Raw genomic sequence first — 144,179 nt, forward strand, 5'->3', positions numbered from 1 at the left:
AGCTGATGTTTTTATGACATTATCGTATTTACAATTATGGTGTATGGTGTTGCATCTTGTTAAAGGGTTCATTTACATGCAATACACTACAACTCAGCGATCAAATCCCTTTTCAGTAGAAAAAAAGCTTGAAAAACAACTACACACTAGAAGGCTTCAGTGGTTTTACACGAACATGTAAGTCTTGCTCTTCTTTGATGGTTCTGCTATAACACAGCCCCAATGCCACTGACCCGCATTGAGGCCATCTGCGGCAAATGAGCACGTCATCATTTGTAGCTCCTAAACTATACCACCTTACGAGGTACATTGTTTCGTCCGTCGAATAACAAAAAAAAAACCTTCATTCCAGCTCACAAATTGGTGTTGCTGTGCAGTGTACAGAAATAGTTCACCCAGTAGCAAGCGGCAACCCCGTTAGCATTCACACCGACCGAACGGCAGGATGTCGTACAGGTTTGACTTTTTTATCGGGTCAAGGACGAATCGACCCGTCGTCGTCCACGTCGTCGTCATCGTGCTGCAGTCTCAGCCCAAGGACGTACCGGTGACATTTGGCAGCGAGCTGGCCGGGTCACCCCGAGGACAGCTAAAGGCACTAGGGAAGGGTTGTTATTTTTGGCTCACCAAACCACGGGCCACCCAGCTGGATCTGGGCGTGCTGTGCAGGGGCGTTTTGGACGAAGTACAAAGTCACGACCCGAGTAGCGGGGTACCCCATCATGCAATCCACGTGCCACACGAAAAACTGTCCACCGGAGCGTAGTTGACACGGGTTCCAGCACGAAAATCGTGCTAATGGGCAAATGTGTGGATGCTATGGGGTATGTGTGAGTGTGTGTGTACTCGCTCTCCGCCAATTTAATATTGCTAAAGGGTGCCTAAGGGTGCAGCTGATTGCAGTCGGTGACAGCATCGCACGCCATCGTTAATGGGGTCGTTTCGGATGATAAAAGTGCTGGGTTTTTTCAATTAATTGTCGATCGATCAACGAAGCGTGTGGACTTTTCGTAGCACACTCATGCTCATACTATCTGGAAGATCAGGCCTGGAGGTGTTTGGGAGTGATCTGAAATTGGGAAAAATGAAGACCATTAATCAGTGATTCTTGTCAAGATACGTGAAAGCTTTTCCCGAGGGCACTATTTATTGACCTGTTTTCAAATTAGATTCTCGTCTAGCTGTGAGCTCATACCCCTGTTGCCCCAGAAATCGGTTGTTGCGGACACGTAAATAATTCATGAAAAAATCGTACCGTGATTTGTGCGAATTCCGCTGAGGCAGCTCCGAAAAGGGGGAAAAGCGAAATGATAATACTTTCCCCAGCATGTCACACCGTCGGTCGGTTGTGCCATTGTTGGATCAAGCGATTGATCGAATTCTGCTAAATTAAACCTATTTTCTTCACTCCATTACCTCTAATTAGTTTCGCAAGCCAGTCCCGGGGAGCTGGACGGAAAAGAACGACCAAAACGGGAACGTTGGTGAAGTATCCCCTGGATATCCGTTCGGTGCTCATGAGAATCTCCGTCGCGTGAAACAAAAGCCCGATGTTGCGGGATACGCAATCATCAGCATCAACATCATCATGATCATTGGAATCATTGCACTTATCCTAACCGATTATGATGACCATCAATATCCTCATCATGTGGTTCATGTGTTTTCTTTTTCTCCGCCCACCTCGACACTGGATACGCAGGCATAACGGATCTATCCGAAATCGAAACAGGAACCGGTCGGAACGTAGTTCAATTTATCAGCGTGTCCGTAATGTGCCTAGCTTTCGCAGGAAAGATCCCATGATAATTTGGGCCCTGTCAGTCTCAAGTTGTGAAAGCATTTTTTGTCGCTGTGCGAACTGCCTTAACCTTTCCAGGGCTTCGGTCCCTCCAGATCAGCCACCATCCGCAGGGAGCGCTGGGTTTTATTCTGCATCCTGCCGGGCAAGAGTGGGTCTGACAAGCGAAAGAGGGTTTATATTATCATCAGTTTTGCGTGTGTGTGTGAGTGTGGGGGTATGGTTGGTGAATTTATGTATGCATATTGAACGAAAATCGCTTACGCCGCGTTCATGTGCGAAATTGATTGTCGTCCTTTGCAATGGGCGGGTGATATCCTTGGCTCTCATATTTTATTTACCAACCAGCTACCGACCCGGGCTGATCGGGCCGAATTTTTGATTACCTTCCCTCCTTTTTTTCTACTGTTGTCTAGCCCCGACGGTTGTTGTCCTCTTGCGATGCTGTTAAAAGCTTTCGTTAAGCGTTGGCGTGTGTTTGTGATGATTTAACAATGTTGTGTACCATTTCCTTTGTCAATGTTTCGATTTTTGCGGCTTTGCCAACAGCTCATTAAAGCGCAAAGATTACCATAAATCTTGGAAGCGCAAATAATGTGCAGAGAAAGCAACGTGCTTACATAGAAAATGTTATATTTGTTGTCATGCGATAAGATTGAAATTTAAAGAGACGCCGTAAGCAATTTACGTGCGCATGATCTCACTGTGCAAGAAAACTGAGAGTTGTGTTTTATTTTTTTCTGCTTTAAATAAAATCACCTCTTTTTTTCCCAGTAAAAAATTGAAGCTGTAAATATTACAGCAAGGGAGATTATTTCACAACAATGCTTGCATTTAAACATATCTCTTAAAGTTAAACATATAAGTGGTAAAGTTCATTGTTAACTGTCCTTGGGAAGCTTATTGTCGATAATAAATGTAGCATATTTGATTGTATAATGTATTTTAATGTTATACAAAAACTTCGCCAATATTTACCTAACTTTAGTTTTTTACAATGAATAAATTAGTTTATATACCTGTTTGACATCTTGTTTGATTTTTTGTCGAGATGCGTTCCAAGGAAAAAAAATATCTAAGTTAGCTTCATATCCTCAAAAAGCAATTGGAAGAGTTTGTTTGATAATTTTTAACCCTGGTATCACTTATCACATGCATAATTAACCATGTGACGTAAATAATTACGCTTGAATATTAAATGATCGAGTACCGAGTAGATGAAAATAGCTGTATACACAATAAGTTCGGAGATTTGTGAAAGAATTTTCCTGATGTGATTACAATTAAAATTTAATTTCCGGCTTGTTTCCTTTTGATTTCTTCCATGATATATTCTCAGAAAAACAACGTTAATGCGTTCAAAACGGAAACCTAGGAAATCTGTTCCGCTTTCCAATTCATATGCTATGCGAAATTATGTTTGCACAATTAGAACCGATTTTGTGGTCTCGTTGCAAAAAAAAAAAGTTAACGATTCTTACCCAACCAACCTTGGCTGATGTAATATCGTGGCGGGAAAAGCCGCCACCAAAAGCGAAAGCGGTGGGATGCAATTTTTGAAATATGATTTTTACGATTTGCCATGATCAAACAGTCCACAAAACCGTTCCGTACACTGGGTGTACGATGGATGTGCGCGAGTTGTCGATACTTTGATGTTATTTTTCATTATACACACCGCACATCGCAACATCGTCCGGAGGTTGAACGATACGTGCGTGCGTATGCTGTGCGAACAGCATCTGGCTCGTGTCAGGAGCTTGCGGATCGGGAAGATGGTACTGGGGTGTTTTGTGAAAAAGTAAAACTGATTCCATCAATGTGATACAGCTACGGTAACAAACTTTTACATTTTCACCCCATGCATGTGTGAGCCACTGAAGCAAAGCGGGCTAGAATTATGAAGATTAAATTACGGAGCTTACAGGCGCAGCAGAAACAACTTCCAAATGCTGCCAGCGAAGTCATACGTAGAAAAAAGTTCTGTTATTGATGCCGGTGTGTGCTTTTTTCGCATCCCCTTTTTCTAAGCACTCGCCCCTTACCGTGTTGAAACCCTTGCGGAACGGCAGCAGCAGTTGGACGTGAGCAGATTGTACCTTGTAGGAAAAATGGTGATTTTGAATGAGAAGATGTCGGGGAAAAAAATAAAACATTCACCGTCTACAAAATTCCGTACCCCTTTTCGAGGTAACTTTCACATTTGCAGAAAGTTTGTGTAATCCTATTACAACACACTCGAGGGCGTTCGATGGTGACCGTTACGGTGGACGGGGGCGCTGTAGTAACTCCTTCGGGAAAGTCAGTAACCGTTACAAATCAAATTTTGTGTACGATCTTTCGCCCTTTTGCACCGAGGTCACATTGCAGCCCGTTTCCCTGCATTATCGTTCCCCCCCGAGTGTCCCACGTGGGATGAGAGGAATGCGTGCGTGATTCGATTGCTTTACCATCCCAAAATGGGGAAAAGTAAAATCGATCCACCAGGGAGAAAAATCAGATCCAGGAGTCCGGATTGGGTCGAATTCTGCTGAAGTAGTCTCAGCTGAATTATGTTTTAAAAGCATCAATGTGAAAGAAAAAATCACTGCTCTGTCCGATGTTGAAGATTTATGATCGAAGTTACGAATAAAAGCTCTGTAAACATTATTTTCAAAATTATATTTCACGTACTTAGTTACGCGATGAAGAGTGCATTAAAAATATTTGGAAAAACTTAAATAGTAAATAAAAACTATCTAAAGCATTTGGGTATGTAAGGCACTTTTTAATTTCAATTGTATGATTCTTGTAGTGTCCATGGTCTTATGACCATGTTGAGGATGATTTTCCTTTGCTAAACCAATTATAGGTCCTAGACCGGATGGCCCTCTTTGATTGTGCCAGACTTTGATTCAACATTTGATCATCGAGTTTATATTTAGTCTGGACTAACTCTTCGATTGAAATTGAATTTATCAGCTTCAAAGCTTTATCTACTTATACTCTTGCGTTGCTTCTTGGAATCTTAAATCAATCCAAAGTTCGGAAAAGGTAAAAAGATTTAATCTTTATTTATTTTAAATATTTTAGTACAACTAGAAAATATTCCAGAAATAGTTCCAACTTTGCAACTTTAACTCGAGAATCGTTTGTATTTAGTTGCTAATAAATTGAAGGTCGAAGCATTTCTAAATTTCTACTATGAATTGGAGTAGAAAATTACCACTTTACAGAAGGTATTGCATAGTATTACATTTCCACCTCCTGTTCCATCTATCAATGTAGGCAATGATATCAATGTAGGCAAAATGATGTAAATGCAAAATGTTCAAACCCATATAAAATGACTAAAAAAAATAATTTAATTTCTGGAACTCTTTCCAGGAAGAATGGAAGGAATGTCTCCGAACATGTAAGAGTTACAAAGGCAGTTGAAGCTCACTAACGTCGTGTCCTTGGTAGAAATGCACAAAAAAACACATCAAAACCCAACCACGAAGCTCGCGGGCAACAACAACAGTAACGCAGATTCATCTCCACGACTCAAAATAGATCGAAGAATATAAAGAAAGCAAAAAAGGTGAAGGGACCGAAACGCACTTCTTAATGGTTTTCCAACGCTTCATTTTTGTGAATAACTCAAACGAAAAATGGATTCCCCGTGGCTGACCCACGTTCCGAAAGGTGTCGGTTGAAAGTAATGAAAACAGAAATAACGCTTTACTTTTATGGCCTTATTGAGCTTCCGGTACCGGGGACCAGTATTACTTTCTGGGCGGCGGGATGTTTTTCAATGCGCAAAATCTGCTTAATAAAAATCATACCCTCGAGCAAGCGCGTTCTAAGCGCACGCCGCGAGTAGTGAGGGGAAACGTTTGATTTCTTTTTACTGTATCGTGGGGCCCAACAAAAAAGCCTTAAAATCCATCGGAAGTTTTGTGAAAAAAAAAATGTATGACCGATTCAAATCAGCGATCTACTGATAGGTCGATTTGGGGCGGAGATGATGTTTCCGCAGCGTTTCAATCTCCATTGGCTTCTAGTGGGCAGGAAAAGATGGTGTACGGCGCGTGGGTGTGTGTTATTTACTTATGCATTGTTTTGTTTCCCGCGAGACGAGTAAGCCTCCGAAATTGGGACGAGCATAAAAGGGATGCGGATAAAGCTTTCGGAGAAAAAGTGATCAAATGCAATCGGAAAGTTGGGAATCTCCAAGTAAAGGGATTAGAAAGTGATCAAACTTTGTAATAAGGTACGGGCTAACGATTGGGAGCGGAAAAGTAAATAACGTTCATCCAACCAATGCGTTCTTTGTCTTTCGATTTTGCAATTTCAGCTCAATCAGCAAAGTATAGATTGTGTGAGTGTGTTTTTGTTAAGGAAATGTTTGGTAATGACGCAAAGTTAAACAGCGTATCAATCGATTTGTAAGCTTCAACGCACAAGCGGAGATTTCTTTCTCCATCAAAAGTGAACAAATCGTGTTGTTTGTATCATCATATTCTTAAATTGCAGCGCATAACGAGCATTGCAATAAGAACAGCACGCCCAATCAGGCAGACAGTTCATCACGTTTCGCCTTTCCCAGTGCGGTTTGACTGATAGTTCGCAATCGTGTTCGCTGTCAAATTTAATTTACACCCCACCGAAAACCCTCACTGTCACTTTGCACCATAATTATCGCGCGATGCGTTCACCCCGACCGTTCGTCCATCCGATCAACCGACCCGCCGTTAAGGAACGCCGATCGCACATCGCGCGAGCTAATTTGATTGTCACGTCGCGTTTTAATGCAGTAATTAGGCTGATTCATGCTTCCCCTCTGGCCGCCGGTATGGGTTCGGTTTTTGTTTCGCCAGTTGTAATAATCACGGCGCTATTCGACGATTATGGTCGCATTATGTTTATCATTCGGTTCAGTTCGGCGCCTGCCCGGGGATTATTCGTCACATTGTTCGCACAACGTGGCACCCGTGGCAAATCTTAATATGCCCTAGGTGATGCGGATTTAAAGCACAATTAGAAATAGATGGATGCGTGGGTTGCGGCGGGAGATTAGGACAGCTTGACATTGATTATTAAATTAAGATTAAATATGTCTACATCATAAGCAATTGTACTGGTAATGGGTATGATGTTATTAAACAATTACTAGTAATTTATATAGGCATCCATTAATATTGCTTTTCGATATTGGAAAATCAATCATTGCAGCAGATGCTCGGTTTAGTCCTTTTTTATTTAAAGCTGTTTGAAATTATTGATAATTTTAAGACAGTAATTAACGGTCAATTAATCGTTTAGTTTTCAAACAAATTTTTCACACATGTTTCATTGATTTTATGTTTGTAGCTATTTTTCAAAATGTGGTTCAAAATAGTATAATTGTATACCTTTTTGTTTACAGTGACATAATGGTGTATCAACAAAAAATCTACACGTTGATAGAAAATTAGGAGAAATAGTTTAATATTAATAATAAAATAATAATAATAATAACAATAATAATAATAATAATAATAATAATAATAATAATAATAATACACGATAATAATTTAAATTATACGCTTCAAAAACTTCAACATACAGTAATATAGAAAATATTCATCACAAAGCAGTTTTGCCTAAGAAGCAAAACGTAAAACAGACGATAATAAATCCATAAACATTGAAATGAGACAAAATCCTCCGAAATAGGTCATTCGTGTAATAAAGGTTAGGCAAAAACGAAAACTGAAACGAGCTAACGAAGCCGCTAACGAAATGTACCAGTCCGCCAAAAAACACTCCGCCCGTCAGGTGGCCACCGGGTAGCGCTAGTTGTTTGGAAATAAAACAAATGGCCAACCGGTATCGGTACGGTATGTGGAGCATGGTAAAAAATGACGGAATTTCCTATTCAAACCGAACATACCTTCACGGAAAACGGCCCCTCAAACGCTGTTTGGATTCGTGCAATCGTGTGATGGAATTTCCTTCACTGCCATTCCCCATGCGCAACAACGCCGACCCATTGGCCCAAATGCATCACACGCCGCTGTTGCCTGTTGTGTGAGAAAACTTCGAAAGTCACGCGCATCCATCTCAGCAGCTGAAAATTGGACATTTATCTCCGTTCGTGTGATTTTGCACGCGAAATGAAGATAAAACGGGACGACATATTTCTTTTCCGTCGACGGAGCGGTAGAATGGCGTTGGAAGCGGCGAGATCATTCGGCGAGACATTTCGGAAGCCTTTTGTTATTTATAACACTTTTCCTCCCCCCCCCCCCCCCCTCCCCCATTTGAACACAGCTGGTAGTGGCTGGTTGACGGTGAGCTGTTTTATGATATTTTTCCTCCCGGTCGCTTTTGCTTTCTTTGCCCCGGTTTTTCCTTCGACTCACTCGTCGCGTCAGATCAGGCACAGTTGATGGTTGATGGTGATGAGGTTGGAACCATCCGGAATGGTGGCTTAACTGAGTCACGTTACGATGGGCCGGAGTAGAAGCTTCTTGCGGGCACTCTGCCCTGAGAGATCATGGACGATAAATTGTTTCATTACTGTTTTAACGTGCTGTACCGCCATCGATCCAGTAGCGTGATTTACCAAATAAATTTTAGCATCATGCTTCAAGCTTCGCTCTTCACGCGCACAGATTACCAAGAGGAACTCTTGCATGGATGTGGAGGAAAATGCCAGACCCGGGGTGACTTGTGTTGTCAGCCAAGGTGTCTGGGTAGTGCTTCATATCGTCAGACGATAATTTGTTTACACTCAATTCATCACCTATCCATCAAGATTGATGTCGAAGATGGGTGCCTTATACAGAGTAAACAGACAGTCCGGAGGTAGTTATGGAATTTATTGATGGCACATCTTGCGGATGTCATGTAAATTTATCTAATAGTTTATGTTTTAAATAAATTTCCTGAACAGGGATAATATTCTCTAAATATCGCACTCATCATTCTCATTGTTGTATCAGAAACCAAATTTCCAAGAAATTCCGCCTAGCGCACAGCTTACTGTAGCAAGCACAACATTTTGCTACCAGAGCGTAAGATGCTTCCCGAGAGTGATCCGTTCGCACCCGAAAAACAGGGTATAAAAGGGGATCCTGCGCTGGTTTTAATCAGTTATTAGTGAACGCGCAAGGACTAAGGACAGTTCCATCCGCTCTCGCAAACTCACCACGTTAGCTCTCGCAGCTTCAACAAGTCGGCTCTCGCAGCCTCACCAAGTCGGCTCTCGCAGCCTCAACACGTCGGCTCTCGCAGCCTCACCACGTTGGCTCTCGCAGCCTCACTACGTTCGGCTCTCGCAGCCTCAACACGTCGGCTCTCGCAGCCTCACCACGTTAGCTCTCGTAGCTTCAACACGTTGGCTCTCGCAGCCTCACCACGTTGGCTCTCGCAGCCTCAGCACGACGGCTCTCACAGCCTCATCATCCGGCTTTAGGCCCATCGAGGAAGACCTGGCCTTCGAGCCCATCGAGGAAGACCGTGTCTTTAGGCCTATCGAAAAGGCCTGGCTTTAGGCCCATCGAGGAAGACCTGGCCTTCGAGCCCATCGAGGAAGACCTTGGCTTCTAGCCCAACGAGGAAGACCTGACCTTCGAGCCCTTCGAGGAAGTCCTGGCTTTCGAGCCAACACGAAGACTGTTCATTGTTAAAAGATAATAAAACACAACGTAGGGTAAAAGTGAACAGAACATTTGGTGCGTAGTGACCAGGATACGTATTGGACAAACAACTGCGTAGTGATCAGAATACGTGTCGGAAAAAAACATTCGCGTAGTGCTCAGAATACGTATCGGAAAGTATTCGCTATAAAGTGACTCAATTTCGTATCGCCAGTGAAGCAACCAAACTACGGAATAATAGTGAAACACAAACCTTCATTCGACGTTAAGAGTGAATAAGAACAAGGCATCACAATGAGTGAAGAAACCCGCATTCGCACGAAGACCAACAGATTGGAAAGGTATGTAATTTCACTCCGTAACATAGAGAGCTTCGCTAAAGGCTATAGTGAAGATCAAAAGCATCAAGTAGGCGATCGTCTGATTAGGCTAGACAAGGTATTCGAGTTATTTGAGTCTGCTGTTGACGAACTATGTGCGTTGCCTATAACAAGCGAATTACAGACAAAAGTTAATATGACCACCTCAGAGATGGAAGAATTATTCTTCAAAACTAAAGCCATTTTGTCTCAAGTAATTCCCATGCAGCACAAGACAGAAGAAGAAAAATCTAAGGAAGAAGTGCCATGTAATCTGAAAGGAGTAAAATTGCCATCCATTAAGCTGGAGGAGTTTGATGGAGACTATAAAAAGTGGTTAACCTTTCATGATAGTTTCAACTCCCTTATTCATACTTCGGATAAAATTAATGAAATACAGAAGTTTCATTATTTAAAGGCCTCCTTAAAAGGAGAAGCTGCGAGTTTGATACAGGCCATCGCTATCACGACGGATGGCTATGAAATTGCTTGGAAAACGCTTGTTGAACGTTATTCCAACAAGGTTTTGTTGAAGAAGCGACATGTTCGTGCCTTGTTGCAAATACCAAGAGTTAGTCAGGCGAGTGACGAAGCTCTTCGAAAACTGGTAAATGATTTTCAATTACATTTACAAATCCTTCAACAATTGGGAGAAACAATTGACGAAAAGAGTACCATTTTGGTGGAAATGCTGAGTGATAAGCTTGATAAAGCCACTCTTAAGGCATGGGAAGAATTTATTGCCCCCGAAGAGCAACCAACGCTCACTAAAATGATCGAGTTTATCAAACGACGTTCGACCATGTATGAAAGCTTGGGAATAAACGCACAGCCGTTAACATCTATGATCGGGGAACGTAAAAGATTCCCTCAAGAACGTAAGACATTCGTTAACACAGCATCCACAAGTGTAACGAAATGCGCGTCCTGTGGCCAAGCTCACAAAATTTATCAGTGTACAAAGTTTAACACTCTTAATGTACAAGATCGTCGCAATATGGTCAACCAGAAACGTCTATGTTTCAATTGCCTTAGCGAAGGCCATCAAAGTAAGAAATGTACCTCGAAATACGTTTGCAAGATATGTGGTCAAAATCATAATACGCTTTTACACATCGGTTTACAAGAGAATGACAAGCCTTTGCGATCATCTGATGTCCAGCAGCCCATTGCTACCATTAACACCTCGTCCACTCAGACCAACCGACCAGGTTTTACACACGTTTTGTTATCTACAGTAATGTTAAATGTTATCGGCCTAAATGGAGAGAAATACCCTGTGCGAGCACTTCTAGACAGTGGTTCGCAAATAAGCGTTATTTCAGAACAAGTGTGCCAGCACTTACGTGCTTCTCGCAGGCCAGTTAAGATATCTATTGGAGGTATCAATGGAACGCTATCGAGTGCACGACATGAAATAACTGCAGCAATAGAATCGAGATGTGAGACGTTCAAAACGGTCTTAGACTTTACCGTGGTCTCAAGAGTAACCTATGACACTCCATCGGTTCCATACTCAGCGGTCGATTGGGATATTCCAACCCAGCTAGCGCTTGCAGATCCTCATTACAATACTCCTGGTCGAATCGACATGATTATTGGCGCAAGTCTGTTTTACAACTTGTTAAAGTCTGGGCGATTCAACATACCACATTCGAACATGGCAATGATAGAAACCGTCTTTGGCTGGATTGTCACTGGTTTGGCAACAAGAAATCAATCCACAGAAGTTCAGCATGCTTCTTGTAATTTGACAGTAGTTCCAAACATCCAGCAACAGATGGAACGTTTTTGGCAAATAGAAGAATTGCAAGAAAAGAACATGCTCACACCAAACGAGCAAAGGTGTGAAGATTACTATAAAGACACAACTACACGTGATATCCATGGGCGATATATTGTAAAGCTACCAAAGCATCCCGAATATCAGCAGATGATTGGGCACTCGAAGACAGCAGCGCTACGACGATTTGCTTCATTAGAACGTAAACTCCAAGGGAATGAACAGCTAAGAATTCAATACAACAGCTTTATGGAAGAATATATTTCACTTGGCCATATGAGTTTAGTTACAAATGAAAAGCCTGATTCGACAACAACGTATTATCTTCCACATCATCCGGTCATCAAAGAAGCTTCCACTACTACAAAGTTACGAGTTGTATTCGATGGTTCGGCAGTTACTACTACTGGCAAGTCTCTCAACGATGCATTATTGGTTGGTCCGGTAGTACAGGACGATTTGTTGAGTTTGGTAATACGCTTTCGTAAATTTCCGATTGCTTTAATAGCAGACATCGAAAAAATGTACCGTCAGGTATCAGTACATCCTGACGATAAACCATTACAGCAAATTTTATGGCGTTTCAAAACTGACCAACCCATTCAAAGCTATCAGCTTGACACAGTTACGTACGGCTTGGCACCATCTTCTTATCTCGCCACAAGAACACTCCTAAAGCTCGCAGAAGACGAAGGTGAAGCCTTCCCACTAGCTGCCAATGCCATCAAACGGCAGCTATACGTCGATGATTTGATAGCAGGAGCTGATGATATTGAAGGAGCCATTCAATTACGCGATGAACTAAATGTACTTCTTCGTAAAGGTGGATTCAAATTCCGGAAATGGTGCTCGAACTCGCTTCCTGTTTTGGATGATCTTCCTACAGAGTTGTTGGGAACAAAATCTGCAAAGGTTTTCGACGAAGATGAGAGCATCAACACACTTGGAATTCGTTGGGAACCACAGGCTGATGTTTTCGGTTTCAACGTTTCTGCAACCATTAAGGCTGAACCCTACACGAAACGAAACATATTATCTGCAATTGCTAAACTATACGATCCTTTAGGGTTCATAGCTCCAGTCATCGTTAAAGCAAAGATTTTAATGCAAGCTCTTTGGGTATCAACGTCGGATTGGGATGAGCAAATTCCCGATCACTTACAAAAGTTATGGATTGCATTTTGCGATCAATTGCCAAGTATACTGAAGTTAACCATTCCAAGATTTGCATTTATCGCGCAGTACCAACAAGTAGATTTACATTGCTTCGCCGATGCATCCGAGGCGGCGTATGGAGCATGTCTATACATCAGAACAGAAGACATCAATGGCAAAACAGCGGTAAGTCTACTAGTGTCAAAATCCAGAGTATCACCCCTAAAGCCTCTTACAATTCCTCGGTTGGAATTATGTGCTGCGCTGCTTGCTGCTCGATTGTTTGATAAAGCCAAAAAGGCATTGTTAATGCCGATTAATAGAAGTGTTTTTTGGTCTGATTCTACTGTGACACTTCAGTGGCTACAGTCGCCACCGAGAACATGGAAAACCTTTGTGGCAAATCGAGTCGCTGAAATACAAGAGCTAACACAAGACGCAAGATGGCAACATGTAGCTGGTAAGGACAACCCAGCTGATCTTGTATCTCGTGGTATGTCTGCAAACGAACTCGTTGAAAGCGACCTCTGGAAAAACGGTCCCTTTTGGTTAAAGGAACCAACGTCATGTTGGCCTCAGAATGTTTTTTCTGCTACCAAGCAAGTCGAAGATGAAAGGAAAGCCTGCGTCATAACATTGGCGTCACAAGCCAAAGAACCTAATGAGATATTTCAACGTTTCTCATCGTTTTCAACGTTAGTACGAGTTATTGGGTTCTGTTTAAGGTTCATGAACAATTCTCGCAATCCTCAAAGCAAGCTGACAAGTAAATCTTTATCCGTCAGTGAATTGCGTAAGGCAAAAATGGTGTTAGTTAAGCTCGTTCAAACTGAAATCTTTCCTGACGAACTCAAATGCTTAAAAAAGGGTATTTTAATCCCTCGTTCCTCAAAGTTAAAACTACTCAGTCCATTTATTGACGAAAACGGATTGATTCGAGTTGGCGGACGTTTGCGACAATCTGGAGCGTCATACGATATTCAACATCAAATCGTCATTCCTGGTTTTCATCCCTTCACACGAATGCTTCTAGCACACACACATCGCAAATCCATGCATCTGGGCGTATCTGGAACATTGGCTGTTGTTCGAGATGAGTATTGGCCACTCAACGGTAAACGAGCTATACGGAGTGCCATACGGAGCTGTTACCGTTGCTCTAGAGCAAATCCGCAACCCATTCTTCAACCAGAAGGACAGCTTCCGATTGGACGTGTTACACCTTCCAGTGCTTTCACTAGTACAGGACTGGATTACTGTGGTCCATTCTTGCTTAAACCACCTCATCGAAAAGCAGCGGCTCGAAAATGTTATGTCTGTGTGTTCGTATGTTTCAGCACAAAGGCGGTTCACTTCGAATTGGCGCATGACTTAAGCACTCCTACCTTCCTAATGGCGCTTGACAGATTTGTGTATCGAAGAGGAAAACCATTACACATCTATTCGGATAATGGAACTAATTTCATCGGGGCTAGAAATGAGTTAAACGTCATATATCAGATGCTGCATCAAGACCAGCCTTCTCAGCAGATTGCATCACACTTGTCCAACGAAGGTATTCAATGGCATCTTATACCACCGCGTGCACCTAACTTCGGTGGTTTGTGGGAAGCCGCTGTCAAAGCAGTAAAAACTCAGCTTGTTCGTCAACTAGGCACAGCGTTATTAACTTCAGAAGAGTTGAACACCGTGTTGATAAAAATAGAAGGCTGCCTAAACTCGCGACCATTACTACCTTTATCAGAGGATCCAAACGACTTGACATGTTTGACGCCAGCGCATTTCTTAACGCAGGGTAATTTGCGAGTGTTGCCTGAACATCAGTTAACTGAAATTCCTATTAATCGATTAAGTAGATACCAACTTCTCCAGCGATATTCACAATCTCTTTGGCAACGATGGAAACAAGAATACTTGAAAACGCTCAACATTAACCACCGCGCTAAACGAGATGAACAGCGTTTGAATGTAGGAGATGTAGTTATCATCAAAGATGAGCATTTACCCGCTGTGCAATGGCCATTGGCTCGAATCTTGGAACTACATCCAGGAGCGGATGAAGTCAACCGCGTGGCAACGCTACGCACACCAACTGGTGTCATAAAAAGGGCAGTATCAAAGATTTGCTCATTGGAGTGCGCTAAGGATAATTAGTTGAAAACTAGGTATTTCAAGGCGGCCGGTATGTTGTATCAGAAACCAAATTTCCAAGAAATTCCGCCTAGCGCACAGCTTACTGTAGCAAGCACAACATTTTGCTACCAGAGCGTAAGATGCTTCCCGAGAGTGATCCGTTCGCACCCGAAAAACAGGGTATAAAAGGGGATCCTGCGCTGGTTTTAATCAGTTATTAGTGAACGCGCAAGGACTAAGGACAGTTCCATCCGCTCTCGCAAACTCACCACGTTAGCTCTCGCAGCTTCAACAAGTCGGCTCTCGCAGCCTCACCAAGTCGGCTCTCGCAGCCTCAACACGTCGGCTCTCGCAGCCTCACCACGTTGGCTCTCGCAGCCTCACTACGTTCGGCTCTCGCAGCCTCAACACGTCGGCTCTCGCAGCCTCACCACGTTAGCTCTCGTAGCTTCAACACGTTGGCTCTCGCAGCCTCACCACGTTGGCTCTCGCAGCCTCAGCACGACGGCTCTCACAGCCTCATCATCCGGCTTTAGGCCCATCGAGGAAGACCTGGCCTTCGAGCCCATCGAGGAAGACCGTGTCTTTAGGCCTATCGAAAAGGCCTGGCTTTAGGCCCATCGAGGAAGACCTGGCCTTCGAGCCCATCGAGGAAGACCTTGGCTTCTAGCCCAACGAGGAAGACCTGACCTTCGAGCCCTTCGAGGAAGTCCTGGCTTTCGAGCCAACACGAAGACTGTTCATTGTTAAAAGATAATAAAACACAACGTAGGGTAAAAGTGAACAGAACACTCATCTTTTATGATCATTTTATTTCGTTTGTCTCTTTCAGCGTTTGGACAAACTTCTGCACCAACTGGCCCATCGACAAATCATCGAAGAGGTGAGTTTTTACACCTTTCTCTCGCTCTCTCTCTGTGTGTCTCTTCCCTACTTGGGTGTGTCAATACTCCACTTCACTGATCCTCATCAACCGTACGACTTCACCAACCTGACAATGACAAATGGCACTCGGCGGCATCTTGCCGGTTTGGGCCGGCTGTCCTCTTTAAGGATTCTCATTCTCGCTTGAAGTGGTCACTCGCCTGGTGCGCGCACCGTACGCAGCAGGATGTAATAAGCGTCACCGGTCGGTGCGTCGGTGGCGTTTGCCGGCCGGAAATTTGATACATCCTTCAGCAACGCGGGCGAATACACCCACTGGTATGCTTTGTTGTCCGACATCACGCGCGCCTTGGGTCGCACTAAAAGAACAAAGCCCAGCATGCGATCCGAACCGATCCCGGGGCTCACCCGTCATATGTTGATAATATTCTGTGCTTTCCATCGTTGCGTTTTTGTAGCCCCGTATTCACACCACAGCCCTGTCGCTGTTGCCATCTTTCGTCGTGCTGGATGAAAATGGAAAAGCTTCAAGGCGAGGCCAAACATGAATCTCCCACCGGGCTGTGGAAGCGGGAGTTCGGTTTCTTACGGGCGACGAACGCTCATCATCTGCAGCGGCAGTAGCGCCGGGGGCTTACGTGACACAATCCCATATCGGAACACTTGTGGGACACTTCGGCAGACCCTTCTCGCTTTTCTGCGTTCGGCTTATTGAACGTGTAACAACGCCCGCACGAGAAGTCTGGCCATGGGTTTGAATAGGATGCTGAATAAATGTCTCGAGAGGCATATTGCAGATAACGGACGTAAAGCAGATTAGACCTTGTTCTAGAACCACCACACCCGTGAAGGTGGCATTCATTCCGGCAGCGTCTTTTGTCCTTTTTTTCTCTTTCTCTTACCTGTCGGGGCCCGGTCATCTCGGGGGTGTTAAAGAAAACGGTGTGCGACGCGTTAGATTGCTGTGTTACAAATTTTCTATAGAGAAAATGAAAAATAACTAAGCTCATCGCCGAAGTTCCGGACCGGCGCCAGCACAAATTGACTCGAAGTGTTCCAATGTTTGCACAGTTACGGGTGAGGAAACATTTTAACAAGAAGCTCGTGTGCCGTCACGGCAGCGCAGGTACGCCGTGCGACCGGGACTAGAATGTCGTACCGCTGTGCGTGTCCAGACACGTACCGTGACATTCAAGCGTTTAGAAGAAAGGTGCAAGCACATGAGACATTCGCAGTAATCACATCTAATGTTTGTTGGTATGGTTGGTAATGGTGTGAAGGACTTTTTAAACATTTATTAATTGCACACATTTGACAACACCCAGCGGCGAAGGTGATTAATACAATATGCTTTAAATCATCCTGAAGCGAATACTTCTTAAATCAACAATAAGTACAAGAACAATTACTTTTAAGAAAGATAAGTGTATAACAATCGTATTTTTTATCTAGAGACATCAAGCAATCGATCTTACTGCGATTTTGAATTAAAATGAGATCGTAACCATTTCTGGATTTATTTCAAGTTGGATTGTAACATGTGGAAGTAGATATAGAATCTATCTTACAATTAAAATTTTGTGCAAGCTTTGCCGCATTGAAAACTTTTCCAAAGGGTTTAAGAAAAATTGAACGATAACAGTTTTAGGCTGCAAAATCTAGAATGATCCTTAATTACTTATCTCAAAAGGTCCTTAAAAGCTCTGAGAATATTTGGCTTGATTTTAATTTGGATAACACTTACTTGATCATATTTACTGCCGAGGCATTTTATTGTTGTTTTTTTTTTGTTATCAGCCACATAAGTTTCTAGTTATTTTAATTAGAATGTTTGAAAATTACATTCCATTAATAAAGATTCCTGTATTTATAACGACCTACCGAATCCGTCACCTCCTTGCCATTCTTGGTGATGATTTCCGATTCAAAAAAAGCTTCCTTTTCTGTATTCGTTTCGTTTGATGTTAGATTTAACACTCATTTATTAAATCCTTCCGTCGTTCCGTTTTACACTCGTACCGGAAACAGAGAAAACCGTACCATCAAGGTGGCCCGGTACTCCTATAGCACGCGTTGAGGTAATTAGATGTTCCGGAAAACGCCACAACTGCACAACCGAGCTTACGGCAAATGTAATGTAAGGCGCGCTGCAGAGCACGATACGGTTTAACTACCCGTGTAATGTGTGGTTTTAAAGTGTAATTTTAAAGCATTATTTCACACGCATTGAGCACGCAGCTAATCCTTACCCCCCGGGAGCTTGCCGGCGGTGGGGCGGAACGCGTCCCACAAATCCCAAGTTGATTGCGAATGCGATTGAGCGTTTAAATGCGAGCGCGTGTTTTATAATGATTTACTCGCCGAACAAAAGCTTTTCCGTTGTGCCCTCTGTGCTGGTACGCTTAAACCGGGGCAGACGAAAGAACTTGGCTGGCTGTAATGAGTTTCATTAATTTCAATGAGTGGAATGGATTGCATTTAGACTTATGTGTTTTTGGATTGATTTCGGTTTCATGAAAGCATCATTTGATGTTTGACTTTTATTATCAGCTTAATAATAGCAGCCATTATGTTGCGCTCTGCTGTGACTTCAAGGTCGCTAGAACTTTTGTACATTGTTTCTATTTCGTGAGCGTTGGTTCTTCTAAAATAGGTAATTATTGTGTTATTTCCAACACTTTTTCAAATATTATTTTAGCTGAGATGCGCCATAAACCTATTTTTGTTCTTTTACTTAACGTAAATTTTTTGCCTCGAAGTAAAGAAAAGTAGAATCAATAAGGTTATACGCGAAAAAATAATCTTTGCAAAAGCTTACTGATACTGTAATGAAGGGTATTGCGGAGCTTGGTGAACAATTGAAGAATTTTTCATTATCAACAGAACATAGTGGAGAGACAAAACTGATCGAAAAAAAAACGAATTCTGCACCAACCAACTCTTTTGCTTGTGAAATGGACTTGAGAATGGTTCATAAATAACTGATAAAAGCAACGGCGACGGCAAAGGTTTCTAAGCCTTCCCATTAAAAGGAAATGACTAATGGATGAACTTATTCGAGTTCCCGTCCGAATGGTTTCAATCGAGTATCGGCAAAGAGCCGGAAACTTTTGCAAGAGGCAAAAAAGCCATACACAGCAGAGAAACTGCATCCGTTGAGGATGTCTTCCCGAAGCCCAGCCGGGTATTCATCTTTCATATGCGAGAAGATCAACGGAAGGATACGCAACCACAAAGTGGTGGAGAAAAATGGTGGACACCGAGAGGCAACCCGAATATTGCACAGTGCCCTTTTTGCCGGTTTCTTATCTGTTCGCTGCCATGGATGGAACTTTACCTCCAACGGTCTCAACCATCCCGATCGAAATGATCGAATTAAGTAATTTACCCTAATGCAATGGTTGCCCTTTTGCCGCCCTGTTGTAGGCTAAAGAAAAGTGAACCACTGAAAGTTTTACGGACGGATGAGGACTTGTGGAGAAGGAAGCGGACAGAGAATAAGATGGACACCATAACCACAACCACAAGAAAGTAATAGTTCATTGCAAAGGATGTGAGGTTGGAACTAATAAGGTTTCTGGAGTAATTCTTGATCGAACTGATTGGTGTACCGCGTGAAGAAGCATGATGTATTTTTCGATAAGTAAGCGTTACGTGAAAATGGTATTTAAGTTATGTTTCAAAGCGTAACAAGATAGCAGGTAAACTTATCAATAAAAGTATTATTTTGTTTCTCTATTTATACATGTAAAATGACAATATATTTTATTACATTTGTTATAACGACAAAATAATAACATCGATTCAGCATTGTACCGGTGGACAACATAACAAAGTTGTATGTGTTAGTTTCTGACACAACTGATTCAGTGTAAGTTAAACGAACAGATCGGATGCATTCATGCCGATTGAACCTCGTTCGAAAAGTTTCTAATCAGTTCCTGTCAGCTAGTCAAGGGCTCCTCCTTTCCTTTTCCGCAACCACCACCACCAGAAGCCACTTACTTATGAGAGGGCTAAAGTCATAAATTAATTCCTATTTCATCGCTCACCAACATACTCTGTAGTAGCACTTGCATGCAGCAACGTCTGTGGTGGTTTTTTTGTTCTTCCTCTGCAGTCTCGTGATAACCGCAACCATCCGTACCAGCGGTGGCTCACAGTTTTCCACATCTTTCAACCACTGCCTCGCCTCAGGACATTCTCACATTAAAGATCTGAGAGAAGTGGCTGCGGCGAGAGAGAGAGAGATGTGAGAAGAAATGAGAAATGAAAATAAGGTGTCATCTTTAGCACGATAGAAAAAGCTCGTTGTTCGTCGTGGCATTAAAGATTGCTGCCACTTCAGGAGCCCGAAGAGTTCGCTTCTTTCTGAGGATAAAACAACGTCTGCACATTGTGAAATATTAAGCCATGGTTCACATTTCAACCACCGTCTGCAAGTCGGTTTATTTAATTTACGTGCGGTTTCGCTTCGTGATGGTACTGTTGGAGCTGTTATTTATTTTACGACTGCACCGCATGGAGAAATTAAGCTCGTAACTGTCGCATCACACTTTTACTATTTTTTTTTTGGTGCCTCGTAAAGCAACATAAACTGCATGCAATCCTTTCGACCACTTGCACAATCCCCCTCACGCAGCCCGTGCGCAGCAGCAGCAGAACATTCGGAAAGACTGGCTCAAAGTCCTTGATTTTCTGTCCACGGTAGGGTTGAGAGCGTTCTCTCCCTTTTTGCACTTACATTCGCGTGGCGCGATTGTTGATGACAATGGAGGACGGAAAATGTGAGTGAAAATCTAAAATTCCATTATGAATAATGGGGACGATGTAATTATTTTACCGGCTCGTGTTGGGGAAGCGTTGCAGCAACGGTTTGTGTGGCTGACCGACGGGACGAATGGTGAGCTGGATGGCAGCCGTAGCGTTCCGTAGAGTGGAAAGTTAAATTAATAAGCTTTCGAATGCACCGGGCAAAAGCCATCTGCCGGTGATGCGTCCATGATGGTTGGCAGTGATTGTTTCTGCATAAAATATTGCTACCGAGCGTGGAAAGCGTTGTGCTCTTGAATGGTTAATCATGGGAATTTTTTCGGAGATTTTTATGCTGGAACCATGTACAATCATTATTGTGGTCACCTCTTTACCTTGCGGTACAAACCATTCATTAATTAATATTTATTTTAATTGACCTGTCTACTCACACGATGGAAAAAGGACTAGAATGTAAAGAAAATGAAGCAATGACTGGAAATAACGGACAATAATTATCCATAAATGTGAATATGATCGGCATAATGGAACACAAGTGGAAAACAGTCAAAGGTTTTTGACAGTTTTGGCAGTGCCCATAACAATCAATTGTTTTCCCAGCACTTTTAATAGATTCTTTTCCAATTGGATCTCACCAAAACGTTTTCACAAACGGTAGCACATTTTCAAACAATTGAGCAATTTTCCACGATGCATGAATTGTAGCATTACGTTTTGTCAATAGAGTGCACGGAATTTCCCATTCCCAAGCAATCAGTTTCGTTCGGGGAAATTGTCCCGAACGTTTTCGTGTACGATCGTGCAAGTGTCGTTTGTTTCCGGTGAAAATAAAATGAAGCCATTTCGCGTATGTTACACGTACTGCTCGCGCTAGGCCTGATTGGAAGCTATTGTTGGTACGTTTTTTTGTTCGCGAATGGTCTTAGATATAATTTGCATCGAGGATAGAGGTGCGGTAAGATAGACGGGCTAAACGACCATCGTGAAGGTCATGAATAAACAAATTTGTATGAATATTAGAACTAGATTGGAAAAATTTCAATTTCGGCGACGTGCTACGCTGCAGACATTCGTCTATGGGGCAGGAAAGTGATTTGAAAATCAGGAATGAAATTTTATTTTGGTGAACAGAAGATTTTTGTTTATGGTCGTCGTGCATTTAGGGAAATTTGAAGCGGGCTTAAATAAACTTGAAGAAAAGCTATAAGAGGATTACGTTGGCTTGCAAGGTTAAGCGTTTCTCAATTATTTTAAAAATAGGAATATAAACTGAATGCGAACATTGTCTAAGGGAACTTTCTTGATATGGCAATTTCAGTTAGCAGTCAGCAGGAGTATGGACTAGAGCCCAGATCATTTCTAGGCAAGAGACCTTAATACTAAACTCTAGGAAGCTATGTCCGACCTGTTTTCAATTTGTATCATACAAATGTTTTGGAGTTTTGGTTTGTGGGAATCTTTTCCTGAATTTAGCGAACAATCAATTTAATGACACTGAAATACCAACGGGAAATGAGATTGGTGATGTGTGATAATTTGTTGAACCAAAAGATTGCTGTCCATTTACTTGAGAATCAAATAGTCAAATAAGGGAGTTTTGGTCCAACAGAGTCCTTTGACAATACTTTAGTCAAATAGGGTAAATTTGTGGTAACTAAGTTGTCTGGTTGGTTGGTTGTCTGGGAACGGAACATTATTTTTATTTTCATATTAGCAAAGTATTCTAAGCTAGTTTTTGGGACTTAATTGTGTATCATCTCTTAATAATATAGGATGCGATGATCTAGATTTAACATCACAAGAGGGTTCTCGATATGTTCCAACACCGAATTGTAAATGATTCTCTCTAGATAATTTAAATAATCGGATACAAATTAAGAACTGCTTTTTTAAGAGAACCCTAAAAACCGGAAACATGGTTTAATGATGAAAACCCGTGGATAACTCGTAAAGAATCACGCATGAAATCTAACATTCAGTAAAATATACCCAGCACACTGCACAGCGACGTTGTGCATTGTAATAAATTAGTACAAAATAAATCTACTACAAGGTTTCACCTGTTTTCAGCATATAAACCTATACATCTGTACCAGCAGCTCAAAATACGAGCCAAACCAAGCACCACAACATCTGTCGCTGTCAGACGTGCGACAGAATTAATGGATCAAAAACAATCGTACACCCGCAAAACTGGTTGATGGTTATGAAAGTGGGATGATTGTTAATGCTTTTTTTTTTATTTTCCCACGCCGTAGTCGGACTTCACGTCGCAGTGGTGGAGCAAAGTTTTGGTTTCGGCGAAACAAGAAATATCCTGCTCCTACCCTCGCACCGCAGCAAACAAAGGAGAAAATCCACCGAGATAAAAAGCCGGCTGTTGATCGTGAGCGGGAAATCACCGCCCATTGCCACCGTGGTTTTGGTTTCGTGTTGATACATAGTGGCGACCGCATTCTGTGCAACGTTTGCTGTTATGATGTTGCGCTGCCTGAAGGGGGTGTTTGCTGAACAGCGTGGCAGGGTGGGCCTACGATGACAGACCGAAAGCGGGCTGATGACGATATTTGTCGCCGTGCACGTTTCTGGCGCAAAAATAGATGTCCCGCAGTGGCCAAAAATAAAACCCTTCGAAACGAGGCGAGGGGCTACTCTACGTTGTGCCCCCCACGTTGCGTCTGGCCGGTGTGAATGTTAAACATGCGACAAATTTATCACCTTCGCGCATAGCATCAATCCTGCCCGCTGGGCCACCCACCCGGCGTACAAGTGCAAACCTTACCCTTCGGCCGGGGGCCTAACGGACGGTTCGGATCGGTAACATCGACGAGTGCAAACGCGAAGGATCTTTTTGTGCGAACGCCATGAAATGACTCCCACTGGCGACCATCATGGTGGATTATCATCATAAGTGGGTATATTTCAACAGTAATTATCTTGCTGCTTTCTCCCAACCCTTGTGCTCCAGTCCACACACTGCTGGTTCGGCGGGGTACGTCGCAATCAACGCCAGCCTCATTTTCCATCTTCATTTTCCGTTCCAGCGGACACTTTACTCGCCGCTTTCCACCCGGACCCGGGGTGGACCGCGTTGGTTCGTGTTTGTTTACTTTTCATTTTCACACTCGCGACTCTCGTGCGTGATAAATGGGTGACTTCTGGTCACTAAACTTGCGCCAGCAAAATGTTGCGCCACTAGTTGAGGTGATGTTTTATGAGGTAACCTTTATCTGGCCAAGGGTCGATCGAAAAGTGGCGCACCTCTTTTACAGCACGTGTTAATTATCATTACAAAATGCACATAATCTCGCTGTGTTAACTGATACAATTTTGATAATCCCTTTGGAGAATAGTTGATCTTGTGTTTATTTACCAGATTATTCAACACTTCTATACTTGAGGGGAGATATAATGCGGAGAACTTCTGTAAATGTAAAAATGTGCCATTTAAATGCGTGTGTCTTAAAAACTTGTTTTTAAAGAGTTTTTTTTAGCGAACTTGCTTTTAAATAGATCATGTTTAGTGGAAAACTTTGGAATTGTAAATTAAATTCAAATTGTAAATCAAATTTTTAAAGTTAAATTAGAATTAAACGTGATATTAAATGAAAAAGTTCTAACTTGCAAATCAATTCCAAATACAACTCAATCCCAAATACAAATCTTTTTAAAATTCAACTTTGCAAAGTATTCTTGAGACAATTGCAGTGAATTCAATCTTAGAACTATCTGTTAATTCAAAATTTCTGCTGTATGTATATGAATTTTTATTTGCTAGTTTCAACATATAAAAATGCAGTTAATGGCCATTAGAGAATCATTGAAAGCGCCCAACACAATGATTGGTTTTTATGGCTCTCTGATGAGCAAATGAAACATGCAAACTGGTTTTTTATTATCTGTTTTTTACAGTGAAATTAAACTGTCATTGTTACGAAACGTGTTGCGAGAAAAAGATTTACAGCGCGATCGTTCAGCAAAAACCGGTACCGGAGTGCATAATGCACTTTACATCGCCCCCGAGCGTCAAATGATTGACGATTTGAATTGTTGTACCAGGCGTCTCCATCGTTCGGTGTTCGGTGCTACATGGAAATTGCATTTTACATCACATTCCGGCCTGCCTTCGGTGAATCATTTGGGTTTTATATTATTATTTACCAAACCGCAAACTCAATGAGTGTGTATGTGTGTTTGTTGTTTTTTTTTGTATTCTATTTCTTGCGCTCTCCATTACGCGCGTGTACCGTTGCACCGTTCGGTGGATATTTATTACTCAATAAATCTTCCACAGCGTGAACACATTCCCCGGTAGTGCTCGCGGGCAAGATTGCATTTGCTGTTACGAATTCCACCACGATAACGGGCCTCCCGTGGATTGTGGACAACCCTCGAAATTGACGGCTGATGAATTTATTCGCCCATTAACCTTCGCCGCCCAGCTAATCGATCTGCCAGCGAGATTCACAGCGGGCTGCTATGATGGATGTTGTTTGATGAGGAATCAATTGCACTTTCGCAGTACGCTCCCGACTGTGGCTATGCGAATGTGCATTTTGTTAGAGTATGTATCGAAACGTATGATTGAAATTTGTTGATTGTCTATTAATTTATTAGGAATGAATGTCATTACAATGAAACGGTTTGTGGTGCAATTTTAAAATTTTGCTTTGTTATATTTATTGCACGATATATTGCTACCAAGCATACAAAGTAAACAATTTCGTACACAAGAGTTACTCTCATATTTTTACGCACTATTGTTAATAGCAGCGAGTCCCCCGAATCAGTACTTCATATTTACAGATAGCCTTAGTGCTATTGAAGCACTGAAAACTCCGAGGGCTGTTAAGAGCCAAGTCCATCTTGTAGCTAAAATTGTTGAGCTGCTCGGCTCAATGTTTAACAAGGCGTTTAGAATATCGCTAATTTGGGTCCCTTCTCATTCGGGAATACCTGGTAACGAGAAAGCTGACTCACTGGCCAAAACAGGCGCCACAGAAGGCGTTTTTTACGACAGGCCTATCTCAACCCAAGAATTCCTCCGTTCGCCACAGCAACTTTTCCTGTCAAGATGGCAGAGCATGTGGGAAGCGGACGAATTAGGGCGTTTCCTTTTCTCGATCTCTCCGCAAGTGTCCCTGCGGCCTTGGTTTGGTGGGCTCCCTGTAGATCGTGCTTTCATTCGAATGATGTCCCGACTCATGTCGAATCATTTCGCTTTGGATGGACATCTACAGCGTATTAATCTGGCAACGTCAAAGGTATGTGGCTGCGGTGTAGGATTTCACGATGTGGACCACCTTCTGTGGTCCTGCGTGGAGTTTGAAACCGCCAGACCTTCCTTGTTGGATGCGGCCGGGATAATCGGAAGGCTCCCGGGTACTCCAATACGCGACATTTTGGGGTGTAGGGACCTCAAGTTTATGAGGCTCATTTACTGCTTTGCGCGAGATAACGGACTTATCCTTTGATTCCTATCCTTAATTTCCATTGTTCCCATATCCCTTCGTAGTCCATCTTTTGTTTTTGTTGTCTTGTGGATAATTGTTTGTGCCACTTTAAGCCGATGAGGAAGCAGTCACCTCCAAGGACAACGCCAAAACCACTGAAAGGGAGGCAGACTTATTGGTGTATACTTGTAGTCCGTCTCTAACCCATCTGCTGTCTTGTTTTGTTCTAGTTCCGTTAAGGGTCGGCCAAAGTCGAACAGTGCCAAGTTGTTCCAGTGAAGAGTGGCGCAATCGCCCATCAGCCACACCACGTACAATAGATGCAACACATAAACCACTATGCATCACAACAACTAAAACAATAGCCCCGGATCAATACCATCACACAAAACAATAGGACAACAGACGTATCACATACAACAACGACAGACAAACAACATCGAAATACACCAACTACCATCACAACCGAGCATGCCCGGGATAAGGTAAATCGCAAGGAGGAAATGCCTTGTGACAAAAATTTGTTATTTTCATTCAACACAAGCGGTGTTGAAAATACGGCATTGCCGTCATAATGGAATTTAAATAAAAAGTTACTCTCATATTGCTTGCTAACACGACTACATTACAGGTGGTTGAGAGTGCGGTAATTAAATTACAATGTAAACTACAACACACCTTCGTAGGGTCGCAAGCTGACAGACGATGCAACAAATGTTGTGAGAAGAAAATTGCTTTCGCTTTATCTCACTCCCCTTCCCTGCCCGGTGGCGCCTTCAACGTTTGATCGATTGCCCCTAATTCCTGCCTTTTCACCTATACGTGCTGCATTTTGATTTTTCGGCTGCGAAAAGCCAGTGTAAACGGTGAATCAGCACGAACACGCTTCGTGCAACCCGGCGGACGATCGCTCTCGATACTACTACTGCACAGCTGGTTCAACTATTGCAATCAAACTTTCCCGTCCGGGGTGCTCCATTGGCCACGTACTGGTTCGAACGTTCCTTCAAGATGCACTATCAAACTCGCAGCTGGGAAAACAGGCGAATCGATTATTGATTTATTGCAAGTGCTTCGGTACCGCCTTGCGGCATCCGGGATGTGGCCAAAGCGCCCGCAGATGTGGTGTTGGAAAACGAGAGCGTTTTAACCCCTGAAATACCACCCCTCCCCCCCCAGCTGAAGCCAGTGAACAAAGGAAATCCATTTCCCATCACTTTTCCGGATGAACGAGATCTGCATCTTGTTGGTTGGCTTTTTGTCGCACCTTCCGCTTCCTGTCGAGCCCGCAAATACATCATCCCCCTTTGCCCATTGCCCGACATTCCGTTTGGTCGGACGATTTATGAGCCCACTGGCAGCTGCAAATCGACTCTCGAACGCTCGAACAGACTGGCTTGGCATGCCAGTAGCCAGAGGTAGCATGAGGAGGAGTCAGAAACTCTGCTCTCAATCCCACCAAATACCTTACAAATGCCACTCGCATGCCTGGGCTGTGACCACGTCCTGGAGGAAAGCGTCGAAATTGAGCCTCATTTTCAGTTCTAGGCCGACTGTTTTGGCAGCTTCGACTGCTAGGGACAGTCGGCAGGTGCTAGAGGTCGATTACTATCGATTTCCCTGTGTGAGCGACACGTCGATGGGCAAAGCGTGTCAGGGTGCGTGCCGTGCCCGGAGACAACCCCCGAGCGGAATGTAATTATAGCCTAACAAGCAAACAGGAACTGATGCGCAATGTACTGCATTGCCTGTTGATGAAATATTCAGGACGTATATGCTGACGAACGCATCTCGATTCGGAACCGCATTGATCGGATATACTTCAAGGGCTTTGTAAGGATATTGAGATGTAAATTATTCGCAATATACGGTGTTGCAGATAATCAGATCAGCAAATAAATCGATCCTGGAACGCATCATGAACGTGTGTTTGTTATTTGAATTGCTTATGCTATTTGTAGAGCGGTGCTAAAACAGACCCCTTGTGTCTTCTCCAAGGGCATCTTTATTTTGTTCTTCATGGAAGATATCGACTCGAGGGCTATAAAGCATCTTAATCTTGTACTTGCTGGTAAATACCAAATACAAAATGGATCTGACACTTCCACTAATTCGCAACCACAAAGAGTCAAGAGAATGTGGTAATCCTTTTAATATGAATCATTCTCACCAATCAATTTCGCATTCATCTTCGTCCGTAGCAGGAAGCCACCGAAACCTTCACCGTGCTACGGCGAGGCGTGGCACATACGATCGAATGTGTCCTCCGAAATAAATTACCTTCAATCACGGGTGACAAATAGAATAAATTCCGTCACCGCCAGCTGGGGCCCGAAGGTGTGAGAGAGCTATCAGGGCCGTACCGTTCGATTTGGCCATGGCCATGTCGCCACCGAGCGCTAACGCTTCTTGTTTTTCTTCTTCTACACTTTACACTCCCCCAATATCCTTCTTCCCCCCCCCCACGCCCCCCTTTCTCACCCCTCCGCAAACCGTCCTTTCACACAGTGGTAGTGAGTGAGTTTCGGTACACATACAAATTCTCATCGGCAGAAACTCAAACAACTGCTGCTGGCGTCAATTGTAGTTAAATCGTTCGGCGCGCAAACGAACGAGAGCAAAAAAACAGTCCGCTTTCCTCGTTTAGTTCGTCAAGTGTCAGTCTTTACCCGGTGTGTGTCGTAACCCTCCGCAAACCGCATATCTGCAACAAACAAACCACAAAACATCCCACAGGAGACTAAAATGTTTTCCCCAAAACATGTCGATGATTGAGAATGACGTCGATCGGGTCAATATTTTCCATCGGCTAAGCATGTTGTCGCTATTTTTGTGCCGCGTCGGCGGTTGTATGTGTTTCAAGCGAAACCTCCCAATGCCGATGAGTGATCTTGCACTTGAGAGCAGTAAGAAATCAATCCACAGTTGCGAACGAAGAAGAGTGTGTTCGCTTGCGCTCCCTGTCTCTCTCGCTCTATCCCATGTTGAGGATCGTAACTGATCTCCCATTCGTAAGGGAGAGTGGCTTAAAAATAGTATCCATTTTCAAGTTTCATCGATCGTGGTCAATAAGAATAGATCAAGCACGTTGAACTTGAATGGCGTCGAGGGTGATCGTCTGCGTGAGTTTTGCAGGCAAACCGATCTTTCGCGTGGTGGTATTTACTCACGTGAGCTTCAATTGACGGTCAATTATCGCGATTGAGTTGTAGACGATCGGCAAACGCTGTGCATTGTTTTGATTCGGTTATCCAAACACATTAACAATATTTCCATTTCCCGGGGCTCGGGAAAATGTTTGACTTTCCATGTATTATTTTGTTTCCACTACAGATGTTGAGGTTTACTTTTGATCAAAAGATACCACCAATTTATTCTGTTCAGTAACCGCAAACTTCCGGTCATTATGATCAAGCTGATGCTTTTACAAATAGCAAATACAACTTCGCAAACAATGAACGAAAATTCTCGGCTTAGGCTACAGCAAACTGAACAAATTTGTTATTCCGTTTTTACTTCGACTTCCGCCAGCTAAATCCAGTACCCATTCAGTGCAGAAGTTTTACCTTCCTGTTTGATTGTTTGTATTTATGTGTGGGTGTGTATGTGTGGTCTTCGGTACAAAAGCTCTTCAAACCCCGTTTTTCAGCAGGAATTCCTGCAGGATCAAGCGACGACACACAAACGATGGCTTCTCGTTGGTGGTGAAAGCCAATAAAAAAAAAACGCTACCGAGAATATACGCTCACTTCAAGCGCAACGTCACATTACCAAGGGAACATCGAGTGGCTTGGCCATTTCGAGTGGACCGCATCGTTCGGAATTCAATTTGCACCGAATCGACGAGACACGTGAAGCCATGCCCATGGACACAATACCACAGCGAAAGAAAAAGAGGGGTGAAAAAACGAATAGCAGCCGGGCATCGACGTGCTGTAAAGTTTCTAAACCGACGAAACCGTACCGGTTGAAGAGGGCCTATTTGCAAAATCCATCACCCTACCATCAACGTTTGATTATCGAATTGACAAGGCGACGCGTCGGGGAACGTTGGCTCCCCTGTGAATCCTTTCAGCATGTTTATTTAAAATTTCAATCTGGTGCAATTGGTTTTGCGGTTAGCTTGTTTGCGTGTGAGTGTGCTTGAAGGTAAATATCGATGGCGATGTTTAGTTAAGATGTAGAATGCCATTTGGAGTGAAATGTTTAGTATGAGTCATGTTTTTTTTTAAATCCAAGAGAGTATGTTTAGTTGAGCTTTATGTTCCATTTTTATTTACATTACGATTTTTTTCTGATGTGGTTAAATCATGCTTTATGTTATGTTATTTATAACTTCATAAAAAGGAACTGACAGCACTACATCAAAACTGTTGTCAACAGATAAAAATTGGGCATTATCATACCCTCCCTGATTGTGGTTGTAAATGATGTTTGAAGCTACGTCTAACGTCTGATGCAAACTTGACATTAACAGATCAAAGGCCTCGAAAGCATTTAGTCGTCCGCTTGCGACACTCATCTTCCCACGATGAGCTCAACCTTGTGTCACATCACTTTCACCTCGTCGCAGTGGTCGTAATTTTGTTGCTTTCAGTTCGGCTTTGTTCATGAACCGGTTGTCCCACGCCCACAAGATCTTTACCGTACATTTTTGGCGTACTTTCGATGATTTATTTCACATTTCGAGAATGGGAATTTTAAGCACACGCCGAACGACATCATTACTATGCAACAAAACATGAGCAAAAAAAACAACGGACTGTGGTATGTTTATTGTTAAAAAAAAGCCAAGCACAACGTTGCAAAACCAGCCCACGGTGGCGAGGTGTCAAAATGAAGCACAACACAAAACAATTCATTCCACACCGATGATGATGTAGTTTGGTGGACAAGAAAATTCGTTCCACCTGTGCCTGTAGTTCGGTTAAGGTTTCACTCCCATTTCGTGCTTTGACACGTTGTTTTTTTTTTGCTCCTTAAACACAACACTCGTATCCTATCTATCGGCCCTTTTGCATAGGGAATGGGAACCATTGTGGGCCTGCCCAGACACGAAAAGGTAGCGACAAACATCCCATTCTTCGGCAGCTAAAACAAATTGGAAAAGGCGAGCAGGAAACCGCTACAAACTAAAACAAAACCTCAACAAACGGGCGAACGGGTTGGGTCCACTTTGTTGTCACGGCATCACGGGGCTCGAATTTTGCGTGTTTGTGTCGTAACTGGGCCAGCTACCTACCGGGACCATCGGGTTTGACATCGATTTTTGGCCCCGATATTTTTAGTGTCTCTGTTAAACACCACATCGACAGCGTTCCAACCCATCGAATGGGTTTTTCGTTTCTTCTTCTTTGGTTTCCACTCACGAGCGGATATGTGATTGTGCAGGAGTGGTTGGAAATTGGTTTCTAATTTTAAAAAGAAACCACCTCTTTTGTGTCTAGCTCGTTCGATTTTCTTCTAGCAAAACCGCAAGAAGTGAGTGTGTTAGTGTTTTTTTGTAGTTGTATGTTACACTTTTTCGTGTATGTCACCGTTACTTTCATGACAAGTTCATTTTGTGTTTTGAATTCGTTATGATAAGGCAAGGGCGCCTTTTTGTGTGTGTGTGTTGTGAGAAGTGAAGAACGCTGATTCGAACGGCTACGTCGCCATTTCTCATCGTCAGCACCTGCGATTTACGATGAATGTTATAAAGGGGGTAGGTGTGCAACAGCAGTACCGGGCGTGATTATGTTGAATGAATGAAATCTTCGAACGAAACGTTTCTGTTCGCAAGTAGAGTCGATATTTACACAGCTGCTACTGTTGGTTTTGTTGCGCTTACGCTAACGGCAGATCAAAACGGTGGTACCCGTTGGTCGATTGAATGTGATGTGAACGGAACCAGATGGTTGCTACGTTTCGGGCGGTGGTAGAAGAACAGCTAGAGAGTCAGACTGGTGAATGAACCGTACGAATGTAAGTGTTGAAAGAATTGTCATGTATAACAGCATCAGAGTACATTTTTATATTTAATTGCTTGTTTGCTGAGAAATTAGCGTTCTGTTGTGGTTATTAAAAATGAACCTATATATAAACGTTTGCATGCGCTAAGGAGAACCATAACCATTAGTCCAACGCCTTCTACGATTTTTTCGCCAAAGGTACAGTTTTCAATCGGTTTACTTATTCGGTAATAATCAGCGAAATTACTTAGAAAAAATAACACGTAATTGCATTAATTATAAAACACGGAACAAAATAATGCTTAATGGAGGCGCCCAGTGTTTCATTATTTTTTAATGGAGGCGCCAAGTGTAAAGCAATTTTCAATGGAAGCAACTTATGTTTGAAAATTGTTTATCCATAACATCGCAGCATACGAAATATCTTTCGTTAAATTCATCTTTTTCAAAGAATTTTTATATTCATCAAAAAGACCCTGCAATTTTAAACGGAATAATAAAAATTAAAGCGTTTAAAAATTTTTATGAGAAACGTAAGCCTGAAACACTAAGAATTGATTTAAATGAATATAGAATACAATCTGCTTTAAACAAAAAGGAGGAACTCTTTAATGTTACAATGAAATTGATGCTTACGTACTGAACACGCTAAAGCTACCTCGCTGTAACCGTCCTCAAATCATCACTCCACTGGAGACAACTGGTCGATGCCACGGGTATTGCATATTCGGCACGTACGAATTGTGCTCCTTCACCCCAGGTGACACGGCCACATTTTATCCATCTTTTAGTGATGTACAAAAGAAAACCGGCGCTTGCTGTTAGGGTTCCATTTCCCCCATCCGTCATTTGCACGTAGCATTCCGTTGCCTTGGGGCCGTTTCCCAGTGTGCCAAGTGGTTGAACAAAAACAACCAACCAAGCTGGTATGATTTCTTTGCCTCTTCCGTATCACTGCTTCGTTAACGAAGTATCTTTCTTACGGTGAAGGAACTTTGTAGTAACATCGCAGTGTCTTTACGGTATTTCCTCAGCGGTAGCAGCTGAATCCGTAGGGCCGTGCTCAGTGTGCGTATGTGATTGGCATTTGTTTCCGGATGAAGACGGATGTTAGGCATACGGCCCAAAGCCTTTATAAAATGAATAAAAAAAAAGTTTCTGGTACAGGTGCAAAGAGATGGCGTTTGTAGTTGCCGTTGTTTTAAACATGCACCATTCTGAGCCTACGTGCAAAAGACACCAACACACCTACAATGGGAGCTCTGTGTGTTTTGCTTTCTTTGCCTGGGCTACAGGGGGGGACAACCAAACTCAAAGAGATCAACTGACAAACCGAGCGAAAAATTCAACTTTGTCACGCAAGCTTTTCAAGATGGACTAATGAGAGGATGATATTTAAAGAATAGAAAATAAGATGAAGAAAAGATACATTTAAAATGGCAAATTTGTCACCAATAAAAGCGAAACGAATTCAACCATTCAAGCAACTTTCAAAACTTTCAGTGGTTTAATTAAAATTAAAAAAAGTAATAAAAATTCCGGAGTTAAATTCTCGCATCTTTTCCGCTTGGCAAGAGCCTATCCAGTCGGTCTTTCAATTATCTTACGAACCACTTAATTCACGATGCGGTTTTCAATTACCGCGTTTGGAGTGCAGTTAAGATGGCTTACGCGAAAGCAGCCAGCTTAACTCGTCTACCTGTGCAGCTGCTCATCTTCGCTTTTAAGCTCCATAAAATGCTAGTAATTAGTAGCGAAATAAAACGTACATTACACACCTAACACACAGCTGAATAAATGAAACGTACTGCTTAAAGCCGTAAGCAGCTTTACTATTATTTTCCGATTTCGTCAGCTCAGAAAAGCTGCCACTGCCGCAAAACAAAAGGGTTGCTCAGTGGTCCGTATTCCGGTTCCCGGGATAGCTCGTTCGTTTACAGTTCGTACCCCTGCGTTTGGTTTTAGCCGCATTTGATGTCTGCCAGTCGGGGCACAAACCTTCCCGGGTGTAACTGTCTTTATTAAAATTTCATTCCGTAGCAATATCATACGTGCCTGTCGTATGCAGTATTATTACGATTGTGGTATGCTATACGGCGTGTAAGTTCCTCTTAAATTGTAGCGTTTGGCGAGTGCCGAGCGCAGCTCCTTTCTGGTGCACTGGTGCAACAGAAAATAAATAATCGTTGATAGTCTACCACCACGACTGGCAGACATGGTAAACATGGCATGACCTCGAGGAACACGAAAGTGCAGCATCATTAGTATGGTTGAGGCTAGTTACCGCTTGCACACTGTCTTACGATAGCGTTATGAATGGTCTCGCTTCCTTCCTGTGCGATCGTCTGCGCGTGTGCTCGTGTGGGACGAATTGCATACACGCCGTAGTCACTGGAATAGTGAAAGGATGGACATTGAAAGCACGGGGAGACACATAGCGAAAGTGAGCGAACGGCCAAGAGAGTGAAGAAAACAGGTCAAGAGATGCGGGCTGTGCCGCGCTTCCATAGAACGCTGGAAATTATTGCGATTATCTGCATTGCAAATAATGTGGAGGCTGTATACCGTGGCACCGTACACCGAGGATTCCGTTCGCAGCAAAGACCCAAACCATCGCTCGCCCGATGATGAGCAGCTTTCTGGCGCAGCTCAAAGTGAAACGTGCATTATGAACGAGCGTATTCATTATGCTACCGTGCACCGTAACTCGCTGCCGAGGAAAGTTTCCATCCTGTCCACCTTTTGTTCCGCCTTTCTAGTACTTGCTGCTGGGGGTGCTTGTCTCGGTTTAACAACTTGACGTACCGGGCATTGTCGAAGAGGGTTTCGCTTTTTTATGTGCCTTTCAAAAGCAAATTTACGCTAAAAACCAGATAAAGTATGAGGTAGACGAAGTGAACGATTGATGTTACAATTATATGCTCTACTTTTCATTTCCACCCTTCATTAGGGACAGCGTGAGCGAATGACCAATGAATCCTCTTGACGTTTAGTTTCAATGTTGTTCACAGAGTTTAAAACACTTAAATTACGGTTGATGGTTCCCGGAATTGTGATTAACTTCATGAATATGAAGAGCTGGTCCAGAACACTGTGCTTTTACTAAACGTTCCACTGTGAGATGGTTTTCATCTTCTTTGAACACTGTTATGCTAACTGTATCGATCGCCAGGTGAGAATGAGCTTGTTTCAACTGTCCCTGTTTCCGGAGGGCTTCATTCTACGTAGAAGACGATTTTTTTCTCCTCGCTTGGCTTTTTTCCAGAATCATAACATACACACACACTCACAGTAAAAATAAAGAAACCTTCCCTTTACAATCCCTTTGACCCATTTCTCTCACAACGCTGCGCGATGCCTCGTGACGCATTGTACTTACTTTCAAGCTCCGTTACCCCGTTCTTCCGGTCCACATCTGACGGACGACAGGTGCAATGTTTTGATAAAGAGTGTGTCACTTCAAAGCGGACATTTTGCGACCGGGATACACACTTGCCTTGTTCCTTTGCGACGAACGTGCCACGGTAACGAACCGGAGCGAAGGAAGGAAACATCCCAAGACACATATCATGCTCCTTTCATGGTAAAGAGCGATGCATCGAGATGCACCTTGGCAAGAAGTAATTTTATTACGGAAAAGTGCTTTCTTGATGATCGCTGGGCAATTTCAACCCAGTTTACGTGCAATTGACGCATCGCAGATGGGAAACAAGGAAAGGGAAGTGGGAAACTGATGCAATGCGTTTCAGGTTTGATAAGCAGTAGGGTAAGGAAAGGCAGATTTATATTCTTAAATAATTGGTGCTAGCTGTAAGTGGTACTACCATTTGCAACAAGATAAATAACAACTATAAATGAAGGTTATAAACTGTCTACTTTAGATATAAAATTCTTATTTTATTGGCCATGATGTACACACCATACCATAAATACCGCAACATTTACAGCTTAAAGTAAAATTGATTTTATCTGACACAGATTATGCTAGTTTCTGACAGTGTTCACTTATCCCTGACACGTAATCATGATTGCCTTGTAAGATAATCTCATTGTTCTCATCTCAGCCATTGTTTTAGAATTGTCTACAACAGTACATCGTTATCCGTTGCGGATCATTCTTCATCCGGAGTAAAATAGGTACTTGGCCTTGTCAGACGATTGTGAGCTTTCTGAAAAAGGATTTGCTTGTTGTAGTTGAAGGATATGATGTGTTAAAAAGTTTCTTTGGAATTGGAAGATGATATGGAAAGAAGCTTTCTCGATAGCATCACCTGTATTGAACATTGGCCGTATAGTAGCCATTGCAAGCAAATACCATGAAGACGTTCTGCGTTTGTGGGGGGTAGTCTTTGAGAGACGTTCAGATGAAGCTATTCGAAATGAACACGGGAACTTCAACCATTTTTGCACATTTCTTAGTATTAAGCGGTATGCGAAGAGTCAACAGTATGTGGCTCTGAGAATAACGTGTGGCTATTAATTGAGGGAGGGAGTTATTCATTCTTGCTACAATCGATCGATGCAAACCCGATGCAACCCACGATCTTCGGTATGGCAAACGAATTAATTTCCATGTCTGAGGCAAAGATAATAAATAAGATAATTTATGAATAAATAAATAATAATAATAATTGTTCGATCCCGATTAATCAGACGTTTGGGCAAGCGTCTGACGTGGTAAAGTTATTTGGGTCAGGAGCGAACGTGACATTTGGAAGTGCTCAGTGAGATCCCCAAAAACACATGTAAATAAAACTGAGATCCTCGCCAGAGGATATAAAAGGAGCCTAACTTTGTGGCTCAACAGTTCGAACTCTAGCTCTTTGTTCTTACACATGTTGGTCTGCAGACAAGACAACCCCATTTGTGAACCCCATTTGTAAACCCCAACGGCTCTCTTCAGAGCCCAGAATATTGTGAAAGATATATCGTCAAACTCCAAAAACACAACGTGGGACATCCCCCGGACGGAACAATAATAATAATAATAATAATAATAATAATAATAATAATAATAATAATAATAATAATAATAATAATAATAATAATAATAATAATAATAATAATAATAATAATAATAATAATAATAATAATAATAATAATAATAATAATAATAATAATAATAATAATAATAATAATAATAATAATAATAATAATAATAATAATAATAATAATAATAATAATAATAATAATAATAATAATAATAATAATAATAATAATAATAATAATAATAATAATAATAATAATAATAATAATAATAATAATAATAATAATAATAATAATAATAATAATAATAATAATAATAATAATAATAATAATAATAATAATAATAATAATAATAATAATGGAACAATCAGACGTTAGTGAACTATCTGTTTAACTCCATGACAATTACAATACTTAGAATAAATCATAGCCAAAGAAGACGATTATTGGACATCATTATGTTTCGCTCGAAATGTCAATGATTTCTTCATAATGAGTTCCATTTAACATCATTAAAAAAGACCACTTTGTCGTACACTTAGAGGAGCCACAAAAATTCAGATCTTCTAGGAAGCGCTCGAAGCGTTTCACCAGCTACGTTCATCAGAACTTTCTCGTTTTTTTGCGATGAATTAATACAACTCTTCCGTTTTCTTTTTCCGTTTTTTTCTCGCAGGAACGCTACTGCATTCAGCTTTATCGTCTGGTTTGGTGCACCATCCATACGCCATTACACTCAAGATGTGTACGAGGGTCCGCAGAACTAGCAGAAAATTAATGATCATCAAATCAAAGATGAAGTGTCAGTAGGCAGCACCCAGTAGCGAAAGCTTTCCTCCTTCAAATGGAATACCTTACCGTACGCAAGGAACCGTCTGTGTGTGTGTGCGTAAGTGAGAGCTAGAGCGTGCTAGAGGTGGGTGGTTTTTAAGTGTGGTGTGGTGTGCGAAAAAGGTTCTGCGCCCAACCTAGTGAGTGGCGGTGCACAAGGGGACAAAGGGGCGCGCGGGGAGCGCAGAGTGAAGTCGGGGCCGTACCGGACAGTGTGTGGTGGTCCTGCGTCCGTATCTGTATGATGAATCCTTCCAACGATGACTCGCCAAAATACATGGTCTCATCCTCGTCATCCTCGCACCTGCAGTCGGCCGCCGCTCTGCTGGCTTCCTCGCTCGGACTTGCCGACAGCGGTCTGTTCTTCAATCAAAGTGCCCGTGATCGGGACGTTGGCGCACTGGCGACGTCATCGGCGTCGGCGGCGGCAGCAGCAGCAGCGGAATCTGCGCTGGAAAGCGCCACTGCCAGCGCGGACACGCTGTCCATATTCGACGCGTCCGGAAGTAGCATAATGCTGCAGGGTTTCTCATCGACCGCACCCATCGGCAGCACGATGGAGACGCCCGGTGCGGACGAATCGATCGTCGATGGGGCGGGCGGAGGCGAATGGATCGACGTGGTGCTGCTGGTGCTGAAGGCTTCCATCATGATTTTCATCATTGTGGCGGCAATCTTCGGCAATTTGCTCGTCATCATCTCCGTCAAACGCCACAGGAAGTTAAGGTAAGCCCGATGGAACGCGCTTCGCTGCGGGTCTCCTCGAGCGAAACAATCGCGAAGAAAGGAGCACCAAGGCCTGAAGTGTCCGGATCGAATCGCGGGTTTACGGGTTCGGGGCGGACGTGCTAATGCGTCAACATTGCCCACCAGGGAACGCAGGTTGTGGTGTCGACGAAATGATCATTAGTGTTGTAAAATGCGCAACTAATGGTGGTGAAGTTTTGGGGGGACCGAACCCGCTGCAGACTATCGTCCGGCTAAAATGTCTTAATCGTCGCTATCCTCCCTTTTGCAGGGTAATCACGAACTATTTCGTCGTATCGCTCGCCATGGCTGACATCATGGTGGCAATGATGGCCATGACATTCAACTTTAGTGTACAATTAACGGGAAGGTAAGCAATAGTTGGTGGGAGCCACTTGTTATTCTTTTTTTTTGTGTGCTTTTTTGCGATCAGGAAAACCAAATTGTGGTTTTGGGTCGATGACTAACACTGCATGAAGTGCTCTTGTTACGTAGTAATATAAAACTTTAAATAAATACTTCAAAATGATTATTTATGAATCACTTAGTTGCGTAAAACATTTCGTAATTTATTTCCTTATCTTTGGTGGACATTTCTTACACAGCTGGAAGTTTGGGTCGTTCATGTGCGATGTGTGGAACAGCCTGGATGTCTACTTCTCCACCGCCAGTATACTTCACCTTTGCTGTATTTCAGTGGATAGGTACGTGTGGTAGGCCAATTTAATTTCAATTGCTAATTTAAGCACAAACGTTGCAGTAATTTAATCCAACACGGACACCTTTAGCTTCGATAACTCAATGCTAGTCTATCACACTCTTCGGGGTTCACGATTTTTCATTGCAGATATTATGCCATAGTGAAACCACTTAAGTATCCGATAAGCATGACGAAGCGAGTCGTAGCGATAATGTTATTAACTACCTGGATATCACCAGCGCTGTTGTCATTCGTGCCGATCTTTGCCGGTAAGTAGTGGGTGTTGAAGCGAATGAGTTTGCAATAAAACTAATAATCGAACCATTTTCATGAACGTCCACACGAACGAAGCATACGAAGCATAAGGGTAGCGATAATGCGGTGATAATCGTTTCGCGTTTCAATGTTGCATCGTTCGTTGACAGTCAACCTATTACACTCGCATCGACAAACTCATTACACTGTATGGAAGAAAATAAGCTCACCGAAGCATAAAATACTGTTCGAATAATAGTATAATAATATAGTAATAAAATAATAATAATAGTAATATTAATCAAATCAATGGACATTCAGGCAAATGAGGTCTACAGTAGGTCTAAATCATGTCTACATCATCAAATCATAGAACGGAATCAACATATTCGGTGTTAGTTTGAGTGTTTTCTGTTAATCGACCGTACATTCTTCAGATATCGGTTGTTCCGATCGTGCCACCTCAAGGACGATCTATATCATTTATCAAAAAACCATCGAGAGTCGATTCGAATGAATAATTAATCATTACCCCACAATGTGTCACGTTCTTGTACACTTATTTTCGCTCAATGCGGCCACCACCAGGTTGGTACACCACGGACAAGCACCGGAAGGAAGTGCTGCTGAACCCGGACAGTTGCCTGTTCATCGTCAACAAGCCGTACGCGGTCATCTCCAGCTCCATCTCGTTCTTCATCCCCTGCACGATCATGGTGTTCACGTACTTCCAGATATTCCGCGAGGCCAACCGGCAGGAGAAGCAGCTGGCCCTCCGGCAAGGCACTGCCATGCTGATGCACCAACACAACGTGGGCGGGGGCGCGGGCGGTGGCAGCGGGGGCGGCACCAACGGGGAGGCGCTCAGTGGCAGCGGGTCGTCCAAGACGCTTACCATGCACGAGGTGGACGCGGAACAGACACCGACCAAGGATCGGCATCTGATCAAGATGAAGCGAGAGCACAAGGCTGCCCGAACGCTCGGCATCATTATGGGCACGTTCATACTGTGCTGGCTTCCGTTTTTCCTCTGGTAAGTGTGCGTCACAGCTGACTGGCCACCCGAACACCCGACCTGAGTTGAAGTTTCTTTGGTTTGACTTCCCGGCTGAAGGCCCGCTCCGTCTAGTTGATTTGTAGCCCCAAACCGTTTGGAAGCTGGACGATAAATTTACCCAACTGTATCGCACCTTTCAGGTACATCATCACCTCGCTCTGCGACAAATGTCCCAATCCGGATATTGTCGTCGCGCTGGTCTTCTGGATCGGGTACTTCAACTCTACCCTGAACCCGCTCATCTACGCCTACTTCAACCGGGACTTCCGGGAAGCGTTCCGGAACACGCTCGACTGCATGTTCTGTGCCTGGTGGCGCCGGGAAACGTCCCCACTGGACATCAACGTGCGGCGGGCGAGCCTCCGGTACGACTGCCGGGCGAAGAGTGTGTACTCGGAGAGTTACCTACGGCCGTCGTCCCAGACGGATCGGTTCCACAGTGAGATCGGCGAGAGCCTGTAACGGCGGTACGATGACGTCGATTCTGAAGCCACCGAGTGTACCCGGTTCTTCGAGTGAACTGGGCACCGTTCTCCCCTTCCCTGAACCCTCCATTTCCTCACCTTCCTATTGTGGCACATACCATGCCAAAGAAGACTAGACCGCATTGTGCGCACCGGAAGTGGGAAGCTCCTTCTAGCAGATACATCACCTGTCGTTACCAAGAGATACGTTACTATGCTTCTGTTGCATGCACTACTACACTAGACCTGTTAAGAGTTTATACATCGGAATCTATATTTGCTTGGTTATGTATTTATTACTCATAGCTGCATAGTTTATTGTGCCGTTTCCGAGGAAAGTCTGTTTAGTTGTGTAGTGGTTTTGTTTTAACTAGCTCTAAAAACCGGCCGCCGGCTCTCGTTCGCCAGATTGTTATACTTTAGGGAGTTAAAGTAACTGCACACACACACATACACACACCAGTGAAGCGATGCTCATCCGTTAAATATCTCCATTAGCTGTCAGTCCATTATAGGTGCTCAGTGAATGAACGGTCGAAGTGAAGATTGTGTTACCTACTCGCAGGCAGCACTCACCACACGTTCCCTATATTTCACACGGCTGAAGGGTGGAAACTAAAGTCAACAACTGTTTTCCGCAGTTATTTCCGTCTTCTTTCCAGCAATAAATAAGGCAAAGTCCCAAAATTAGCAAATTCCTAGCGTAAATCATCACACCACACTTGTACCGGTTGTACGCCATGGCAATGGTGACGTTTTGGCCATCTTCGTTAAAGGGCAAAGGGCGCATGGTACGCATTTGGGATGCAGCTGTACGGTTGCGTTAAGCGCACGAGAACCCCCCAAAAAACACGCGATAAAATAGACAAATCGCTGCCAGTTTTTTATTCAACCCATATGTACCGCCGGGTACGTCGCATGCACTCATGCGACGCAACCAACAGCAAATGATGTGTGCACGATCAGTCTAGAACAGAGCGTGTTCGCTCCCACGCTCTTCAAGGTGTTGCAAAGTGCAACGAATCTTGGTGTAGAAAGGGTCATAAAAGTGTGTTGTGGAAGTCGTACGCCAAGGGGGAAGAAAAGAAATGGAAGTGTGGCGAAAATGTAATTGTCGATAAAACTCATAAAACTCAATCTCCGTATCCCAAACAGACGTTAACAGACAACCGTTACACAAACGTTACAAACGTTACATTACACACACGTACACAGAGCATAACTATTCAAAGCGGGTATTTGTTCGTAAGAAATTGTAGTCCGTACATCAAACGTATTGTGTAGTGTAGCAAGGCGAGAGAGAGAAAGGGAGAGAAAGAAGAGAGAAGAGAGAACGAAAGAGAAAAAGAAAGTGAGGTGAATATAACTATAAACATGACACAAAAAAGCTAGTGAAAGATGGTTGAATGAATGTTAATATTTAGCATTGACGCTAGTAGCTAATGTAATGGTATCATTAGACAAAGTAGTAATGGAAAGTGTAGCCAATAAAAATTACAACCACTAGACACATAAGTACGCCCAGTTTGGGTCCGGTTTTCGCCGGTACGGACTGACAATCAAACAGAAGAAAAAACACTTGGTAAATGTGGTGACGAATGGAAAATACAATAAGCTGCGTAGTGGTGACAGAAAATTAGCAAAAAAAATCACATCGAACGGAAGTAAAATGTAATGTGAAAGAATAAAGTGCGTCTGACAACGTCCTTGTACGAGAGGTGAAGAAGACTCAGTGACATAAGAGTGACACAAACGTTACCGTACGCAGTCTTGATACTTTTAAAGACAAAACCCAAATAACAAATCATACTCTACTCTTCACCTTGGGTGCAGTTTGAACGCAGCATCGAAATTGAAATACGCTCCTAGAACGATATACTCGTTGCAAACTCTTTTACGCTCAATTATCTACCAAGATCCGGTCCGGTAACTTTCCCGTTGGCACCATGCCAAGCATCGTGCGACATGTTGCACCCGGTTTCGGTCATCTGCCATTCTTCTTGGGGCGCATTTCATCGAACATCGGTCAACCGGGCCTGTAATGATTGATGGTCAAACACAGTTTACGCCCACATCCCCCCGGGGGTGGAGGGGTTTTCGAAAGTAAGCTGTTCCCGAGTTGGTCAGCCCAGCAGCAACGATGCAACAGATGGCTGCAGAAACATGGTTTTGGTGCATCGTAACAGCTGCGAATAGCCATTCCCCCGGCCCCAGGTTAGTTGTTTTACCGTTTCGGCACCGGATGGATCGGAACGAATTAATTGACAGAGAGGGCGCATCCACCCGGGACCCCCGGGCAGCATCCCCCTGTTGAGAAGATGCACGAACGCACCACATGTAAATGCAATGAAAAACAGATAAACATCTCCGACGACTTGGAACGGTATCAATTTTAAGGGTTGGCGAGTACATCACCACGTCGAACCTCCAGGAAGGATGGCGAGAATTTACTACGGTCCCCTTTCGATGCACACCACGCTGCCTGTTTGCATATAATTGCCAGCGTAGTCGCAGTGCTTTGGAAGTAATTTACATACCTTTGCCGTAAGTTGGCCGTTCTTCGTGATTGCGCTCGTGCTGGCAACCATCGGGTCGCGACCACTTTCGCTCCACTCTGTCGAGCAAGCGAAAGCTTTGATTGCAAAGCAGTGCTCGAGTCCGAAACCCTTAGGGTTAGATTGGTCGGGAATCCCTTTTTCAGGATTGATTCCGAGTGCAGTGCATTCGTCATCGTTTTGGGATGAAATTTCGAAATGGGATCGATACCCAATAAGCCGGCGAAAGGGCGAAATGCTGATGCGTCGCTTCATAGTTGCAATGAGATGCAAATTTCAGTTCACGTTACCAGTGCTACAAGTGCAGAAAACGCGATTCCCAGAAAACGTCCGTCTGTCTGTAGTCCCTTTAAGGCAGAGGGCCCCCCGATTCTATCATGCACTGCGTTCGAAACCGTCACTCAAAAGAAAAACCTGTAAGCTTAAAAACGGGATAAAGAATTCAATAATCAAAGGAAAACATACCACCGGCTATACAAAGTGATGCATTTCGAGTGTTCCCAGCCACTGCTGAACCGAGAGCGAATGCATTGCTAAAACGGCAACAACTAAATAAAAAAAAATCAACCAGCACGGTGACGACATAATGCGCAAAGTGTTAAAATAATACAGAAAAGCAATATTAAGTGTAAAAAAATATTGAAAAGTAATATAAACCGGCTAAGCACTCGCAGCTGGTGATGGTGGCTGGGTGTTAGGGATTTTGTCCAGACATTGTTAGGATTAGGGTGATAAGTAAAATAGCCATATTGAATGTCATTGTGCGGCCGGCGGATTGGCCAACCGTTTATCATCGATGTGCCCTTCGTTTTCCACTGGATGTAGTCAAAATGGAAAAAAAAATGTGTAGCGGACCGTTAGCGGTATTTTCATCGTCCATTTCTACCCTCTCCACGTGTAAGACACGTAGATAAGCGATTAAAATAGAAAAGGGTGTTTTCTTTGGTCAACTAGAGGATATTTTGTTTTGTGACGATTATTTTTACAGAGCTCGATAAAGTTAATAACATTAAAAACAGGCCAACGGGAGTAATAACAAAAGCAGAATCTGTTTCTTGATCCTTCAATGTTCGTGTACAGTAGTTCGAAATATGTAGCCCTCACTAGTTAAAAACATTCTTCCAAAGAAAGCAGAAGAGTTTCCAACAAAAACAAAAAACTTCCTTTGAACTTTAACTCCCATCTTCAGTTCCTAGAAGATTCACTAATGTACCGTTTCATCCTCACCTACCTGGTTAGCTATTCCTCCATCCATGCAGATGCAGACAGAGATGTAGAGATACTTCTAAACCGTCGTGTTGTAAATGTTGCATGCAGGTGCAGATGCATCGTCTGTAAATGCCAGTAGTAACAGAACAGGGGCGAAGTGAAAAACCAAAACCTTCAAAGTGTGCTGTTAACAGAGAAAATGCTCGGATGCTTCCGCTCGGGACTAGTGCTAAGGCGCGCGCCCGCGCGCACGTGTGTGTGTGTGTGCTATAGCTGTACACATGGGGGGAGTCTATCAAGGGTGTGCATGGGACAGGACGAATGAGAGTGCACGGGTGTGTGTGTGGTTGAGTGCAGCGGACAAGCCGTTTGCTGCATGCGAGTGAATGCGGGTGTATCGTTGTAAAATACACGGAAGCGGAAGAGCAAACAATCAGAATCAACGCGTAGTGGAAATATAATTCACAAAATGCAAACATTAAGCAGTAAAAACATAAAACCCTTCCCTATTTCTTCCTCTACGTACAACATGTGGTCGAACTTTAGTGTGGGAAGTGTGGCATTAAGATAGCACGTTAACTAAAGAATAGTAATACAAAACTTCATAAACCCATTTATACGGTACAGCACGCAATTACCCAGAAAGGTCGGATGTTAGAATAAAACAAGCGAAACATTAGAACGATGTGGGGTAAATATCAGTACATAAAGTCGTATGAACACGGGCGCAGGCAGGAGAGGTACAATCATCGTCCGTCAAAGACGAGCGTGCGTTGGTTCAATTCCTTACGACTGGCGTTCAGCGAACGTTAACCGAGTGCACTCTGGAGGAATTGGGCTTAATTGCTTACAGTGTGTCTCGTATATTTAAATTGTGTCATGCTACCGAATTGGCGAGTGTAACAAATCTGGCGTTCAACAATCAAAACAGTCTCCCCGTTCCCTCCCACCCATGTTCCCCCTTCCCCCCCGCTACTTCATAGTAAGCCATGAAAAATGATAAAAAGAAAAAAAACATCCATAGCAACCGAGTTAACCAATGTGCGTGCATGTGTGTGAGAGAGGGTGAGTGTGAGTGGTAAGGTGAGCTGGAAGGGTAGTCAAAGTAGGCGTTGTGAAACTGTCAACAGATGTGTAGGTGCGTATCAATGCGTTGTGGGCCGATTGAATCAGGGCAGGAAAAAGGCACGAGTGAAGAAGGAACCGCTTGGAAATGGTGTGTGTGGGCGTGTGCGTATGTGTGCGTGCGTGGAGTTCATCAGTGATGGTAGGAAACATTCGTAGTAAATTTATATACAAAAATACAAACAGCGTAGCGTTAATGGGATCTAGTCGTATAAATGATGCTTAACAATAGATAACTTTAACCTGGTGTAAATGTTATCCTTAAGATGGTGTTCAGTTTTTCCGCAATCGAACACCGAAACCGAAACGTCACAGCGGTAAAAGACGATACAACAACAAAAACCATGAAGTTCCGTTGGTCCTTTGTAACGCTTAGTTTTGTATTTGGAACGGACACGATTCAATTTGATCTGAAACAAAGAGAGCGAACAAATGTGTCGTTATAAGCAGCTTTCGATTATTAAGGCAACGGTAGCAATGGAAAGGTGCCATACCGGTTTGGATGTTAAATAAAAAAAAAAACGATGTGACCCCCAGCTGTGGGGATCAAGAGTGAGATTATCCTGAGGATATGGATACAAGCTCTAGGAGCTGTGGAGATACAGATTCTAAATTTGCAGCATGTTCGAACAAAACCAGTCCATCAGAGGGGCAACGTTTTTGTTTGATTCAAGCAATTCCCGAAAGCACAAGAAAATAGCAAAGGTTCACCGATGGATGGTATGCATTTATTTCAACTGTGAAAGAGGCAGTTAGTAAGACTCATCCAATTTTTCGGCACCGATCGGAGCAATTACGAACGCGAAAGCTACGCTGGTCCACGGATGTATGCTAGGATTTTGTTGAATGAGCTGCTTATGATATTTTAATTAAAACTAGGACAAGACTAAAAGGCGGTTGCATCTTGTACGAGCAACGTATGAACGTTAGAATCGAAGCGTAGAGTAGCGAAAATGTATAATTATTTATTTAGTCTTCTTATTTTTCTCCCAAGCCCTCAGTAATGGTGACGTTGAATTGAATGCGTTTCACTGAATAAAAGAGAAATGATTAAAATGATGTAAGCGATTGAAATTTGTTGAATTGATTCTTATTTTTATTCTTACTGTAATTGTATATCACAATTCAGTTTGTATAAATATCACGTCTACTTTTAATTGTGGTAAGTTCTTTGTAATTGTAATAATTAATTAAACATAGATTATACAATGGATTGCTCTTTAACATAATTATGCAAACAAACATGCGTGATTGTTTCACTGTGCAGACAGTATAACCCAAACAGTTACATATCGCTGTCATACAAAGAAAATGGTTTCATTTCTCACACATAGATGGCGCTAACTGAGAACGCATCAAGATTGAGAATTCAGTTTTGATTTTCTCTTTAAATCATTGTGCAGTAAAAGTCTGCATTTGAATATTTGGAGCATAATAAACCTCTTATTAAAATCAAATAACATCATACGTTACTTTAGCTCAGATGTTATTTATGAAACTTTTTCGAACAAGGGTTTTCCATAAAAGACTGGGCGTCTCCACTGATTAGGATTAATTTTTTTTCGTACGAAAAAAATTGTGATATGACAATGTACATTAAAAATCTGCAATTGAATATTTGAAGTATAATAAACCTCTTATTAAATTCAAATAACATCATACGTTACTTTAGCTCAGATGTTGTTTATGACATCTTTTGTGAACAAGGGTTTTCCACAAAAGACTGGGCGTCTCCATTGATAAGGATTAATTTTCTTCCGACGTAAAAGTATGATTAATTTATGTTCGAAGCAACCATGTACTAAACGAAATTAAGTTTAATTTGTTTCCTATAACGATAAGTAAATAATTTAAATTGCAAATTTCTTTCATTGCTATGCGTTTTTCGATACACACGTTAGAAATACAATTTGTTACTCTCTTTGGCATTTAACATTGGTTTCTATTTTCGACAGTCTTTATTCACGGTTGTTTGCATGTGTTTATTGTTATTCGAGAGAGGGCCTCTGTTACTGAAGATATATGCGATAGCAGCCAACTTTTTTTTCTCTATCAATATGTGACCATCATCGATAAATAAATAATTCGTTTTCGATTAACACTTTCCGGTAGCGGATGAAAATACTTCCCAGTACAGTACACTGGAATTAGCAGAGCAGGAGTTTCAAAGCTTGCTCAGAGTGAGAGACTAATCGTTTCGCCTAAATACCCTTTCGCAACACAAAAATCAGTAGAAAGTTCATACAAATAGTTGTTAATGTAGTGCCCCAAAAATTCACTTCACACTATCAACGAAGAAAAATCGAATACTGCTCTAACTTCGTAGTTTCTCATCCTACACACTCACACATGCACACATACATACACACACATACAAACCAACATATACACCAAACAGCGATACAGTTTCCGATAACTAGCGTGTGTGCATCAGTTGCGTTTGGTTTAGCATCGTACGTACTGCTCCATTGTGCGGGGATATGGTATTTGCTGCTTTCCGATTTGCAAAATGTTCAAACACTACCTATAAACGTGGTTTCCCGTTTCAGCAGCAGTAGCGGTTCTAGTGGTAAACGGTAGTTCAATAGTTTGCAGGCTAATTTGTTTGCATTTCTTCGCTTCTGTTTCGTCGAACGCACTATAGACTTTGCACAGTCGGCTGATGAATGTTGCCGCCAAATATGTTGACGGTTATGATTACAAGGGAACAACCTTTCCATGCGTGGCGATGTGTTTGTTTCTTTTTGTTCTGTTTTGTTTCGTGTGTATTTCATTTCACTATGGTTTCTATACAAAATATTTCACACACCGTGCGCAACGTTTACTAGTGTTAATTTACCCGTCTGAATGTTTTAAGCTAGGAGTTTTCTCACTTGAAAGTTTGTAACAGTACTTGGATGAAGTTGATTCGGCCGCTTTCAACACACATCATTTCGATCCATACAGTTTTTGTTTGTTTGTTTGTCTCAATTTAATGCACACTACGAGGAAGGCTGTTATAATATCATCCTGGTGCGTCACAGTGATGGTTCAAATAAATTGGATGCAAAACATTGCTCACTAACAATTATTACTGATTTACTGACGCTTCAAGTAACGATGAGCAATGCTGCAATTAAAAGAAATTAGTCTTACGCCAACAAAACGAAATCTATTCTATTGCGCTGGATTGTCGGTTTTGGATTGCCATGAAAAATAAAATCTTTCCTTCTGTTTATTGCACACAAAAATTTCGACAACATTCACTCACTACCGAAACTTAACCGATGCTATTCTCCATTTTCTATCGTAAAACATACAAAAAGCCGCTACAACTGTACAACGTTTCGTCCTAAACAACAAACAGCAGGAAGCTTTCACAGAGAGGGCGCTACTATACGTTTGCATGAAACTTTACACGCGATGGTGAAACATTTCACAAACACTACGATGCAGCAACCAAAATGGCGCGAAAACTGATACCGAAGCTGCCGAGGTGAACCTGAAAATCAAACCGATCGCTACATTGCTGCATGCTATGGTGCTACCGAGTTCATCCTTCCTTAAAAAAAGGGATGCTTTTTGCTACGACTCTATGAACACCTAAATTTCATTGCCTCAGGTTCCAGTGGCTTCGTCAATTTACTTTGATATAGCGCGAGTACTTCTCGACTTTATTGTTAGACACATCCGGCCGATCACACATCTACAGGTAACATCTACTGTGGTGGGAGCATCTGTTTGTGCTGCCGCTTGTCCCCGGACAGACGATAGGCGTACGATAAAGACGGCGAGATTTGGACGTCTGTTTCCATATACTGTCTAGCCATGGGATGGAATTGGGGAATTCTCTTGGTTGTAGAGTGGGAAATTCATTGGATAACAACTACTATTGCTACATTTCACACTATGCATCCGGTGTTTTATTTGGGGAATCGGAATAATCAACAAGAACACCGTTATCTCTGAGCTTCGCACACGAAAAGTAAAACCCACCCAACGTGGGAGTTTTCTACCCGAGGGATCTCTCTGTTCCGATCCGAATTACGTTTGTAATGGCGAAGAAATAACTCTATTTGTAGCAAAGAAAAAAAGAAACGAAAGAAAATCCTCCCCCAACAGGTTTCATGCACTATCATTCGGTTAGAAGCTTGGAGATATATTTTTATGCTCGTCTAATTTGTGCGCTTTGGTTCGCGGTACGTAGGTGTAGGTGTGTGGAATCAATATTGATTGTAGCTTCGAGCCCCCAGCCCATTCCCATCCCTTTCACGCTGCCGTTTTGGAAATCGGATTACTGCCGAATTTCGTTCCCTGCACCGAGAGCGCCGAGATCGTTTTGGGGCAGGAAAAGCACAACCATCCGCGCCGGTGAACGACAAGTTACATTCAAACAGGTAGCCAATTCCCTATTCGGGGGAATAGCTGATGGGTAAATAACGCTGAAAGCGTTTGCACCGCGCGGAATGTTTGCTTTCCGTGTGGTGCTGCCGTTGCTGGAACGGCACACACACACACACACGTATAGTCGACCCACGCGGGTATGTGTGCTGTGTTCCACTCCGAACATCCACCGGTTTTGCCGCTGTGCGGGGATTCCTGCCGGGTGGGATTCGAAGCTTTCAATACACCCGGACAATGTTTGTCAATATTTGTCGCCACCGCCAAACAAGGCGAGTCGCGTGAATTGATCAAAGCTGACACAATCTGCCCTGGCCCTGGAAGTGAGCAAACAGCCAGGTTGTTTCGCGCTGTCACCATCCCGGGATTTGCCCAGGTGTGCGCGCTGGTGACCCGACCGTATTCGAACGGGTCCAAACGGTTGCGAGCGACAGCGAGTCAATCGGCGAGGTGGCCAGTTTTGGCATCGTAAAATCCCTATTGCGCTCTTCAACGCCGTAGTAAGCAGTTGTCTAATTCGATTTTCGAATCCCCGAACACACCCGGCCCCTTTCGGCCTTCACCACAGTCCTTTCCGAATCCGAATTTGTGACACCTCAGCGGGCGGTACCGAAATCGTTCAATTATGCAGCACAAAGTGTCAGACTCGATCAGCATGATATCCCGCGGTGCAAAAGCTTACCACAAGAGAGCTTATCAACGCCGTGGATTTGGGCGCTGAGGAAAGGGATTGTGTGGTTGCTCCCGTGGGTGGATGAAAAGGTGCGTTATAAGAAGGGCAAACAGGGTACCGTTTGATGAAGATATTCATCATACACGGTTCACGCAATCAGCGTTACAGGGTTTGCTACTGTTGCGTCTTGTACTGCACGGTAAGAACGACGAAAAAACAAAAAACAAAACTTAACCTCAACAGTGAAACAGTCTACTGACAACTGGCTTTGCTTCCAGCGAAGCTGATCCGTTCGCGCAACACAAACAAAACAAAAGTCTTAGCGGGGGACGTGTGTGTGCAATCTACGGGTATGCACTTAATACTACACGTAGTACACGCTGTGACCGTACGGGCTGCGTCGGACAAAGCAGGGCAGCAGCGATTGAAGCGTGTTCCGGAACGCTTCCCGGAAGTCTCGGTTGAAGTAGGCGTAGATGAGCGGATTAAGCGTCGAGTTGAAGTACCCGATCCAGAACAGTACCGTGATGACGACGTCCGGACACGGACAGGCTTCTTCGCCGCAGAGCGACGTGATGACGTACCTGGGTTTGGTGAAGAAAGGAAACGGTTAGCTTCTTCAAAAATGGAAAGTTTTGCAACTTTTAAAACAATCATTTGTGATAGCAGTGGAGAATTTATCATGTTTTTTTTTCGTGCAAACTTATATTATGAAGCCGGTAACGGAACAAAGGATATTTGTCTTTAAGCCTGGCGTAGGACTACGTTCCGGTTGATCCCTTCTAAAAGAACAGACAGGAAAGAATGACAACAATTCAACCTAAAACAAACACAACTAAATTCATTACCAGAGGCCGCCCGTGTACCGGGCATTACGCGTGTCCAAACTCGTTTAAAGTTGAGCTTGCTTTTTATGTTTCAATTTGTCATCCGCTTCCATCCGAAGGACCGAAGGACGGCCGAGCCCCCTGGAATCGGTGGCTGCAAGACCACTTTATATTCCGTTTGTTTTATCTGACTTTGGTTGTGTAATCCGAAAAGGCAGCTGCCTTTTTTTTTGGCGTGTGGAAAAAGGAAACCTTCCCCCATGGGACATGGGACATCCCTTTTGGGGGCGCGAGAGCCGTAACACGAAACACCCGAGAACCGAACCGAATCCTGAGCAAGTTGTTGGCAAGCTTCCGATGAGGTAAGCGAGCTGATGGCTACCGAAAACGGAAGCCCGACTTGCCGAGAAGTCGGTTCATATTTCACCGCGAGCACCATGACTTGACATGGCGTTGACAGCGTGCTCAAATCAACGGCAGTACATCTCGCATATGTTCGCATACCGTCGACATGCATGCAAGTTCGCAGTCCCGGTCGAGGAATGGTTCGGCTGCTTGGTAATTGTTGCCACAGTCGCCGGTATTCACGCCGAATGATAAACAGACGGATAATCCGAGCTCAGACTCCGAACCACTGTCGACAGGGTGTGCGTGGCTGTGTGCGTAAGCACTCGTGACGCTGATCTGTCGCTGTGCGGGAAACAGTGCACACAGCACTCCGAAGCACAGAAAGAACCTAACGAACGTGTCCACAGAGCGCACGAACAAACGCAAAAAAAAGAAAATGTCCTGCCCATCTCCGATTACAGCCACTTTTCACTTTTGATTCGCGGCAATCATTCTTGCGGATAACGAGCCGTTGAGTGGCTGCTCTGCTTGCCGATTCCCGACCGAGCGACCGATCCGGTGGGAGGAAGAGAAAACGGGAACAGATGAAGTGATCCGAACGGAGGTAGGGAATTTCATTTGAAACTTTACGAGGTTTTCCTTTGCTTGAGTGTATTTCATTTTATTATTTTGGTTACAAGCGAAACTTTCAGCAGTGTCGCCTCATAATGGAAATTGGTTCTTTTTTTATGTTAAAAGCATCGCTTGGACGCAACATTTTGACGTATTCTAAGTAGCCGAAATAATCACGTAAGCAATCCGGGCGCATTAATTGAACGGTGACCATTAAATGGTGACAGCCGGAAGACGGTGTTCGGTCTGCTTCCTGGAGACAGGAATGGGCACAGTACAATGGGCTTGAAAACGAGCTGACAGAATGTAGATTAGAAAATTGGAAAGTTGCGCTAGAATTACGTAAGAATATCTTCGAACTCCGACAAAAATAAAAACAAAAACATATAATTCAATGAATCCTGCTTATTAGGCCTCCAAGAAAAAAAACATCGATACCTTGCCTCGCATCGTGAAACTTTAAGTCGACGCAACGGAATATCTTTGACGGTGTTTTCGTGGAGGGCGTGTTTAGAAGGAGAATGAACCACAGGCTAGCTGAGCTGTTAGGCGAAACAGACATCCTGACGTTGGCCAAGGCCGGAAGAATACGAAGGTAGGGGCAAGTTATGAGGCTGCCAGGCACCAGTAGACTGGATAAAGTGGAGCAGGACCGCTGAACCGAGTTTCCTGGAAGTGGATTGGTGACCTGGCCATATCAGCACGGCCTGTTTCACGGGCCACGAAGAAGAAAAAAGTCGATCAAAAGGTAAGTTCGGTGTGCCAATATCATTCAGCTTCTCGTGACTGTGGTCGCCATGGTGATCGATTTCCCGTTTCGTTTTGGTCTCAAAGCCATACGATAAGAACCTCCATTTGAGGTTTCACCTCGAAAAAGTTCGGTTAGTTCGATCTCGCAGCCATTGAGAGGATTGGTAGTCTTCGGTAAAACTTTTGATGAGATAAGATGGACTATCGGGCTCCAAATCATCTCCTGTCTCCAAAGTCTTCTGTTTGTGATACTGTCTGATGTAGGATTTTGTATAATATGCGTTTTCGCAGACCGTCTTGCGTTTCCGCGGAACTTTGATATGGGAGTGGTCCGCAGTAATCTTCTTGGTAGATAGCGCTCTATTATTAGTCTTTGGCATTTACAGTTCAGACAGGTTTTGTCAATGGTTAAGACATTCTAGTCGTGCTTATTCACAACTTCACATTCTTGGTCCATCCAATGCACAAAGACATAGGTTAGAGACAAATCAGGTATACTGCCACTATTTAAAAGTCTCAAAATTACGATTTTTTTTCAGTGCACTGGGTTTTCTAACGGAATTGACATGATATTTCAAATCTAAAAATGACTGTATGCAGAAGCACTCAGTGCCGCTGGTTAGTAAATGTCTTTTTGCTGAAGTTACTGTTGGGATAAGGAAATGACTCCAAGCTGATGTTGATTGTAATTTCAATTAACATTGCAATAGACTTAAGCGATGTGGCCTGGCCGTTCTTTATTAATTAAACAAAATGTTAGATCAGCTATATCCAATGAAACATTTATTATTTAAACACCTGAAGTTATATTGTTTTCCATATCCAACGATCAGCTTTGTTTGAGTGAAGAGCAACATAAAGAATGGTAATTAATTTCAAACCGTTTTGTCATATACAATATACATAACCTTTTTTATTCTGTTTTTTAACGTGTCTGTAACACCAATTAAATCCTTCACCTAGCTGCATTGCTGAATAACGACAATAAGCGTTGTAATTTTATTACATGCTTCATGAAACGGATGCTTGTTGTTGATTCCGCTGGGAAATTTTCCGTTTTAATTTTTTCTATCCAAATATACTCCAATGGAATGAAAGAATTTCGGTGGAAAGATCATAACGCAAACGAGAATAGGGACGATAATGGGGAAACCATTCCGGAAGGTGGACATTTTTTACCTTACTCCTCCATAATCAACTTAATTTAATTGCAGCAATATGAACTGTTCAAAAAACATCACACACACACACATGCATGGAAATTAAACCATTCAGTGACGATTGCCAGATTCTAATGATTTTCATTCTCTCTGCACTGTCCCTGTGTGAATGTATGCACGATACGTGCTCGCATACCTTTCCCACGGCACGGCGACTCAATCACATGGAAAATCGACCAATTAATTTGCACCACCACGGACAGTCCAAAGTGGGTGGGTTACAATTTTGATAAGCATCGATAGTTTTCCCTCCCACTGACTGAAGCTTTCCATTCTCCGTCGAAACGGAGACAACAAATGATCGTTTTGATTTGATTCATTTATGCTTCTTCATGCGTACGTTACGTTTCGGGACACGGTAATGTTTTGCAGCTGGAGCAGAGCAATTTTCTGCCTCCAAGCTTTAATCCAATTGTGTGTGGGTGTGTGTGTGTGTTAATTATAAATCGATGGCACAAACGCACGAAAAAGGATAAATAAATGTAGCATGGCGCACCGGGTTGAACATGATTGCTGCCATCGAATTAATACGCATTTGCTCAATGTGGTGCTAATTGACCGCGCCAACGGGTGTATCGGGTGTACATTCAGGGGTATTCTAGTGACAGTTAGCGCCCATAGTGTAGTAGCGTTTAATTGCGGTTAAGTGCTGCATTAATTGCAATAGTTGGACAGCAAAATAAATACCGCGGAAAGGATTAGTTTTATCGAATTGGTTTTGATGTAGGTTAGATATTTAGCAGAATTGTTACTGATGCTCCCCACAGCAGCACAATGATTATTTCTAATTTAAATGATGTAGAAAATGGCTGTTCTGTTTGCCTACGCTCAAATAAGCTTAATTAAAATGTGCGTCAGTATGCATTCGTAGGGTTCAAATGCACCCACAGAATGCAATTACTATGCACAATACAACTCCACCAGGTATTCGGTTAATCTACCATCAAAGGTATGCCTACAACACCCTTTTCATGATTGTTAGTTCTGGTTTTCGTTATAAAAATAAACCATTAGCAGTGCTTTAAACATCTTTGATCTGCAAACTAAATCAATCAACACATTTCCTGCCCATAAACCGCAAGCGATGCAAACCAATTGATTAATCATATTATCTACTAAATGGCATTCCGGTGGACCAACCACACCTAAATATAAAGGGCGCAACAAAAAAAAAAAGGTAAACAGCTTCAATCTTCCGCAGCGCTGAAAGAAATAACCGGCCGACCTCGGTAGGTGAAAACGGAGCGTTTCCCACTGAAGAAATTAAATTTAAGCCATCTTTGTGCGGCATCTGCGTGTGTGAAGATGCGCCTTTTTAGTCACTTTCTTGCCGGTGAGTCCTTTTTCCGCCAAACAGCCGTGACCTTTAACCGGATCCGCGCAAGCCCTAGCGTTAATGCTATTCGTAAGACAAAAACCACTAGCCGGCTACAGCATACTTCTCGTCCGATAGGATACTTACCATAGGAAGAACGGAAGCCAGCAGAGCAGAAACACTCCCATGATGATTCCGAGCGTCCGTGCCGCCTTATGTTCCGCCCTCCAACCCTTGGCCGGACGGGTCGAGGTACCACCTGCCGTCACGCCATCCGATCGACACCGGTGCACCAAAGCCAGTTTAATTAGATTTCCCGTCCGATCGGAACGCGTTGCGGTCCGATTTGATCCAGCCGGCGGCCATTTCGTCCATTTCGAACCGTAGTGCCGTCGGACGGGTCGGGTCAAGTACGGGCACGGCGTTGGGTTGGTATGGTGTTTGGTGTTTAGATGACGGCGTCGATGGACCAGGGGCAAATAACAGGTACCAACCAGCAGCAGCAGAGAGAGAAAGAAACCCCGGAATCGATCCCGGTACGATGAGCACGTGCAGGCGTACGCAAAATGGCCGGGTGTGGGAAGAGAGTGTGCAAAAAAGAGGAAAGAAAGAAAAACAGATCGAAAACTGGTAAGTGTAGGGCATAATTAAATCACGTATCGAGTGTGCCCCCCGGGAGCAACATTTCATCCCGCTTTGACATTTGACGAGGCCTAGCCTAGGAGCGATTGCGTTTCCACCGTATCTACGATACAGAAAGCGATACTCGAAGCAGAAGCAACACCATCGATGCACACGGGCACGGTTGCACGATAGTACTACGGTGCAACTACTACGGCGATGATGGGTGTGCATCATTCGTACGAAGCGTGGAAAAATAGCTTTCGGCGTACAATGGTCATTCAGCAATGGACAGCGTCGCACAATGTCCTTGTCATCGAGTTACGTTTCACAAACATACGTTATTGATGAAGCTTTGTTTGCAGCGCATAGAGTTTCAAAGCATAACAAAGCATTATTTAAGCTGTTTTAGATACTTTGTTAACAGATTTAATTTTAACAGATTATTATATTTTTCTTTTACTTTCTAAATAAATAAATAAATAAATAGTAGTTTTGCATGTATGCCAAATAAGCGATGATTTCACGAATAGGATATGCGTCTGAATGCTTTTCCATTCATTAAATCATGTAAGAAAATTGCTGCATTTTAAATGGAGCCAAACATCATTATCAAAACCCACAAAAGGTTCTCTTCCACTTTAGCCGAAAAATAACCAAGAAGAGGTTTATTTGGTTTATCACTTGTGCTGTGAAAAATAAATATTGACCGACATCACTTGGTCGACTCGTTGTACTTCTTAGAAAATCGCACCGTTGTTAGTTCATTCCTTTGATTTACCATTGAAAAAGAGACTTTCGTTTAAATTATGTGCCAAATGCACAGCGATTTTCATACAACAGACCGAACACAAAATGGTTCATCGATTTCAAATGACACGAGAGTTGCGTCAGAGATCATACGAACGCAACACATGATAGCATACTTTTGTCACTTGATATCGCAAAACCAGTAAGGTGGTATCAATAGGTACAGGGCCACGAGAGCCGACAAAATGCTGACAAATTTGTCAAGTGATATAATCAGTTTGTCAACTGCGAAAAAGCACTATACCGTTGCCGCGCACTCAATTGTATTCTTTGACAAAGTAAATTGACAAGAATATTCACACGATCGAAGCAGCTTTCGACAGTTGTTACCAAAAAACTAACTGATTTCATATTTTTATTATTTTGTGTAAACATTAAGAGATTTGAGGAATATTAATAAAATATAAGTTATAGTTCATTAAAAAATCAAGCTTATGTACTTTAGATGCAAAATAAAATATAGCTTTCCGATAAAAAATAATATTAACATAATGCCTTCATTAACAAGCGGTGCAAAATTTTGTCAGCATTTTGTCAGCATTTTGACAGCTCTCGTGGCCCTGCACCTAATGAGTACAACTGACGGCAAATGTTTTTAAGGGAATACAACATTTTAGTAACATTTTTCTCATGTGCATGTGTCGTCAGACTATCAAAATGAAGCATTGCACGAGTCAACTGTCAACGTAGTGTGAAATTTTTCTCCCACCTTTATTTTACACTGGTTTTGTGGTATTAAGTGTTAAAACTGTACTATACTGCTTATTATTGTCATATCATTGGAAGTTACTGGCTCAGGTTTTATCGATTGCGTAGTTATAACATTTCGAATAACCTTATAAAGCAACACATCTCAGCGAATGAAGTCTACAAAGTAAACTAATGGTTTCAAGAAAAAAAAATTACGAAAAAAACTGAACTGAAACAGTACGAATGTGACAACGTAATCGAATGAATATTAATGTACGTCTTACAAAAATGAGCGTTACTCATTGACAAATAAATGCTAAAATTGCGCATAAAAATTAGAAACCATTTAAAGCGAACATTCAGTTATCAAATTTCAAAGTTAAACAATGTAAACACTTTACGTCAGTATCACAAATTTAATTCACAAAGAAACTAAATACTGTCTCATATAAATTCACATCGATCAGGCATTTTAAACTTTTCATACAATATCCTTAGAAACATGAATTAATTTGCATTCGTTAAACGCATTGTGCCGAGGTACATTGTTTGACAATAACGATTTAATTTTTGCTTCTCATAACACTACGACCGTACGGTACTGTGCAAACATGAAACTGTATTTCATCATTAGACGAAACAAATTTCCCGTGTGTTGCTAGAAACAGAAAAGAATTTTCATTTTTGCTTCACCGTCCAACATAACCCAACATTCGCAAACCAGCAAAACCGCAGCAAACAGTTCGCGGTTTTGTTGGGCTTCGGTGCGATGAGTGTTGCTGTATAATACGTAGAAGTAAACATTGTCCAGCTGGGATGGTGAAAATAAATGAAGCTACGAGGGAAAAAACATCCCATATCACGCAAATTCCATCGTTTCGTTCTATACCACGTCGTCGTTCGTGCAGAACGTAGTCGCGTTCTGTAGCTGACAGTATTTCCGCTCGTGCTTTCATCTTCCAATTGCGATCTGCGCTACCGTTTCGCTTTGATCGAGAATACTTTCACCCCGCTTGTTAAAGGGCGACGGTATGGCAAAAGCTACGGTGGGCTAGCAAAACGCTAGCCGTAATTGTTGGATTTTCGCTTCTGCCGCAAGCCAAAACGACAACAATAGGGGGAAACCCAAAAGTGGCATAACTAGTGGCAGACAGTTCCCATCCACGCTGCTAAACGTTTGTCCTTTGACCAGGCGTACTTTTCAAAGGGGTAGTTTTTTTCCCTGGCGTGTCCCGCAGTGTCTAGAATGCTCCGAGATCAAGCAAAAAGGAACGAGATATGCGCGGTACATTGTTACCGGAGATAAAAATGTCGCTTGGCGCGGGATGTGTTCGTTGGGTTTGCAGATTACGCAGACAAATTATCATTAATGATGCTGTGTTTTCTGCAAAACATTCTCTTTTATGTTTTTTTACAGCAATATTCAATGCATTGTTTTTACAATCCTTCGCATATCGCAATTCGGTCGTTAGTTTTTGAGAATAAAAAAGACACGTTTATTATTATGCTGCTTATTAGATTGTCATTATTGTTATATTAGAACAAAAAAAAACATATTGCTTGTACAAGATTCAGTTTTTAGTTCATTTTTAGATATTTTTGACGAATTTATTTAAATAACTTGTTCATTTAATGAAAATGTAGTTCGTTACAATATACTAATTTTAGGAACACGGGGACAATTGTTTACTTTTAAAACTTTGTACAACATCATCATTGTTAATCTTTTCAACCTATTATTCACTCAAATTTAATGTTTCTTTTGTCTCAAAACACAAAACTGATTTTCCATTACACAAAAATAACTGAAAAATGATAAATTCACGTGAATCCTCGACAGCTGCATCTTACAGGGTTTTGCATTGCAGAAAACAAGCGCTTCCATCATCAACACAATATTCTGTTTGAACAGCCCAACAGTTCACGACTCATACACAAGCTGCACCGTGCAATACAAATTATTAAATTTAAGTAAAACTATTCAAATTAGCTTAAACAAATACCAGATGCACTTGTTATCTGTAATGTAAAACCCGGTAATTATACCATGAACTCTTCTAACAACACAAATTTTTGTGCAACCACTGTAACGATTCCTGCAAATAAAGTTAATATAATTAAGATAATTAAACAATAGCTTTTTGTAGAAAATAAATGTCACTTTTTAGCTTAATCAATATTTGTTCCTCATCCCTTTTTCTTTGACAAAATAGCTAAAAAAGCAGTACAGCATAACTTAAAGCTGATAATACATACTTTCTACGCAAGCATACGCTTAAGCTCAAAGGCACGCTGAGTGGATTGGAATTGCAATTTAAATATGTATATGGCGGGAGCAGCACGGACTTCCCAGGCGACCGAAGCGACCGAACAAACTTACGGTGTGATTATCCGTAATGCATAATGCAACACAACATGTCCCACATTCACCACCCCCGGAACGGTGCTCGACTTTCAACGTAAACATTTAATGCGTCCAGTGCAGAATCCAGCTTCCGATCGATTAATTACGCACCGAGGATTAATCGCTCCGCTGACACGGACGGCCCCATTTAAGTGGAGCATTATTGTAGCGCATTGCTTGCACACAAGTGACCTCGAACGATACGCTAATGTACAGCTGCTGGCAGGTGATATGATGGTTGTAAAACTCTAATTGCTCTAATGCTAATGGTGAACATTTAAAAATAATGCTAAGCTCACTACTCTAATGAACGATGTGAGTGGTGGTTTTTTGGGCAAATTGAACGGATTCTGCAGGTGTTTTACAGTCAACAAAGCGTGGCAATTGCTACTGGACGCAATTTTGTCCCGGCACAGCTATCTATCGGGAACGGGAGGGTTATTAATTGACTTGACACTTGTTCTGAGAGCGGCAAGTGTCAGACACGGCTAATAGCTAATAGGTGATGCAAGCAAAATGTTTTAGCTAGTAGGTGAGACAAGGGACACATTCCAAGGTCGTTCCAAGCGAGAGACAAGCGTAACAGAAAACACGAAACAACAAACAACACAGATGTTGTGCGGAACACAGCGTGCAGGAAGGAAGGACACTAAGGGCAAGCAAAAGCAATCGAAGCAATCGGCCAAACAACGAGCAATGCGCCGGAAAGTAGACAATCGGACTGACCTTCTCCACAGCCGACGCTGGGGCAACGCGAGTGCCGGCAACCGGGCGGCACGGGACTGGGCACGGTCAGCCGATTCCCGGCGCTGGTGGAGACGGTCGGGGAGGGTGGCCCGAACTCGCATCCACCGCCGCAGGCCACATGCACGGACGGGGCACGGCGCAACCCGTACCGCTTCAGGTGGTTCCACAGGCATTTGATCTTGCGGAACTTGTGGTGCCGGCAGGAGGCCGCACCGGAACCATCGTCCTGGTGACCGGCCGGATAACAGCAGCTGGGCTGATTCGGCTGATAGCGCTGCTGGTGCTGCTGATGCTGCTGCTGATGCTGCCGATGGTGCTGGTTGGCATGGGTACGGCTTCCGGTACCGTCGCAGCCCGGCACACCGCACACACCACCAGCACACCCGTCGTCGTCCAGGTCCGTGTCGGTGTCGTTCGCGTGCACCACATTGTCGTTGTTGATCACAATACAAATGGCGCCACGGCGCTGATGCTTTTGGCTGGAGTCTGCAGGATTTTTTTCCGTTGATCGGTTGTGTATGAGAGCGTGTGTGTGTGTGTTTGTTGCGTGCGAGGTAGAGTTTTAGCCATTGTGGACATTGTTTGATGGTTGTAGTACACCACATTGACATGTTTTTGCCCGATTGAAGGATCAACAACAGACCCCCCACACACACACCGCACACAAGTTCGATTACGTCAAAGTATGTTGTTTCGAGAGGTCAGCAAACAGACAGTTATGCGACAGGGCGATAGTGCAATAGAAGGTTAAAAAGAGAGATAGTCCGAGAATGAACAAGAGAGAGAGCGAAATATTTAGAGAGATAACGAAGAAAGGGTAATAAGATGACAAGGGAAAATCTTTCAAGTGCACGAACGAAAAATAAAAAACAATGCAAATCGGCGTTGCGGTCCCATTTGGTTCAGTGCCTTTCTGTGTGTGCGTGTGTAGACGTTCGCTAAAACCCCAGACGACACTTCTCAATTTCCATGATTCGGTAGAATCCACACACGCCTCCAAATGCCGGAAAGATGGTTTGGTGCATAATTTGGAAATCGAGCAGCAAGCAATCGAGAAGAAGCAAAAAAAAAACACCTCACGAATAGCTTCCGGATCACGCACTAATGGGCTCCGTCTCATGGGCAAATCAATCAACAATTGAACCGAAAACAGGCACACTTTGGAGCCGGCAATTTTCGAGCAAAACCGATAAGCGAGAGCTCACTCGCACGGGTGATGCTCACGCGGCCCGGGGAGTTTTCTTTTGGTGCTTTGCGTGAAGCAGAACAACTGGTATGGATTGCGAACGAAGCGAAAGCACTCAGGGGTAGGCTTTCAGGTTCGGTCTGTTGTTGTCGGTATTTCTTTACACAATCCATTGAAAGCATCATCAGGCAGCGTGCGATAACAATGGAACTGTGCTGTACTCGGTCGTGCCTTGCAATATGTGCCTCGTGTTTGATTGACGTGGAAGATAAATTACACCTTCTGCTGATGTATGAGGGTAGCCATTTTTTTTTTTTTGGTCAATATTTTCTGATACGTACAACGGCGGTGTAAAAAAAGGTAGTTTTAGTTTCAATTAAACCGAACACAGAGTCTTTTATGTATAAACAAAAAAATTGGGGGTCAAAATATTACAACCCAAAAATCAAACTATGAACCAATGAAATGATCCATTTGACGGTGTACTGAAAGAAACCGTAGTCAGTATGGACTTTTCTGACAGAACGTTAACATAGCCATTTGCAGCAACCACCAGTTCTGAAGCTGTTTCTTGTCAGTTACAATCTATTTGTTGGACAGCATATTTTTTGCCGCAACCACATTGCCGTTCTGCCACTCAAACACCCAGAACGTTTGCATTCCATTTAGCGAACACATCGTTGCAAAGCAGTGTGTAGACTTCAGACATGACTGTTTCGGCCACGGGTTGAAAAAGGTTGACGAAGTTGACGAAGGACCGACAGCACTTAGAAGCACATTGAAAAGCAACACCATAAATCCATTTTGCAACCAAAAAGTTTATGGGCCATATTGACACTGGGCACTGTAAAAAGGTTGAGTACTTTATTTACTGCAATCCGGCGGGTACGTTGATCTTCCGATGGAGGCGGAGGTGCTGAGAGAATGTTAACAACTTAGCTCCGTATATAAAGCACCCTAAAAGAACGCACGTTTCTGTTGGCAATTACGGTAAGTTAATTTTAGCCAAAAGGATATTCACCGTTCTTCAAGTTTGTGAACATTCCGTACACATTGCATCTGATGATTTTAAGAAATATCTTACGAAGAATATGTAATTTGCTTCAAAATAAAACATCAGCTTTAAAACAAACTTTAAACAAAATTAGACTCTTGCATTAGCGACATTCAGCAGCATTAAGCTCGTAAATAATCTGTCTTAAATACTTCAAATCTCTTTTAAATTCATCTGATGTGTTGCCTTTTGAAATCCCGGATGTGGAAGGTTGATTACGGCAGGTACATGATTAAACCACGCCAACAGGTTTCCAGCGCTAGCTGGAAAAGCAGAGGACAACACCATGCACGTCTTCGTGAATGAAGCGCTGAACGGGAGAAAAATATGACTGCTTAAAATGTAGGCCAGTGGGCGTACACGAGAACACTCCCCTTTTTGGTGCCGCTTTCTGCATAACGAACACTCATTAAATGCTGGCGATGATTTAATCCTACACCATGGAACAACTTTTTAATCAACTTTCAGCAACTTTCACGGGTGTAGGACGTTCTCCCTCTATTCTACAGTGGCAAACACAAAACCAAAACCCCTCCAATGCAAAATAAAACCTCGAATCTGTCGAACGAACATCCACTCGTCGCTAACTTCAACGATCCCTGTGCCCATGATGGCTTATGATGGTCAGTTTAATCTATCGCTTTACGGTCAACAGCAAACGGGGGTCGAGTGAAAGAAAGCGGGAATGAGCGACGCGAAATAAAAACCAGCTTTATTAAACGCAAAATATTTATCCAAATTTATTTATCCAAAAAACACATCACAGCAGGCGATGGAGGCGCCTGGTTTCTCACGCTGCCAGAACAAAAAAACCGATGGAGACGCCTGGTGGCGTAGGATGGCATTAAATAAAAACACAAGTAAATCGACACATAATCCGACTAACGGTTGAAAATATGATGCTTTGCGGTGGAAAACTTTAAAAACCGTTTAACAAAATTTAATAATTTGTCCATTATTCGTGGTTTACAAAATATACGTGGTGCTTCGAACGTATTTCCTCAACATTATTCAACAATTTCCTGATAACTGGAGCCAATTTCATCGTACCATGTCGAGGGTGTTTACCTTCCACGGACGAGGAATGGTATGTACTAAATCGTACGATTTGGTGTTTTTTAATGGCAGCATTAACGTACCACGCATAATGACATGTAATTAAATTCTCCATCCGAAAATCTTTTTTACTTTCGCCAACGATTTAATGACCCGACACATTTTGACAGTGCTCTGATCCGATTGTATACCAACGAAAACATCGCGCGTGGGCAACCGATGAATATGATTCTCGTTTCGTTTCTTATGATTCAGCAATGTAAAGCAAAAACAACAAAAAACAAACACGGAATACTCTGTTGGCGTAAGATAAGTGTTGCTTGTTTTTCGTGCTCATTCATTTTCGTTTTTCTTTGCGTGTACCAGCGTTAGGACCATAAACGTTACATTTCTGGTTCATTCGAGACATCTAGTGCTCGTAGAGCGGCAACAAATTGGCCAACTTCATAACGCCTCTGGGCTATGATTACGTTTACAGGAGACGGTAAAGCTTCTTGCCTGCTCCTGTGTCGGGAATGTTGGACGGTAGAACGAAAACAAAAAACAAAACACCTGCATTTATCTAAACAGAAACACCAAGAAATATACACAAACAAACACACGTCACACAGAGATGCTTTAGGCCACACTGACTGGAGGGGGTGAAAAAAGAAAGAAATGACGATAGTCAGGTGTACCAAATTCAAAGGAAAAACAATGCCTTTAGAACACCACATCAAAGTTCGTTCCACGGTCAGCACGGTCAGCGAGCTGGGGGGGATAAGGGTAATGAAATGAACATAACAACACCATGTCACACTGGGTAGAGAAAGTTTGGGTAAAAACGTTACAAACAAGCAGAGAAACCGAAACAAAAAACATTTTTTTTTGGGTAGAAATGAGCAACGAGGAAATGATAACAAAACCAAATAACAAGACCAGATTCGGAGAGGAGGAAAATAAAGAAATCACCAATGGTAAAAATATTATCATCCAATTTCTGAACCTTTTGTAACAGTTTTACTGAGCCGTATGATAATGCACCATGTCTTAAAATAACGTTTGTTAAATTATATTGCCCAGCGTTTACAAAATCAGGGTGCTACAGGAAGCACACTGAACTCACAGCCAGTCGCAAACGTTTATCGACGGTACGTTTATATACAGAGACTTACTTCATACGCACACATACACACTGAACCAATCGGGATCGGAACACTAAAGGGAATGTTTACAACGCACGCTGAGAAGAGATATCAATTAAAAAAATCTAACAACCAGTAATGCAGCTAAAACACACAAACACACCAGATCGTGACAAACGTGGTCCTTTTTTTGATCCAAGAATGTTGTTTTAAATGATTTCTCTAATTTATTTAGCTTTTGCAAGATGTGTCTTTAATAGATTTGTCATTAATCCAATAGTTTGAAACTTTGATTTTTCTCGCATTTGCATCAAAACGCCAACCAACCGCTCCTATACACTTGCTACTACAAACGTGCATGAGTGTGTTTTATACCGCATTTGCAAAACAAATCAAGATCATATTGACCTACGTCGATCGTTAGATGGGGCATCAACACATTGAAAAAGGGAAGAAGGAATTCTGATCACAACGATGGGGGGGAGGAAAACCATGTACGCGGGGATGGTGCAGAATGAGTGCTGCACTCAGTGAGTGCGTGTGGGACCGCAAGCTTTCGCTCGCGGTGTGCATGTATGAGGTAACATGTGAACATTGTATAGGGCATTGGAAGAAAAAAAATCTATTACTCACTCGTCGAGCTGTTCGATCGCCCACCCGCCGTTGCCGATCCACCATTACCACCATACGCTCCGCTACCGTTCCGATTGTTGAGCTGAAAGCTGGTGTCGTCGTCCGGGTTATCGCTGGTCTGGAAGTTGATGACGTTGATGTTGTACGTCACGGTGGAGGATTGCCGTTTCCGTCCGAGCCGTGGATGTTGCGGTGAGGGCGTCATGATCGAGGGTGCCCGTGAGGGTGTAACGGTACGCGACGTGGGTGACACCGTTGCACCCGTATGGCTGTTGTCGATCACTATGTCCGGGTTGTCAGACAGCATCAACATCTCACTCGCAATGTCGATCGTGGTGACAGTTGCCGGTGCCGACGCGGGAACTTTCGGAAGCTTCTCTTTGGGACTCGTTGCGACCAGATCCAGCGAAATGGTGGACGCCTCACTGAGCTGTATGTTGACCGGACTACAGCGCGTATTCAACGACACGTTAAGCGCCGCCGATAGTTGATTGTCTGCCGCAGTCGACGAACGGCACTGCAGGGAGGCTTTCGGTGATCGCAGCTCTTCACCAGCTGCTCCACCATTGATCGTCGATATGAGATCGATCACTTTTGGTCCTTCCAGCGCGTCGGATGAAACGGCACAGCTTGCCGGCACCGCCACCTTCAGGCTGGACGTTTTGATGAGCGAACTCTCATCCCCGACGAGATCTTTCACCGTCGGGCTGTTCAGTGTGGGCCGCGATCCCGCGAATCCGTGGTCGAAACATCCGATCAAAATGTCGGGCGTATCCATCGTGCCGGAACCATCCATACCGGGCGCACTGATAACTGCCGGAGCAGCTCCACCTTCCCCCGCGCCATTCCCATCACTGTTGAGTACGATTTTGAAGATGCCTTCCTTGCCGACCTCGTTGCTGACGAGATTCTTGAAACATCGTCTTGCCACACCGTCATCCTGCTTCTGCAGTGCCGTATTAAAGTCCGAATCACTCAGCGCGTATATTAGCTCCTTCTCGTCCTTGTTGCAGTTCTTCAGGCTGTTGGTGTTTTTGCCCAACTTCTGCCGCTGCTTCTCGATCATGGTGAGAAAATCGGACTCGCTGGCCGCTATCTGGTGGCGTTTGTGCGTGTTCACCTCCTTCTCCGAATCTTTGTTGAGGGAGGACGCAACGTTGATTAGGTCGAGAATATTGTTATTGGAGCGGTTGTCGTTGTTTTTGTTGTTGCGCTCGGACGATCGGTTGGAGTTGCTGTTGTTGAGACTATTGCCTGCTATTGCAGTCCCACTTCCAGCTCCTGTTCCAGCGCCACTGACACCACCACCACTACTACCTCCACCACTGCCAGTCGCACCCTTTATGTAAGTCTTCAGTAAACTGTTGCGCGAGAAGAATGGTTGGAAGAAGTTGATCTGGCGAAAACTGTCCTTTCGTGAGTCGCGCCGTGGCTGTTGATCGTTCTGCTGCTGTTGCAGCTGCTGCTGTTGTGCGTCCTTTATGTGGATCGGTTCCGAGCCGGAGTAGCGCAGATTGTTTTCGTAGTGCAGCGGAAAGATGGATGATACGCTGTCCGAGCTTTTGATTTTGCCCTCGTTCTTGTACTCCAGATCGCGAAGATCGATGCTGCTGCGACTCAAGCGACGCGGTGGTGAGGACGGAACTAGAAAGTCGTCGTCAGTGTTGGCAACGACCGTTGGCACTATTGGCACCTGTAACTGTATAGAGAGAGAGACATTTATAGTACTTTTATCATAAAGTATTGAAAAATGTAACAGAAATATTATTTCCCTTAACTATCATTAATCCGCTGACTGATATTGTGAAACAATTTTAAGTATCCTACCGAAAGCTATTCATTAAGCTATTTTAATCGATGAAGCTATTGGGCCAAATCATAACCCTTCCAGAACCACAATTACCTCGATAACGCTCCGGTGTGATTAAAATTGCGCTCCGGATCAGTATTATCGAAAGCCATTGAGAAGTGAGCGAGCCCAGCGAGTCGGTTCAAACACTAACACAAAGGCACACGCCGTTCGCTTCTTATCGCACGATTTGAAAGCTTAACCAACCCCCTTGCTACGTAATAACACTAGCTATGGCTTGCATGTACACACAGAAGCGGTAGAATTTTCTCACCAATCAAAACAGAACCAGTTTCTAGTACCGGAAACGTAGACACCGTCGGAGGAAGGTAGCATAAACGGTGCGGAACAGCCGGTATGCGAACGTTTATTGTCCGTAGCATCGCTATTACGAAGATTACCGGTTATTGAATGGAAGAAATCTGATCCACTCGGCCGTCCCACCCTCCTCAACCGTTATCATGCTGCTCAGGTTACACTTTGCAACGCTCGAGTCTTGTCTTATCTTGCGAGCTGAAGCCACGCCAGATGCAAGCCAACAAACGGACTTCGAAAGAGCAGATTGTTAATCTTTAATAACGATTATTATCCACTGCGGGAATAATCGTTTTCCCCCAGATGCTGTCATTATCCGAGACCCGATGAAGTCGATGAACGGAAGCATTTCTGCAAAGGGCACGGAAGGGGAAAATCTTATCTTATCCGGCAACGCTTGAAACTACACACGTGTCTATCAGTTTATGGTGTGCCGTAATCCTGATAGCATTTTCACGCGATATAAAATATTACCGACTATTTGATGCAGTTAGCTATGAATCAATCGATCGATTTTGCGCAAATTATTATCAAAATTCAACGTACTGCTGATCATATGCATAGAATTTTATAGATTTTTTTTGCGGGCGAAGAAAAGAATTTATACATAAAAATGAGCTGAAATAAATGCGACCGCACTGTCTTTTATGCACAACCTTTCATAGGTTTTGCATAAATATCTCGCCGCAATAAATTGCTGACATAATCGTTGGGTTCCATCTTTCACTTCAAGCGTAATCGATTTTTTAATTTCTATCGTGCAGAGATTTATCTTTTCTCCTTCAACACCAACGACTAGCGTGGTCTTTGTTTGTTTTGAATGTTATCTCTTTCCTTCACTCTGGCATTCCATCCGAGGGAATAGAAACGAATGTCATGCTTCTTTGTCGCCATGCGGCACCGGCAAGCAACGTAGCGATAGTAATTTAAATTTTATCAGCTTCACTCCACGATCATGGCGTCCAGTGGGGCCTGAGTTCCGAAACGACATCCAGCACAATGCCAACAATCGTACGTGATTCTTGTTTATGGCTTCGCTTTCATTGCGCACGGAAACTTCTCCCCTGGCGATACGGAGCTCGCGCTAGCGTAGGTTCCGTAGCTTACGCTAACGATTTTATTGAAGCTATTGCGTGCTAAGATGACCATCAGGCTAGGTTTAATGTAAGATTCTGAACTAAGGTTAATACTATTTATTAATACTCACGATTGATGCCTTTAATCGTGATTTAGTTCAGCAAGTTAATCAATCATCTGATTGTTATAGAAAGATTAAAGTAAAAGCTCTTTATACTATTTAATAATAGACCAAACAAATAAATATGAACTGTTCTATAACTGGAATAAAACCATACAACTTCATATTTTTGGAAAATGCAGGAAACATAACAAAAATTGAATGGCTGTTTGCAATGCTTCAATTATTTTTTATGATTTTTCTTTTCGATGTTCAAACAAAAAATGCTTCACATTCTGTGCTATAGATTTATTTTACAACATACGATACGTAATCTCTGTCCAATTCTCTCAGTTGGTATGCTTTTGTTGTTTTTTTTCGCATTCGTTAGGCAGGCAAGTCCATAATGTGTGTGTCTATAATGTGGAGCAGCAAAAAAAAAGCATCATAAATCACCCACTGTGCACCCCATTCGATTGTTTTCTTTGAACTCGAACTTGGTCGCGACATACTCTTTATGCGATCAATATCACAAACTTTTGATAGCGAGAGGTTATTTCGACTCTTAACAGTACTAAACGCAATATTCCCCCACTTAGGCGAGGAATGTTTTCTTTCCTCCTTTTGGTTCTTCGGCACTCCCACATTGAACTGGGTTGTTTTATATATACGAAAAAATTTACTGCTTGCTGTAACTCCTGCAAGTTTGTTTCGCGTCTAGAAACCCCCTTTCAAGACACAGATTTTCTTCAATAACATTTTATAACGCTATTGGCCGCGGTTGAATAAAGCGAAAGCAAAAACAATCGATTGTCTGAAGGTACCGAAATCAGAGGTGCTTTTACCAGCTCATTGAAATGATGGTCGTAAGTAACCAACAGTAAAGTCAGAAATAGACTCACAAACAGGAAACAGTTTCCCAATATACGGCACAGGTACGATTTCACTCGAAAGGAAATCAAATAAAAGCGAAAACGTTTCGCTGACATGCAATCCCGGTCCACTCGGCTGGCCTCCCCCCCATTCACCGAACACAGTGGGTTGTGGTTTTCCCGTTTTCTTCGGTCCATTTACAACGCCGATTAGCCCACTGCTTCCGACCATAAACAGTGCAGCTACGGGGAAACTATTGTGCGGTGTGCGGTGGACGCACATTTATTTTTATCCCTTTCCGTCCGCCCGGAATGGTCGACCATTCCGCTGGACGTCTGTCGACGACACAACCAAGCCACACCGGTCGAGGTCAAACTGGAAGCTCACTCGGTGGAATGTTATTGATTCGGCTAGCGCGGCTCCCGCGTGTACATGAACCGACGCGGCCTTGCTTTCCACGTTACGATGGAGACGCCTGGTGGCGTTCGCTCGGCGATGGAGGCGCCTGGTGATGGAGTGACTCATTCACGTCTGTCGTCAGTTTCTATTTCGGGAGCGGTTGCGTGCGAGCCACATTCACATCCAATGATAAACTCACCGACCACTCGGTGTCGGTAATGAATTGGTATACGATTTGTCACACGAACAAATCACGTACCGAGTGCCAGCCAGCTGTCGCTATCGTCCAGAACACGATAAGCTTTATATCATCCACCACCGTCTTTATCGGGATCCAGTAAATTGGGAACAAAACACATATATTTTGCAAAATAGTACCAATTTTGTATACCTGCGTCAGCGAACGCTCTTTTGTTTCATGAAAACTGGAACGAACCATTGAACTAATTTGAAATTGATTGGCTGCTGCTGTATAGGCACTTTTACTTTAAGATCATGTTGGAACAGGTAATTACTACTTGAACTTAAGTTGTACTCAAGGAAACGAATCAACTACATAGCAGAAGTTGCAAACTCTTAGAAATGGGAAATGAAACGGCTCCATTGCGCTCTCTATCAATTCATCATGAAAACGGGCCTGCTTAGCGGGTGGAGATTGAACCTGGTCCAGTGTCCGGCACCGCGATGGAGCATCAATTTTCTTCATTTAAAAGCTCATTAATTTCACCCCTTTTCCCACCCAAACCCGAGCAGCACCAGTAGCACTAAACGCCCAACCCTTTTCGCACAATTTACTCGTTGTGGATGACTCCCCCAACCGTCACTTTCACAATCGAACAGCAAGCCTATTTTTGTGCACAAAAGCGCCCACACTCTCTACGCCGGTCATTTAGGGGTTTAATTTGGGCAATTAATTATCGTCGACGATTAGCGAGCGGGTCAATTGTGCAGGCAAAAGATGCTCCCACTCATCACGATGATACTCACGTCAAGATCGCTCAGCTCGCTGTGTGTATCATGCTGGATGTCTTTAATATCGATGCCGAGATCGCAGTCGCTCGCACGCAAATGATGATTCCGGTGGTGCTGATGGTGATGGTTGTGATGATGGTTCGCGTGCAGCGTGTTGGACGCGTTGTTGATCTGCACGCTGTTCAGCAAAATATTGGAACTGGTACGACTCAGTGCTTTCCGCTGGCGTACCGCTTCTCTGTAAGCATACGAACGGAGAACCGAGAGGGGAGGAAAATCATAGAAGTCGTTCAAAACCCGGTCGCTAGAAACGAGAGACACAATGGCGCGTAGTATACGTACTTGTATATACGATAGTACATCGTTATCATCACGATGCCCGGTATCCAGAAGCTGATCGAGCTGGAAATGATTGCGTAGGATTTATTTACAACGAATATACACAGGTCCGGGTTACGCTTCAGCTCCGCCAGATGCTCGGTGGTTGTGTACCAGCCGAGAAATATGGGCGTAAAGGATATCAGTGCCGGCAGCACCCAAACATTCGCCAACATGAAGAACACCGTCCGTTGCGTCATGTACAGCGGATACTCGAGCGGCCGTACGATGGCGAAATACCTGCGAAACAGATTGACGAAACGCCGGGTTCAGGTGCATGTGTGTGTGTGAGTACCAGCAGCAAAAGAAATGGATAAGAGAAAAACAAATTAAATTATCTTCATCAGCGACCGGTTTGCGGTGGAATGTTAAAAGGAAGCCAAATAATAATCCCTCTCTGCTGCGCCGAACTTTAAGCTTCTTTTATATATGTAATATTTTCCGGGAACAGCCAACAGAAAAACCCCTCTTTGAATTTAGCTGACGACTGACTTGAAAATACTAAAACGTTTAATGTGAAAAACAGCCTCATCTTGAAATAAAGCCCACAGTGTGGCAAATATGAATTTGATTGTCTAACTTTCATCCAAAGTTTGCGATTAACGTGCTCACCAAATAAATCCTCACTCGCTTCTCAAAATCAACTACATTATACAAGTATGATCGCCATATCAATCATATCTCACATTCATTTTGTCGACTCATTTGATGTAAAGAAAAGGAAGAAAAAGCCGACTGCAAACTTATAAGTGAAGTTGTAATACTTCCCCGTGCTCAGATCACTGCCCTATCGGAGCGCTTCTGTGTGTCGGTTTGCTCATTTGCTCGACCATTCATCATAATTTACCATCCATCTTCGGGGAAGATTACGTTATGCTCGTCTTCCGAGAATTATTCCCACCAGGATTCAAAATCAAGCGAACGTACGACACCGGAATCGAAATAGGATAACTTTTTTCTCTTCACCGTTATCTACGGCTATGTTTTCTTTTCCCTGCTTTTGCCATTGGTTCATGATTAAATCGTACGAAATAAAGCAGGAAATAAAATACTACATCGAGGAGTAAATTGCACCGGCGCCCCTAGAAGGACAACACTGGTCTGCACTTGCACGACTACACTTGCAATATCGAAGGTAACAAGGGAAAGAGAGTAAATGAAAATAAAAAAAAACCAACCGAACGCCTGCACCCAACGAAGCTAATTAATAGTTCAGTCTTATCATCATTTGTCGGGACGCAGGGCGTCTCGCTTGTACCCTTCCACGTTCGAGCTAACCAGCACGCGCACGAAGCGAGCGCAAGAAAGTTATCCCCGGGAATGAGAAAACTTTTTTGCAACTATACACTTTCCCACCATCAGCACCAACCAGGTCGGTCTGACACGGGCGGAGCAAAAGTCGAGTTAGGAATGGGCAAAGAAACAACAGAAAAAGAAAGGTTACGGAAACACGGTCGAAAAGAAAATGGAACGAAATGAATTTACATGGTGAAGGTCGGAGTTCGACAGGCTGGTGAAGAAGTTGAGCGTGACAGTACTTACCGGTCGACCGATATGCAACAAAGGTGAAGTATGCTCGCTGTCGAGAAGTAAACGTCCAGGCTGTTCCACACGTTGCACATGAATGCTCCAAAGAGCCACCTGCAATGTAATCATCCGGCACATCATTCTTCTGTCGGTATGGAAGTTGTGTTATTTTAACATACACAATTTGTCTACTTTAGCACACACTACTAGATATTGGTTCATGAATATGAAGAATCACTAAACTAAATGAATAAATGGGTCTAAATAGTAGCTCTTTAATAAACTTTCTTTTCATTTCGCAATTTGTAGATGTTGCCCCCAAATGCGATGAGAATCTTTTGAGAATCGGGCCATGATTCGAAATTGACTCATCTCAAAAGATTCATTCAGCACAACGTTTCAAACATGTGTTAAGTTTTATATTTAGCCTCATTATCCTTTCAATTGAAAATTACATTAAATTTATCAAAAAAAAATGTCTTACAAATAACTGCACATTCATCGCATGTTCCTACATTACAGAAACAAGCATTGAGGTAACTGTGACACCGTGTGGTTTTCCCACCACCAATCACAATCCCAAACATGTGCTGGAACACGTCTTTAAGAGAACAAATCATCCTGTCCGGTGCCATCCTTGTTTTCGGTTGCAAATGGTTTTTTTGCAATGGCATGCTTGTACGTTTCAAAACCACCTGGAGCACAGCAGCCCGACCCATTTTTCGCATGTAGAAACCGACAGGCAAGCGTTTCAGTTTTTCTTTGCCCCGCCAGTTCCCTGATTTTGTTCGCCTGTCGCATCCTTCATTTCCTCACATTTGCCGTATTTTACAACGGGGATGCTCAACTATCCAACCGGGTAAACTGTCCCGTTCGCTGTGCGCTGTCCCCACGGCCAACGAACCATTGAGACGGAAATTGAATTTTCAGAGTCATTTGAAAGCAAAAACACATTCATCCACCCCCCGTGTCACTCGGCAAAGAGGCGAACTTCGTTTCAGTTTTTTTTATTATTTTCTTCCCTGTCTACCGAAATTCCACTGCGAACTTCGGCCACAAACTAACTATCTCACCCTCTCGAGTGGCACACGTCCGAATTTCGAGTTCGTTCAAAACGTTCGAAGTTCCGCGAAGCTCGCTAACGATATCGCGCCATGTTGCAGCAAAAGCGGAAGGCCACCGCCGCCATCACCAATTGGTAATTTCATTTGGCAAAATTTAATGCTGATCGAAAACGAAAGCAGCCGATAATTTGATTGTTTTTGCCGACAACAAAGCTTTTAGGAGTCAATGTGCCCATTCACGGCTGGTGCGCTGGAGTCTTGTGCTGCCAACAACGCTGGCGCTGACTGTTTTTAAAGGCGGCCAAATAAATTTGTGTTTTTATTAGACATGTCATAGGCTGTGAAGCATATTTATTCTAATTGGACCAATTACTGGGGTAGCATTCGCATGTCTTTTGTGCAAGTGATCCGACATCACATTGAGCTGGAATGTTGTGTGTCTCTTACCGTCCCGACAGCTCCACGGATGCGTTGAACGTCATCGCACAGAGCGCTACCAGCATATCTGCCATTGCTAATGATACTACGAAGTAGTTGGTTATTACTCTGAAATGAAAGGAGGAAAAACGAAAGGAAAAAGTTTAAGCATTAAAAATATTTGTAATTAGTGTTGGGAGTAATAACTCACTTTAGTGAGGTAAATTAAAATGTGTGTGCTTAACTCTTCAGCTCGTCCTTTGAGTAGTACTAGACTGACGAGATAGTCAAATTAAATTAAAATATTTTCATGGCTAGAGTTGAAGCTATCCATGATTATTCAAGAGTAATATAATTGTAACAGCGTTACGCATTACAAACTCGTTAAAACACCTTAAAAATCCCTTTAATTTTCCGAAGCGACTTGCCACTCAACTCAGCGTGATTAAAATGACTAAAGAGTTTTCAATATTCTTCTTGTAGTGTTTAGCTATCTCATTCACTAAAAGTATTAAACTCATGCATTCATTCTTATTCATTATTTGCATCTGCTATTTGACATGACTAAATGATATGACAGTATGATCATTGCGTAACCTTCACTTACCGAACGGGTATCATAAACAGTTGACAAGTTTTGTGATAAAACAAAGAATTCCCATCCCATAATGCTGTACTTCATTGATAACATAGTAAGAAATATGTCAGATACACAACGAGAAGCCACCACCCAGAAGCCCGTCACAATCTATTCACATTCCCTTTTGAAGCTCTTTATGCTTTTAGCACCAATGATCTGTGCCGGAACTTCCTCCCGATAGCATTTCTTCGATTGTCATGGTTTTCGCGTTCGTATCCGTTTGTTTCTTGCGCTGCACTTTCATGCTCCCGTCCTCGTATGCGTGCAATGTGTGTGGCTGGTGCCATGCACCGTTGGGGTTGGTTGTTGGTTTACGATAATTTGTTAAACCCATCTTCCATTCCCCAAGCGCAACGAAGATAGCGCAACGGAAATGATGGAGAAAACTTCATCCTTTCGAGTCAAGAAACGCTCGCTCCCCCGCACGGTGGCACAGCCCTCGGGTTGGAAAGTGCACTCGGAAGGCGCACTAAATCTAATCAAACAATTCCTATTCTCCATCATGTCCGTACCATGCAAGCGACTCGACCCGTTTGCTAACCGGTTGCGTTGAGCTGAACGGGTAGCTTCGGGTTTCCTTCCTTGCAAATTTCATTCTTCATCACCAGCTGCTGCTTCCAAACACGAAACCTTCCAGCAATGGGGCCGTCCGGGACAAAACGGGACAAAACAGCGGCAGCAGAAATGAGCAGCAGCAGCAGAAACGCTCACAACCGTTCCAAACAATTTACCCGCTGCATCTTTAATGCTGTCGTTTACAATCTCCGCACGGATGCGGTGAATAAGGCGGAATAGCACAGTAAGAAGCAGCACGCAAAATAAAAAGGCGAGTAACACTATTTGTTAGTGCTGCTCTATCTGCTACCACGCAAATGATGGCCAGGATGCTAAGGGCGACGTACGGAACAATCGCATCAGGATGTCCTGCATCGACTCGTCGATGATTTCTTGATTGGTTATCGTTAGCTTTCATTGACGGGGAAGGGGGAGGACATCTTACTGGGCCACAATGCGGATATGAAATATTCTCAATCATACTGCCAGGAAGTTATTTCGCTGAAGGCATTCACACAATAGACTAATTGTGTTATTAACCACCACAAAATCATATTATGGCTCGGGTTTCTGCTGGGTGTGTCTGCTAAAGTTGCGCTTGAGCAGAGTGCTGCATAATGTTTCGCAAATTACTTTCACACTTGGCCACACAATTATGGTTATGCTTGTTTCGTGGCATTCGGGGCTGTGAAAGATACCGTGCAGATAGTTTTGCCATGCAGATAGCTGCAGTCTCACTGTTCTGTGACTGACAGACAGGCGGAAGCTGTTACGTGAGGTTTGCCGTGAATGTGTCATGAGTAGCATGAATTACATAAAGAGTGACAAGAAAGCTTTTTTTATTCATTGTGCGGGAAAATATGTTAAAAATAATACAATTTAATTACCATCTAACAGAAAATAAAACTTTAAATATTCAACTAGGTACAGCTGTATTTTTAATAAAGTTTTAGTTAAGTAAAGCACTTCAAAATAACACTATATAATTAAATAATATATAAAAAATAATGAAAATAAATATAAAATTAAATAAAATATGTATAAAATAATATAAAAATATGTAATAACATAAAACACTATATAATTAAAGAGAATTTAAATTATGACGTTGTACAAAAATAGAAGTATTTGGAGCAGTGCTAGAACGTGTGCTATTATATGTAAATTAATTAATCTATGATCATCTATAGTACTGGTAACGTGTAATTCTATCAAAACAAAGATAACCCTTGAACAATTAAGTACTACAGCCAATCACACACACATGACATTACGTTTTGTCGTCTTTTTTGTGCAGACATGGTTGCAACAATTGGTTGCAGCCGGGAAACGGATTCACCCAATCCTAACCTAGCATGTCACAGCGCACTGAATGTTGAGCTCGATTGAGGAAATTCGCAATCAGTGACAGCTCGCCCCATTGTTCATGCTCCCTGGGTACACACAAACGCTATTAAAGCTTTCCTGCCGAGGGCTTCCTGTGCAGCAAAACGGAGAGACAAAAAAAAAACGCACACAGGCTTATACTTTTGTGAGCTTTGTGTGGCACTGTTTGCTGCCAATCCTACCCGGCACGAGCATGGACGTAGATCGTCCTTCGTTGGGCACCTCCTGGTTGGGCTACTTTCTCGACATCGTTATTGATTTTGCGATTTGATTCAATAAAATAAATATTATCCTTCGAGCGATTCCGATCGAATCGTTGCGTTACCGGTGCGTGTGCCTGTGTACGGGCTTTGTTTTCCTATGTTGTTCCCGCTCCACTTCACAGACGGTCCTGTTCGAGCAGGCAGCAAAAAAAAACACCACTGTGGGGCCGGGCTGCAAGACGAGAAAAATACAGGCAGCGACAGGACGAAAACAAAAAAACACACAGGACGAGAAACTTCTGTCCAGCAGTGAGCAAACTTACATTCTTGTAACGGATGGTCGAAACACTGCCCGATATCCCCCACGAGCGATATCAATGGTGAAATCCCTTTTGGTGTAGTAAATGGGAGAAAAATGTACAGATTACACGTCCCACGACGTGGACGATATGAAGCTTCGTTCTTTGTCGGAGCGTAAGCCCCGAAATCGATTCCACGCCACAAAAAACCACCGCAAATCCTGCACCGTTCGTGGACAGGAGAACTTTAATTTTGGCATATCCCTCGCTGGAGTTGGATAATCCATCAAGCGAGCGAGTTTAAATTGAAATTATTTGCCAAAAATAAGCTCAAACGGATGGCGATTGTAACACAGACCAGTACAATAATATTTTGATGTTTCTTATATTATTTCTTATACATGTTTCTTACATTAAATAACAAAAATAATTGTAAAGATAAGGGTTTTCTCGACGATCTCATATCTGAAAGGATAGAAGAACTATTAAGGAAATAGATAAGTTTGAATTAATACAAAAAAAGACAGAAAAAACTCTCTAAACTTAAAAAAAACAACTAACAATATAAATAAAGGAAAAACAAACTGTCTATGAAACATAAGATTAAATTACGGAACAAAATAGCAAAATCAATAAACAAAAATTCTGATACATTGATTCTTATTTTGTTAAGAAAATGCTATTCCTTACTGTTATCATTCGCTGCTATTATTTAAATCCTCGTTTCGTTCTCGTACTCATAATATTTCATCTCTACAACGGAACAATGTACAAACAATCAGTTCACAAACAGTTGCTCAGCACGAACCGACCAGTACAACACGGAATCAAATCCGTCCATGAACTCCCCATGCTGTCCGGGGTTCAACACCCACACCGTCACGTTCCATTCCTTAAACAGCCAATAATTCCATTTACACGCAATATTTACCCACGCAGTCGTGGACGAAGCTGTTTCCTGACCAGCAATTACCCTCCGGACGGTCAGTAGTGTCTTGGATGCCATGGTCACGGATGCCATGGAAAGGGTGGAAGTCAGCTGGCAGAGTAGCAGCGAAGGTTCAGGGTAGCGTTTTTACTTTCAACTGAACTCACCACAAAAAAAAGAGCGCTGGTTGATGGCGTGTTGAGGATTGATGTACAAATAAATACTGCCAGCCGACGACATTGAGTGGACGACGTTCACGTGCTACTTTCATTGGGGTTCTTGTAAGGACAAATTACAGCTGTAAGTAGCGCCTTATGGCGCACCCCTTGACTGATGTGGATTGCTTCTTTGTCTGCTGTGTTGCTCTACACCCGTTGTGTGATTAGACTGGCAACATTAATCTTGTTTTTGTGGTGATTGTGCGTGCTGCAATCCATCCATCGTCGGGCGGTACTTGGAAAAAACATAATTGCATCCGCAATCACACCCAGACCGATGATGATCATCTGTAATGGCGGGAATTTGCTGAAAGCTTGCGCACATGATCGAGTCCAATCGCTATTCCTTACACCACCGTACCGAACGGCACAAACTGGACCCGTGTGGAGATTTATCACACGCATTATGCTGTGGAATGGAATCAATTTACGTGCGTGCGGGTAGAACGGAACGATTCCGCGTGGGGGGAAACGAAAGTTACGATGCCTACCTATATTATGGCTTTTATTATAGAACAACACTAGCCCACCGGCAAAACATCGAACCCGGACCGGTGCCGACTTAACCGGTGCGGTACAGTGGGAAGGACGATTCATGAAACTCTTCGCAAGTGTGGGCCAGGCGTAACCCCATTTCGACCAACCATGCCCTGAACTTCTTGCCCGAAGTCAGCCCGAAGTGGCCACAAAAGCCCTATAATATGCATCCGGTTGCTTCGGTGGTGTGAGGCTCAACTTCGTTCAGACACCACCGCTCAAAACCTCCTAACGACGCCGACGGGAAACGTGCGCGATAGTGCCGCAACCCGTAGCAACACGCTCTCGCCCCGAAGCTTGGCTACATGGAGTTGGAATGCGGTCACGGGAACCGATTGGGTTTGCGGGATGCTTACAAGATGGTGGTCAGCAGTAGCAATTAGTTCGCACAATGGGTTCTCTTTTAAAAGCAATCTAAGCGGCGATGGCTGAAGAGCCAAACAAGTGAGGAAGAGCGAGCCAAAGCCCATTTTGCTTCATCATCGAGGGTAGCTAATGTTGTAGATTCGACTTAATCTTTCCATGTTATGTATGAATATTAATCTGTCTACCGTGTTGCTGAGAAAATTAGTTACACAGAATGGGGGAAAAGGTTTAACTGTGATACAGGGCAGGCATTTTCTACCAAATGTTGTGAAGCCGTGCGAATGAACAACAGATTGCTTCGTCATTGAAACTGGAATGGATCGAAGCTGTTAACAGTATTATGCGAAATTGTACATTTTATGAACCGGGTCGTTTTTGTGGAGTAATCAACCCATATAGACTTTTCGGCAAATTTGTTAATACCTCCTTACAAAGGTGTATAAATTATTTTCACCAAGTTTGGCTTCAGTTCCATTCTCAGATATACATGTGAGTGTACTTCATTTGGATTTTCAGAGGAGAGAATCTTCATAGAGAAACCCACATCCTTGCCAAGGATGCCTGTTAAAACAGGAACCACCATAGTCAGGGAACTGCCCGATTCGCCGGAGCGCCTACGGACTAACAACTCCTCAAGCCTCAGAACCTATGCCGGATGGCCCGTTAGGACATTTACGTCAGCGAATGTGAGTGTACTTATAGTACTAAGGGTTTACAAGCTATCGATAATACTTCTTCTTAAGATGAATTTTTATTGAAAAATGTTTTATCCAGTATTTTAACAACCACAAGAGATGGAGTCGAAAGTTTGAGACGAGTTTGGAGGATTAATAACCAATCACCATTATTGCTGCCAGAGTTGCGTTAAGATTTCTTGGAAAGCTTTAGGTCATCACTCAAGAGTTGTAATTATTAAAGTCTAAAACGGACAAAGTCTCAGTCGTCGTGATCTACACGAACGATAATCGACTGATTTCCTCAATTATACGACTTGGATGGTACCATTTTTACTTCCAATTAAAGCTCTAAGTCACACAAAGATCCTTGACAGATCACAATTGATCTTTGAGTTATTGGCTGCACAGCGTTTCATTCTGTTGTTGTTAACGTGATGAAAAGGTTTCCCAATTATTCATTCCATTCCAATTTTTACATCGCATGCCCTGGGAGTTTTCAATTTATTCGCTCAGCATGAAATATCCATTGCATCCTGCATTATTCTCACCAGCCTCGCACTCCAAGTAAATGAGCTTTTTTTCCACTTTGGAATTGCCGCTTTTTATATTGCCCAACAATGTTATTCGTATATTCTTATTTTTATTTCACTGAACCTCCTGTGAGCAAACAGCTTGCCCTAAAGCAAAAGTTTATTACCAAACAGCGTCAGTACTGTCCCAACCCAATCCACTACCCAGCTCGATGGGTTACAATTTAATTACACCCTTTCACAGACCATGTGTGAAAGGGTACCGACGAGAACACTTGAAACGTTTGAATTTTCTGTACTATTTTTCTTCCCGGGTATTGTAATGCTAGCTTGACTTCTGTCTGCACAGAATGTTTCGCAAGCAAATATCCTACCGAGAACTTCGCACCAACCGCCCGACTCCAAAGTCAATCTACGCAAACAATACACCGAAACCATGCGTCACCCTTGTTTGAATAGGATCCGTTGAACTTTGCGATAAAGTGTTTTTATCTGGTTTGCTGGGAAAGTGCTTCGCCGTGTTGTTTTCGTATTTGCTGACGTTTCTTGACATTCGCACACGGCTTAAGTAAACCGACTTCTCTTGATACTGGTGATGCCCGCTGGCTGTCGCGTGAACTGGACAGTATGTGCTGCTGAATCTGTTAACTCAGCTCAATAGATGCTCCGCTATCTCGGTTTGTTGATGTAACACGGCTACACAAAGCCATTCGACAAAGAATAGGGCGACATGTCCAGAGCAATGCGATACTGTTTGTACGCCAATGTACACAACATTCTTATCAGGTATTCGATGACAGCACAACTACCTTGCAGACGATTCATCATTAAATCATGACTCAAATTAATCTTCCAACACACTTCGACATCCGACCCAGGCCGGTTCGGTTCTGCCAAGCAAAATCTCAAACGGTTGGGAGTGCATCCGGGCTAGTCATTTAGATGGAACTTGAGTCACCGAAATGAGTATTCAAACGAGGATTCAGCCAGCATTTCTGACAAACCATTTTCCGCAACCAGCATCAGGATCAAATCATAGCCCGGAGCATTAAGGCCCGTACATGGGCTTCGCGATTTGTGCACGTTTGCGGAAGTATATCGACCGGTACATGGCAGCGTCGTGGCACGGTATCGATGTCTTCGAGTATTCAGGATCGATCGAGCTTCGTTCCAACTTCTAGCGTCTGTGTGCTTGCGGTGTTGGACGATGGATGGTATGATGTTACCTTCTTGAACTTTCCCCATGTCCCATCGCGGTCCCGGGGGGAAATGATGCAAAATGATGGTGAAGGTATTGGCTGTTAGATCTATTGAAAGGAAATCTGATCGATAACCGTAACCGGAGACTAATGCTACCTAAAACATTCGCAACGCAGCAATGACTAACGAGCTTAAAGTTGAACGCTGGATAGACATGGCTTTGATGTGCGGGTGCTTTAATTTTATCACAACCATTCGCGCTTCTTGTGAAGATATAAATTGTGTAAAAATTTCACACTTATTTTTTGTTCACAAATTGCTTGATCCATCAGGAAAATTCTTAATTGCAGTTTAATTTTTGAAACAAATCCGATTGTATTAAGCATCTGGCAAATTTTCAAATTATCACTTATACAATCAATTAAAAGAAACGAAAAGCTATTCCTTTTCCAGCAGCTTCTAGCTGTCTATAATTTCAATGTAATTATCGTACAATTTAGATGATTTAGTTTTGTGAACATAATTCACAATGTGCCATCTGTCAACTCTTCCCAATCTTCAATCATGATACCCATTCCAATTAATCCAACGTTAAAGTACGAAAATACGTAAAACTTCTCGATACTTCTCCACCTCCAAAAAGCTAGCGACCAAACTTCATTGCAATTAATTAAAGGATTATTCAGGGGTGCTTAGCAAAGTCTTCGGCCTCCACGTTGGCTGCTAAAGAAATGAATCAACTAGCACCACGATCGACTCCCACCCGACCGCCCCCACCGAAAGGCCGACAGTCGGAGCGAGTAGACGCAAATGAAATCAATTTTTGCACATCCCCGAAACGTTGCGACGCCTCGCAGTCACCCACACCGGCGAGGCGTGAAGGAAGAAAACTCGCTCCCGAGAAAGCAATTGCCTCACGTTCAAACTCTGACCTGACGCTTTTTGGCCCGTTGAGCACGAAACGCAGCAGAATCCAATCAACAGTCGAAGCAGTTCGATTTCACGGCACTCGAAATTGAGTTATCTTTCGCTTTCACCAAAACCAATTTTCCGAATCTCTCCAAACCGCGCGCTTGGCCTCCCTCGCGGTACGTACCGTCTAACCGTTTTTGGGGCCAACGTATGCTTATGCCCGTCGTAAAAACTTTGACACTGGTCATCAAAATCGACTCATGCTTCATAAAACACCACGACACCGCTACCAATGGCAACAAACTATCGATCCTACACGCGCGAGAGACAAGCCTCTTAAGGTTTCTGCGGGACCATGAGTTGTAACTTAACTGGAACACGTTTAAACCGCCTGCCAACAAACGGTCGATCGCATTTGTCGTGCTTTAACCGCTAACAAGTGATTTTCACTGAAGGAAGCGTGTAGACCGATTCGATACCTGTACAGCCACAATGATACCTATAATACTGCTTGCATATCACAGGGGGTTTCCTATTACGGCAAATCACACTTTCGTTCACAGGGTTTGGACCACTTGGGAATCAAATATCTTCTAAGAACGGCACATTTTAAGAGCAACAGTTGGAGGTTTTGTATTTTTTTTGGGTAGTCTTTTAAGCTTAGGTTTGGTAATATTTCTTAAAGAATCATGATGTATCCTGGGTTGGTACTTTTTAAAGTCCAAAAAAGGTTTAAAATTTTCTTCTTTGCCTTATGGACTTTTGAAAAGTCGATACATAGAAATGTAAAGCTTTAAAATATTTTTTTAATTCGTAAGCGTCTCAATTTTTTACCTTTACTTTTACAAAATTGATCTTTATATTTAAAAACTGTCCTTTGCTTACAATAAGGCAATGTCGTCCCAGAACACTCCTGTTTAAAGTGCTTTAAAAAACACTATCAAACTGTTTAAAATTGTTTACAAAAGACTATTTAACAAACTCAATGTTCTGATATTTATCCCATTAGAATCGTATTGTACAGCTACATCTGAACCAGAAAATCATGGGTTTCTTTGAAATTATCTTTCGGGTTTCGAAATATCACGATCGGAATTTCGCGTCCAGTTTGCGAAGTGCAGTTCTGTATGCAATTATATTTTTTTTATTTAAGCAAAAATATAGAATATCAAAGAAAAGAAGACCTAGACAATATTTAGCCATATTCAATATAGCCGCTACAAGATCTTTGGATATCGTTTTGGTGGCGACATCGAAGAAAATCCATGAAATACAACATGGAAACAAAACTAGGAAATCTCATTTGTGAAAATTGCGTGTGTGGTGCATGGTTTTAATTTTAAACAAATAGATTTCATGTAATGTGATGGTGTAAAATATTCATCAGCGTTAACTATTAATTAAGCTCTCGCTTTACTTGTTGACACATCGCATCCGAAGCTTTAGTCAGATGCACATGTAAAGCAGCGAAATGGTACAAAATGCTTCACACCACGAAGCCACAAATGATGCTGCTGCAAGATGCCATTAAAGCGCCTTGAATTAATCACAGCTTCCAGCATACCCATCACAAACACTGGTAGCACATCTAACTACGCTTCCAAGAAACACTATACCACATTGCTGTCACATCGGCAAAGCGTAGTATATTGTACTACTGCCAAACGGAGTCGAATCCGTCGACCCGTAACACCCGACGGCAACGCAACACAGCCCTATTGCCGATGCGTACTTTTGGTTTCAGGTTTGGGCTGTGAGCAACCGTACCGATGCGAATGGCGAAACGAAGAAAAATGGTTCCATGTCTTCGTGTGACAACTGCGCCAGACGGGAAGTAATTAGTGTTTTATAGAATCTGCCGTACATCGGAAAACTTTCGAACGCAGGCATCCGGACGGTGCAGGAAGATACAATGCGCATGGGATGCCGCACCAAAGATGGTACTGTTGAAAAGACAGCAAAAATTGATTTTCTCCTTCCGTTTGCCGTTGTTTGTTGCTAACACCGGGTACACATCCCCCGCCTGCGAGTAATGAATATTGCAGAGGCGAGGAAGTCCCCTACGCGGCAGGAAGTCCCGCCGGGGGGAAATAATAATTTTAGTATTCATCACACGCTCGACATTGATTGCAGTTTACATCGGCGTACCGTAGAGCACTTTTGATATCGATCAAACTTTTTGAAAAACTTTGCAAGTTTGATGAGTCACATAATGCTTGGATAAAGCTTTGAATAATAAGCAGAACGGTACCGCAGACAAGTTTTCGAAGATCAGGCACATTTATTGTGCCAAAACGTAATGATAGCTTTGATATTGAAATAAAGCCAAAGCTTTAGGCCCAGTACACCCTAAGCATCCCACAACGGGTTAAGCAATATTGGCAGACCCAGGCAGTAGTTCATACATTTTAAATTATCTTACGTACAGCACGGTTCTTACTGTGCGCTCCCATTGCTGCGATCGGTAGCGAAGCAATATACTAATTGAACTGTGTAGCATTTCCAAAACCCATTATTCATTTATACCATGTGCTATTGATGCATCAAAAACCCTTCGCTCGTGGAAGCGAGCAAAAGAGCAACCGTACAGGTACAACGATTTTTGCATCGATTTTCCTTACTTTCTATGCCCACGAAGCCCCGAGCCTGGCAGCAGCAAACGAAGCGACAAGATGCTGAATATTTCATTGCCTCAAAGCTAGGGTAAATATAATAATTCCACTGCCGTACTGTGCTGTAGACATCTCCACAGAGGCAACGGTGTTGGGAAACGAATTTCAACGAAACTGCCTCAACAATAGGAAAACAGTCGAAAACCACATGAAATCACACCAGCTATTTATTTATTTAGCCATGCAGAATGCGAAACCATCCGGCATCGTGTCTGGCAGAGTGAAAATTATAATTGATATGCGTGGATAAGTCTAACCGTGTAAATTCGGGGAACGTTCGTAGCGCTGCGTTTTGCTACAATTTATTTTACCGAAAAGGAAAACAGTGGTTAATATTTTTCCCTCTTCCGGCGAATAAAAGCATGATGGCAAACATTGCGCATCAATCAAATACAGCGCGAAATCTGCATGCTCGTTGCTATGGCGACCGCTGGCAAATGGCGTAGCAACGCATGAATTTGCTACTCCTCTTCGAAAGAAAACGATCGATCGATCTAGACGTTGAGTGGCATCGCATTAATAAATCAACAGGCTAAGGTGTTTGGGTTTTTTTTCGATATTGCGCGCCCTGTCGAAGTGATCGTATTGATTAATAGAGTCAAGCAGTGAAAATCCCCAAAGCTTACCTGGAAAGCGTGGTAAAAGTGATGGTGGTTTCATTCTTTTTTTTTTCGTTCTGCTTTCTCTGCTTTGCTTCCTCCCCGACGTGGAACTGGCTGTTCCGATTTATTCACCGCGTGTGGAAGCGGAAGCAGGTAAGCAAGTTTGGACCACGTGTCAATTACCTGTCAAACGGTATTTGTTTCGCATTACTGCCGTCCGCGAGCGCACCGGTTCCGCCCAAGGGCTCACCAATTGTCCTTTGGTTGTTGGTTAAGCTCCAGCCAGGATCAAAAGGCCGGCGCTGGTTGCCACCCAATCCATCTACGGGTTCCAGTCTGCTAAGATAATGATTTCTACCAGCTGCCGGTTGATTGATTTTCTTTTACTGCTTGCCTTTGTTTGCCAAATATCAATTAACCTGTCGAGGTTTTGCCGCCCGCCATGCGCCATGTTGGTCAACGAGGCGATGGCTGCAAAATAATGTTTTTTTTTTTGCTTTTTTTGACACATTTCGTACAGTTTCTTTCGCTATTTTCTCTTCGTTATCATCGATTTTTTGCGCCCGGCTTACGTAAGTGACGGGAAGCGGAAGTGTGCGCTCGATGGTTCCTGGATCGATCTTATGCAAATGACATGTTGCTTCAAAGATAAAAGGCTAAAGAACGAGACCCATCACATAATCGATTGTCACGTTCCTTTCGAGGCAAAGCGCACGGCAACGATCCGCCTCTTCAACATTGCTCTGGTAGAACACATTCGATGGAATAGAACGACTTGCTTCATTCAATATCTCGAAAGAACTGAGCGGTACCCTGGGGGTTAAATAATTGCAGCTATAAACCAACACCCGCTTCCAAACCTTTTCATTTGCCATATCAGCTCATGAATAAGGGGAAACACATTTACCTTTCTCTGTTACAGTCTATTACCACCGAGAAAGGAATTCCAATAAATGCAAATGAGCACACTGCAAAACGAATATGTTTCTGGTACCGAACGGTGGTGAAATAAACCGACCGTCGGAAGAACTGTATCAAAATCCCCAACAAAACCGTAAGTCAAAAAAGTTCCCACCCAAAACGATTCGAGCCCGTTTGATAAAGTAGCGAAGAAAAACTTGACCGAAACAATGTTCTTAAACTTTTCTACTTTACTAAACAACTCGACAAACTGCTGCATATCATTGCACGACAATATCCTCCGTTCTCCGCGCGCTCCGCCAGTGCAGACAGGAGGGGATCGTCTTGACGGAGCATTACCATAAGCTTCTCGCGTGCTATTTATACAAATTCCTTTCCCGCTTTCAAAATGAAACATAACTCTTACACTGTCGGTGAGATGTTTCCAATTTTTTCTTTCGTCATAATCTGCGCTGAAGCGATGGTTTTGGGTACAGGATGGAGATCGGGAAAGTTTTTTTTATATCAATTATACGAGACGAGTCGCAGCATGATGCAGAAAGTTTCCGGCGGGCATGAAGAAGCAAGTAACGATACTGTTATCGAAACGCCAAGAGTTTAATGGTTCCTCGTAATAATGGTTTTGAGCTACGCGCCAGGCGCATTGGCACTTGAAGTAATGTTGCTTCGCGGAGGTTAAATCGGGTTTACAATGTAAATGCGAGCAGTAATCGTATTCAAGCAGGAGAAAAGTGGACAAACTGTATGCATTCTTTCCTAATTTGCTTTCCTCTTTGTGTATCCTTTTAATGATTGGAAATCAAAAGTGGTGTTGAATTATTAATGTATCAATTTGGAATTTTGAACGAATGCCTCAGTTTCTTGATAATTCTGACCGTTTTGCTAGCTGTTAGACTCATAATTGATAATATATTTTCCTTTTAATATTTTTTTCGGTATGAAACAAATCAAATGATTCGTACTCACCTTAACTTTCTATTTTTGTGCACCGAAATAATAACGAGTGCATTGCCTAGCACAGCCCCGATGATGATCGATCCGAAGATGAGACTCTTCAAGCACAGTACCGTCAGCTCGACGAGCCGATCGGAAGGTTCTACGATTGTTGACGCGGTGGGTTCGGTCACGTTGACCGCGGTGCCCGTCCCGGACGGGTCGGCGGTCCCATTCCAGACACCGCCGCCACCGTCCGGTTCCGGCCCACCGCCGGACGTCGGTGCCAGCGTGAGCGTGGTGAGCGTCGGCGAGCCGGCCGCCGACGTTATCACGGACGCTACGGTCGCGAGCGTACCGTTCAGGGTGGATTGGATCGGTCCGGTTAAATGCAGCGTAGCCCCAGCGACGTTCACTTCCGGTGCTGCCGTCGATACACTGCGGCTGGTAAACATTTTCACCCGGTGCGCTTTGGCATCACTCAACACTCGCACAACCCGGGATTGGAGCGGCACACACACACACTGGTGTTTCGCTATGTCCTTCGAATGCTGACACACATTTGTGATTGCACACGGTTTATGCACACACACACACACTTGGAAAGCTTTACACGCACGCACACACGGCAAACAGTGCAATCCGCGGACGATTTAGAGCGATGGTGCCGTCCCGGATGTAATGGCGAGTTCTGATGGGTGTGCCGTTTGCACGCTGGACACTGGGTGGCTTCTGTTGATGGAAGTCATTACCGTGCATCGCGTCTGTGGTCCGTCGCTGCCGGAGAGCGACTATAATCACCGCCGGTGCGTTCACACGTGCCTTGCAGCGCGTAATTTTACCCGCTGCGGGTGCGACCGGTCAGTTGCGTTGATTGTTCGAATTTAATTAAGCCTAGCTGAAACGCCTGGGACAAACTCCAAAACGTAGTTAGGCTATCGGCCCTTCTGCTGAACACTGGCTGCTGAAAGGTGTTTTGTTTTCATTTTTCCATTCATTTTCCGGCAAGCTGCTGGGTTGTGGACTGTGTTGTCCATTAGCACCGCACTGCGCCACGCAAGTGGCAGCTCATTACAAAAGCTGTGGAATGAGAGAATACATAAAGGGTTACATAACTGTTCGAGCAGAGTGGATTGGAAAATCAAATAAGTGTCAGAAATAAGGTGACGAAAATCATCCCAACATCGCACGAACGACGTAATTGAAGAACCGAAACAGATATCACGATATTCGAATTCCATTATCTACAAATGGATGTGCATGTCATTCGCAAACATTTCGGGTCAAAAAGTCACCGCCACACTGACCGTAAACATGCACATAATCACACCGGTTGACATATGTGTCAAACGCAAATCGGCACGATTTATGCCGTCATGGACATTGATCATCAATGCACACAACAAATGGCAGCAAGAATACAAAAAAAAACATCCTTTTTCCTTCCGTATAAATTCAATTCGCGCACTGCACAATTGTCGTGTCGTCGATGAGTGTTTTTTTTTTTATTTCGCTTTTATTTTAATCACACCACCACAAACACATCAAACAGCTGCATGTTTCAATTTGTTTGCTTGCGATCCGGGATAAAAGCCGTTTTGCGGCACACAGCTCAGCCCATCATCCGCGTGCGGGCTTTTGACTGTGGCTTTTGATGAAACCGCCGCAACGCATCAATCTTTTCAATGGTTCGATATTGAGCGTAATAAGGACAAAAAGTAACACTCGACCCCCAAACGCAAAATCGATTCGATGTGCAAACAAACCTGCTGACGTGCTGGAAATATACGAACGTGCCTTGAAAATTGCCATTTGTCAGAATCGCGAGATGGAATTGGTTTCGATGTTTTTGGAAGTTAACAGGTTTGGTTTGTGTTTTTTTTTTTTTCAAAGAAAACGAATTATTCGAGATGCAAACAAATTGTTACCTACACTATAGAATGATTTTACAAACCATCCGTTGCTACATTAAAGTCCGCAACATATAAAAAGCTTTAAAACCGAGACAAGCTTCTTCTGAAATAGCTTATAGTTATTTAAGAATAAAAAAGGTTGTGTAAACATGAAAATACTTCACTTCTCGTCACGTGTCTATAAATATATACACACACAATCTCTCTCGGTATGCTAATCAAACCAACATGATCATGCTAGTAGAATCAATTTTCGGTTCGTATCAAATGCTAATAATAGTATCATGCTCATCGAATAAAACTTCCATTCGGTGCAATAAAAGCGGCCTACTGCAGATCGATAGTACATTCACACCAAGGCGCTTTCCGCCATTTTGCATAATACACTGTAGTACATTAGCTGGTTGAGGTGAGGTCTCATGCATTATTTATAAAAAAAAGAAACTTGATCGAACGCGGGCACTAAACTTCAACGTTCACGTAACCGAATCAAGCAAAAGCCCATCCACCCGGCGCAGGTTGAATACACCTAATTTCTTGCGAGTCTAACATCATTTCCGTATGGGAGACATGGATATTCATACACCACCCCGACATTGTCGCAAAAGACTGCCTCGGCTGCTCGCCGTGCTAAAATAGCTCAATCAATATTTAACATCATTATGAAAGTCAGCCAAGGTACGAAGGTCTTGCGAAGTCTTACCAATGCTTTCACTCCTCCGTCCTTCCCATATTCGCACACATTATCACTCATATTGCTGTAGCGGGTACCTCGGGTGTAGTTTCACTGAGTACACGCTGTGGACATACTCATTACTCCTGACGGCATTCACTCACAACCGGGGCATGAAAAGCGAAAGGGAAAAAGGTAGTTGGAAAAAACGCCTCCAACCAGCGACATAGTCGTGGGGTGCTAAAGATGCATTGCGAAGTTGCAACACGATGGTTGCACATGTGTGCAATTGCGCCTCCCCTATTTGCTCCCAGCCCTGCAGCGTGCCACAGCTAAAACTGTCAGCAGTTTTAATAGCGGAAACCACCTTTGCACCTGCTTACGACACTGTCGTGCACTTTCGTTATGATTTCTTTATTGCTTTGTGTGTGTGTGTTGCTTCTTTCACTGCAACAAGACGCGTCTTGAATTAGGTCACCAGGGGATTTCACGAACAAAAGGCTCCCGAATGTGGCGGTCCTACCCCATTATCATCCGTTTTCATCCGCATCTTTGTTCGTTTCTTTTGTGGCGAAGGCGCGAAAAGGGATGGGAAATGGAACCCCTGAAGCACGCACACAGTTTGAAACAGTTCGTTCGTAGTTTTACCCGTGCTACATAGGGGGAGATGACCCCGGCACCGGGATGAAATGCTCCGTTTGTACGGAAAGCAGCACCCGGCTCATATTTATTGCGAGCATTTTAAAGCCTGCACGAGCAACGGCACAAGGCCCTGTCCCTGTTACGCTGCTGCAAGCGAATTGGAAATGAGAAAGTCATCCCACTGCCCGCCACTGCGTTTGCATCGCATTTGTATGCTAGCAGTGAAAAACGATCCTGGCAGCGAATGCTTCCCAAACAGCTGGCAAACACTCCACCGCTGGAATTTTCCCCAACCCCCACTCAACGCGGTGACCGTGAACGGCACACGCTAGCTCGATTGGAAAACGCCTGCAAAAGCGAGGGGGCCTGCGAGCTCGAACCCCCGGCTCGAAACCGGGCCCCATAAGTAAAGCGATAATGACCCGCTTTTTCGCTGCCAATCCGATTTTCTCCTCGGTGCACGCCTGCCGCTACGTTCCCCTCCGGAGTGCCTCTCCTTTTTGAGCCAAATCCATTGGGAAGTGTGCCAAGTTCGTTATCGGGCCCTAATACTCGGCTCGGTACTCGGCACTGACGATCGTACCCGGGGCTGCGAGGTCATCACGACAAGATTGGCAAATTATGTGCAAGACATGCCAGCAACTCGTCTTCGTTTGGTTAAGCAAATAATTTGTCCCAGTTCCCGATCCACTTGTGTCGGTTTAATTTACTAGCTTTGGACGAGCTCCTGTTGGAGCATTTCTATGATGTACTTAACAGCCTTTCAAAGTGGCCTCATCTCAATGTTGGCCTGTTGTGCCGAGAGTTTGATCAATCTTGCAAGCACAAAATCGATGAAATTAATTAAATTTAATTTAATCCCTTCGTTCGCTCACCGTCCTGCCAGTCCGTGTATTGCTTTTTTCCTGGGAAGCACATTGCTAAGTTGACACAGCTTCCCCTAAAGCGATTATCCTGATCCAAAACGAGCTAAGTGGACGAAAACAGTAACATGAAGTATCTTTATCACCAGATTTTACCAGACATAATTTCACTCGTAAGCAATTTTAACGCCCCGCGTTTTGCCAACTAATTTCATTTCCAGCGGTCGCTCAACTCGAGCGCTTCCAGTGACGGGAAGTATCCTGCTAACGTACTTCACGCAAACACGCGCGCCGTTACCGTTGGCGTTTTGTTAATGTAGATATTTTTTTCCCATCCACCGAAAAAGGAAAACCCTTCGCTGAAGTGCTTCTTCCGCATTTCTTAAGGAAAAATCGATATATTTTAGGGAACATTCCTGCTAGCAACCGCTCCCGACACACACACACGTACAAAATGCAGAAAGCAAAACGATGTCATTTTACGGTATAGAAAGCACAGCCGTTTCCCTGTGCGGGCTGTCATATCGTGCAAGCGGCTTGAGTTTCTACCCGAAGCCTTCCGAAGGAGCGCAAAAAAACACAATCAAGAAAACACAGTGTCACCAACGTGGAGCTCACTCCTAGCGAAGGTAAAAAAAAAACAGTGCCTCTTTCACTGAAGAAGGTTAAATGGCAAACGGATTTCTCAGGTTCTCGCTTTGTGAATATCCGCAAAAGGTATCCGAGCTGGTGGTTGGTCCTTATTGTCCCTGTTGGTTCTATTTTTTTTGACTCCCGGGGAACACTCTCGACTCTCAACACTCGCGTCTCCTGCTGTAAGCCATTGAGCAATGGTGTGGGTGATGAGATATTAATAAAAAAAAGGATAAATTCTCGCAACGATACCGGCACGGGTGAGGACAGCGCGCTGATGATGAAGATTCATACTTACGAAAGGGAAAACCCGCGGGGAAAATTTCATTTATTACAAATTAAGTATTGACATCACGGTTACGGATATATCTGCCCCACTGCCGACTGGTAAAGGTGACATTTTACGCGAATCGTAGCATGCCAGTTGTTTGGCCTGCTGCTGTCATACCCATCGGGCAAACGCATCGGATCGCATTCGGTGAAATGTTTCAAGACAAGGAAGATTATGCAAAATGAGTACCGGACTAATGTCCTTAGCTGGTTGGATTATAAACAAGCACGTGTACGTAATACAGACGTTAGAAAAGAAAAGCGTTAATAGTACTAACACCGCTCAACAGGTGCGTCTGTGTGTGTATCATTGTTTATTTTTTATTGCTACCTAACAATTTTGTTTCACGATGAACAATATCACGGGTCTTGCTTAATTTATTGTTGCCATCAATGTGTGTGTGTGTGAATGGGTGATCAGCATTTTCAAGATTTATGGTATTACATTAACGTGTACAGATGGCTGCCGATAAGAGTCCACTTAAGGATGGGCCTGGCAACGCCGTTAACAGGATACGCCATCTTCGATCGATCCTCGGCATTTTCTCTGCTGCTGTGTGTGTTTTTTTTTCATTTCTCCTTAAATTTACGCCCAGAATAAGCGGCGGAAAATAAGATAAACGCGACACACGATATAATAAATAAATTTTGGGATCCCGACACTTTCACGTGTGGCTGTTCGGAAGTTCGGTCGCCGTTCGGCTTCATGCATGAGAGGCATATTTTAATTTTGCATCGTGTAAAACATGGAATACAAAAACGGTGTATAATGATGAATAAATCAGCCGCTTGGAGCGTCGGGGCGGATCTTGTAAATAATGCACACACACACAACCTCAAAAAACCAGCTCAGACGAGAGAGAGAGAGAAAAAAAAATCACACCCACATAGACAGCGTGACCTTCGCTAAGAAGGTGGCCGGGATAAGAAGGATTAGGACATGGAAGCCATCTTTGGCCCACCGGCGGAAAAAGGACTTTGGATTTTCCACGTTGCAACGGTTGGTCTTTGTTTTCCTCCATTTGATTTCTGATTGTTTTTCGCGTTTAGTAAGCACTTTTGTTGTGCCGCGACACGCTTTTGCTATGATCAGCGATCGGTGATGGTGACGGTATTTTACGTAAATCCGCATTAAGAGCTTCCTTGGATAAATCCCGAGCACTGTGGTAGTGAGCTATCACTCAGCTTTACTTCACCTTGAGCCGACTTATTATTGAAGAAGTACTGCCGAAAGCAATATTCTTACATGCGGAGTGATTGATGAATTTTCTCGCAACACAACGTTCCGTCGAATATGGTCGTTGAACGTAAAAGGATTCTATCGAGAAAAACAGATTTATTTTGAGCGTACGAAGAATTTTCCTTTTGTTACTATTTTTAGTACATTACCCCGCAGCGCTAGAGAAGCAATAATTTTTGCGATTGTCTTCAATGGCAAGAAACGCCGTGGTCGGTTTGCACTGGATTATAGCTGTTGAATGTATTCTGCGGGACACAGTCGTTGTAAATATTGTGCAAACATGCTATTATTCGAATCGAAGCGGTACTTCTGCGCGAATGTAACACAAAGAGCGCCACTAGCGTGGGTTCAAAAAAAAAAAAAGGATAACACAAACTTGCGTAAACGTTTTCTCCACCAAAAGACGCTACTCCTTCCGTTTTCAGTCTCGCACAGCAAAACCCAGTAAAGCTTCTTGCACACAGCATTCCATCACGGATCGGGGTAAATAAATGGATAGAAAATGTTCAACATGGAAATAGCGTCACAAGTTGTGATTTTATTCACCCAATGCTGTCTCGGCCCTCGGTTGATAATAGTCCATCAGGCACAATAGTAAAAGCATCCAAGCACGACGACATCCCGGCAGCGCAGCCCAATAAAAAGGCTTGTATGTTTGGCCAAGCACAATCAAACATACACACGCCGCTCCGCAGTTGTTGTTTCGCTGTGTAAACTGTCCTTTTGATGTCGCTCGGAAACTAGATTTTCCCATTCACGGCGATCCCTTAACGAGCCGGTGGGATAAAACGAGCTTTACGGTTGAATCATTCGTTTCACCGAAGCTCTGCCAGGCCCCGGCACGTAAAGCTCCAACTCTCTAATCCACTGAGGCTTGCAAATATTGGTTGTTAAAAATTAAAGGACCAATCCTTTACTCCCTTCTGTCAGAAACACTGCGCTCGTTGTTACCGTCCAGTGAAAAGGTTGTCTCGTCTATTGAGCAGTACGCAAGAACCATTTACCTTTTCTGTTTGGTAATTTTGTTTGCTATTTTTTTTTTTTTTTTGAAGGGCCAAAAGTACGGCGAGTAATCTTCCATCGCAGTCCTACTGCTAGAACGAAATCCCGAAAGATAGTGTTCGTTCGTAGGAAATCCAATCAACAAATCGATCAGTACGAGTCTTACGAGTCCCTTTTCTTGTGTGCTCGTAGGATTCCGAATTGGATTACTGGTGCCTTAAGGTGATTATTTTTTGCAGGTTTCATTAGCAAGTTCATTCCTAGCCCACTCGTGGGTCGTTCAATTACAAACACACACAGAATATTGCAGAGCTGGGTTGGGAACCAAGCACGTCCAAAACGACAACTATGGCACTGGTAAGATACGATCAGATTGGGACTGAACGTAGGGTGTACTGTCCTATGTCAGAATATTAACGCAGAAAGGCTCGAGCGCATTAGTGCAAAACATTACATTTATTATGACACATTTCACGTTCGTTGGAATACATTTATTTTAAACCAAGTCCGGTGCGGTACTTAAAAAAAAAATGTTTAAACTCTTGGAAGTATCCGAGTCGTTTTCTTTTTTGGTTAACTCAACGCTGTAACGATCAAACACATGACCCGATTTCTTAAAAACTCATGTCTGTCCATTGTCCAGTCCAGGTTTTATTAATAGTCTACAATGTGAAATATGCTAGATTATGCTCTTACTCCCGGGATTGCTCCCCTTCCTTTTTATGAATGATCTCAAGAATGCTCAGTTAGGTTAGCAACCGTAATTCATCCGTATTACGAAACGTTTCTTTTCTCTTTGTAATTTTATTAATGCAAATACTACTCGTACTCACTTATGCGTACAGCTATACATCATCGGATAACCACGAGAGCTACAATATGTGTCGTGCTACGAAAATGTTCTCGAAGTGATCTTAACAAAAGTTTCATTTTATTTTAAGCTTTTTATGAGCTTTTTTTGAAATATTACTTCTTCAATATGCCATGATACACACTTGGATCGGACAACGTATCTCCTTGTCCATTCTTTTGGTATGAACATATGGTGTGATAAATAGCATTCACAAATCTAAGCTTTATTCAATGTATACCATTAACATTCTGTATTAGTATTAAGCAAAACATTATCGTTGTACATTCCGTATAAAAGGAATAATATCACGCTTTTGTTCGGCTTCACTGACCGCAATAAGCCATCCTAGCTTATCCTAGAAAAACGATCCCGCACATTTATGCTGCGACAAAAATAGAACCCATACTGATTGGATGTGGTACAGGCAAAGTCCGTGTTACCTGGCACCTGGCAGTGTAGTTGCACGAAACGGCTTACGGAAACGGCCACTTCAACCCCAAGCTTTGCTTTACCGGACCGCAGTGCCTGCAATGTGATACGATGGCGCGGATGCTCACCATATCGCTCATATTCAGGTTGTATGGAAATTATTTGAACCTACTCATATGCATACCGCTACCCGGATGCTGGCTGGGATAGCCTTGCTACGCTGGCAAAAACTAACCACATCTGTCTGTGCGTCCGCGTAACATAATTTATTCACATCAATAATCATTTTTATGCTGAACGTATTCACCATCTTGCCCATAGTAGATGAGATGGTGCGCCCCAACGCCACAGGATATATGAGAAGTTTTCTCCTTCATACTCGATTGCATGGGCACTGCTCCAACCTAGCAGAAAATTTTACTTTCAGTTTCCTTTCTTAATGCTATTTTCCACCGAATGTGTTGGAGTGTTTACCTTCCAGGTTGGGTGCGCATAACAGCGGCCGCTGGGAAAACATTTTCCTACACTCAACAACCTCTTATGAACTTCGAAAAATATTATACATTCCACATTGCCCAGCCAACGCCTCTTTGTGCAACGGTTCCGAAATGGGCTTTGGATGAGTTATCCAGCCAGCCAAAGGATGGGAATAGGGAAGGAATTTTCGGTCCAATTGAAGAATTCGGGCAAAAGCTTTCGCGAATTTGTGGGAACCTTTCTACGGAATAAAGGAAGAAAAAAAAACAAACACCGATGACCGCCAACCAATGCCGTTGCCGCTGCACACCCTTAAAGACGTGGATTTGTGAGAAATACATTCACAGCACTACCGTGTACTAGCGAGAAAATCAACGATTGAGAGTGCTTGAACGGTTCTGGGTTTGGGAAAGTGCGATTATGGTTTACCGTTTTATTTTCATTAAATTCGTCGAACATTTATCGACGCTTTGCCTGAAATTATTCGTCTCTCCGTCAAAGTAAAAAAGAAACCGCCCCATTTAAGTCCCAAAGAGGAGAAATATTTTGCGGAGAGAAATATTTGAAGGTACTTTTATGGTATGTGTTTCGTGATGTTCTAAATAAAAATATTACTGTTTACAAATTTTACCCTAAAAATGAAGTTATATTCTGTGATAAATAAACTTATCAACATTTGAAAATTGATTTTCATATGCAATTATTGTAATCATCAAGCATCTAAAGTATTTTTAGCTTTACCAGTTTCAACATACAAAATAATACTTCTTTTACTAATAAATTTCGAGAAAAAAACGTTTTTCTTTCCCCTTTGTCTTTAGAACCATTTCTATTATTCTTGCTATTAACCGGAACAAAGTTTTCATGGGCAAGAAAGCTTTCGTTTAATTTATTTACGCTTGAAATGACTTCCTTTCTATGCTTCAATTCTTCAACAAAGGACAGCAATGGCTTTGCACCGAAGCTACATTCGTAACGGACGCATTTCGATGCGATCCAAAAACAAACAGCACAATAAATCTTACACGAAAGGTTACGATTTTTCAAGGTTCTTCTGTCTACCGTGAAGCTGACCATCTTTCCGCAAAGCTTACCGCCGGATAGGATAGGAAGATCGTACGTTGTGCAAAGAGTTCAATCCTTGTTGCAAAAAACATTTGACCTTCCCTGATGCTGGCGATCTTGGAAGTCGTCAATTAAATTCCCCTCCGCAGCATTATCGAGTCCATTTGCTTCCGCTAGCGCTACATGCACACGGTACATCGGGTCGCATTTTTCAGCTTCATTGCCTTCAAAGATCGCAGTTTCTTGCCTTTTTTTCCCCTTCACCAGTTCTCAAGATCTCGCCCTTTGGATATGCGAGCGTGGTAGTGGGTTTTATGTGGAACCATACTCGACCGAATGGGAAATTCCTCTACACTTGAGGTTACTGTACTCGGGCGTTGCGCTTTTCGCTCAAAGGCAACTACTTCAGTAGACTCTCTAGAATGGCCACACTATTCCCATAAACACAATAGTGCATACTGGAGCATCCTTCACCGGGACCTTGCTGTGCTTCAAAACCTACCAACGGTCTTTGCCAATCATGCAGTTTGCTGCATGCTGCTTCAGCTGTGTGTAACTTTCTTCACTAGTTCGTTTCAAAAAAAAAGCTGCTCACAAAACCTTTCCCCATCCAGCGGCAAACACTTTGTCAGTTTTGATTATGTTTTATTATTTCCCACCAGGCCCTTCCCACCACACAATGAACCAAAGTGGCAACTTTGCACTCAAGGCTAAAGACTCCCTAACCAACCATTTCATGCGTATGGGGAAGTTTGCGTTTTTTTTTTTGCTTAAAGATATCGTACTGCATGTTTGTACTTTTATTGCCCAAATGTGACTTGTTAGAGTGGCAAATAAAGATAAAATGTTTGATTAACGAAGCGCATTGTTGGATTTCGTTGGAGTGTTTTCAGAAGACCTATTCAAGATGAATGGAATAGAAACTAAAATCCCTTTCGCTAGCTGTACATCAACGTTATTTATAATATTTATAATAATATCGTTAAATAATGCTCTTTTCATGACAAAATTAGTGTAAAAGGGTAATTAATATAACATCAGTTCGACATATTAGACTAGCTGGAACGATAGCTGATCGTTTAATAATAATAAATTGAGTAAAATATTTGAAAATTTCACCAGTAAATCGGCAATGCTGCACCTTTTTACGTATGAACGAAACTGTTCTGTTCAACTTGCAAACGGATGGCAGCTTATTGAGCTTATCAAAAGAAGGGTTCAGCATGAATTCAGCATCCGAGACTTTACATCGTACACAACTACACTAACAACTTGCAATTTCAACCATGTTCAATTCCGCACCGCTCGCCGGAAAGAAGCGCTGCAAATCGAACCGAAACTGGTCGGAAAGCGGTTCGTAATACGCTATCGAAAAGGGAGTTTTCCTTAACGATACCGTCGCCCAAAGCCATCGCGATGGAATCAATTTTGGTGACAGGATTTTTCGCGAGTGCGTATTCCACCGTGCTTTCGTACACTCCTGCTGCTTATCTCCTGCATTCACTTTCCTTCCTTTTCTTATCATGGATTTCTTGTCAGTCGTTGCCGCGGGCAGATAAATAATGCTCTGTTGATGGAAAACTTGATACCCCCACCTACGGACAGTCTCAGCTCGTTGATGATTTTTCCAAGCGCGAAAGCGTACTCGAACTTCAGCAGTGTCGTCAGTGCTCAATATTTTCGACAGAAAACAACGGCAGATGAACGAAAATGCACCACCGTTGTGGGCGTTGATGGCAAATGCCTGTAGAAGTAGTCAACAATGGGTTCGTGATGGAAGCGCACAGACACTTACAAATCACACGAACACGGCGAGCTTTAACAAGCATTACGATGTTAATCGGTTTGCTTCCGAGTTGTTTCCGCATGCCAAAACATGGAAATTTTGCAAATCAAAAATTAACTGGATGGAACGTTTGACGTTCTTTGATAGAGTATATATTTGACGAGATGTTAGCAATAATTGTTTAAGAGAGCAAAACAAAAAAAAATACTTCTTGTTGTGTAAAGTGTTTGAAATCGTCAGTTCACATAGAAAATAATGTTTATCTCACAGTTTCGATTCACAGTTTGCACTAGGCACTATTTACGTTCAATAAATAATTCTTTCAGAACGAAACAATCCTGCTGCAACTAACGTCCACTACTTATGGCCACCCTCTCTGGCCAGAGCCAAGCAATACAAATTCAATTGCTTTTTTTTGTTGCTCATAGCCCTTAGCTTCATTATTGGCTGTGGGAAAGTTTCCCAGAGTACCCATCCTTCCTAGTATGTGCAAGAGGAAAAGGATGGTGATGCACTTTGCTGCACAATTTGCAGACCACTGAACCATTTTCAATTTCACTTATGTTCATTTCCATGCCATTTCCAGTCAGCACAGTTGCCCCAGTTTAATCTAAGCATAGTCGTTTTTTCTTCTGCCGTTCGAAAAAGCTTTCCTTTCATAAGTCTTGCCTATACCCTGTTACGGCAGTGAATAGTGTTATTCATTTTTTTCCGAAAACACCTTCTGCTTTTGCTCGTTTCACTGTGTCCGAATGGGTTCTGGGAATGGGAACTACACTGGGATTCGAACGAATTACTACAGCAATTTGCATAACGTTTGCATTTTTCATTCAAATATTTTTGGTTTATCAGATTAAATTTAAGGTTCTCGGTAAGCGTCTTTCGATGAAATAATATTGCCAGCAAAAAAAAAAAAAAGGTTTGCTACGGTATCAGCACGGTTATGTATTCATCAGGTTAATATTTAAACGGTTTGTTCGGGGATGTTTTTTACCTTGTAAACTGCTTTTCCAAAGCTTCTTTTCATTGCGAAGCGCGCCTTTCAACATCCCAAGACAATCGTTAAACACAACCGAACCCAATCACAGCCGAAATCCATTAATTAGTCATGCTAACCAACTCATCCAAATATTCATGAGTGTTAACACCGTCGACACCAACACCAGCGCCACAAACTCGAGTCACATTGCAGCGTCACATCTTGTGTTTGGAGAGGCGTTAAAGTTAAACGAGTATCGAGGGTCATTTTACAGCTTCAGCGGTTAGGAAACTCTTTTTCGGAAGCTCGGTGTGCAAGGCCAATTCAACCGCTTCTTTGAATCGGCTCGCAAAGCCCATCGAAAGGTTACACAGCTCTGGGCCAAATGATGCTTCAGGTACGGCAGAAAAAGTGTGTCATTAATTAGTAATGCTTTAAACGACAAAAAAAAACCTCTTAACCCACTTACCGGCAGGAATGTTCTGAGGTTGACAGCCGAACCGTTTTGAGTGGCGTTTAAACAGCTCTTCAGGTGAACGGGGAAACTTTTTGCTGGTAAGCTGAAGATGCTTCTGAAGCAGCTAATTGACCAGCCGACAGACACAGCTAACTGTCATTGAAACAGAAGAAACGATGAACAGGTGGAAAAAGGTTTATTGTGAAATGGCCCAACAAAATATCCAATTGATTTGATGAGTCTGCAGGCTATTTATAGATATCTCTATAGATAGTTGGCATTACATTGTTGTGTACATATTCCATTTATTGTGCATTGTGCAAAAAACTACACCTGATATAGAACGTAAGTCCATCATGCAGCATGTATAATCCATTAATAAATCCATAATGAAAATAATTTTGATGGAATACATGTGCACAGCTGTACCACGACAATTATTGCCAGAAGAGCCCTGGGTAAAAAAACATTAAAACAAAGCTCGTCAATTATCATGTGCGTTGAGTTTTGGGATGAAAATTATTACTATTTTTGCTGTAGTTCCAATTCCTAAGCTACGGAGCTAATACGAACATCCATTTATCACATACATATACTGCAATTTAAAGAAAATGCAAAAAACCTTTTGCAGTCTAAACCAATTCAATAAAACACCTTAAAACATCTAAAAATAGTTTACTAGATGAAAACAAAATCTTTTCTAAAACCCCATACGAATGGAGGCGCCTGGTAGTTTATGCGAACAACGGCAGTTGCTGCTGAGAGGTTTTATAGTTGCAGGGCCACGAGAGCAAATTTGAGCTAACAAATTTGTCAAAACGGAGCTTTTGTCACTATTTGTGAGCTTTTGTCAAACCTCACTGTGTAGAAAATCCACGACAAAAAGGTGACAAAATCCTGACAAAATTCTGGCAAAATTTTGCACCGCTTGCTAATTAAGACATTATGTTCATATTTTATTTTTCAGAAAATTATATTTTGTATTGCATTTAAAGTACATAAGCTTGATTTTGAACAATAGCTTATATTTTATCATTATTCCTCAAATCTTATAGAATTTACACAACAAATAAAAATATGAAATCAGTTATTTTTTTGGTAACAACTGTCGAAAGCTGCTTTGATCATGTGGTTTTACGCAGTTGAAAAGCTGATTTTGTCGCTTGACAAATTTGTCAGTATTTTGTCAACTCTCGTGGCTTTTCAGATTTCCGACACCAGTAGAGCATGTTTTTCAAGAGGTGACACCTGCAGTGTGGAATAAATTTGCCCATCACTATTGCATTGCATACTATCAAACCCGTGAGAGCGATCGCTAGTGTAAGGAAGATGGTTGAAACGGAAAGTATCCTTCATCTCGCTCAAACTTTCCGTCGGCTGGTACGAAATTCCATACAAAAACCAGCTGTTTTCAGGTTCCCGATACCAGGAAAGCATCCACGGAAGAGGAAAGCAATTTTGCTCGAAAACCGCCTAAAGGTATGCAATGTTTAAAAATCTACTTTCCCGAGAAAAATTTCTTCGAAAACTACCAGTTTTCGAATGTATAGTACCAGGAAAGCATCCACGGAAGAGGTAGCACCTAGTACAGCAATTTTGTTCGAAAACCGCCGAAAGGTACACAATGTTTACACACCAACTTTGCATACAAACCAGCTGTTTTCAAATTTCCGATACCAGGAGAGCATCCACGGAAGAGGTAGCACCTGATACTGCAACGTAAGGTATGCAATGTTTATGCACTAACTTTCCATACAAACCAGCTGTTTTCAGATTTGCGATACCAGGAGAGCATGTTTTTCAAGAGGTAGCACCTGGTACTAGCCGACTACCAGCATGTTGCACAACACATGTTGCACAACACATGTTGCGCAACATATGTTGCACCACATCTGGCTTGCAACATATGTCGCGCAACATATGTTGCGCAACATCTGGCATGCAACATATTACATGCAACATCTTGGGATTGCAACTACCCGGAAGCGCGTGATGTGTGCTTGCTCGCCTGGTACCAGGTGTTACCTCTTAAAACATGCTCTACTGGTATCGGAAATCTGAAAACAGCTGGTTTGTATGCAAAGTTAGTGTTTAAACATTGCATACCTTTAGGCGGGCAAAATTACCAGGCGCTACCTTTTCCATGGATGCTCTCCTGGTACTATACATTCGAAAACTGGTAGTTTTCGAAGAAATTTTTCTCCACCAACGGGAAAGTTAGTGTTTGAACATTGCATACCAACCGAGCAGCTCAGTTTCCCTAGGGAGAGTTTGCAAGATGAACGTGAACAGTGATACATTCAGTTAGTTCAGGACATAAGCAAAATTGTTAGATTCTCATCGTGACTTTTGATTTTCAGTTATGATTAAGCAGTTCAGCTATTTTGTTGGTAAAATTCAGCTCACATTGCAAGCTAGCAGAGGAGAAGGTTAAACTCGTCAAAACGCACACAGGAAAATACTTGAATGTATAATAATATAATACTATGAGTAAACATCTGAAATTAATTTCAATAAACGCTCACCGTCGGTCGAAACGTATAATGTAAACCTTCAAACCGATTCGTCAATAAATAATCATCTGCTCAATGTACCAAATCGATCCAGCACCAATTACCGTCCGTAGCCGTATTGAACGTCAGCACTAAACACACCACAACGGTGGTACTACTTAACACCTCTTTGATAGCGAATCGTTTCCACTTATGTGTCTATGGCAGCTCCGTACGTTTGTGAAGTGTGTATGCAATCTAATTATGGTTTCATAGAGGTCGTAAATTAATTTGACCGAGCTAAACACGCACACAAAAAAAAACATAAAAGCAAATAATGAAGCTGAATAGCGTTCCCTACAATGGGAGAGCTGATTAAAAAGCCCCCCCGAAAAGCTTGATGTAATGAGTCCATCGAACAGAAAACGATGACATGAATGGGTAATTGCGAAGCAGCAATGGGAGGAAAAAAAACTGCGCCCACCAGTCACACCATTCAATGTCGTGCTGTTTGTTGCTTTTACGTAACCACGAAAATTGCAATTGCCTATCATGGCGTACGGAACGACACATACGAGCATAAAACTAATACACGTGCACCGTACTATCAAACCCCTGCCGTTGTGTGCTGCAATGCCCTGCTTTTACTGCTACTGAATTCGACGGATGCACTCACAGCTTTTACCAATGCATTTCCGTAGCCCATCAGTTGTAAAGCCCCTTCGGTTTGCTCATCCTCCAACCATCGCCTAACCCTGCCCTGTGCAGAACGCTGTGCATCTGCTGCATGTGCAGTATCGATTTTTGCCAGCGAGTGGTTCACTAAAGCATTAGGTGACTATGAACAGGGTTCGAATGGCTCGATAGATTCGCCTTCACAGGCAAAACCACCGACTGTATCGAGTCACGAGAAGCATCCAGCCGCAACCAGGAAGCTAGAAACAAAACTTTTGCACCCCATGGCGTGGATCGGTACTCGAGCGAATGGCGGCAGCTCCACCAAGCACGGAAGATCGATTGGGCTGGCTTTCCGGCTTTTTCCGGCACTGGTCAGAGAGTTGGGCAATTTTAGCTTCTTGTTTTTTGCGCACAACACCACATGCCACATTTATTCGGCATTTGCACGGTGGGGGGTTATTTCTTTTTTTTATTCAAGCAAAAGTGTATAATGTTCATTTCTAGTCGGAAAGTCAAAGTTTCGGCCAAAACGAGCTACACACAACCACAGGATTAATTATTAATTTGTCAAACATTTGGTGTCACACAAACTTTTATCATTTCGCAAACTTTGTTTGATGTATTTTTTGTTTTCTGATAATTCCAATTAAGAAAATGTTTTCAAACGCTGATTAGGTTTTTGATACTTGCTGGTCATTATTTCAACTAGTTTTGTTTGAGTTCACGGGAAAAAAGTTAGTAAATTCTTTTGTAAGGCCAATGTAATATTGTTTTAGCTGTTGTTTTAGTTCTGACTGGAAATATAATGTCTAAAAGCTAATATCTAGGTTGATAATATAATAAATTATATTGTTACTAGAACAACTACTATGATGGACCAGTTAAAGTGCTGACATAGTGATAAAAAACTATCCCTTCGAACTCCAACCTCCCTATCGTCCAAGATATGTTACATAACCCGAAGCTTCATTCACCGTAATCCTTTTACGGTTCATCAATTTCAATAAACTTCGCACACCATACAGAAGCCCAACTTCCACCAGTGCTGTGAAAGCGCAGGTGAGAGCGTTTGTTTTTCCAGCACCTTCGGTATTGTTGCACATTGTTCGCTGCTACTTTGAACCTCACAAGTGCCATGCTTGAGGCGAACAGGAACACACGGTTCTTAGCACACGCGGCACAACTTTCGATCGGTTCGGAGTGCCACTCCAGCGTACCCAGAACCGAGTCGAGAGTGCATTAACAAGCTGCAATGCATCCTCTGGCTGACCTCAATAAACACGCGTCAGTGCACACGCTGCAGCAGCCGGGGAGAGAGAGATTGATGGGAAAACAAGCGCCCGATATCGGGGCAGATGGAAATCGGCCCGGCACTTCATCAAAAACCTTCGATCCAAGTAGGATGGATCTATGGCACCTTTCCACTGCTTAGCCACCACACGGCAAAGTAGGCTTCACGTCTGCGAAGAACCGACCGATCCCGTGCAGGGGTCCGTGTAGCGACCGTAGTGGACGGTACGATTGTTGCCCCGATGTGGCCAATCCATCCATTGGCGAACTAATTAGAAAACTCTCTGAGAATTGTACCGCACACGTGGGTGCCTCGCGCACACAGTGGGTGGCGGTATTGAAACTCCCTTTTGCTTTTGGGGCAGTTCGGGTCGAAGCGAATGCAAAAACGGGGCAAAGGGTTGTTGTTGTAAAATCAATCGATCGATCCTTTAGGCTAGACGGCAGGTGAAGCGTAGCAAGTGTGTTATACTTAGCCAGTGAGCTAAATATATCACACCTTGCGTGGAGCGAACAAACAACTGCCAAAGACTAGTTGGTGGGTTAGTGTGCTATAAGATGAGCCGGGCTTATCGTTCTGCATGTTGATGCGTTTAGGGGATGATTAGGGGATGGCTTTAGTTGATTTTCAATGCTATGTATTAAGCCATGCAGCTTCTTTTCTGGGCAGACTCTTTGGAATACTAAACCTATTTAATCAAACAATTCACATGAAACGTAGATAAAGGATGCCATTAAAGTTTCCTGCTCTTCCCTAGTACCCGAACCACACTGCTTGTCTAATGCATTGCGCAAGATTGCTGTTATCTCGCATTGCTTATTCATTGAACGTTTATCAACGCTAGCAATATTCCCGACACCCGAAACTAGCAGACCCTTTCGCCCGAATACGGCTGCAACTTTCTACAGACCGACAGCGTTTTCATGCTGTTCAACTATTAAACATACTACCGATCAAAGGTCACACGGTTGCCCCAAAAAGGTCGGAAAAAGACACCAGAAACACACACTCACGCACTCCACCCACCACGGTAGACTTCGCTGCAGCAGCCAAACCGTTGCTTCCGTTATCAGACAATTGATCAGCCAGCGTAACCGGAAGCATCACGCTCCAAAACTGCCTAAAACATACCCGAGCACCCTTCGAGTATTTGCACACCCTCCCCCAAAAGCAACGGCCAACTTTGCTTTTTTGATTTCACCCAAACTTCGCACCGGGATACCCACGGACTCATAAAGTCTAATGAAAACAGACACCTCGCCGGTGCCCGCGCCACCCGCATCACCACGGCCACGTACCGAATGCCTGGCGCTGCTACGAGATTTTCAGGCTGTCTGGGTCTGGTTGGAAATCGAAGCAAAAAAGAAGATAGGAAGGAAAAGCAACTCATCGTACAATAAACAACACTCTCGACCCCGACATCAGACAAATCAGCAAGGGATATTACGCATGGGGGTGAGAAGATTCGAGGCAGTGGCGGATCAGGGGTAGTAGTAAAGGAGGAGAATTTAAATCAAAAGAAGTACGGAACGAAATGAATAAAGAAAAAAGTTATATCCTACAGACACCTACACGGAACTTACATCAGCAACACCCGGCATTGGTTGAAGAAGGGAAAATTGTCCCTGTTTAGGCTAACGGGCAAACATTGTGCATTGTACTGACACCATAAAAGCAGTGTTTGATGATAGTATTCTGCACCAAACTGTCACACTTTCCAAACGACCGAACGATGGTTTCAAAATCGCTAAACGGACACCATCAATACACTAGATGCAGTTAAGATTTGTACACCTCCTTCCTGTATAGAAACAAGTGAACGTAATGTTGAACAAAGGCCTCTAAATATGCTACTAAAATAGGTACTATTTCTTCCTTCCTCGTTAGAAGCGAGCTGATTTTAGGGATCTTCACCGACCGTACTCGTTTATCTACCGGAACAGCAGGACGATTGTATGCTTAGCACCAGCGCTACTTGCAAGATTCGGCAGAAGGTTTTATCCATGGATGGTTTGGGATTCATTTCCAACCCGACACGGTACACTTGCACGATACAACTACTACACCCCACTATCGTTACGAGCGTGTCCTGTGCAGTATGCTGACGTTATCAGCGTCTGGACGAAGCTACCCCGCCACAAAGCCCTTTTTGGCTGCTTTGGTGTGGTTGACCTAGTGCTGCCTACGGGAGAATGCAGCCTGGGATAACGATTCGGGATAGCCACATGATTTCCGCACGAAAGGCTATCGGGCGGTCTCTTTTCCACTTTCCTCTATTCAGCATGCCGTCTCAATGTGACACAGTTACTGGAAAGCGTGCGCACCGTTCACTCCGCGGCACGGCTAAGGGAATTTGTAAAAGTGTGCCACCGGTGAAAATTAGAACAACAACACATCCCGTAACCAAACACACGCACCCGGCCACTCACACACACACACAGCTAGGACTAATCACACTACACCTGCACGCAAGCTCAGCGCAGCCAGCAGCAGCTGGTGATGCTGAGGGATGCTTTTTTTTTTCTTTGTATTGCGGAAACCCGGATGTGGTGCCGTTGCGCACTGTTCTCGCACTGGCGGGCACCGATGGCCGACTTCCGTTCGGTACGGTCGCTGTACTGCAACTGGCAGAGCTCGCTGGTCGGGATACGGTTGGCCCGATACACTACCACACGAGCAAGGATAACGAAGCGCGAGCTGACAATCAACGGACTCGGTCGGTTCATCCGGTTCGGCGGAGCACTCGGCCGATGGGAAATGAACCGGCACGAGGATATTAAAGGACATTTATATGCGATTAAATAACAACAGTTCATAACACCATGTGACTGATGCGATATCAATTGATTTGAATGCAAACATTGACTCGAATTTCGGTACTAGCATTATTTAAACGTACAAAAAGTTTGTTTGAAAAATTAATGAACTGTAAAAACAATAAAATGAATCAAAAGGACTGCTTTAATTTATAAAACAAATATTTGACTCTGTTAAATCATTTTAAAACAGTACAATGAAGTATTTCCATTCAGCTATCCACTTATTTAATTATGATGAAAAATAGTAGTTAAAGTACGAAAATTCTTTATCGAAATTAGTTACAAAACTGACTAATTGGAAGTAATTGGACAAATAAAAAAGGGATTAAGGACACTATTCCATTTAAAAACCTAACATCACTTTCAAATTCAATGAGAAAATTCACGAAGAAAAACGAATTATGACTTAATTTCCCTTAACAACCCTGAACAGTAGGCCGTTCTGCGTTTAAATGAAAGCTACAAGCCTTTTTACATCAATCCATGCTTTTGCCACAGCAATGCACCGTGCTAAATGTAGTGCAAATTCCGACGAACATGACTATTATTGCAAGACAATTTGCCGAACCCAAGAGCCACTTCGTGGGTGCGTTCCGGTCGTCGTTAAGCACGTGTCACCAGTATCTTGATTTTCCGTTCAGTGCTGCTTCCGCGAGGGTCGAACTGGTGCCGTTTCCAAACCGTATCGACAGATTCACCACTCTCGCTGCTTGCACGTCGTAAGCTCGCCTGCTTTCTCGCGCTTTGCTCCACAAATCGTCGTCACTACCACGGGAAAGCTTCACACACATTTCTCCTGTAAACTAACGCCACGAGCGCACTTGCGCACTACTGCAGGCTCTGCTTGGAAGTAACGAGCAAAAAAAAAGGCAAGGATATTTTGATAGACAGACGGTTTGCGTCGCCTATGACCCCGGAGCGTTAGAAAGAAAGCTGCTGGTGGTGTTTGAAATTTCGCTCCTCTTTCTTTCCGAGGTAAGCGACCCGTACGCACGCAAGGATCGCACGCTTCAAGATGAACTCCACCAGAACTCCGTTCGGCATAATTCATTCGTTCCGTGTCTGACTGCTCACGACCGTACCGGAGCATACAATACATCTTGCAACGGTCATTCAAAAGACGGTACAATTGTAATGAACACGCTAAACTTTCTCATTTGGGCGCTTGGACCGTTCCAGCAATGTAAATGAGGCTAGAACAACGTGCTTCCCCCAAGAGCCGTCCTCGCATTGCGAACCGACCATCAAAAGCTTGTCCCCAGCCTGAGATGACAGCATGCAGCGGATATACCACAAACAATGTCAAACGGTTGGAACGGTGGAAGCCAAAGGACAAAAACAACTCCCAAGGTCGTTGATGTCAGTGGTCAGACGGAGACGGTTGAGCTGTAACAACGTGGCGTCGATGGCCTTTCCTGTCGCAAGCGGGGCACGTGAATTCTGTTTCGAGGTCATGCCTTCGGTGACGTCAGATATTGACCGAACACAGCTCAGTTTTTAATGTTTCCCCCCTTTTATGGTGTTGTTTTGTTTTATTGTACGTTTTTAGTGATTGGTGATTACATTTGTTATTTTCAAAAGGTTCTATTGATGCGATTTTACGCTAACTTACGATATGTTTTGCATTACACTAATCAGTTATTCAAAACTTTTATTACAATTCTCGAAATACGAAATTATTCAAATAATGGATGCTAGAGAATTTCACTTATCTTGATGCATTATTTATGCCATTCCTGGATCAATTAAAAATAAACACAAATACACATAAAAAATAAACATAAAAATATATAAAAAAAACACATAAACTTTCAGGACAGGTCCTAATTTTAATATTCGCCTATCTCAAAATCGCGTAACTCGAGAGTCGCGTGACTTCGGAAAAGATTGTAAATAACCATAACTTACTTAAAACTTGCATAACATTCAGAACCACTTCAAAGTACAATGTACAATAATTTTCAAAATCTTATCCATCTAGAATATTCAAATCTTCATTTTCTTGATTATTGTTATTGGATTACACAATTTAAAAAAAATATCTAAATTATCCGTTGACCATCCATCCAAAATTATGTTTTAGAATAGAACAGAAATATGCCCAGAAATCTTACCAAACTACAGGAGAGTAGAGTTGAAAATAAAATATTCATTTCGTCGGCATGCTTTCACGCGTAAGATGGACAATCAGAATAATAGACTAAACGGAATAATAGGAAGAATTAATCACAACTTCGACTAGTTATGCTGTGTTCAAATCCGTGGATAAGCATTTGTTGGGAACGTGCACGAAGTAAAGGAAAAAACCAAACAAAGCTTGTCTGAGAGTACATCTTCATCCTACAAACTTATCATTTAATGATTCAGTTGCTTTACCCTGACATTTTGCGAGTGTGTGAGAGACCATCGCTTCCCGAAGCATAGCACAGCATAATGCAGGCATGTCAAACCAAAGTGATAAAATGCTCGCATTTCATGATATTCTTTTCCTCGTTTGATTTTAAGCTACTTTTTATGGCAAAATAATCATTAAGCTAATGGAATTATTTCGTAAATTGAAATAATGAACTCTAGCAAATTATTAATAAGATAACAATAATTCATTGTATTATGTTAAATTTCCATTTTTTTTTCATTTTCGTTTAACTCTTGTTAAGTTTAAGTGAAGTTAAAATAATATTGTAAATTAGAATTAAGCATTATTTCAAGACGTAAAGTGATTTTTTTCTCAACCACATTCGAGTTTGCCATGCCTGGCCTTCAGCGAGCATATCACGTAAAATCGTATTCGACGGTTGCGTGCAGCGTGCTGGCCAGCACCGTCGCTCACAACACGATCAACTCTCAAGTCGAACGGACGTGTCGTGTGCGCGCTCCGCTCGAAGGCTGTTCCGCGAGAAATATTTACACCCACCTACAACCGAACGCTCACATCGTATTCCGCCAAATACCGCGAGCGCGCGCGTCAAAGTGTTGAAAATAATTCCAACTAAAGAGAAAGCATCCGTGAATCCGTAGCAGGGGTGTTTTACGCAGAAGAAAAGGTGATTTAAATGCTGATTTAATTCGGTGCTGTGTTGGAGGTGTGGCTGCGTGTTGCAAACGTTGTCCAGCGTGTCGCGATTACCCACGGGACCGGCGATCTTGAAGAAGTCCAAAAGAACCAAAGATCAGTTTCTTTTTTTTTCCAAAAAAAAAAAAAGAACATTCCCATCCAGGCGCGTACCGATGGACAGTAGCATAGGGCAAAGTCCAGCGACATCTTTCAATCGTCGATCGTTTTCTTCGCGAATGGGCGTACCCCGCGCACGCAAGTGAATGCGTGTCGTCGATCGTGTCTATTTCTCTCCGTGAAAGGTATGCGCGTACAGCTTCCAAACGGCAAGATCACGCCGCAACGGTGAAACTTCGCCGATTAACGATAGAAAATAGTCGGCAGCGCGACAGGAAATATGTGAAGTCGCCGTGTGGTGTGTGGTGCACAAGAAGCAGAAAGGGCAAGCTTACCTCATTACTCATTAAAAGTGTGCCAGCTCAATCTACCCAAATCCCACCGAAAGAGCAACGCGTTGTGTGTTATAAATATATATATATGTGTGTTATTGATGTAGGAAATAAGGTGAAGGCGTTCTTCCGTGCCGTGTAGATACGATAGTGAAATTGGTTTGTGAATCAAAGTACAAAGCGAAGGTGTACAGTGGGTGCTGTGAAATCTCGCCAAGAGCTTATAGAAGTGGCATAAACCCACCGATTTCAAAAAATAAAACGTCACTTTGCTTGGCTGTGAGTGCATGCCCGCTTCCAGAGTGTGCCAAGTGAACTTCCCATTCCCACACCACACGACAAAAAACGATGACCATCGTAAATGTGAAACACCCGAACGTGTTGCCCCAACCGGCGGCGGCTTCCTCTGGCGGTGTCGGTGGTGGCATTAGTGGCAGCGGCAGCCTTACACACGGTGTGGGCGGCGGTGGTAACGGGCGTGCGGGTGGCATCGGTGGTGGCCGCATCAGTCCCTCCTCGAACGGCTCCTCCGCCTTCAGTAAGATGCGTCCCTCCGCCAAGCGGTGCCTGTTCGATACCCGGCCCGATCCGATCGACACCAAGCGGATATGCGACGAAAGTGACAAAGCCGAACGGCAGCGCGCCATCAAGCGGTACGAGTTCGATACGTACGCCTGCCGCAGTGTGGCCTCCTCGGCCAGCGCGTCAGCTGCGGCCGGGCTGCACCATCGCCACCATCACCAGTGAAAACCCACCCCCCCCCCCAGGCCCCTGATACAGTGGCTCCCAGAGTCTTGGACTAATTTTCCCGTGAGGCACACTAAAAGCGAGCCCGTCCGTCACCATTCACACACCAGTGTTCCGCGAAGTTCGCTCGTTCGCAGTGCAAAAGACGTGCGCGCCACCAAAAGAGTGCAATACCGCCAAACATCCGTGGGCTGTGTATAAGAAAAAAAAAGATATAGAGAGAAAGAAAGCAGGAAAGCATAAAAAAACTAGACAAACAGGCAAATGATTGACAAAAACTACAATGAAACAAGCAAACAAAACTGTAACAAACAGGAGAGAAGGCAGCAGTACGTAAATGTGTCTCCTTCCGTACGTGAAACAGTAACCAGCCAGCAGCGTTATGTCGCAGCTTAAATAAACCACAAACCATTCTACACCAATCCACAGGTAAGCTAAGGAAACAGAAAAAAAACTGCACATGAATAACGGGTAATACGATACTGTTTAACAAATTTTCCATCACAATGAGATGCATTTTCGCGCCAAAAGTGCATCTGTCGCGAGCGCAGTCTCAGCTGAACGGATGAGTGTGTGACACACCGCACACACCAATATGTGGGTGAACGTTCAAGCCGGATGGGAAAAGGGAAAGAGCACAGAGCCCTTCATGGCTTCGTCAAGGTGTGTGTGTTTTTGCGCCTGCTGACACCTGACGAAAAGGATGCGCGCGCAAAACGATCATCTGTGCATCGTCAAAGAGAGAGAGAGAGAGCTACAAAGGGTATCTTCGCTCTCATATATGTTGCATATTTTTTTAACGCATTTTCTTCTCGGATGCCTCTTGAATCAGATTAAATTGATAATTATTTAATGATAGTTGGTTTAAAATTCTCTTTATAAAAAAAAATTACGGGAAAATTTTTTCCACGTCCCCAACATACTTGGTCCATGCGCTTGCGCATGCATATATCAGAAATTCGCGCCCAAAATCGGGCACTATGTTGGAGAAGCGCAAGAGAGCAAAAGCAAAATAGCTCCGGGAAGTCCTCTGCGTAAAAAGAGGGAGAAAGAGAGAAAAGGTGAAATAAAAAATCACCGGTGACCTTCATTTTAAACTCACCCTGTTCACCTACACACCAACACCACCACCATTAGCCACCACCTGATCGCTGGAACCGCTGGAACACGTCATCTGTTGCCGAAAAATCCCGCCGAAATTCGTACGTACCTGTGGCTGGACAATGAGTACGCGCGCGCGCGCGCGCTTAGGATGAAACCCCGAAGGAAACGAAGCGGAAACAAAAATGGCGGTAAAACCTTTTCCAGCGCGGCAACCATTGCTGCCAGGGACACGGTGCAGGTCCCTTCAGAGCGATCGATCTTTTGCGCTTTCGCCACTTGCGAAAACGATCAGCAGAAAACACGTTGCATTCTGCCGCTTTTCGTTTGCATCCGTCTCGCTCTATCGATTTCTCACACGCACACACACACACACATACACATATACATACGCACAAAGGCACGCGCTTAGGGCGCGCACGCGTACGCCTGAACGGGATTTTCGGCGCGAATGCATTTTGCTTGACGTCACCACATTTCCCGTTCGGCATAAAATTGGTTCGGTTGTGCGCCGTTTTGAGGACATTTTGAGTGCTTTTTTTTCTTTTCATTAACTGCAGCTTTCCACGTGGAAACCCGTTTCAAGCTCTGGTTGAGAAAAATGTTCCCCAAAAAGAATTTCAGGCATGGAGAGGAGATTTATTGGAAAATTATCCAAATGTTGCTCTTGACCTTTTGCAACATATTTCTCCAAAAGCAGCGAGATACGAAACGAGTAACCGAATATCTCAGTCTCTTCCTGAATCAGCTTATCTTATCCCACTTGCGCTTATCCTTCTTCTCTCCCTTACGGTAGCCCTTACCATTCCGAGTGCATCTGTTTTAGTGCCAGTTATGCGCCAAATTATGTTTGCTTACACACACGCACACACACACACTTCCACCCGCAACCGCGTGGTCACGCGGGGAATTTTGATGATTCCGAAAACGGGCGCGCAAAGGTGTGTTGCGTATTCCGCGCTACAGTTTACGAGATCATTGATAGCGCCCGCGAGCTCAAAACCGTTCTTCTGGGCACATTTTTCTAAGTGTGTGTGTGGTTGCGTTTTGTGGCCGCTTTGCAAGCGTATTATGTAGCCACGGTGTCTGCCCTGTGCGCGGAAGAATTGGCGCGAAAAATGGTTTGTTCTCGTTCGCGGGTAGCTGGTTGCAGCTTCCCCGATCGGGACCGCTCCCCACGATCATCGTGGGGCAAAACCGAGGCAAAACTAATAATCACCTTCACTCTCTTTTTGAAACCCACCCCATCCCCTCTACAGCAATACTAAAGATTGGGGTGGTGATGGAGATGAGGCAACAAAAACAAGGTGTATATTTATACAGATGCTACACACTGGTCCCGCGTGGAAGGAAGCAAAACAACAGCTTGTTTCGTTACCAACAGTATGAAAATTATTGTTTTCGCTCCTCGCAAAAGGGACACCAAATGAAACGCGAAGAGGAAGCATTAGATTGCAATTGTGTTTGTTTTTGCAGCACTTGTGTTGTTGCTGTTGCTTTGAACTCATCAACGAATGGCACAAACACCGTTGCAAAGATGCTGAAGAATTCCGTTTTGCTCATGCGATCGTTTCAAGGTGAAGGTCGTACATTGAATCGGGGAGGTAACGGTCGATAAGAATGCCTACGAAATAAACTCTAATTTTGAGTGACAATAGAAACAAACACGAATAAAGTACCTCAAACGTCTTTAGTTTTTGGCAAACGCAATACAATTTTTTGTACCGTCGAACCCACCCCCAATGACGGTGATCATGTTGCACTACATCCATCATACAACATCAATATGCAATTTTGATTTTAAATCATACTTTTTTATTGGTTTTCGTTACGCTTTATGCTTGGCAAACTCGAACGCTTCTTGTATGGACATTAGCTAAGACCAACGCTACGACGACCTCATGTATCGTTTCCGGCTTGAAATAATAGACGCACCTTAAAAAAGTGCACCCCGTGCCGTCGACGAACGGATGCAACCATTTGAATCGCTAATTGTGGCAACAGCCCGACTGACCTTTGCACAACGCGAACCCGGTGATGGTGCTTTGCAACTAGTCCAAAAATAGCATTTTTTGAACGTTATTTTCCACTGCACTGCAGTCACGCAACTGCGTACGACGTTTGCTGTCGCAGTGACAGGAAGCGACGGTGATACAAACTGTGGTCAATTCACACTTTACTCCGGCGCTGATGAGCATTTTTATCGCAGTGATGATAAAAGGGGAAACAATTCCTACCTTTCATCGTCAAGAGGCAGCTCGTTTCTTTGTTCACCGGTAACGTATGCAGTGGACTGCATACAAAGAAACGATACGTTACTTAAAATGCATTTTCGATTTAAACATGTCGACGACACGCTGCCACTAATGACGACGACGACGACGATGATGGTGATGATGATGATGATGGACACTGTTTGCCATTAGTTTGCCGATGAAACGTGCACGATCGTTGGCACTTTACTCGCGTCATAAAATAAATAGAAATAAATTAAAAGTGTCGTTTAAATGCACTCAGTGGAGACTGCTCGTTTAAAATGCTCGTCTTGAGTGTTACGAATGACAACATCGCGAATCACTTACCGTACATTTTGAAAAGTAAACTTTTCATTTATAAAAAGTGGAAAATAAACGCATTACAATATTAAAATTTTCTTCAATTTCATTTTATTCACAAAAAAAACATTCTTTTTAAAGAACACACACAACACGGAAATGATCAAGCATTCCGCTTGCATCTGGCAATGGAGCATCGTTCCGTGTGTGCTGCTAAAGAGAACAAATAAAACGGAAGCCGACACTGGCGCGGTGGGCCACGGTAGAATGTGGACGGAATGAAGTCATGAACGCTGCGTTCACTTCACCCTTTATGACCAACTCTTCCCTTCACTGCACAAGAAACCCGGCGGCGGAAAGTTGCAGCTCGCGATGCAACCGATGACTTTTACACCTCTTGTGGAGTAGAGGGAACTGTTTGTGTGTTTGTGTTTATGCGTTTTTTTTTATTTGAGGTGGTAAATTAATTTAAGAACAGCGTATTTCGCTCTCCGATGGACGTGGAATGGTGCGATGTGCGATGATTGAACCGTTGGCCGAATTTTGATCAATTAACGGCGCCATTGTGTCGCCTTCTTGAGCTTGAAGAGGAGCCATTCGTACATATTGGGAATGATTGTTTTTAAAATTGGATTTCATTTAAACTTAAGTTACTTTTGTGTGCATGGAAGAGCAACCGAAGAGCTTAAAATTATTCGAAGTCTTCAAAAAAAAAAGATTTGGACAAAGATGTTGTTTGAAATAATCGCTCAATAAATGTTCTGTTCTGATTCGTGGTGGGATTAAAAGGAATTCGTATATTACGAGCTGCTATCGAATTGGAGAATCGTTTTAAATTCTGCTAATATATAAGAGACGACAATTAACGAAGAAACGGAGTGAAAATGAGACTAAATAATAAGTATATAATTCTTCCAATGTTATGAGAGAAATACGCTAACAAATATTAATCGAATTTACAAAAAAAGCTTAAAATAATTAAATGTACGACGAATTAATAATCAACGAAGAAAGTGCTTCATATTCAATTAACCTTCACATAACTTTTAATGCAGCGAGGAAACAGTTTTCGTGTTTATATCAAATAACTTAACATCACGTAAGCTACCGAAAGTAGCAATTTCTATTCTATCCACAAGTTCGCCCACAGCTTCAAACCAACCAGTCGGCCACAATTGTCCAGCAGTACGTTTGGGTCTAAATATCTCTACTTTAAACTGCACAAAAAAGCTGGCAATACTAATGATTGTAAGAAACGCTATTCCACTAATGAACGCAGAGGTAGGCAATAACTTTAAACAGTGCAACCTAGCATCGGAAACGTGAGCAATTAGCAGCCCACTGGTTCATCCATGCCCTCTCTCTCGGATACATTATTCCTATCCGCATGCAGGGCCATCATTAATGCAACACTTTTCACGCGGGAATGCACTCGTGAACACACACCGAGCGGGGCAATGTGTAGAAGCTTTTTGGAAGTATAAATTTGTGTCCGGGAAACGGGAAACTGGACAATGCACGGTAGAAAACTTTACTTCAAACTCGTGGATGCAGTTGCTGTGAGGATGTTGCCTTTCAACAAAAACGACCCCAAAACCAACCAGCCGTGCAGACGGCAAATATTTTTCGGACCGCAACTGCAACCGTAACCGGAACGGAAAAACCCAGAACTGTACCGGACAGAAGAGCGATGTTGCCTTTTCCTCCGTGTTAAGACAATAAAATATTTAGCTGTGACACGGCACGGAACCACAGAGCTGCACTCATCGAAGGCGAATCCCCGCTAACAGGAGGGCAAAATTAATGATCCAATTCGTTACGGGGGTGTGTTTGGGTGTTGCATTTCCAAGTGGCAACATCGAAATGCATCATCGAACTGATTTTCAGAGTTGCATAATGCATGGCTCAATATTAAGCGACTTCCGGCAGGTATGCAACACCAGCCCCAATACTATACCTTCTTCACAACTCCCTCCGTTTTCGTTTCTGCTTCGGCCCCATTGTGTTCCGCCTGCGAGCGCCGTACAACGCTTGTTAAATAAAGCTATGCCGTTCGCGCTTCTCGTGGTTTTGGGAGTTTCGGTTGAATCAAAATTAGGGAGGGCAAAGTTTAGCATATTTTTGACATTTAAATTAACCCCAGAAGTAGAATTATTCATTTGCCCTCCTTTCATTCACTGTTTTGCAAATTATATTCCACTACTGAGGGTTTTTTTTTTGGGTATGTGTGTTTTTAAGGTTTTTTTTTGTAAGGGATCTCGGTTTTCTTGGTTAAATAAATTTGTTGAAGGTGTTTAGAATTTATTGGTGGATCGCAGATGTCACATCTGTTTTAAAAGCCATAGGCAATGCAACACATCATGATGCAACCGTTTAATTGCTCCGATCCTAAATAAGGTTTTTTTTTTCATTAAATATGCTGATGTTCATCAGAAAAAGCGAAAAAAAAAGAAAACAAACTCGTAAAGGTAATCTTTACTGGTCACCTTTAACACCTCTCGGTCCAAACACACAACCCAAAAAGAAACGTGTTTTATATGACTCCCCTTTGTGTGTATCTCCATTGAATGGTAATACGAGACCAAGATCCGGCGAGCGTGAAAAAGAAAACTGCATCCAACATTTAAAAAAAAAGCGCGCGCGCACGCGTTGGCAAACATTTTTTATTTTGCGCAGAAAGGAAGAACCGCGCGAAACAAGAACGGCGAAGGTTACCTTTTACGCCGATTGCTGCACGTCTGCTCTAATGTTCGCGGATGGATTCGCGCGCGCATCACCCCGCAAAAGGACACACGCAGCACACGGTCGCCGGTGCGCAGATGGAAGGCTGGCTCGCCATCTCGCCATCGCTTGTAGCACGCCCCTTTGCCGTAGCTAAGGAGCTCGCGCCCATCATCGTCATCCAGCTGACCGAATCGGGGGGAGGGTGGTTGGCTGATATATTTATGTCTCTCTTCTAAGGTCTTTTCAAACGTGCACGCCCTCCTCGTCGACTGATCTCTATACACGCACACATATTCTCATTTTGCTCCCAGCTCCACGTCGTGGGGTGGTGATAGTAGCAGACATTCAAACTGCCCCCCAAAAACTCCCCATCGCACCAAGAAACTTGAACTCTCTGTCTGTATAATATATGTACAGCGTCTTGTGACCGTATTTTTGGGGTGTACGGAAGCGAAAAGGGGTGTTACGGGGGTGAAAACCGCTCACGCTCAAACATCTCAGATTGGTGCGGGGTGATATGCGTGTGTGTGTGTGCGAAATTCGCTTTACTGCTGTTATAACGTCGACGTACAGTGATAACAGACACCTCCACCGCTCGAATGTGAAGGTGATTTTATGTGTGTCCGTACGGCTTATGCGTTCGCGCGCGATGGTACTGGGAGCAGCAAGCGACGAACCCCCGCAAATCGTAACTTTTGCCCAACCGGCACCATGTCGTCCACAGACACACGCATCGGCATCAATTTGAAGACGCGAACGCAAATAAGATTCGCCTGCTTCATTGGGTACGGGATGGATTTTTGGCGCGCAGAAAATGGCGCGAACATTGTCGCACCGCAGTTGTAGAATCAGTAAATTAATATTTATTTAAACAAAAAGGAAGATTTTAACCCCAAAAGCGATTAAATTTAATGCTGATTTTTACTGTAACTTCACTCATCCTTAAGTTGGTTAATTGTTTATTAATAATTGAACAAAATTATAATCAAAACACTAACGTTCCATTATTGGGTTTTCTCTTCCCCAGATTCGCTTAATGTGTGTCCATCTTGTGCAGTGGCAGAGGCACACAAAGCAAGCACAGCAATAAAACAATCCACACCCCGCAGTGACAAATGAAGTACGCAAATGACACGCGACCTACTCGCGCCAGTTGGTGTTTTTGTTGGCTGTTCCTATTGCTTCGTTCTCCAGCGGTAATTGATACCACTACAAGATGCCGGATCAGATCATCGTTTGAGCATGGATTTCAACACCTCTTGAAGGCGATCGGGAAAAAAACATCGCTACAATCAACCAATCGGACTGCATCACGGTAGCTAGAGAAAGTATCATTGCAGCAGCGAAACGAAACAGGCTTCAACATTTGCACTGATTGCAAGCGTATGGATCATTCTTTGTACTTTCCTTTGAAAAGTTTCATTCTGACCACGCTGTATTGCGCTATAATCGGTACAGCATCGAAACTATGACCGCCAAACAAAGCTACAAACATACAAAAACCACACACAAACACAATCGGCACTGTGGCACTACTGTTTCCTTAAGACAAACCACAAAGTGCAACACAGACGAACAGAGCAAGAGATGAGATAATACAAAGCAAGTAAAACAATCAATGCGATCTCAAGTGATATTTTGTAAGCGAGTGTGTATTGTTTTTCACAATCTTCGCGATGCTCGTGAGATGTGAGGGCGTGGTAATAGATAAAAAATGTAGTAAAAGCTGATGGAACGATGTGTTAATTACCATTTAAAAGAAACCCCCCCCTCCCCCTCCCCATTGTTTCCCGTTTCCAGAATCCGTGTTTGGACGTAGCGTGTTTTATTTTTATTTGTTTTTAACCATTACAATCAATTTTAAGATTCGTAGATAAGGGTAAACAAAATTTTGTTTCTAATTGCCTGCGTCAAACATCACTGCAAGATTATCGTTTATCTCCTTTTACCAAAACACATAAGGACGCCGCAACATAATTAGTGTTGTGGTTCGTGAATCTTTTGTAAAGAGTCATTCGAATCAGTCGAGTCGTCTACCAGAAGATTAATTGTTCTCTGAAAATCCATGCGGTGTTTGAAGATCATAGCATCTCCAAACATCATGCAGTTGGATTATTTGGAAATGCTCGAATCTGCAAAGATTTATAAATTCTTGGAGATTCGTGAAACTTTCAAGAGTTATGAATATTTCAAGGTTCACATGAAATCGTTCAATCCTCAAAAGAGAGATTCATTCGGTTTAAAGATTCACTCGAATGCATCTGATCGAATCTGAATCAGATTCAAAGATGCAAACCGCGTGCGTCGTTATTAGCTTGATAGTAGCTCTACTTTTCATTTTTGTTTCCCTACACATTGTTTGTTGATTTGTAATACATTTTATTGCTCTACCTTCTTATATATCATGCACTGTAAATTAAATTTAATCAACATGTTTGCGGACATATGTCACAGCACGTCCGTTTAATTTAAATAAAGGCAAACACGGTTCCGCATAATGGCTCACCTCAAGAGCGTTTCGTTAATGGAGAAACAAGAGCAGAAAAAACACCAATTTTCTAAACGATAAAGAAGACTAAACGATGATGGGTGGCGGCATAAGTTTTAGTACTAGAGTTTTAGTGGATGCAAGAAGAATTGAAAAGTGGAAAATTGAAAACGAAAACAAAACAAAAAAAAACAATATAAACGTTAGTTTTCATCGAAGAAGAGCGCATGGAGAGTGAAGCAAATAATTCGTTAAATTATATGTTTATTTTTTTTTGTACCGTAGCTCGTTTAATTCTTTATTAACTAATATTATTTTTTTGTTTGTTGTATCGCTGCAATACGTGAACGGTCTGGTTGGCTTGGTTTGGCAACAAATGGGCCAAAGCACAAGGCCAGACTGTGCAGGAAAATTGCAGTGAAGTGAAGGAAAATTTTTATCAAAGTTCCGATCTCAGTTTAATAATATTTTTTTTATTATAGCTACTTCCTCTATAAACACCCAAAAACCCTACGAAATCCCTCTATTTCTTTCCCCCGTTCCCTTGTTATAGTGCTTAGTAGATTAGTGTGGATATCTGCGATTTGTTTTAAATTTGTTTCTTTATGGAGATCGATCCAAGGAGCCATTGTCCCATTATGGGTTTTGAACTCTCGCTCATTTTTCGTTAGATTCGGCACTATCTAAAGGCAATGACCAATTGGTTACGTGAAACAGTGCGATTAGTAGAATAAGAGGCAAGTTATGGAATAAACAAATAAACACATCTAAACAACAAACACCTTAACTGGCCCCACACACTAGAAAACTGAACGTCTTCCAACAGGGTGATGATGACTTATGATGACTGTTCAGGTCTTTGGAGAAAAAAGGAGTAAACACAAAAAAAAACACAAACAACTACAAAAAAAAACATCAAAAACACAACCAGTGCGTTCGTTGTACCAAATGAATGTGATCGAGCAGTTTAAATATTAGCGGAAAGGTGTTTTATTACGTTTGTTTGTTTTAGTTTCGTTTTTGTTTTGTGTCACCCAATGTTTGAGATTAGTGAAATTAATCTTTAAATTTGCCATAGAAAGGGAGAGAAAAGAAAACAGAAAGCGAGAGAGAGAGAGAGACGTGATGTGTGCGCAACGGCAATACACAGCACTGCACTTAATGCAATTGGCTACATACTACACACCACTACCTAAATATACATACATATATAAATATAGAACTATATTACATCTTACCGCCACAGTGCAGCAGAGCTCTCGCAGTTTTGGTTAACAATTTTGCTACTAGCGTAAGGATATTGCCATTTGCCAGTTGCAGGCAGGCATAAGTAAGTTACTTTTTAGCGAAACCTTATTTCCTTACTTTGCGTTTCCCCGTCAATTACCAACAATAAATGCTGGAGTGAGTTCTAACACGCGGTCAAACAGCGGAGAGCTCAACCAGCCGGCCCCAACCGGCGAGTGTTTGTGTGTGTGCGGCGCTAAAGCACCGCTAGAATACAAACTCATGCAGTTGCGTACACACGATCCATTCACGAAAAATAAAATATCATTCAATGAAACGAAGCGAAGATTTAGTTAATTATTTATCCTTCTACCAAAATGTTACTGCTGTTTAGGATGTACTACATCGGATGTAAGAGAGACGGTGCGAATGAAATGGTCCAATATCGTGTAACGCCTTTTTAAGGTAGACTAAGGTAATTGAAATTTGCAACAAGTGTTTCTCTCTGTCGAAAGCCATTTCCGCCAGCGCGCGCTTGCTGTGGAAAGGTTCAGCGATATCCGCAAACAAAGCCAACATGTTTGTAGAGCATGTTATTACTATCATTATAATAAAACAAACTACTGTTTCGAACAATTTACCAATCTTTATACAAAAAAGAAACGTGAAAAATAGCGAGGAGGAGAAATACAACACGAAAAGTAACAATAAAATGTCCTATGGAATCTGAAAATGTATGCGCCCTGAGTCGTGCTTTATCTACTCCCAATTAAACGCTCTATCCGAAATAGGAACCAACGCTCAGAACAAAGGTCTGATTCATGATTCGATGGAACGGGGGGTTTTATTTACCCTTGGTGAAAGCACTCGTTCGTTTCGCCCAACGCCGGGGACACGTGGTCAAATGCAGTGTCATTGACACCGCGGCCAACGAGTCATGTATGCGCGGAATCATGTTACCGGCCGCTACGCGCAAGGTTAGAGAAAGAAACACCGCGCACCGCCGTGAAAGTAAAGTTTCGCCCCTAAACGCACGGCTTAATCTATGCGACCTCGCTACACGCGGTAGAAAGCATGCGGCGATAGGAAATTGAAACGAAAAAGTGACACGAGGAATAAGAAACATGGATTGGTAAGTTATTTACTCTATTTCCTCCCCAAACGGTTCGGTTCTAATCTTTACTACACGCAAACCCAAACCCCGCAACGGAAATGTTCATGCAACCTGAAGTCGAACTGTACGGATTCACCCCGAAACCTGCGCGTAAATGAAAAATGCTTTTGCTCAACAAACGGCGCAAGGTGTACGACGCGATAACGCACAATACCAACGCAAAGTGCGTCGACGTGCGTATGTGCAATCGGGAATTCAGCGCAAAATTAAACAAACACAGCATATGAACGACTGTACGACGGTGTGTCCGCAACTGTTTTGATAAACGCGTAGTGAAAACGAAATGACAAAAAAAACCTGTCATTCCTCCTATGCCCTAACGCGCGTGTCATATCTGTACACTTATCTGCTATGTTGTATAATTGCGTGACATGCTGTCGTCCATGTTTGCGGGAAGCTCTTGGACGCGTTGGGCTACAATTAACTATCCGATGAATGAAGTTTAATTGAAAAGATGAGTAACATGTTCACGTGCGCTACTGGAATTTCGTTATTGCGTTGATATCTTTACTATCATCAGTCCAATGTTTCACAATCTTTAATATTGTTTCAATAAAAGATTCATCTACTCAGCTACTTGAGAGCGCATATGTCTTCCAAATTATTGTCTGAAGATCAAATTAAAAATAATAACAATATATCGATAAATAGTGAAAATGTGACAAATGCCGTCTTAATGGAATAATAAAAATAGACTACAACAATAATGTTTAAAGTAAATTTAGTGATAAATAAGATGTTTCTTATTTTTTTATCCTAAAATACAACTGTTTCGCCGTCGTCAAGGTTAGAGGATTACTGACGAAGTCAAATGAAACAAATCACGATTTAAAAAATCCGATTCTTAACGCTGAAATGCGTGTTTCCCAAAGCAATGTTTGAAATGGTCTCTAGAATTCGTCGAGAATCCCGGACCCTTCAGACTCCTCCAAAACAATTTGATATGAAATTTGTTCATGGGACGCTTTAGATTATTTACTTTGCTTATAAATGTATTCCTTTTTTAATTTTAAATCTAAATCTTTTAAATAAGTAGTGAGTTCCCAAAACGACTCATGTCTCATCTCATGTCATGTCTCATTCTCAGCTTATCAGAAATTTCTCATGAACTCTCAAATATGAGAAATATTTGAGGTGTGTTTATTTTAAAAACAAAAAATAGGAAAGCTACTGTACGGATTGTCTTTCCAATATTTATCAGTCACTCAATAATGATGCTGACAGAATGCTTAATCTTCACACTACTAAGCATCCGCATCAAGGACGCTCTAAGTTACACGCGAAGAAAAAAAACTAAACGCGCAAAGAAGGCGCATGGTTCCAACATATTTTGGCGCCAAAAACCGCGAGACGATCGAATCCAAATTTGGTCCTCGAAGACGAAAGCGATTTAGACGAAAACATTGGAACGTACGCAATAACCATCGAAAGAGAAAAAAAAACACATACACACACACAAACGAAATAACGACATTGCCAAAATGGCACGGGATGTAGTGTGGTGTTGGAAATGTTAAGCGCTGAGTAGCGTGAAGATGGCGACGACACGATCGCGAGAAGAAACGCCATCCAAAAAATAAAAAAATAAAAAACCCGGACAAACACCATGATATGACAACAACATTCTTCATCCTTCGCGACGTCGTCGATTTCTAAAACTAAAATTATAACCCCAACACACAACATGCGTGCTAAACCAGCGCGACGTACCGCGGGAGAGATAACAACGCAGCTCGACACTCGTCCAAAAACCCCCACCGATAGGGGGAGGTTTGTGGCAGTGAGCCCGATCCGATGGGAGGGGTTGGGGAGGAATGGAATAGAATAGAAAAAAAAAACAGCAAAAGAAACACCCCGATTCTACGCGTACGAAAGAACGAGAACGCGATCAAAATGGAGGCGAATGGATGCGAGGAGACTGATTTGAAAAAAGCGCGCGAAATGTATACCCCAAAACCGTTATGGTGGACAACAATCGGAGGGTTTGGGGTACGCGGCGGTGGGGTATTTTGTTACGTCGATCAAACCATGCAGTGTCAATACTGGCGTCGAGACGATACTGGCTTCAGATAGAAAGAGCGAGATTGCAAGTGGCGACTGCTCGCACGGTACGGCATTAAAAAAACGACGAAAATAATTTCAAGGACTTATGCTAAAATAACAAACAAACAAACAAAAAAACGGTGCAGAAGCAATGGGGTAATGGGGGGGGAATGAGAAGAACACAAAAAAACACATACAACACACAACATCTTCGACTTCTACCCCTAAAACGCGCACACGCACACAGCGGCGTCCGGGGAGCATGGTGGATCGTCGTGTGGATCTGTGGAAGATCGTGCGCTCGCGAGTGCCAATTGTTATGCAAGCAAACGCGCACCGTCAGTGGGAATCGGTTTTGGGGACACAGCGAAAGGGATGCAGAATGAGCGACTGGAGCGTCGGGAGCGTTTGTTGATCGGCGCAGGGAACGGGGTTTGATAGTGCGCAACAATCACTGCGCGCCAATTGTTTGCTTGGTGTAAATTTTGTTCCTTTTCCTACAAGAGTTAGACAGTTAGTTTTATTAAATTATTGTAAATCTGATCGTTCACAATAATTAAGCTAACATTAAAGTAATGATTTTCAGTTTTAGTTAAATTATAATTTTGTACCTACCCCCCCAAATAACAGTTTCAAAATCCAATCAAACCCGCTAGAAGGGCTCGGATGTTTTGCGCGTCAAGTTCATATGCGTGGGGAGGCAACAAACACCCGCCACAAACCCAATAACTCACCCTCGCGCACTCACACACACACACGAGCAAATGCGATCGAAATCCGTGTTTGTTCGAACGCGCCGGCAGCGTGATAAGAAAACTGATTCGCTCTGACCGTACGCAAACCAATGTCGCTTTGGACGCGTTGTGTTGGTACGCTTCTACCCATCCACATGGTGGAAAGATACGAACAGCGTGGTGATTTTGTTTGTTTCTATTTAGCAACGCAGTTCACCCTCGCACACCCTCTTCCCCTTGGGGCAAAATTCCTTTAACCCCACACGCACGCGTCTGCCATCCCGAAACGAACACTGGTAGTAACGTGTTGTCCCGCTCCAGATCGAATCATTTAAGCATGAACACATAAAGGGTGCAGAGGGGTGCAGAAGGGCACAACTCGCCATTACTCTCGCGCGGGGCCGGTTCTGGCGTTCGTTATCTTATCAGGGCCGGGTCGGGGTTTTGCAACTGGATGGTGATTGTGCGCTTCACGCTGTCCAAAAGCCGCCGGTGCCGAACTGTCTTTACAGTGAGACGTTCACACCGGCTCGGTTCGAACGGGGAGCTTCATGGCAGTTCTCAACGCCTTGCGAGGGCTCTCTGGAGCTATCGCAATTGGAGATGCGCAAAATACGCCTGCTCAGCATGGCGACGCCTACTTTGTGTGTTTTAATATCCAATATTTAGATTATTTCTAATGTTCCTATCGCAAACCCACATTGGCTTGAGGAACGAAATGGCGCGGAAATTATTGAAGTCTGACAAGCATAAAAGGGGTTGGGGGAGGAGAGAGAGCGAGGGAGAACACGAAATCACTACACAATCCGGTTCGGGGATCGTTGCATCCATGAGGGGGTGGGATACAACGGGTAAGCTGGTTGTGGGGGAGCGCACGAGCGTACGAAATGGAATTTAAAAATCTCAAAATGGTGACGTGTGCAAGCGAAAGCCGCTAAGCTACGAACCGCCGGACGGTGTTGCGGGCGGGCGGTTCGGAAGATGCCTGAAGTGACGTGCAAGAAAAGCCAACCTCTGTGGCGTTGGTCGTGGCCTCTTATCGCTTCGTTGGAGCAATGTTCAGAAATCAACCCCCTCCCCCATTGTTGCCCACCACCCCAATGAGAACACAGAGCACGTCACCGCGGGGAGCAGCGAAACCCGGGGTCGTAAAACGAAGCTGCGAAGAAAGCTACACCCTACACCCATTAGCGTGCGCTGGTGCAGACAAATCTCGTAGTGGGTTGTTTTTTTTTTTCCCCCGTTTTGATTTGGTCCAGAACGGTAGCAGCGTAACGGAGATCATGCGGATGAGTGGGTACAGTGCGTGACAAACATTTGGCAGCAGCTAAATTTTGATGCCAAACAGCAAAAGTGACACGAATCGCTATCATTAACCTTGACCGTGGCCGTTAACGACTGGTCGACACGTGTTTGTGCAGCAATGTCTGGATGGATTGTGTAATGCAGCAATTTAAACAAAATTAGCCAATATAAGCCGTTTGCGTTTAATCGTGCGGTCAACCTTCGCGCTCAATATTCTGCCCCGTGACGAACTTATTTTACAAACTACATTAGTAAAGTGTTCACTTATCGTGCTTATTAAATGACTTCAACAATGAAAGTGGAGATAAAATTTTGATTAAGGGTTGATTAAGGGTTACTATAGTGGTAAAAAATTAATGAAACAAGTTATATAACTTAAAATTCTTTATTTTTGTGTGTGTTATCACTTTTCCAAAAATAAAAGCAAGCTAATCAATGTTTTCTGGCAGTGTGTTTTATGTCTTAACTTTTTACTGATTGTGCTTGTAACTACTTTTCAAGTTTGCTATAATGTAGTTTAGCCGTGTAGCATCAAGGGAAGCGATCATGCGTTTCTTCCTTATTCGCCAGACGCGTTGACTTGTGTTCCTCTCGCAGGCTCACACCCCTAGCACTCCACAAACACTTTCCCCACCATAAGTTCGCTTATCAGCACGACCATCCGCCATGTTTGGAAGCCTTCGACCAGCTTCTCCCCACCCTTAGCCCCATACACCGAACGAACGATCGCGTGCGTGGACGAATTAGCTCCCTGGCTGCTGCTCCCTGGGTTTGCATCTTCCAGCCACGGCTTTCGGTGGTTCAATTTACGCCATCAACAAGGCGTACAACTGTTAGAGACACACAGCCGTCACAGCGTAACCGTGAGTAGCGTCACAAACTGTTCCAGATTAATTCGGCTCGTTGGTGACGATGATTACGTTTGCGACGATCGCAACGACGACGATCTTTGGCTCGGCGTGATAGAGCATCTTAAGTGACATTAATTTCTTGGACTACCGTTTCGGTGGCTACCCTTTCATAGACACACACATATAAGGCAATTGTTATCTAGCGCTAGTACTGTTGTATGTTGATGTGCCGATATGGCAGTCTTGTAAGATGCTGAGCACGTTGAATATTTTGCGCACAACGGGTAATAGAGCGTCTCACGCGCAATGGTTGATGTGTTGCCTAGCATAAATTCGTTTAAATTTGAGCTCGAAAGGCCCTTTCTGAGGCATTCAAGCATTAAGAAATGATTCTGGTCTAGAAACAGAATTGAAATTATTACCAATAATCTTAGCAATATCGATAGCCTTTTCTATTTGTCATAATATACCCACTAAGGAAGATGGCGATGTAATATGAGTAACTTGACCCTACGAAGGACGAATTATGATCTCTTGATGATCACTGATATTATGTGGTATATAGCTAAGATTAGTCTGTTTTACACGGGGTTTTGTGTTCAAATGACAAAACTCGATCTCAGGATTTTGTTCAAATTTAACTGATGATGATTGAACTTAATGATGTACCGAAGAACCCAATTAAATCCTTTTTGTTTGTTAAAAATAAAATTGATTCTGTATGAAAGTTTAAGACAATGGAAAGATTCCAAATCTTCCTTGACAGCTAGACCTTTGAACCACTTCTTCCAGAATTTATAGTATCTTTCAAGCACATTTCACGCGGCGATGTAGGAGTCTTGGATTAATTTCAAGTATGAGTCGAACGAGACACGAAAAATCCTTAAATCTCTGCTCCTTCTGGAACTTATTTTAAGAAAGCTGATTTTGTACAAAGTTCTAGAGAGTGCGATATATTACAGCTCAGTTCCAACTCATTCCAATTCAAGTTGCAGAAAATCTCCCCGTAACTGCAAAGTTCCATTACACAATTCTAAATTATAGCATACACACTACAAAAAAAAACTGCAAAAATCTGTATCCGTTTACACCTCAGAGCTGTTTCCATTCGATCAAAAGGTAGCAAAACAAAGTGCAATCATGTGTAATGCAAACAAGTTGTTGCGTTGTTCAGTTTTTCTCTTTCATTCCGATCATGTTCAACTCTTCCCAAGGCAGCATACTACAGCAAACATAGATTAAGTAGCTTCTCTGCTCGAACAACAGAACAAACAGAAAAATTAATACGCACTGCAGTGAAGATGTACGCGGACGCAGAAAGAACAGCATGGAAGGACATAAAAAAAACCCCTTTTACTCCCGTTTCGGGTTTTTGGTTAAAGCGGAACACGTGCATCGCTGAAGAAATCAAATATCATGTTCGTATCGTCTGTTTTTTTTTCCTCCCCTGTTCGCTTTTTATTCTTTTCCCATTTATTTTTACACACTCTTCTTCTGGTCTTCCTTCAGGATCAGTGCGTCGTCCTACATATCCAATCTACCTGTACCTTTACGACAGGCTTCCCTTTTTGCTTTGCCCATTCTTTTTCCTCCCGTACTGTGATCCTTACTGCTCCGATTGCTGGCAGGATCTTATCGATCGAGAATCGAGCAAGTGCCGGACCAACCGGTTCTTGTGTGTCGTGTATGTGTGAGAGGGGTGTTTTTTTTTAAATATTCGATTATCCTTCACGTGTTCTCGCCACTTCCAAACCCATTTTTTTATGCAGCACTCGTCTAGAAATCCCTACACCGCACACGCATATGCCCTCAAATCTCGTCGACAATAAATCGCGTTCGTTAAAGCGTAAGGCACAGCATCCACGCTATTGTGTGCGTTAACGTGCCAGCGTTGGGTTAAGAATTGTGCAACAGAAGAAGGCGAAAAGGCGTAGGTGGTGTATTAGAATCGGGTGTGCATTCGAGAGATAATAAACTAAATAAAAAGAGCATAAAACATATACCCCACACATACACATACACCGATGACCAGGCACTGCGGGGGTATGGAGGAGAAGGACGACGACGGCGGTGTCGTTCCGAGATCGTATCTCGCTTACTACGAGCGTAATTCGGAGTTCCACATGCACACCCGTTCCATCCCCCCCCCCCCAGGAGTTCCCTTTTTTTCACGCACGCCTAACAGCGGCTTGGTTCGCTTTTCTTATGCTCTCACCTCGCGCCCTTCCTACGTGCGCGTTCCTTCACCATCCGATTGTACAGTGTGTACAGTGTGTCTCGGGGCCGGAGCATTTTTTTTTCGCAAACCGATCCCGTTTTCAAACCATTCCGCCTCCACCACCCTCCCCCGGCACCGAGCCATGGCCAGTTGTTGGTCTTGCTTCCTCCAACGGGGGTTTGCCTTTCACTCGGCGCGTATTCAAATAATCGTAACCGCAACACCCGCGAGGAACAACAGCGACAAAGCGCGGACTTTTCGTACGCAAAGGTGACCCACCGTGCGCTGAAGATGGCGCGCGGTAGAGGAACGTGTTTTGTGTTGGAGGTGAGCGCCTGCGCGATCCGCGACCCGAAAAAAAAGCGCGCCAAACGCAAGATCGCGACGATGACGGGCGAGTCGCTGTCGTACGAAACAGGTTTGCCCGCGCAACGTTGCTTGCATATTCCCGGTGTGTGCGTGCTACGTGTGTGTGTGTGTGTGTGCATATATGCTGCTGGGCTGTTTCGTTTATCTCGGCTCAATGTAGGAAGAGTGGTCGTTCCTTTTATTTCTTTTGCTTTTTTTTCGCAAGATTTCTTCACTCCTTGCCGTTTTTTTTCTGTGCTGTTGTTTGGCAAATCATGCTTTGCTGCTTGATCGTGTGTCACGTTGCGTGGCAAGGATTTGTTGTTTTTCATCCAATGCTTTTGCGATTGCATTCGCAGAATCGTAGAGAGAGAGAGAGAAAGAGGGGTGGTTTTTTGGAGGGTTGTTTGGGCCTCGTTTCTATCGTTGGCTTTATGTTCAGTGCCTGAAGTTCTTTTCATTTTACACTGCTACCGATCACGCATCGCACCTTTTCCACCCAGCATCCCAGCATGTCTCCGCATCAGCTCATCTTTTTGTTTTTGTCCAAATGGTAAGGAAAGCTATCGATCCTGTTGTCTTATCACTACGCCACAAAAGGTAATAATGGACGAGTACAATGCACATGAAAGTTGCTTGTGTTGCGTTGATACCATTACAGTACTTTCTTTTTATACACCCTGTAGCAGTCCCTGAGATGTACTGTTACAACAGATGGCCGAGATATGAGTATCTCCAATTTTATAAATTCAATTTATTCACTTTGAATTTAAAGAAATTAAATTTGTGCTGCGTAATTAGAACAAGTTAACTAAAAATCATCATTTTTTCTAATTTAGATTAATAATTAAATTTTAGATTAAATTAAATCTAATAATTTAAATTAATTTGAATTAATTTACCCAGCATTCGAATTTTAAAATCCACACACTCTTGATATGTTACATCTCGGGATTTCTCTCTCACTTTTTTTCGCTTTTAAATAAAAAACAATATTTTAAGTTAATACTGTTCTGACCTATCCTTTGAACCATTTTCGCAAAAACAAATTGTTTGTAACGCGCCCGAACGAAAACACAAGAAATCAAGCAAAGTTCACAACATTTTGTACACAAAAAAAATCAACCCTCTTAAATGACGTCCACGTCTTGGCTCCTCCCTGGCTCTTCCTGACTGTTTCTCTTCTTCCGGCCCTGTGGATTGTGTCGTCCTTCCTTACCACCAATGGCTCTTCCTTCCAGATTTTCGAATTTCAGCCTTTCAGTCCCTCCCCCCCCCTCCCCCTTCCTACCACACCCCTCCGTAGCACCTTACCGGTACCAGTGTGCGCTTATCAGTTCTCATACTAAAACCCACTACTACCCCCATTGCACCATTCGGACATACTGCAAAACATTTTTGGCGCGCATATTCGCGCATCACGTTTTGGCGCAAAAATCGCGTTTTGATTTTTGTTTTCCTTTCCGTGCTTTCGTGCAATCCCCAAATCCTTCCTGCTCGTATAAACAAAACAAAAACCACCTCATATACACCCCAAACTAAAAAACCGGTTCCACGCGCCCGAACGGTTGGTGGATGGAGTGGTGGGTTACGAAGGAAAAGGATCGATTTTGGGTGTTTCCATCCCGTTGGGGTCTGGTAGGGGAGGTGTGGTTTGAGACGAGTGATTGTTTCTTTAAGGCACCTTATTCTTGTGCTCACTTCCTTTTAGTTCATCATGGAAGCGGGTTTTTCGTGTGTGTGTTTTTATTTTTTGGCAAACCCAGCCAGATGGGGTTTCGGTTCGCGAGCCTTACGGGTTAGGCCGTAATGCGACGAAAAGGAATATTCGCAATATCCCTGGGGAATGGTTTTGTTTCTTTGTTTTGTTTTACTTTTCATGTTGAGGTAAGCACTAGCCGCAATGCAAACGGTTGGCGCACGAGCTGGGTGCCCGGGCACCGAGAAAGAGTTGTCATGTAATGGTAAAATGCATCGCGCTGAACACGTGCGCAGGACAACGCCAACTGGGCCCGGCAAAACCGGCGCGACAACCGGGCTCCAAAAAGGCGGGAACGTGCCGGTTGCGAATTGTGACCGCATTCGGAGTGCAAAACTTGAACAAACGATGCAGAAATGATTTTTCGAATTTCGTGTACCGTCGGGTTATGGGTTTGTGTTGAATCAATGAACCTTAAAAGGAGTCCATATTGCTGACAAAAACTGAGGCGTTGATTTTTAAAATGTATTTTCGTTAATGATGAATTAAGTTTAGTAAACTTTCGAGAAAATATTATTTGTGTTTAAGTTATATTCTGGATTTATTTTAATATTTTCAATAGAAACAAATAACATTTTTTTCTAATTCTGAAATGTATTGTGCTGTGATTTAATTTGAAATGATTGTAAATACATTAAATTTTATTCACAAAATAAAGTAAATAACTAGTAAATTCATTCTTTCAATAATTAAACACTATGCAGAATAAATTTCTCAATTTATTTTATATTTTTATTTTATTCATAGTTATTTCCTTCATTCTTTTTTTATGTGTCCTTTTTATGTGACAGTTGATATCATAAACATAAGTAATTATATTTCATTGAGAATCAGAGATAAAGATGAAGATAAAGGTGAGAATAAGAGATGAAGTATTGATGCTGTAAAAAATTTAACAATTAAAAAAATATATGTGTTCTATGTATTTATTTTCCTGTTTAGCGTCTTTTTTTTCATAAAGGTATTAAAAATTGTGATATAAAATGTAACCACGCAGAATTGTGCACCAAGGTCTTTAAATTCAGAGAAAAACCCCATTAAATTTTTAGAATCCATGTTGAAAATATCTTTACATCATTCAAGAAGCATTAAATTAGTTGTATTTATCGACAGACCATAATATGACACCATTGCATTTTTAATGCATTTACATAACATTAACAGTTATTTATAATACTTCTAACTGCATAGAATATCATTGTTGTCTATTTATTCAACTCTTTCTTTACCGAACTCAAAAAAAAATATACTTATAGTTATGACACCAAGTGTGTATCAACCTTATTCATTTTTATTTCTTTCTCCGTGAAGCAGGGCTAGATCCTACTGTCCCGTGTTGATGTTCCGCTTTCTGCCAAATCACAGCACATTATTATCTTCAATTATTTTGCAACAAAATACCAGCCGCTCGAATGTAACCCGTCCAATTCCGTGCGCTGCCATATATGCTGGGAAATTCATCTTGTGGGTAATATCATTTTAATTGCCTGCCCAATAGGTTCACTGCAGCACTGCCCGACGTGGCACAACTACACGACGCTGCAATTTGTTTCCGGGTTAAGCATTCGTGAGGTTCATCATCATTTTTGCAACTTCCATCCAAGTCATTAAGTTGGCATCGATCTGGCGTTCGTTGCTTACCTTTTTTTTCCTCCTTTTGGGGTGAGTTGCAATCAATGACTTTCCATTGTATTGTCTTCCACGAACGGTACCACTACGCAATCGGCAACACATCTTCATGTGTGGACGTGGTGCAATTTTTGTTGGCCATCGCGCGTTCGGCCACGGGTGTGTTCGGCCACCCTTAGGAAAATCACAACATCACGCGTCCTGAAAACCACCTGTGACTTTGACTTTGCACTGCACCATTTGTGTGTTGCATTCAGTTCTCTCTCCTTGTCTCTCTCTCTCTCTCTCTCTCTCTCTCTCTCTCTCTCTCTCTCTCTCTCTCTCTCTCTCTCGTTATTTACAGTCGCTGTTATTTTTTGCGATATTTTATTTTGAATTTGTTTCATGTGCATTATTTTTTTCATTGTCTTGCATGCAAACCTTCTTTTTTCTCGTGTGTGTTTCTCGCGGTCACGACGAATCAATTGAAGGGCACACGTTTACACGCTGCATCACTTGACGTCAACGTAATATCAGGCTATAAAGTTAAATAGTGTGTCCATTTGTGTGTGTATGAGTGTGTGTTTCTTTTTATATTCCAAAGTCCTGGTCTCAACAAAGAAGATGCGTTCATATTTTTATGGGCCATAAAATTAACATTCTACTTAACTTGCCACGCAGCCAGTGGGCAGCATTGTGGTAGTAAAAGCAACCATAACTGTTATATAATTGGCCCTTTAGTAGGTAGTTTACGGATGTGTTGAGGCACGGATACGCGAAACATCTAAACGATGTGTGTTTCTGGGAATCATTTTGTAATGATGATCATTCCTAAAGTTTGCTAGAACGTAAAAACTTTAATTTAATAATGTAAGCATCAAGACCAAAGCGACATCATTTCGCTCACGGGTGTTGACAAGCCAAAGGGAGAACGGTTCGTTTATTAGGCGACCTCGTTGTACTGGCACGATCTTTACCCAAATGCGACGGACCCTTTTGCTGCGGGGTGGTTTCGATCTCGAGTTCGAAATTTCCCCCTGCTTCGCCTTCATCAACCATTATTCTGGTGTTCCCTTTCTTGGTGGTTTCATTCGACCTTTCTCCGCGTGTGCGCGCGCGCGCAAAAAAAAAGAAAACACACCACCAAAGACCAAGATGGTACGGAAAAAAGTAACACACGCTCGAAGAAATGCGAGAATAACAAGAGCCCAATCACGTCCCACGGACGAGCCTTGACATTGGCTTCTGGTGCAACGGTACGGGACGGATATCGATGATGCTGGATGAGGCTGCAGCAGCAAACGGGGCATTCGTTCGCCCGTGGCCAGAAACCCGTAGGAAGGTGTAATACGGTAAGTTGAATTTTATGATTCATAATGTTGTTATTCTTCTTTCGGGGGCCTTTTCCTCCTTCGTGCCCGTGTTTGCGGTGCTGTGCAGCATGACCTTCCGCCCTCGTCTCGGTATACCGAACACAAACCCCTTGCCCCCGGGGACCTACCGTCACCGTCACCATCTTCTGCTGTAGCTGCATCCTACGTGTCCGTTTTACTGTTCGCGTTCGAATGTGATCGTGGCTGCAGGTTTAAGGGACCTCTGAGCGTGGGTTGCACGAAAAGTGTACGAGTCGCGCGTTGCATAAGGTTCACCATCAGCCAACGATGGCGTTCGCATTGATTTGGCTTTAACTTTAGGAGATTAAAACAGGTTGAGCTTACGAGCACAAGAGCTTCTTAATTGCTGGTTATGCATTTATTTTTTCTTCCAAAGTTCCTAGTTTTTAATCTCCAAAATAAGTCATCGTTGAAGATAATTATTCAAAATTAGCTCCAATTTTTGGTACTTGTTCTCGCTATTCTTACAGAAGCCCGAAAGATATGAAGGGCTATTTCTTCTTCTATAAACATTCAACAAACTTCAGATCCAGCAGCACAGCTTCCCTCCGGGGTTGCTTGCTCCCCATTGTCCCGTGCGGAGCAGCCTGCCGATTTCGATGGAAAAATATGCCAAACCGAGATCTCCCCCATCGCACGCCATACTCTCATGCCCGCCCGCGAGAAGTTGAAGAGTTATTATTACCATACCCTTTTAAAGCCTCATTTTTTACGCCATGCCACGTTTGGGTTGCCCGTTGCGCGCGATCGTTTGTGTTTGCATCCCAAAACGTCGTCCGAAGGTGCAGCGTCCATTCGTCTGCACGGGTGCACGGGTTGTATTTTTGTTTTTCGTCCCTTTTCATGCTGTTCCTCTTGTTCGCTTACGCTCTTATTTCTTTTTTTTTATTATTATTGTTCATCATTCGTACTTCTGCAGAACCCGACAGCTTCGAGAAGGATTGGATCTAATTTGGCTTCTGCCTATGCTGCGAGATATTTTATGCCCACATCGCTGCCCACCATCAACTAAACCTTCCCGAGCATAGCTTTGGCCCATTTGGAACCGGCTCGTTCGTATGATTTATAAACGGACAGTATCAAATGACCCCCTGCTGTCGATTTATGTTAGGATCGTCCTCCGATTGTGCATGTGCATCCAATTCGCTTATGTGGCGGAGTTAAAATTGGTCCGGGGAGAAGAAAAAAAAAACAACACAGAACCCCAAGAACAGCACACGAAAAAAACTTACACACAGTAGATACGAATACGAACGTGTGCATTTGGTACCGAAATCGAGAAACCAATTTGAATGACCTTTTTCCTGCTGCGCACTTCAGTTCCCCCGCTTCTCGGGCAGGCAAAAAGCAGCGGACTGTCCATCGTTGGACCCAGCGATGGTTTTGATTCCTCCATTTGCTCGGGACAGCCTGAATCATTCGCGTCCGATGTCGTATTTATCGTACTGTCAATAATAAACTATCGAACTGCGTTTCCTGTATTTTGCTGCATTCGAGTCGGTTCCTTCCTCCCTTTTTTTTGCGTTCAGCCACCAGAATGATACCAGATCTAGCGGTATGCAGCAGGGCACCGTGAAACACCGGGCAACGGCGAAGTCTTCGATGGCTGCCACCATCGACACAATCAAATTATAAGCTAACGAACTTGATTGATTGCCTCGTCGTTGCAGGCACGGTCAGGAAATGGTAGTTCGATTGTGCAGAACATGCATCGGGCGTTGTTTGGTTAGGTGGCGTTGCCCAGCTTTGTTAGGAAGCTGCACGTTTACAGCCTTTATCTGATTATTCATATTTTGTGTTGGTGTCGTTGGTGAGCTGCTTCAGTTGAAGTGTATCGTTGAAGTGTATCGGAATTGTGAGAAATCCGATGAATAAAAAATTAACATCATCATATTATATCGATAGTTTACAATCTGTTGAAGATTGATGACATCAGCAGCTCTAATGGTCTAAGGCTACCGTATTCCGGCTGCTGTCCATATGCAAAGTGTATGTCTCTAATGGTATACGATCGCATTAAACGACAAAAAAAAGAATACAAAAAGGATGGGGAATCTTTCAAACTGATGTCTCTCGTGTAAAAGCTGAAGATTGTTGAGAAACAGTGAAATTTCCATCTGCGATATCACCATCAGGATTTAGGGAATATTTTAATAATCCCCACAATAGAAAACAAATATTATGATATAAATTTCACTTAGCTCGTGCCGTTAACCGTTGTTTACCCTCACGAAAAGCTATTGGTTTAACGCTATTCAAACCCATTAGCGTACATACGGCTTACCTACGCTTCCGTACGGGACCACAGCGGACCCTCGCTGCAGTTTACTTTGTTGCAAAACAGCAGGGGCGTTAAAACGCTATTAATGCACAGCGCATCAAGAAAACCCTTGCCTGTACGTCCACGCTTCCGTCCCACCATCAGGATCTGTCATCTGGACAAACCGTCCCTTCCGGCTGGGGCAGGGGTAAAGGTTGCCTCGCATCCGCTCTCTCCCCTTAACACCTTCTCTCCTCAGAATCCAAAATAAAGGGATTTAATTTGTCATTCCAAATCCGGTTTCAGAGCCGGGGCCAGCGAATTGGCGCGATCGCGTTCAGTTATCCTTTTACGGGGATGTGAGCGCGTGAGCGCAAAGAAAGAAACGGTACACAAGGCTTAAAGGCCCATTACTCGCCGTACCATTCCGGGTACATTGTATCGTAAATCTCTGCAATCAAAGTTGCTTCAAAACGTTGAATCCATCACTCAATCAAACCAGTGGGACATCAAGGTAGAAAGGGAGCTAGAGAGAGAGAGGAGAGAGAGCGCGCGCTGGAGCCCTTGGAAGGATATTATTCCGCACGGGTGAGGTTAGAAGGCCAACGTTACCGTGCATGATCATGATCGTTAGCATGTTCACAACAAAAAAAAAACACCCCTGGCAGAGTGGAAAAGAACGTAGAAACACAAACGACGCGTGATCCATACGACCTCGCCACTTAAATGTGTCCCTGTGCCCAACCGAACGTGTTTTCTTCTCGAGGCATCGACGCGATTTCGACTTGGCCTCACGCGTTAGGAGACAGCGGATTGGAGCCGATTGGAGCCGGATCGGTGATAACAGTAATAGTAATAATGGCAATGAAAAAGATAATAATAATACCGTAGCCCATCATTTGGGCAATAAACAAAGCAAAAAAAAAACACAAAAATGAAAGACACAACATTCATTGCGGTTAGACGCTTGTTGTAACGGAAGGATCTCTGGATTGAGTGTCACTAGTGGAGGAGACATGACAGGATGGTTGTTTGGACCGTTTTGGTGCTGAATTGTGTTCGGTGACAACCGGGACCGGGGGTTGGGGCGATGGTAAGGATGGGTGTACGATGAGTGAGGAGAAATGGATGTTCGATCGAAGATTCGGATGAACTGTAGGCAAAATGCCCCCGGGGCACAGCAGCACATTTTCATTTTTATTCTGGTCATACAACATTGATAACAGATAATAAATTATATCAGTTTTTTATAAAATAATTTGCTGGGAAAATTGGGAATTTGTTTACCGACTTATTCCAATTTATTTATTATTTATTCCAAGATGATATTAAAAAGTTAACTAATTCGAATATATTGTGGAAAATTTAATAGCTGTTTATATGAGCAAAAGCATAAATTTTTCAAACGAAATAAAAAGAAATCTTGGAGATAGTCAATGTTTACGGTTGATAAACTATATTTCAACTGGATTTTTTTGTCAGTATTTTGATTCTAGAAAAAACCATATTCTCTTTACCGATATATTGGGTAGAAAAGGAGGATAATGTTAAGTCTAATGGTTCACAAGGTTACATAGCGAAAAAACCAATTATAGAAAAAAAATGTTGGAGAGTTGACGAAATTCACCTTTTTCTGTGAAGATGTGTTTGGTTTTTGGACAATTATTTCGTTGTTCGTTAGTACATTTATTCAGAACTTAGTACCAAATATTCCGGACACTGTAAGTCTCGAAGCAATACACTAAACATATCATTTGTAATTTTTCACCTAACAATAATTTATTTTTCCTAGCCCGAGGCGTAACATCCACAACGTAAACTAAACACCAAGAGGATCCTAACTCCAATATTCCAGAAATCCTCCAACCCCAATTACCAAGGCTTTATTTGACATAGTATAATATTTAGTATATTGTAGCCGCGGAATTAATTGGACAACGTGCCGTTGAGTATTTCTCAACGTGAACTCGACAAACTGAACAGCACTAAACCAAGTTTACATTCCGCTTTAAATTGATTTCTCTAGCAGACGGGCAGATTTTGTCCAGTGGCGAAACCAGAATGCAGGGTGCGAGATAAACGTAACGATTGGTAGCGTGCTCGCGCGATTCGCATCGGGCATTGGGCTGCGGGTGAACGACCGGTCAGGGTGGATGACTCTTGCCATGCGACGACGCAAGAACCACAACACCAACCACCCAATCGTCCGTCTGTGCGCACCCGGCGCCTCCACCGTCCGTGGCCCGTTGGGTATCATCATTCGATCGGACGCTCTTACCAACTGCACACTGAAACCGTTGCGCTTGTGCATCACGTATCTCTCCAAGTGGCACCGAGCCACTCACTGCCCGTGTGTCCGTGTGTGCGTGCTTTGGTTTATGTTGGTCCATGGGGCGCAACGCACCCCAACGCTCGGGGACGGGGGCTTTTTGGCATAAAACTCAACGAGCTGTGTGTGTGCGTGATTCTTTGTGCTTTATCTCTCTTGTTGTATATTGTTTTGTTCCTTCGTTTTGTTCGATTTTGTCAAACAAACGATTCCTCCCGAGCCTCCATCTTAGTGGGTTATACTTTCTTTTTAATGTGTAGATTTGTTTTTGTTTAAAAGAATTGCTTTCCATACGTAAGCCTGTTGGATTGATTCTGCTCATTGCGATATCCAGCGGGAGTGCGCGCGCGCGCGCGAATATCGCGCGCGTAGCGTTTGATTCTGTTTTGTGCATGCCTGTTTTTTTTTTGGCGTCACAAACGCACGCTTGTTTGGTACGTTCTACCGTTTCGTGCTGCTTGTTTTCCTCTACCTTCTCGTCAATAAACTTATTTACTTTCTTAACGCCATACACCGACCGTACACCGTACGCTTGTACTCTAATGCTTGCTTTTACTGTTGTGTGTTTTCTTTGGGCCCTCTCCACCGTCGCGGGGGTGCGTACCCTTCCCACACTTTCCCGGCTTTTAATCTTTTGGGTCAATATTTTCCGTAGAATAGTCGCTGTTGTTTTGTGAGAGGGACGGAGAGAATGAAAAAAAAAAAACATGTCAACAATTCTTCACTTTTCATAAACGGGCTTTTCGGGCTATTCGGATAAGTGCAGAAAGATGTTCTTCAATGATTGGTCTTTGTCTTTGGTAGCGTATCGAAACTGATCAAGCTTTATGCGTATTTAACTACGCCAACATCCATTCCATTTGTTTCTCCATTTCCACTTTCGCGCCACCGTCCTATGTAGGTTACGGTTTATGCTAATGCCGAAAAAACGAAAACTTATGGGCTTTTTATTATTCTTCCTTTATTATGCGTGAGGTCGACAAATGGGCAAAAATCAAGCATCATCAGCAAACGCACTAATGCGTGCTAGAACGTTTGTCCACACGATCGCTTTTTATTGCGTTCGACCACGATCACGCAATATGTTGGGCGCCCATAATGAAGCGCAAAAAATTGTCCCCCCCAAACTAATGTTGCCATTTTTTATTGTCTCTTCAATTCTCGAATTCTTGCTGCCACTATCGTTCTACGCACGCATTCATTTGCATAATTGTTATGCGTGCCACCGCGGTATTGCTACGAAGAGGGGGGAAATTTTGGCAAATTTTACGCACCGCACCCCGATTAGCGATTCAGGGGATCGGTTTTGCAAATGATCTGTTTTGGTGTTTGAAATGGACCATACGATGTGCGAATGCTAATTTCGGGGTCCCGGGGATGAACAGACATGGCCATAATGATAGAATGGTATTGGGAGAAGCGTTAACATAAGCGTATTAATTGACCTTGTTTTGCAAATAAGATCACCATTATTGTTTTGGGATGGTGCTAATGAGAACTTCAGGAGGATGGACCAGATTTGTGCTCCTTGCTACGTTGTTGAACGAATTTATGAATTTTCTTTTCGTTTTCTGAAAACAATTGACATACTGAGCTGCACGCTAGTAGGATTCTTAGTTATTACGCATTTATTTCATTAAATGCTTTATTCTCACAATATTGTTTTTGCCCAACATACATCTCTCTGGAAGCTTCCCATAAAAAAAGCATAACAACAAAGTTCTTGAGTACTTGAGCATGTTTTTGTTCGCATATTTCCATCCATCCATTGCCGTACCATAAACCCTGCAACGACTGCAGGGTTCAAGTGGAGATGCCAGCAAAATTATAAATTCACATCTTAGACCCAGCAGGCACTCGCAACTTATGCTGCCTCCGGCACACTAGAAAACCGAACAAAAGGCAGCATAAAGGCGGGTCGTGAAATTCTCGTCCAATAAAGAGACAATCCTTTCGCATGCAAAGCATGACGGAAGGAGCAGCGGATGGTAAGGAACGGGTGAGTTCAATGCCCGCACAAACCGTTCGCGAACCGCGCAAGAGAGCGAGAAAGAGCGTTGGCCTACAATCGATAGCAAAATCTCAATCCTAGAAAGCCCTGCGGCGTCGTGTGTTTGAGGGTTTGGCGAACCTTTGGGGCTCGTGGATGCCGGCTTTTGAAATCGAGTTGAAACAACGGGAGGGGTGGAAGAACCGGACGAGGCGAGAGAAATTGTAAATATACGATGGGGTGGAAAGCAGTACCTTTTTGTTTGTTTCCCCAACTTTAAGACACAATTTCGCCATCTTCGTGGCCTTTTTGTCCATGCTCATTACACACATCCTCAAGGCGGAATCGAATTGTGAGCTTTGCGCATGA

At 43.0% G+C, this 144,179-nt stretch overlaps 4 protein-coding genes across 4 annotated transcripts in view; 3 read left to right on the plus strand and 1 right to left on the minus strand.

Annotated features, from left to right (window-relative positions):
- The window catches only part of LOC128299102 (uncharacterized), an 84,601-nt gene extending 46,862 nt beyond the window's left edge, over nucleotides 1–37,739 (plus strand). The window contains exons 4-5 of the mRNA XM_053034964.1: nucleotides 15,671–15,721; nucleotides 37,563–37,739. Coding sequence (XP_052890924.1) covers nucleotides 15,671–15,721; nucleotides 37,563–37,653 — 142 coding nt within the window. The 3' untranslated portion in view covers nucleotides 37,654–37,739. The remainder of the gene's footprint in view (nucleotides 1–15,670; nucleotides 15,722–37,562) is intronic.
- A 4-nt stretch (nucleotides 37,740–37,743) lies between these two features.
- LOC128299362 (octopamine receptor beta-2R) lies at nucleotides 37,744–41,176 on the plus strand. Its single transcript, XM_053035304.1, has 6 exons — nucleotides 37,744–38,443; nucleotides 38,736–38,834; nucleotides 39,070–39,168; nucleotides 39,312–39,433; nucleotides 40,008–40,452; nucleotides 40,617–41,176. Exons 1-6 carry the CDS (start codon nucleotides 37,959–37,961, stop codon nucleotides 40,936–40,938), a joined length of 1,572 nt encoding a protein of 523 aa, XP_052891264.1. The 5' UTR covers nucleotides 37,744–37,958; the 3' UTR covers nucleotides 40,939–41,176.
- A 10,070-nt stretch (nucleotides 41,177–51,246) lies between these two features.
- LOC128299590 (octopamine receptor beta-3R-like) lies at nucleotides 51,247–89,284 on the minus strand. The gene is made up of 9 exons (XM_053035595.1): nucleotides 88,863–89,284; nucleotides 75,281–75,379; nucleotides 73,785–73,883; nucleotides 72,207–72,482; nucleotides 71,880–72,102; nucleotides 66,280–67,978; nucleotides 61,206–61,712; nucleotides 56,102–56,213; nucleotides 51,247–51,466 (listed from the first exon to the last, which is right to left on the minus strand). Exons 1-9 carry the CDS (start codon nucleotides 89,282–89,284, stop codon nucleotides 51,247–51,249), a joined length of 3,657 nt encoding a protein of 1,218 aa, XP_052891555.1.
- Nucleotides 89,285–112,708: 23,424 nt separating this feature from the next.
- LOC128297366 (WAS/WASL-interacting protein family member 1-like) lies at nucleotides 112,709–114,384 on the plus strand. Its single transcript, XM_053032995.1, has one exon. The coding sequence runs from the start codon at nucleotides 113,304–113,306 to the stop codon at nucleotides 113,700–113,702; it is 399 nt and encodes a 132-aa protein (XP_052888955.1). The 5' UTR covers nucleotides 112,709–113,303; the 3' UTR covers nucleotides 113,703–114,384.
- The last annotated feature ends 29,795 nt before the right edge of the window (nucleotides 114,385–144,179 follow it).

Source organism: Anopheles moucheti, chromosome 2 (assembly GCF_943734755.1).
Source record: "Anopheles moucheti chromosome 2, idAnoMoucSN_F20_07, whole genome shotgun sequence".
Lineage (NCBI taxonomy): Eukaryota > Metazoa > Arthropoda > Insecta > Diptera > Culicidae > Anopheles > Anopheles moucheti.

Excerpts from the sequence above, each read along its gene's own strand:
- LOC128299362 (XM_053035304.1), top strand. The coding sequence starts at position 37,959 with ATGATGAATCCTTCCAACGATGACTCGCCAAAATACATGGTCTCATCC. Across the intron at positions 38,835-39,069 it reads AGTGTACAATTAACGGGAAG|CTGGAAGTTTGGGTCGTTCA; the intron begins GTAAGCAATAGT and ends TTTCTTACACAG. Across the intron at positions 39,169-39,311 it reads TGCTGTATTTCAGTGGATAG|ATATTATGCCATAGTGAAAC; the intron begins GTACGTGTGGTA and ends TTTTCATTGCAG.
- LOC128299590 (XM_053035595.1), bottom strand. The coding sequence starts at position 89,284 with ATGTTTACCAGCCGCAGTGTATCGACGGCAGCACCGGAAGTGAACGTC. Across the intron at positions 72,483-73,784 it reads TGTTGCATATCGGTCGACCG|GTATTTCGCCATCGTACGGC; the intron begins GTAAGTACTGTC and ends TCTGTTTCGCAG. Across the intron at positions 61,713-66,279 it reads GCGATCGAACAGCTCGACGA|ACTCCAGCCAAAAGCATCAG; the intron begins GTGAGTAATAGA and ends AAAATCCTGCAG.
- LOC128297366 (XM_053032995.1), top strand. The coding sequence starts at position 113,304 with ATGACCATCGTAAATGTGAAACACCCGAACGTGTTGCCCCAACCGGCG.